Genomic DNA, 138,610 nt, shown 5'->3' with positions numbered 1-138,610 from the left:
GAATTGAAGTTTAGGGTCTCAGGGCATGAGAAGACAAGTGGGACAGAAGAGTTTGAAATTTTGAAAATCAAAGCACTGAAGGGGAGAGAGGGGGTTATGCAAAAGCTGTCGTTAGCTCATGCAGATGAGGAGGATTTCTCCAGAAGGTGGATGTGACCGAGGCTGCCTCTGTCACTCCAGCTCGGAGAACGGTCTGGCTGGGATGCTTGAGCTGGTCCCTGGGTGCCCTTCCTCAGTAACAGTGCAGGGGGCTGCAGAGGTGGGTGCTGTGATCACTCAGTGGTAGCTGAATGACTTTTACTCCTGTTAGCTTGCACTCCCTGCTCTCCCGAGTTTAATTTGGCTCGCATCAAGCATTAAAAATGTGAACTGCAGTGATGCAGCCTCTAAACAAAGCAGCCCAAGTCAGTCAGTGGGTTATTTAATGCCTTTTGGTACTTACGGGGTAGAGATCAGGTTGAAGGAGAGGGAATAGTTCTAAAAAAGACCCAACTCTGTGAAACTGCTTTTTCATAAATGAAAGGTAGACAGAGGAAGATATATTTGCCATTCAGTACTTTTGGAAGGCAGGACTGTAGAAGGAAAAAGAAAAAAGATTGGAGTGATTGCCTGACTACATCAACAAGCTGAACTGTGCTCTGCCCCAATTGCTGTGTGCGGTTAGACTGGGCAGCTGATTTCCCCATGCTTCAGTTACTGTATATTTGGTGACAATGGGAATAATGCTACTTATGCATCTTTGCAAAGGGCTTTCAGATTTATTGGTTAAAATATGAAAATAAGCATGTCACAGTATAATAAGACTAATTCAGAAACAGGCTACTCTAGAGGACCATGCTTTTAGAGTAGTCAAAAGCTTGATAATCAGTCTTTCCACTTTCACTGGATGCTATTTCTGTTGCTCCAGTAACAGCACTGCAAAATATAGGTGGAAAATCCAGTTTCCATTGGGAAAGTGTAAATATGTCCTAAAGGCATTCTACACTGAATATAAATATGCTATGTATGACAAATATAACATGCGGTATTAACTGTATTTATTTGGATGTGGAGTTGATCTCAGTCATGTAGAAGAATGTGCAAAATGACTGCAGGAATTAAGAGCTAGTAATAAACATCTGCTAAACTGTTGCTGTTTTCTAGAAGTTATTTTTAAATGTCTCCTGTGACTTTGTAAGGACAAAGGCTAAAACTCTTTGTTTAGAGTTTTTTGCATTTTTCTTGCAGACCTCTCTAAGACCTTGCATACCTCCTGCATGTCACACATTGACACACAGGATTTCAGGACTTGTCATCTTTCTCTTTTTGCCTTGCAAACCCTCCCTCCCCCTCGTTATATCCTTTTCAAATCTTGGAGCTGAGAAGGGGCAGGCTTAGTCACTGCTTGTAGAGGAAAGTCCTGCTGAAAAGCTGCCCATTGCAGAAGAGGCATTGCTTGCTCAGTGCACATGCTTGTCAAAGATGAACAAACCTTTTGAAACCTTTGCTGTGAAGGGGAGGTCTTTGTCCAGTGCTGCACCCGTGTAAGTAATGCATCAGTGTCCCACTATGGCATTAAATCCTCACCAGAAGAGGGTGCCTGTATCTGGAATACTTTAGAGTGTGGCCCTAACCAATTACTAAAGAGTCAGTTTTATGAACATCTATTTTTTTCCCCTTCCTTTTCCCGCAAATTTGGTAGGAGCACAAGCTATGCTGTCCCAGCCAAATTCCAGTTTTCCTCTGACTTGACAGTTCCATCGCTTTTTGCTGTGGTGGGTCCAGGAGCATCGAGAAGGCAGTTCTCATAGTGCAGGCCAGGTTTCCGCGACACTAGGAAAATGTAGCCCTCCACCCAGCTTTTGAGGTCAGCGTACAACATGCAAAGTCCAGACTTGGAGAACATTTAGAACTGGATTTAAATGTGGCAGGCTGGGTCCTTTTCTGAATATATGCTGGGTGTATAGTATGCTCATAAAGGAACATCAACACCCTTTTAAAGGATTTGACAAGAGGAAGTGCAGGTATATGTGCTGTGAAATACTTATGTTGTGTTTCAATGCACACATTGCATTTGGAAGCTACAAATTAGTACCGTAAAGAGATGACTAAGTCAGACCTTTTTCAAGAGCTCTTTGTTTAATCTGTTGGAGTGGGCATTTGCCTTCAGATTTAATAACAATGATACTGTACAAATTTGCTGGTAGAAAGCTTTTTTGTTGGTAATATAAAGAATATTAGAATGTTTTAATATGGTGCCATAGACCTGCTAAGAACAACAAGGGAGCTGCTGTTCTTGCAAACTTTACAAGTTCCCGTTCAGCTTTATTCTTGGATGGTAACTTGGGAAATAATTTTGCAAAACTGGAGCCGTACTTAAATCCTGAACGGTTGTTCTGACATGTATACATGCAGACTTGGCCTTTTGGCAATATGATTTACGTAAGTGATACTCTTTGTAACGTGAGAGAGCTCGAACTATCAGAGTTCATCCTGGGCAATGTCTTTTACTGCACTAATTATTCTGGAAGTTTGTTTTTTTTCCAAGTACGCAGTAAGACAGCTAAATGTTGCAAAGATACAACTACAGCTGGACCAAATGACTTCCTAATGCAAACTTTTGCTACCAAAAGTTTTTATTTAAAAAAAAGTCAGATTGTCTTCAAACTGTCCACATGGTGGCACACTTACTCCACTGACAAAAACCCATAGACTCCCCCACCCAATATAATGCATGCTGTCTTTAATGTTTGTAACAAAAAAGAGCTACTGGTCTTTGAAGTCTTTGACCTTCTCGTGTAAGAGCACTCAGGAGAACCTCGCCACAATGTCACTTCTCCACTTTTGGGGATTGGTAGTTTTTTAAAAAAGATTTTTCCTTTTCTTCTCTTGACCTTGAATAAAGAAAATGGTTTTATATTTGTGACTGAACTTTTTAGTACTTCATAAAATATTCTGTGTGTTTTTTGTTGTCTGTGCTAGAAACACCATGGTGCTCTCCCATTAAGGTGAAACATGGTTATGCAAACTGCAGGACACCTCAAGGGGAATATTATAAGAATGTGCTGGGTACAAGATGTGACATTCGTTGCCAAAAAGGCTATGAACTGCATGGCCCTCTGCAGCTAATTTGTCAGTCAAGCAAACGCTGGTCTGGGAAAGTATTGTGCAAACGTAAGTAGCTATTATTTTTGTGCATGTGAATTGCTCTGCAGATTCAATAGATGATAAAGTCTCTTCATCTTGGTATTTGGTATAGCTGAAACCTGTGAGCGATAAAACGTGGTGGTGAAAAGAAACATGGCAATCTTTTGACTGTTATTTGTATTTTAAATATTGACAATATGCTTGGATATGTAGATGAGCTTCTTGCTGAAGTGCTTGCAGTTTAAAGGCATAGTAAACATAAAGAGGAGTGGTACAAATACCCTGTTGGCAGAGGATAGATCAGGGAGCATTTAATGAGAGTAGGATTTTGGTTTGTAGGAAGAGTTTTATGACAGAGCCAAATACTTCCTTTAAAATGTTGCTCATCTTGTGTTTTGAAAGCTGGCAGAGTTTGTTGCAGATGTCTAAATGGGCTCTTGAGCTAAAATCTTTTCTGAGAAGAAAGGAATAGGTAAATCATCTTCTTATATAAATATTACATTAGGCAAATACTACATTAATATGTCTATAAAGTTAAATTTGAAATATGACTAATGAGTACAGTGTGAAAAATCTTATGTGAAGCACCACTTGCTCCTGCTGAACATTGCTAGCTGCATCTTTATTTCTGTGCAATACCCCACATTCACAGTACTCTGAAGGGGGATAATAAGTTTCCAGAAATACTTGTCTGTTCCAGAAAAGCGCTGCCCGACCCTGTCCATGCCAACCAATGGAGGGTTCAAGTGTTTAGACGGTGCTTACTTTGGCTCCAGGTGTGAATACTACTGTTCGCCAGGGTACCAGCTGAAAGGCGACCGTATAGTGACGTGCATGGACAACAAAGTCTGGAGCGGCCGGCCAGCCTCCTGCGTTGGTAAGTGGCGTGATCCACCTGCACCCTGGGAAGCCGAAATCTTAATGACTCCCGTATTCGCCAGTGTCCAGACGCTCCACATCAATTCGAGTTGTGGCTCTTTTATCCAGTTTGTGGGGAGAAAAACAGCTGTCTCTATGGGGGGAGCAGAGAGCAGTTTGCCGAGGGCTACAGGGAGCTCTGTTGCTTCATACTTCGAGTCCCAAGGGACTGTTTTTCTAGCATTTATGCCATCAGCTCCAAACACTACTAGGTTAATAAAGACGAGGCTGGTGTAAACGGTCAGCATTTTACAATGCTTATAATAGCTCCTGCTGATCTCAGGGGTAACTCTGTTATAGTTTGTAATTACTGGGCTGCTTTTCTAGCATGCTCTGTGTGCTGGAGTCTATACTCCCCACAATTTAATGATAAAACAGGTTTGAAGCTAAATGCTTTGTCTGGCCTCTTTGTTTCTTGGCATAATGGTCTCCAAGTATATTCAGGGAATACAAATGGGTCACCAACACGGGTCACCAATGGGTCACCAACACGGCTATGGAAAGCTAGACTAAATTTCAGCCCAGTTCACGTAATTATGGCAGTAGTTTGCAATATGTAGTCAGCAGTTTCCTGGTAATCTCAACTGGAGTCATTTTTTATATCTATAAATCAGAAGAGAGATAAGCAAATATTGAGATTTAACTTTTCTTCATACTAATGGGATTTCAGCAGATAAAGAACATTCAGCTGCTGCCCTTGTTTCTGGGAAGTCTCTGATAAAATGTTCAGCAGCCATCCACAAAGAAAAGTATTCTTTAGAAATCTGAATTGGCTACCAGTAATTTAAATTTGTGGGTGGTAGATATTTGTGTGCTCAGTGTTTTTTGTGTATGATAATTTGGTTTTTCTCAAAATGCCTGTGGCTCATTATAGGTTAGCAAATAGCTTTGGAGTCTCTCCATTGTGGATTTACATTCACAAAGTTTGTTATTTTGTGTTCCTGTTACTCACTGTTGTGCAAATGTATAAATGATCCTGCTGCTTAGGTCCAGACTGTTTGTGGGGCCTCTTGTTTCTATTTACAAGTACAAACCATGTCTTTCTCAACAGTGTAGGTGGAGGAAGAAAAACAAACTCTTTTAAGTTTGGGAATGATAAATTGTTGTCCTCTGTATTTCTTGGCACTTCCAGAACCTCATCTGTTTGCAGGGTCGGGGGGCTTGTTGCAAAGGATGCTGCATTGCAGAGTAGAGAGTAAGCAAATGTGTCTTAAGCAAAAAAAAAAAAGAAGAAGAAAAAAAAAGCCTAGTATAGCACTTACATTTCTTGTAAATCTCTCCAAAAATGCAGGATAGTTGCTACATAGGATAGGATTGCAAATCCCAAGTAATCCAGTGAAACTAATAGTATTATTTCTGGTAGCAACACATAGCGTGAAGTTGCCTTCCTACCCTGTGCACGCACACAGTTCTTGTGTACAAATTGTGAGTTATGCAGTTAGCAAAATGTTTAATAATAAGATTATCTTTTGATCTCTTGATAGGCAGGATGCAGATTTCTTGTTAGCAGACATGACTGTAACAGTATAATGCAGTTTGAAATTGAATACACATCCCTTACAGTAATTCACTAATACAGAAAAGCTGTTAGTGAACCGAAGCCTATGACAACTTACCACTGGCCAGAAGAGAACTGGCTGAGGCTAGGTTCTTCAGAGGTTCTTCCTCATTTTCAGCCGTGGAGTAAAATCAAAGCAAGGAGAGTGATGAAATAAAAAGATTAATAAAAAGAGGCAAAAAAGTTGTTTTACGTGTTACTTTTACATATAAGCAATATTAGTAGCACTGTGCACAGTAGGGATGTTACATGTGATTGTAGGCTTGGGCAGGTAAGGTTCATATTGTGAATAGGTAGGGAAGTGACCTGGGGATGCAATAGCTATTAGCATCAAGTAGGGCAAAATTACCAGAGACCTGTATTTATAGCCCTCTTAGAAACATGAGACTTTCCTCCACCTTTTGGTACTGCACTTGCACTGCTTAGCACTTTCACACAAAACCATTTGGGGTTTGCTCACAGTGCAATACTGAAGATCCACGTAGGAAAGGCATCAGGGAAATACTGCTGAAACAGGTATTCATTACAAGAAAAGGAGGAAAAAGGATTAATTTTTTTTTTCAAGAAAATAAGGTGTGCTTTAGCAGTCACTTAAGGAAGACATTACAGACTGAGTTTTCTGTGGTAACAAGCAGCCTGAGCCCTGTCCCCTCACATTAGAGGAAGGACATCCTTCATGTTGCTGAAATAACTGATTAAAAAAACTCAATGTAGAACCAGTTTCAGTTATCAGTTAGCTAAAAATGCCAATACGCACTTGAAAAATATTTTCATTATATCCTTAATTCACTGTAACATAGATTGAAATAGGTATTTTCCTACAGAAGAGTGAACGACTTCAGCTGTTTGGGTTTTTTTCTTCTGAAAAGGTTTCATTTTCCAGCTGATGATACAACAGAGGTTGTGGTAAGTGGTTGTCACCACTCTAACTCATCCTTTTTGTCACATCCTGGGAAGATTGTGTTGATAGGCCGTGAACAAACAGCTTCCAGCTACATCTGTCTGAAACAAGCTTTGCACTGTGAATCATTAATTGTACAGGCACTGATAATAGATGTTTCAAAATACAGAGCAATGCCTTGTGGAGGAGGCAGGGGGAACAGAACAGTGTTTTTCATTCACCCTTTTATGATTTCCAGTCAGTTGATTCTCTTCATCTGTGTATGCTTTTGGCACAGAATAGATGTTTTGAATTAACTTCCAGACATCATTTAATGTCATCAACAATCAGTAATAACAGGGTTTTATTTAATAGCAGATTGTTTACCTACCCCGTTTGGATTCTTGAATAGCCATTGGACATTCAATACCATCCCTCTCTTTTTTCCCCAGTGTGCCCTCTCATCATCCTAAACTCACAAGCAATAAACCTCAACTTCTAACAAACTATGAGAAAGAGAGTCAACAAGCTTTTTAAATTTTGTTCTTGATGTTGTTAACAGGGTCAGTGCCAGAAGTGTGTTTAAAAAAAAAAAAAAAAAATCTAAGAGCTATTTGAAAACCTGGCATTTTTCTCCACAAAATTCAAAAGGCTGCTTTAAAATTTAGTATTCCACTGCTGACCTGCTGTAACGCTGCCATTCCTGCAATGCCACTTCCAAGTGTGGAGCAAAGTACCAGTTGCTGCTGCTGCTGAGTAGCCAAGAAAAACTAAAACTTACAAGAATGCAAGGAAAATTATGGCTGAACAGCTCAAAAATTTTCATTAAAACTCAGTCTCTCTGCCCTAGCAGTTAAGATTCACCCATTTAGTGCATTGCCTTGCTAAATAACTTAAATAAATCAGTTTGCATTTTCATCTGTCTTTCAGCAGTGTTGCTGCAGTAAAAGCACAAGAACAGATATGCAGGGTCAAGCCACCTTGCAGAGTGTTCTGGCTTTGACTCTGGCCAGCAATGTGTGTGAAGTGAGAGCATCTGAGACTCTCCAGTGCTTGTGTGATCTTCCTTTCCCCCGTTTGGTAAATCCTCCCACAAGCCATCTTGTGGCTTCTTCAGCTGGAGTTTGGTTTTGAACCGATCCCAAGTTCCCAAGTGGGAACCTCTCCCACTTCATATGTTGAAGATTTGGGGGGTTTTGTTTTTCAGTTTTGTCACTTGATCAGTTGCTTGGATATTCTCTGGCCATCTTCTCGGCATTTAAATGTTGGTTTTTTTTTGTTGTTGTTGTTGTTTTGTTTTTTTGTTTTTTTTTGTTTTTTTTTTTTTTTAAGACCTGTCTTTCCTCTTCCAGGCTGTGGTCAAGGTGCCTCTAATATGCTGTAGTTTGGCTGAAAATTTGTACTAGGCCGTGAGGAAAAAAACTGAGGTTCAACACATCCCAGTGGCCACTTGAGCTGCATTCTCTTGGCCCATTTCAAAATGGTGTTAGTCCGGTGAGGTTCATTTAGTGCTTGTTGAATGCTAAAAGGCATCTGAAAGGACCAAAGGAAATACCTTTGCCAGGCATTTTTAGGTATATCTAGAAGTGCTGCCTGACCCCTGGGTGCTTGGTGATTTGGTTCCCACAGTAACTGCATCATCTGTCTTTATGGTGTGAAAGCCCCTGCTAGTTCATACAAACCAGTGTCCTCTGAATTTGCTGATAAATTAAGTGCTTAAAACACTGGGATTCTTAAATGCTGTTTTGTCCTTTATTCTATCATTAGTTATTTAATTTATACAGTTCCATCAGTACTAAAGTGCTGAGCTGTAGCTGTAGGAAACTGGCTAGACACAGAAGTAAATTTGGTGAGGTTTGTTTAGTTTTTGCCCTAATTCAAATACAATAATGGGTTATTGAGAGAAATGTAATTTTGTAAAGAGAGGAGCTCTCTTTGGCCAGGGTGTGAGCAGGTTTCCACTGGTAATGGGAAGGTACTCTTAAAATAATGGAGCAAGTGAGGATCATGAAGAGGAAAGGAGAGAAAGCAAGTGTTCCCTGCAGCAGGAGTGGAAGTTTGAAAAGTCTGCTTTTTCACATATTACGGCAGATAATGAGTGAGGAATGGATGAAGTCACAAAATGGAAAAGTTAAGTAACTAAATGAAATGGAAGAGAAAAAAAGAGATGCATTATGTATCTTCAGTGATGGACGTTCTTGTAAAGTACATGATGTTTCAAATGCTATTTAGAGGATTTTGCTGTTCATTTTTGATTGCTCCACTAGCTGTAGCGTGAAGTCTTAAGAGCTTCACCTTCTAGTAGGATCTACGAAGAAATCAAAAGAACAGTTAGCCTACCAGTATTGTAGGAAGATATGCTTGCTTATTTATTTATTAAAAAAAAAAAAAAAAACACAAAAACAAGCATTTGTGAAAAGCTGTTTGCAATATTCCTGTTGTGAATAACATTCGTAGGTCACTTGCAAGCCCCCCCCACCCCTCCCTGACACACAGACATACACTCCCTCCCATGTAAAATTAAGACAGGAGCTCTTTCTATGGAAATGTCTCAGAAAGCTGTTGGGTTTAGAAGTGGTCTTACAGAAGAAATACAAGGGAGCCAGTTTTTGAGGATTCCAAGTTCTTAGAATACCATTAAAAGTTTGAAGTGGCTGTATCAGGGCTGTACTTGGCCAGTTAAACTGGTACAAAACATTGTATATTGCTGCTTGTGTGAGGGTCTGTAAAATTATTTTATATATTTGAAGCTTTATAAAGACTTAACCCTCTTCTGATTGCTATTTATTTATTTTTTTCAAATAAAACCAGATTGTATTTTCTGTGCCTGCCTGGCGAATGAAAAACCCAGGCCTGCCTCCCTTTAAATTTAAGCAGCATTTTAGGGACTGTCTTCTATTTACAGGTAAAGAGAGTAGTCTGTCTCTGTTTTTTAAAGCTAGCATGTGACTCCGTGGATTTAGACTTCATTTTGGGCATAATCCAAGACATGGTCAAACCCCTGAGACTAAGCTATTGAAGGCACTTTTTTGTATGTAGTGACTGTGATGGTATTTGGGCTTGGTTCACCCATGTATTTCTGCTGTGCTGGCAGGATTGGCAATGAGACTGGATGAAGAAGAGCAGCTGTGAATCACCTTTATCTTCTATCGGTGTCTTTTATCCTTACCACTGTTCTCTTATCCCTGAATAATAGTGGCAGTGTTCTGGAGGCAGTTGATCAAGGTTTCAAAACTTACCTGGTTTACTTTTTCTTTTGTATAACCCTTAAGGCATTATAAGAATTACTTGAGAAATGCATTACCAAATGCAGTAAAAATGCAGTAGCCATTCTCTCCAAAAAGACAATTTCTGGTTTCTCTTGTTATCATTGCTGCAGGAAAAATAACCAACAAGTTAACAGTAGAAGTGATTAACATGTTCAGTGTGCTTTGCAAATGTGTTTAATCACCACTGCAACTGCACAGATGAAGGAAGAGAGGCAGAGCAGGTGAACAGAAGGTCCAGGTTCCTTGGGTACAATCTTAGGCATCCTTCCTTACAGCCCAAAACTAAATACAGCCTATTTGCTAACATTGCTTTTTAACTGGGGACTATCTAAACAAAGTTATGATAACTACTTTTTACTGAGTTATTTGTATAGGGGGACTGATCATTCTCATCTCTTACTCTTCTTACAAAAGCACACAGAAAAGGAGAAGTGCACATTGAACCTGCCTTGGCTGGGAGGGATTCAGGTGTTTAGGAGGCCAGGTAAAGGTGGTCCTAGTGTATGTTGACAGTGTGAGAGCTGTGAAGAAAATGAGTAGCTGTAACAAATCTATAGGTACCCATTTCTCTGATATTTGTTTCAACAGATACAGAACCACCAAGAATCCAGTGCCCGAGTGTGAAGGAGAAAACTGCAGAGCCAAATAAGTTGACAGCCAGAGTGTTCTGGGACACCCCTGAGGGAAGGGACACCGCTGATGGGATTTTGACAGAGTAGGTGAAAATCTGTAGATGTTTGTTTTCTCTTTTTTTATTCCTGGGTTCTTTGCTTAGTGATTCAGCTGATGAGGGTTGCCAGGTACACTTTCCCTGTCGTTCATTAAAGATGCTTATTAATTGCTGTCACGTGTCAAAGCCCTCTAAAGAATTTTATGTTTGACTGAGAAAAAATTGACAACTTGGAGGTGAATTGTTCAGGAACCGGCACATAGAAGGGTAACACATTGTTGTGGTAATATTAAAGCTGATGGCATAAATGATGTTAGCCTTTTGACTGCACCTGTGAGATTTTCCAGAGCTTCTTTATGATTCCCATCTCATAGTGAACAAGTCTTCTTATGGCAAGTTACGTTATAGGCATAACAAAACAAAAAAGAATACTGCATAGGAGGCAGCAGAGACAATTTAGGCTGTGTTTTAAATAAACAAAACAAATAGTGTCACAATACAAATCCTGTAATCATCTTTAGGCTTCTTCCTGCAGTAGTGCTGGCTATTAATGATAGAGTTTTCTACACTTAGCTTTAAAGTAATGCTTCTCATTTGAAACTTAAGTAGCTTTAAAAATTGGATTTAACTTAATCTGATAGAGGACACATGCTTCAAAATCCCCTGTCAATTTTTATGGTTTAACGGTCATATTTTCCATCTGTAATATGAAAAGTCCTACTAACAATAAAGGAAATTTATCCACAGTAGTGTGAGGTGCACTTCTAGTGGCATCATTGTCTCTGATTTACCCATCTTCATCAGGCAGGACTTATATCACTCTATCTAGATTACTAGACTGATGAAAGTATAGAAAATCTGCTTCTTCCAGTGAGCGAGTTAAATCTTTTACCTGCATATTGATGGACTGGTTAAGTTAAAAACATGAAGTTGTATGCTTAAAGATGTTTATAGCTGTTAACTATGAGAATACAAAAAAGCTGTTGAAAGACACAAGCACACTGCCTTTTTATTGTTACGTTTTACATAATATTAGAACGAGGAACTCATTATGCAATTAAAAACAACATTGCTGTGTTAGGCCTAGTATGTTAACTCTATGGTGATTAACAGTATCAGAAAAAAAAATAATACCAAGTCTGCTAGAATAAAAAGTTTGACCTGAATAGCTGCTGCTTAGTGTCAAAATAAAAAAATTCCAGAGTCTTTTTGATGAAATAATGTCTGGTGAGTGGAAAAAAAAAGGGACTATCTATCTCATTTAGACTTCGTCAGATCAGTAACTGTTTCCAGCCCCAAAAGACTAAAACTGTTGAATCTGTGGAAGTTTTTCCACAAATCATGTGTATATTTTTAGAAAATCTTGTTACACTGTGATGTTGTATACAGTCTAATTATGTACAGTGCTTTCGTTTGAAGCATTGAGTCCTGCAGTCTATTGAATATGTAAACTTCTTCATTACATGGAAAGCTCACTGTTTCAATACTGAGGGTATGATTAAGTGAACACTTGAATTCCCTTGGCATGTCTGGAGGATAGGAACAAGCTCCAGGTGAAACTGCTAGACTCTTCTACTATGAAAATAAATCTCAATTTCTACTTAATTTTCTGTACATTAGTACTGTCACAAGTGGTAATTATGCAAGCAGCACAGAACAGCCAGATTTGTAATGTCCCTGTTGTAAGAGGTTGGAGGTATTCTTAAACAGCAGTACTCTACCAGCTCTGGATTACACTGCAGCCCTGACAGTGGACAATTCAGGATACAAACTGAGGGATAATCAATCTGAATTTTTTCCTTGTACAAGGAAAAGAAAGCCCAAGATCCTTTGGGCAGTACATGACAGTTGGATACATTATAAATTGTCTTAGAAGAACAAAGCAGCCTCTGACTGCTCTGCTTCTCTTTTGTCAGCAAGTTAAGACTCCAGGATGGGAGGTTGTTAGCAAGTTTAAATATGCTGACCTGTGCTGCCCAGCTTCTTTCCTTGCTTCCTCTTGGTCTTTAGGCACGTAGCGCAGCCAGACAATCTCAGCATGTCACAGACAAGCCCCCACTCCTCAGGCTTTTACAGCACTGTCAGCAGGAAAATACTGGTGAATTTATAAATTTGTTCTATTTTATCTCCTATTTTAGTGTTATTCTGAAAGGCCTGCCGCCAGGGTCTCATTTTCCAGAAGGTGACCACAAAATCCAATATACTGTGTATGACAGAGCTGAAAACAAAGGCACTTGCAAATTTCTTGTTAAAGTCAGAGGTAGGAATGTTGTTTTAAACTATAAATATGGTCACAGATTTGCATCTGGCTTAGTAAACAGTTTAGAAATGTTCTTATATCTGTATTTGTCTGCATACGCATAAGCTTTACATTGATTCTGAAACTGAGAGTGCCATCTTGCTTGAGAAGCTGGAGGCCAGGCCTGGAGCAGGGTGGGCAGCTGGCAGGCTGGAAGTTGGAGAAGGACTTTACTGTCCATCCAGCCTCCAGCTCTGCACCCCTTCCTTCCTGATGGCTTCTTCCTAACATTTGTCTTATGAAGTATCTGAAGAAGTCTTCTCAGCTGTGACTTACATGTGTCAAGCAGGGCTGCCCTATGACAAGTCCAGCTCTTTTTGGGCCAGAGTTGAAATCTATAAGTCTGAGCTTCAGATCTCTTTCTGCTCCCTGACCTCTTGTCACCATGATGCTATGTGATCAGATGCACAAACCTATATATCTGTATCAGTGTAGTTTACATGTGAGTTAAAGAGTTTTTGGCATTTTTTTTGAAAAAGTACTTGACTATAAGGTAGCTGATACAAAAGACAGCAAGCAGAAATACATATTTTTTTAATTGGTATTCCACTGGCCATGCTGCCCTAGTATCAGGGTGACTGATGCCTTATCTTTCATTTTTCACTTCTTGTTTAAAGTCAGGCGCTGTGTGAAATTAAATGCCCCAGATAATGGCTACATCAAGTGTTCAGGTGATGGAAATAACTATGGTGCTACATGTGAGTTTTCCTGCATCGGTGGCTATGAGCTGCAAGGAAGCCCAGCTAGAGTATGCCAGTACAATTTGGGGTGGTCAGGAGTGGAGCCAACCTGTGCACGTGAGTATTACCACTTTACAAAAAGGGCTGCAAGAGCAATGGTTCTCATGGAAGTCAGAACTGGAGAAAGGGACTGGAGGGTAGAATACAGCTACAAATTTTAATGCCCTAGAGATATGAAACTTATCATCTTTGTTTTCTCTTCCAATTTGTACTTACATTTGGAGCGTATGCCATCTTTGGCAGCTTTTGCCTTGGATGATGATGGTACCTCACAATTGATAGCGGTTTTTCAGCTGAAGCCTCTACACAAAACTTTACATTCCAGAGTCGGAAGTCTGTAATTAGTTGTTTTTTGTTTTTTTTTTTTTTAGGTAATAGGGAGGAAACTGTCAAATGGATCAGTTTAAGCTATAGAAGTATATAAGAAGTATAGAAGTATATAAGAGCCAATGCTCTGCAGCCCTTTCCTTTCTCTTAAACTCAGTTTAATGGTGAGGGGCTCCTCCCAGAGCCCTGTTTATTAAGCCAGTTTACTGTACAATTTCCAGCTCCACTTCCTTCTTCAGAACCAGCTTTTAACACACCTAGCAGCAGTATTTCCATTACTCTCCAAGCAAAATGCCCACAGTCTGATGAGCCACTCTAGAAAGATTTTTTTTCTTCTTGTTGCAAGGCAGGGAAAAGAAATACTCTTTCACAACATGGTGTCGTACTTTGGGAGAAAAGTCTGCTTCCTTTCAGATGAAATTCTTGGCTTCAATGAGGCCAGCATTTCACCTGTATCTTGTATCTAATCACCTGTATTCTCTTGTTCCTGTGCTTTTGGTATTTTTGCTTTTGTTTGTGCTTTTAGAAGTAGATCTGTTTTCAGTATGCTCTATAACTTTTGTTTTAAATTTAATTCTAGCCATGAATATTAATGTGAACGTAAGGACTGCAGCTGCACTTCTGGATCAATTTTATGAGAAACGGAGATTGCTAATTATTTCAACTCCTACTGCAGCCAACTTCTTCTACAGGATGCAGCTGGGAATGCTGCAGGTAAAACAGAATTCAGGGTGGTTTGGTTTTGGGTTGTTTTTTTTCCATGTTTTCTCCCAAATATTTTTTTATTTAAAGACACAAGAGGACAAGCTGCGCTACTGGTATAAATCAGCAAACCTCAGTTGTTAGATTGCAACCACTAGAGACTCTGGCTGAAGTAGCAGTGGTTGTGGAGTAACCCTTTTTATATGGGTTTGAGTTTAAACATCTCCCCAGTCTCTAATTCAGCTCCATTCTGCACTGTATGGCATCTCTCTGACCAGTCACTGAATCTCAGGCAGTTCTGACCCTCTTCCATCTTCCCAAGATTAATTTAATATTAACTTGTGCTCTAATACCTTAACGGAACTCAGTCCTTAACTGAACTCCTAAAGGAGTTGAAAAAAACCCCCCACCATCCATCACTTCAGTTGTTACAGTTCATACAAACCAGACCTGCAAACTTTGTAACTGTAATGTAAAATGTAAATGGCTTTAGAAATAACTAGTGCGCAAGCAGACAAAGGACTGGAGACTCAGAAATCATCCAGACTGCTGGAGATATTTTTGTGGTATTTTGTTCCAAAAGAATAAGAACTGCTGGTAATTGTCCTACATATATATAATAATTATTATGCTCTTGTTTTGCTAGCTACACTTAAGGGATGTATCTATCTTAAACATGTATGTGTTCTAAGGGAAAAGCAGCCAGTCCAGTGTATTCTTTGACAATGGCAAGTGCTTGCACCTTGTTTCTTTTTTCCCACAACTGGAAAAAAAAAATCAGTATTAATAGGCATTGGGATATGAGCATGATAATGTTTTTAACTGTTTTTAAGTGACAGTTGTGTTAAAAGTAAAATGAGAGGGTTTTTTTCCCCCAATAGATTAGCTTGGCAAGAAAACTCAATCATTGATCAAAATGAAATAGTTTAAAATACTAAATACAGTGGATATAGTACTTTACCCACTGCTTTACAGTGATCAAACAAGTTGGCATGACAGAGAATTTTCTGCAGATGATTTCCATTTCGCATAGTTTGTTTTGATTGCCAAATGAGATTACTGGCACAATGCTGAATAAACTGGCATCTTTTTATTTCATTAAACGACGTTTATATTTCTCCTAGGTGGTCTCTGTGCGTTGTTATTTTTAGAGTAGCTAAGAACCCATTTATTTGACATTTCTGGGAGTGATAAGGCTTCCGGTTCTTTGCAGTAAGAATTTAAGAGACCATTTAAAGTATGCTATCATTTCAATTTAAACTGTCTCAGTAACATACACAGAGTGAAATACAGAGATTGAACTCTTTATAAACACTGGTTGCACACTGAAAACAACCCATAACCTGGTAACTAACACATCTCCTTCTTCTTTTAACCCTTCCAGCCAGCACAGTGTGGTTTAGACCTTCGACATGTTACAGTAGTTGAATTGGTGGGTGTATTCCCAGCACAGATAGGACGAATTGGGGTAAAGCTGCTGCCCCCATCACTTGCACTGCAACTCAGGTAAAGTAAGCTTTCCCTACTGGTGTGTTTGTTTGCAGCTTAGCATATATGCTTCAACATGCTGCTTTAGATTTCCTTCATCTTATTATCTGAATATACATATTTTACTGTAATGTACATATCTGGACACTGGAGGGTAAATGTTCATGAGTAAGTTTCATGATTTACATGCTCCTTGCTAACTGTGAAAAAGCAGCTGCAAATTCATGGGCATTTGGTATTTATGAAATTAAGAACTTCAGCTTGTTTCACATTTAAATGGCAAGTGACCAGCTGACTCTTTCAAGTGCTGGGTCTCCCTTGTCCCTTTGCTCAAACTGAGTGGATTCCTGAATTCAGGTGAACTCTCTACACATCCTTTATGATTATGTCATGAGTTTTTTGGTTTTAAGTGCTGCCACTGAAAACACTTCAAGTGTGTTTATATTTGTGCTGGATTTGGTCTGATGCAGTCATGACAGTCTGCAATCACTTTGCAAGGACAGTCTTCAAGTAGCTCCCAGTGCAACCCCATACAGCAGCCACCTTCTTTACGGTCGGGCAGGTGGCTGTGGCCAGGCTGTAAGGGGAAGCAGTGAAGTCCCACATGCAAAAATCATATGGGCAGTATTTCAAAGGGGGAAGCATCTCAGCCTCTCCAGCTTGGCTGTGACATTCAGCAGTTTCACCCAGGTGCCTAAACTGTTTTGACTTGATTTTCAACTGGCAGTGGGTTGGTTTTTGCTTGAAAGAGAGACTTCAAGTGCCAGTGTTTCCTAGAGAAAGGAGGACTACACAAGCCAAAAGTGAAGGGTTGGCTGGCAGGGGAAGTAGTATTTGTTTAGGAAAAAGGACCAGGTGCATTTCAGGCAATATCTTTTGTGATATACCTTAGGAAAGGGTGTGGAGTTTCTTGTCCCAAATTAAAATTGTCATTTTCTCAGTCTGCTGACAAGTCTGAGAAGGTTTTTTGGATTGCAAAAAACAAAAGCACTAGCTCCCTAGGAAAAGAGGGTGGAAGCATGAAGACCTTCTTTTTTTACTTAAAAATACACATTAAATTTTAAGTGGTTTTCTTGTGGCTCTGCTCTGTAGAACATAAGCTTTTGTAACCCTGCCTCTACACCTGCACACCTCTCCCTCCAGTCTTTAATGGAGCTGGTATTGAAGTTGGTATAACCCACTCTGCAGTCAGGGAAAGTTAGTTTTCTGTTTCATTTTTGCTAGACTCTGTTGCGACTGCAGTGTGTATGTATGCTAGCATCCCAGTTCTAGACAGCACTTAACTTGAAATAAAACATCTTGAACATCTTGATGCTTTCCAGAATCAGTGCTTACTAAACTAATCAGCATAGGTAGCCTAGTTAAAACTTTGGCAAACTCAGAATGCTTTCAAAGTTAGCATTTGGATTTGTAAAGGGTAAACATTTTCCTGAGGAAGCCACATTCCTCTTGTGCTGTATCTCACCCATCACTGTAAGTTGGTGCCAAATACTATTTAAGTTTGAAATCAATAGCCAAGTTGACTCATCACAAGAAGAAGACACCTAGAGTACTCAAACCTGTCAGATGGCAGAAGAGGGTCGATTTTTATGCTTTACATGTCATTGATCTTTTCACCTATGCCTGAAATCCAGTCTTGTACAGACCCTTTTCCACATGGCAGCTTTCCTGTCCTGACACCAATCCATCACATCTGCCTAAATTCATCTTCCCCACACCCTCAATGTTGATGGACTGCAGGTTTAGGGATCTTGTAGTTCATTTCTTCTCCAAGCAAAAGATTAAAAGAGCATCAAGGATATACTGTAGTTACTGTTGGACCTTCCAGAAGAGCTTGAATGACTCATTTTACCACTCAGAAGGAAGCAACTCCTCCCTGATTACTGGTGACTTTGTGTTTCTAAGCTGGAGTTAGCACCAGATAGATAAGAGTTATTGGGGGCGATGAGAACAGACTCTTCAGATCTTTTCTGTCTTGTAGCACCAGTAATTTTGTCCTCCTTTGCACCATTGTGGGAGATATACTGTAGGGAGGCAAAGAAAGGAAATAGTCGACCTATAACTATTTAGCTCCATCACAACCTTTTTCTTTAGACAATATATATATATATATTGTATATTTTTTCTTGTGTTTTTGCTCTTGTGATCGCAATAGGTAATGCATATGCTGTAATAACAATCAGAAGTCAGAGAAGAAAATAGAGCTGAGTTCAGTTACCTTGGCCCTCCCCTAATGCAGAGGTGTAGTCTGCAGCACATACAGATACCCAGTCTCTAGCTGATGCCCTGTTCTTACAGGTGAAACAAACTGGACTCTGTATAGCACACTCTGACCATCCCTGCATTCCTCTGCTTCTCTGCTTAGAGGTAGCAGGCTGGTTCTGCAGTTTATTACTAGGCTATAGATGATGGGCTTTAACAGAATGATCTCCTTATTTTGCAGACTGTTGCTGCGAATCCCCCATTATAACTTCAACATTGTGGTGATGGACAAGCATGGCATGGACAAGGAACGCTACCCTTTCCCAGCAACACCAGCTGAGCTTTTTGCACTTATTGACAATTTTCCCTTGAGGAAAGAAGAGATGAAACTGCAAGCAGAAATTGGCCAGTCATGTCCTTAATTCAGAATTGCAGGGTTTCATTTGTCAGTGAATTTTTTTATCCACATGATTCTCCCCTTGGTGCTACACAAAGCATGGCTTTTTTAATCACTGATGTACAGATTTTTTGTGTGTATTGTTAAGTCTGTCCTGTTGTGTAGCTATTCTGCATAGACATATGCATGATGCTTTTTTGTACTTTCAGCCATCCTTAGAGAAATTTCTATGTAGAATTATTACCCAGTGGAATTGCTTGTACAGACAGTGAAAAACTGAGGCACGTCTCCAGGAGTTTATTTTGGATTTTTCATTCAGTGTAAAATTGGGGTTTCTTTCTTACTGTTTTTAAGTCTTTTTATTAATAAAATATTGTTTTGCAAACAGATAGTTGTCTAAAATTCCTCTCAGAGATAAAGCTGATCGATGGAATTCAAAAGTTGGATCAAAAAATATCTCTGCAAAGCATTGTAACAGAAACAATAGCCTCAGATTTAAAGTGGAGAGCAACTCAGCAGTGTCTTTCAGTTCCAATATAATATAGTTTATCACAGACACAAAGCATAGCTGAAGGCAACACAAGTATCTGTTTTCAGCAGCAGTGAGGAGAAAATAGCTGATGGCAAGAGTATGGAACTCAGTGCCAAAAAGAAAATGATAAAGGAACAGTGAGCAACAGTAGAAGATGGACAATAATTAGTAGGGGCCACATATTGGAGTGACAGAAAACTATGCTTTTACCTGGTACTCTTCTGCTTCTGGTTTTTCATGTCCAGTGACTTGGCATAACAGAATTCCTTCCCTCCTTCATCTTGGAGACAGATCAGCCTGTTGCTTTGCTGGCAGGGGAACATTCTCCACAGCGAAAGTTCATCAAGGATTTGTCATTTCCAGATCTGTGAAAATATTTGTTTGCAAGTCATCACTTATGAATTAACAAAAAGTTCACTGCTTAGTTAAGAGTGTTTGTTAGGAAACATTCAAAAAAGGAAAGGTTTTCTTTTGTTTTATTATAGCCTACAATCTCGCCAATCATTTGCAAAGAATATACATCCTGCCTGAAGAATATAAGCCAAAAAGGAATGAAGACTGAGTTACAGCTTGGGACTCCTGCTTACAGGCTGGTATATAATCTGATACATAATTTGATGTGCCTTAAAAGCAATATTCTGGTGGCTGTGTTGTTCATTCTTTCTTACCACTCAGAACACACACCTTCTTTCAGCCAAATGCTTGTTCATCTTTGACCCTGAAGTAGACTCTTTAATTTTACACTCTTCTGTCAGCAGGGGAACAGTGTAGCAGCATCTGTAATGAGATCCTTACCAAAGAGCTCAGTCTTTCACACCCTCTGAAATTATCAGATCTCTTCTAAAAAGGCTGTTTCTGCAAGTGAAGCAAAAATCAGCCCTGACACAAGCTACTTAATGCTACTTAATGAAGTGCATGGAGGGGGTCTTCTAAACAGTACAGTCCGCTTCTGAGACTTTTAGGAGTCTGTTAAAAACTAAACAACTAGGCACGGTGAGGCCCAGGTGATGACTGCCTGGAGTGCTGATGGCAAAAGCAAAGGAGATTCAGATACATTCTGAACACTGCAGGTGAAGGGGGCTGCCGCTTCGGCTTTTTGTGGGCCCAGAAAAAGAGATCTCCATCTGTCACAGCCAGACACCACGTGGGAGTCCCCAGGCTTAAAACATTCCCACTCTGACAATGATTGAGTGGGCTGCAAAGATGCGTACTCCCCTTCTGCTGCCCAAAGGGTTCAGGAAGCTCAGCTGTGCCATGTTCAAGGTGTAGGGCTAAGTGCAAAGCAGCCAAAGCAGGAAAGGAGGAGAAGAGCCGCACCCTAAGGACTGCGACATGACAACCAGCCTGCTAGGAGCTGGGACTTGCACTACAGCCTCTTATGCTGCTGGGTTTGCAAGGATATGCGACTGGAAGGCAAGGAAGGCTTCCCTTGATTGAACTTTCTAAGGGTTGCCATCAGGAACAAGATGTAAGGACAGGATTGGTGACAAAAGCAGAGAGTCCATTTCTGTTCCAGACCTGGTTGAACCAAAAAGAGGTAAGTCCTGGACGTGCTATAGAGAAGCAAGGAGAATATAACAGTTGATGGATACAACTGTATTCTAAGTTTCCTTTCCTCTGCTGCCTGTGTAGCCCTTGTGGTTAAGGGGAATGTGAAGGCTTGCCCCATGAGCCTCTCCAGCACATGCTCTGGGGCAAGAAACAGTATGTTGCAAGGGAGAAACACCAAGCTTCAGCCCTGAGCTGGGCACAGCAGCCACTGCTTTTGTCCCGGTGAAACTGGATTAACAGCTCAAGTGAAGCCCCGACATTTACAGCCCTCAGCTGTGAGAATGAGCTGATAGAACTACCCCAGCACAAGAAGCTTACAGCCTGTGTATCTCTCCCTGTGTGCTTTGAGCTTGAAACCCTTATAAACAAAGCATTTTATAGGTGCCACTTCCTTGTGAGACAACAGCTACCTATTTTAAGGAAAGAGGTCAAATCTCTAAGAGCTGGTACCTCACCGCTTACCTGAAAGTTGAAAAAGAAAAAATGCCAACTGTATACAACTAAAAGGAACTAGAAATGGCTAGGCACACCAAATCGCTTCCTGCCTGAAGCGTGGCACACAGAGCAGACAGGGTGGGAATACATCCACAGAAGGACTGCCATGGCCACAGTTTTCTGGCTCAAGCACTTTGGCATGCATGTGCCCACAGCATGAATGCACAAATGGACAGTTTTTCCCCTTTACTGGTAAGCAAAAAGTACATCAATGGATTTCCAATGATTTTTGAGAAAAGAAAAAAAAACTTAATGGATCTGACTTTTCTGCTGTATCACCCCAATTATAATCATCTGCTGCAGTTCCATTTTGAATTAGGTACAGAATCAACACAGTCATTCTTCACGACTGGGTGAACAGGCATTGGGCTTTAAGATTACTACAGTCAAGAAAGTGATTACAATCCCTAGGCTATTAAAGCTAATTGAAATAAGTGGATGAAAGCACATGAGCGATTGGATTACTAGTTATAGTTCTAGACAGAACATCTACTAAAATCTTCTGATTAATAAAAGCTGTTCTTGATTAGAAATATAAACTTTCTGGCATTTTCTGTTGCACATTTTTGTGGGGAGGAATGGAACACTGAAAAACATCATGTGCCATCTCTTGGTTTTGGAGACAAATCAGCTTGCATGTATGGTATGCAGGGATGTGGCAAATTTGCCTTTTGGGGAAGGAGTGTTTGAACAAGAGATTTAGCATTCCTGCCTTTAGCCCAGCATTTATATATTCAAAATTCCAATAATTCATCCTGTAAACTTCTGGTCCCAGAAAAAATAATGCTGTGTCAACAAAAAATAGTATATACACTAGTGCACTTTTTTTTTTTTTTTTAATGTAACAGAAAATTCATCTTCCCCAAAGTAATACAGGCTTGAGTCTTTGTTGTACTACTAACATGGCTCTTCTTGCCATATCTGCTAATCCTACCACTGCTCTCTATCAGGGTGCAAATCCTGTTTAAAGGGTGAATTTGGTTGGAAGAATTGAAGGCTGATTCCAAAAAGCAAGACCTGCAGTGAGACTTAGCCCTTCCCCTCCCACCTCCAGCCTATTCTTTGCAGTAGAAGTCACAGATCGTAGCATGTGGATACAGCCAAGGACTGGAGGGCTCCTATATCAATCTGGAGGTACGTTCCAGTTTTGAACATGTTCTGAACAACCAAAAAAATTAAATCATTTTAGGTGAGAAAGGAAGTTCATGTTTCTGTCATGCAACAAAACTGTTAGGATAAATTGTGGGATGCGGCAGTTTTTCATGAGCCCAAAGCATTTGTAAATGGCCTGATTTTCCCCAAATCCTACCCAAGAATCCACCTGTTTGATAAGAACAATCCCCACCATCACATACCTCATAACAATCCTTTGCATCTGGAGAGGAGGGAGAAAAGTTATAGTTGCACATCTCTGTTCTAAAAGCTTACACCATCTTCTCTGGGAGAGAAAGCTTTACATTTTAATGCTACAACACCCATGACCCTTAAAACTCTGAGCTACAGTTCCTATTAAATGACTACAATGTGTAGTTTTCTTACATAAAAGCATGAGTCAGACTAACTAATGAAAACACAGAGGCTAAAAAGTAACTTGAAGTACTTTCAAATACTCTTAAGAGAGGGCTTATTTGCAACCCACTTTTTGAAATTGAGGTGGTGAAATAATGGAGCTTAGGTTATGCAATCTTAGTAGCAGACAGCTTCTAGCCACTCACCTCAGTTTCTGCCTCCCCTGATGATGGGTGTTAAGTGCAGCTGTGGCATGTCAACAGAAAGGAAAAAAGGAGTAACTGCTGCACACTTCTCCTAGCACAGCTCCTCTAAGACCTGTAGCTGCCGATGAATTCTCTCTCCCCATCCGCAGCTGGAGGGTGCTGTTATGGCAGCTTGGTAAGGGAGAGAAAGGGTGTGAAAAAACATGCTGCAGACACTGGAAGGCAGAGAGCAGCAAGGCTGCATGGGCTAAAGGAGAAAGTGAGAACATTTTCAGTTGCACATAGGCATTTCTTTGACTCATTTCAAGCAACTATCCAATTACTGCACGCTCTGTAAAATGCAAAGGAAATGGATGGGAATCCTGGTGTCAGTGCAGAATGTTCTTGTGCATATCTAGTTACCACTGTATCTTCCATTGCTACCCATGCACCCAGAAAGTAACCATGACCTGAATCTCAGGTGATTTAAATTAGCCCATACTTCAATTTTACAAGAACTTGCCATCTATCACCTCAGACAAGAGAGGCAGAGAATGCTGCAGTGTTTAACTGTACAGAAGTTAGAGGCGTCTTCCAGATCTCCATGCAAATCCTTAAAAACTCTCCCAAGCAAATCTATAAAGGAATAACAGGGAAAAGTTTGACAACAGAGTACTCTTCCCCACCTGCAGCTGCCTTCCAGTTTATGGATGTTTGAGCTCCCACTCCCATGAGGCCAGAACCAGCACCGGGGACAAGCTAGACAGGAGTGGTGTGAGGGGAAAAAAGCCAGCTGCCAGCTGATCCATGAACATCCCTGAGGATGTTCAGTATCAACCTTAACCAGGGTGCATGAACCCAATGCACTGGGCCAGGCTTTCAGACTACTGCAGGGTGAGCAGAGGCGAGCACAGGCCTGTAAGTTGGAGTGGCACTGAGTGGCAGGATGTCCCCACTACTGCAGATTGCACAGCTCAGCCGAAAGTATCAATTAACTTGAATTAGCAAATATTGTTTAAAAAAGGGGGTGGGGGGAAGACATCAAGACCAGTAACCACAGAAAAGCTGCCTTTTGAACATAACTGGATTTTCAGGTGGGCAGGACCCTGAACTAGGGAACAGGCTGGAGATTCGACAGTGGAGGGGAGAACCTGATGAATGTGCAGGGTTAAGGCACAGGTAAAATAATTCTCTCGCAAGGGTGAAGAGAGCACTGCACTTCCCATGTTCTTGTATTTACATGCAAGAAAGAAAATGGCTTTAATGCTTATGAAATAAAAATTAGCATAAAAAACTTAAGGGGTAGAAGATAAGACAGGCAAAATAGCAGAGAGAAAAAAGAATGCACATCTCTGAAGACAGTCTAGGCCTCTAGCATTATTCATCACATATAAATGAAGTAGTATGTTTACCTCAATGAGATAATATGGGATATCCCTAAAAGACAAATTTATAGTTTGCTGTAGCGCATTTTAGGAGAGACAGGGACACATCAACATGTTTCATTATTTTAATTCTAAAATATATAACAGTATTCTTGACAACAACTACAAATGAGTTACCAGTCATCTTTGTCCACAAATCTGAAGGTACAGTGCACAGTACAATAATGCTCTGGGAAGGAACGGTTTGTCTAAATTTGGGCAGAACTTAACATACTGCAATTCCATTTACTGATATTACTGTTCATATCCAGTAGAATGACTAAATAAATAGCTAGCAACAGATCTGGAGCAGAACAAAGGCAATATGAGGAATATGTGATATTCTCTAATTGCTGCAACAAACAACTACATTTGGTTTTAAGCAAACCTCAACAATTAGAACTACCCTTAAAAATACACATTAAGTTCTCAGGAGCTGTAGCACACAGCCATATATATGTTATTGCCACAAAGCAGAATTACTGAAATAGTTAATCTAAATAAAGGGTCAAGATGCAGGAAGGGTAAGCTTCAAAAGCAACCCAAAAGCCATCTAAAAGCAAGTTCAGATTCACTCACCAGTGTCAACATACACAGTATAACTGACACTGTATTATTACCACTTATCAGACAGCATCTGCCAACATTTGATCACAAGACAGAAAATTCATGGGAGACAGTGGTAAGGTTCTGCTAGCATGCTTCTCAGTATCACATACTGAGTTATGGTAAAATACATCACTGCAACTAAAAGTCCTACCATCCTATTTTGGAATTAATCTCATGTTTTTATCACCATTTTTATAAGCTTCCTAAATGTTAACAGCTCTGCATGTAAAAATAAATAATAATAGTAATGTAAAAAAACTGTAAAAAAGTTTACAAAGTGCACAGACCAGCTCTCAAGAGGTGGTTATTTTTGTCAATGTTTTAAAGTGCTAAAAATCAATACTGTATGTTAGGAAAGTAAAATTTCAGTTTTTACTTCATATAGATGAAAATAAGGGGAGCTATTAACTGTTGCATGCTGCCTCCTTCCAGATACTTGAGATTAACATTTATATGCAACACCGAGTCAGACTGACATACTGAACAAGATCTTCAGAGAAGAATTTTGTGGTGAAGGTTGATGAACTGAAGAGTGGGGTGGAAGGAAGAGATCCTACAAAGATTCAGGAACAACTTTTACTATCCATCTTGTGTGAACCCACAAACCAGACACAGACAGCTGTAGAAACAGGACTCTGAGCTCTTTTCTGCACATGGAGGAGACACAAAAAGTAAAGCCAAACCTAGGTGGCTCTGAAGAGCCTTCTTTCCATTGACACTAGAGCAAACGTCAGGCAAACTAGCCTCCCAGTTAAAGCAAGTGCTTTACATGCATGAAGTTGGGCAACTTGCATACCCCTCATGAAGCCAAAATTATGCCAGTCTAACTGTAACCCTCCTGTTCCCCCAACTCATCAATTAGTACTAGTGGATGGTCAATGGCTGCTCTGCTGTATAGTTGACTCTTTGCAGAAGATAACTTATTGGAGCTGACAGGGTCTAATCAGGCAGGAAAAGAAAGAACAAGAAATAATATATAAAAATGCTTCTTTCATGCTACCTTAGCATAATCTGTATTGGAAGAGACACAGAATAATAAGCTCCCTATCTAATGCATCATGATCAAAACATACTCACCATCCCAATTCCTTTTCTCATAAACCATCTTCTAACCATCCAGCTGGGAAAGCAAGATCAAGACATGATGTTTAAAAGGCATTTATGGAAGGCAATGGTACTCAGATTTGCACAGGGAGGTGGCAATGGTGCCCCTCATAGTGTCTTTGTAGCTTTTCTGCCACCCTCACTCAAATGGTAACACAATGAAGGTGGAAGAGATGGGGAGGCCATTTCACTCTATTTTAGTCTGCTTTTGGCGTCTAAACACGCAAGTAAGAGCATCGACATTTAGAAGCCTGAAGTCCCCATATAGCTGATAAGCTGAATAGGGAAACTCTACTTGAGCTCTTTGCTTCCAGAGAGCAAGTCTGGGTACCAAAGCCTGATGCCAGGGCTCTGACAGCCCTCAGCACCAGCTCTTCTTGATGGATCCTGGCAATAACCACACTGTCTACAGAGGTATTTATTGACCCCACTTGATATTTTACAGTGATAGTCATACCTTTACTCTTCTTTAATGGATCAAACCCTCAGAATCTAAGTGCAAGGGGGGAAACAAAAGGTAGCAGTGAAAGTCCAGTAGTTACATTGCTAGAAAAATACATATCACAGTAAAATGCATTGTTTCACATTTTCAAAACCCACTGCAGAGAAGAGATTCTTCTTCACTGAAACATCTTCACTTATTCAGGACTGTCATGAGAAATAATTTGGAAACAACAGCTCTGCTGTGTCTAATTATTCAGAACAGGAATTTATGAATTTGTGGCTAATTTCTCCCAAAAATTAGCCTTGAATAAACCATTCATGCATCTTCAATACCACAAAATACAATACAAAAGTAAGGCTTCAGCCCATTTCCTGGCTTTCTGTCTTTTTGTTCAGCCTGGCAACACACAGTACATGATGACGCACAATTATAACCAATTAATTCAAATATCTGGGAAACAAGAAATCACATCTGCAGTTAATCATCTTGTGCTTTTTCCAAACCATAGATCATTTTTGTAAAGGAAAAGAACTGAGATATAAGGGATATAATTAAATGTGACATTTTCCACACATCAAACGATTTCTACAAATGTATTGATAACACTGTAAAACAGCAAAGCTTTCCAAATGGCTCTAGTGTTTATACCAATGTTCATCATCTCTCTGAGGCTTATTTGGGGCAAAGTATGATATATCCCGTATGATTCAATAATGCAGAATTGTCACTGCTAACCCGGGCAGCCATTTCACTGTGATATTCCAAATCCCATCAGTGGCAAACAACACTGTCTTGGCTGAAATTACTTCCCACTTGAAATTGTTCCTTTCATATGCTGAACTTCAGATGACACTTAGAGTCTATTCATAGTCTGGCCTATACTTTTAGAAAACTCAGAGTGAGCTTTTGGCCCTACAAAAGGAAATGGCAGGACTTAAAGCTAGCATACAAGCTAGGTAACACTTTGCAGATGAGTACATTCATCAGGAACTCTAAGTTGGGGCCAAAAAGCGGGGGTGAAATGGACAGAAGCTGAAGTAAAGCATAGACTCTTTCCTTTCAAAGCAAGACTAGATTTAGATAAAATGATAATGCCTAAAAGCTTAGAAAAAATCATTTAAAAATTAGCCAAAATCTTACACTCCATGTTAAGTGAAAGGTTTAGTTCAAAATTATTTTAAGCTTTTCATTTTGGTGAGAGAAAAAGGTTTCCATTTTGCGGTCCTACCTGGAGGATTTTTTGCATTTTCCCAGTTTCACCAACAAAATGAAACAAAATAAAATATAAAACTGCACAATGTTTCCCTACAACTCTAATTGGGATTTTATTCTGAAGAATCACATTCTTCAGCTTTAACAAGCTTTATCTTTTTAAATCAACTTCCAGCAAATGAAAACCAAGCTTGTGCCTCCACGTCAATATAATGTTATTAATCACAAAATAAATGTTGGTTTGTGGTAATCCTTCCAAGACAACGCAGACTGATTCTGTTAGAGAGAGAGGTAGTTTAGGTGGCAAAAGTTAGGGTTGATTTTAGTTTGGGGATCCTGATGTAGAAAATCTAGTATTTAAAGAATGATTGTTATGAGAAAAAAAAAAAAGGTCATAAAATGCATGCACTGAATATTTGTGCTCTAATTTAATAGTTCACAGCATTTGTGGCATAAGATGAAAAACAAACTAAAGCTAGATTAAACCTGTTTCACCACCCACTTCAAGCAGGATTTGGGAAGAAAATGAGGACTCCATAAAGAAGGAAAATGAAGTCACAGTTTTCTTGAGCAACTACTGATTGTGGTTTTGCAACTGAGATTCTTTAAAGGAACTTCCTTTTTAAAGATGTCTCAGTAATTTCTGAATATCAGGGATCTCAAACAAGGCAATCAGTACCTTGAATGACTGTCTAAATTCGTATCAGAGTTTTAAAAGCAAATATTTATAAACTAACAGATCTGCTTTATTAAAACTAAGGTGCTTGTAATAAAAATTAATAATTTTATTCAGTGATATTAGGATCTTAAAATACTGTTTAAGATACTTGGCAATTTCAAGCCACTCAAACTAAAACATCTTCAAACCAATATAAAACATCTTCAAAAAAAGGAACAGTCATTAAATTTTAAGGTTTGGGATTCAGCTCTAAGTTCATGTACATAATTGTACACTAGTACAGAAAACATTACTATAGCTTCAGCTACAAATGTTGAAATTTCAAGCTGCAGTTACTTAGCTATCAATTCTCCATATTTTGTTGTTAAATTCAGATTTTCTGCAATTTCTAAATTATCAAGAACAGCATTTGTACCTCTCAAACAAGTAATATTTTATGGCTATTATTTTTCATAGAAATCTCTGAATTCTGGGCTTTTAACCTACAGGGAAAGATATGTCAGCTGAAAGTTTGTTATTTTAAATTGATTTACGTGATGATTATGGTTTCCATATATTTCCTTATTAGTGCTTCCTTAGCACTAATATGGCATTACTTCCAAAACATTTGAAAAAAATGAAGTATAAGAATAGCTATAGATGAATTTACCACTTGATATAGGAAGATAAATTCTAATTTTAGAAAAATCAGATGAAATGTTGTTCATTCAGTTTACTACTCTTCCTTTGTCTTATACCTGAGCAATTACATACTATGTTTATCATTAGCCAATCTTGCAAATAGACATCTGCTGTCCTTGAAAGAGATTATAGTCCTATCTCATCATGGTACTGCTACTGGTTAAATGTAACAGTAGTCCACAAAAACTATTCGAAAAAGCATGCTCTTCAGATATGACTTGCACAACTCACCAGAGCAGGGCAGACCTAAGAAGGTAAAAAGATCACTTTAGGAAACAACGTGTCAAAATTACTGTTGACCAACTCCTGTGGTTAATAAGACCAATGACTGAATTGGCCAAAACCCACTTTTATCATTAAATCCATTGTTAAGAGGAAGAAGTTTGGGAGAAAAATCTTATTTTGGTTAATAATTAATATGCTTGGGCATGCCTGAAAAGGATTCAACCCATTCAGAGAAATGCCACAGTTGTGCAAAGCATTCTGGCCTGTCTTTACTTATGTCACTTTAATAAATGTTTTGTTGAATCAAGGTCTTAGCTAACTATGCCCCAAACCAGCATGTGTTTCATCTCAGCAACTCATCAGGTGGGACAAACACGTGAACATCTCCCCTTTGTTCAATGGCGTCTGAAGATCTTGGCTAGAACTAACAACTGAATCAACAACATCATAATACCATGTTGTTTTGGAAATTGTTTTGGGATTGTTATGGATTATTTTCATTAGAGGCTCTTTGATCACACTGAATCAAGTCTGCCTTTTACACAGTGCAGTAGAATACCCAAAGAATGCCAGAACATTGGCACTTTAAACCACTATATCTGCTACCTATTTCTAGTGTGCAGCATAGCGCATTGGCCTTCCTTAGGGTGCTGCTTGATCCTAAGCCTGCCATCCAGCACACTGCATAGCCCAACAAATAAACATGAAAAAGAAATGTTATTTGTTATCCTTCAGAACACCATGGCTTCTCACCTTTCAAATGCCAAAACACAGACTTGCTCTGAATCTGCTTGTACTGCGTCATTTGTCTTTTGGCCATTTTTGACCCAGAATGAGATACATAAAACAGGCATTCCTTGTCAAATGAGCTACTAGAGAATTTGAGCACTCCATGTTCCCCACAGACAGAGATGTTCATCGGCTCTATGCCACTCATCAGAACTGACAGAGAAAGCTCAGTTTGATCTCTGTACAAGGTCAAATTCTCACTGGTTTCAGGAGAAAAATAATCTGTCCAGGAAGCCGGGGTTAAAAACGTGTGCATGAAAGTGCAGAATGCATTAAAATCTCACTTGGAGCCTTAATATCCAAGGAAAAGCATGTAACCCTTACCCACTTTCATATGGGCAAAGCTACAAGAGTCTGAACACCACTCAAGCTGTGAGCACTTGTGGTACCCCTCTGTAGTTAACAGTCTTTCAGAGTCTGCGTTTTCCCATGCTGGATCTCAGCATTAATATCCCTTCTACAGGAGCTCCAGGACTGTCAATCATCTTCTGCCACAGATGCTGCTCTTCCCCTTGAGAGTCCATCCAGTCAACCTCCTTGCCATTACTTACACCTGGCAATTGCAAAAACATGAGGATTTTTGGCATATTAGTAAAGAGTTACTTAATATCCTTGTTCACTTGCTCCAACAGTGTTTACGAAGATGACACACTTATGCCTATCTAGGGTGTTATAATGAAAACAGTTGTCCTTTTCTGCATTTCTTCTTAAGGAAAAAAGAGGAGTAGCTCCTGTAAAGCACAAGTCTGTCCTTAAACTCTGTTGTGGCATACAGGCAGAGGCACATAAAAATCCTCATCATGGCTCTGTACCACAGGCAACTTTCTCCTAATGAAGGAGTAATGGATAACCAGCTCTTCCAAATTATGCTATTGCCAACAGAAAGGCTGTGCTAGGCAAAAGCAGTCGTCTTCTCACTGGGATGCTAATAAAAGTTTTCAAGATATTTCCAGTTCTTCACTTAGAAGAAGCATAATTGGGCACAAAATTTTTGTCTCTCACTCAGTGGAGGAAAGAACTAAATTATTTACAGGGGACATGTTGCCTTCTCTCCTTTTCCAGTTTCCCACAATTCGCATATACTTCTTACTCAATAACATTTCTATCCCTCATATATATAAATCGCTTGGGAGGGGAGGGAGAGCAGAATAAAAAAAAGTAATCCCCAGTCAGATGGGACCTTACCACTTCCAGTGCTTAAACGGACACCTCCCAAAAAGATATTACTGGAGAGTGACTCCTTGTCCCACACAGTCAACTCGAGGCAGACGTTACGTATATCCCTGGAACTCAAGCCAGTAAAAGCAAAGGTATGATTCCACTGGGGGTTCACACTCTTTTTTATTATGGGAGTTTTGTGTTTTGTAGCTTTGTTGTCATCTGGGAGCAGATATCTGTGAGATAAAGGAAAGTCAAATAGTAGGTGGGATATCATGTAATATTCACAAATAACGACAGTCGTGTACAGGCTCAGATAGAATCAGGAGCCCATTTTCCCACTAAAATTAAATTAAACATTTACGTGAAGTGCACATTTTGCATCTGGGCTCCATTTCTTCTTACATTTATAATGTCTGTATTAGCAACAGAAACTGAACTTAGGTCTCCTTCCCCCTGTCTAGGGTATTAGCCACAAACTTTTTATTTCAGTGAGACTAAATATAGACAGAATCAAAGTAATGCTGTCTAGATGGGGCCTCTGGAGTCATCTAATCCAGCCTTCCACTCAGAGCAGGACTGAAGGTCCCCCAGGTGGAAATGGGAAAGACTGATAAGGAGCACTTTGAATTGCCTAATGCCCTATTGAATGCAGAAACACCAAAGCTGTGAAATCTGACAAGCTTTCCACATCTTACTTTTCGTGGAGAATTCCTTTAGTCAAACTAAACGAACTTAACACTAGTTTCAAAATCAGAGGTCTGTACGAATTTTCATAGTCTGTATCTTCACCTTCTTTAGCAAAGCTAATGGAATAACTATGTGGTTTCACATAAATACTAAAGGGTCAGACATACAGACAAATTACATCACTTGACCTTGATCAGTATTCATGTGCATGCTTGTACTTAACAACAAGCATGAGCTAATTCACTGCAGCTTCATTTGCTTTTAAAGCAGGCTAAACTATGTCAAATTAGCTCGCGTTAGTCTCAAGCTAATAGTGCAGATCAGACAGCTGCAGCACCTCAACTGACAGCTGCAGCACCTCAACTGACAGCTGCAGCACCTCAACTGGTTCACAGAAACCTGATCGTGCATTTGGCCATGACACAAGAGACACCAATAATCCAAGCAAAACAAAACAGACTTGTGTTCCACTGTGCTGAATAATCCACGTCAGCAACAACGGACACCACCAACTAAAGATAGCCCAGAGAATTACTGGCAACGCATTGCTACTGCTAATATAAAAAGGCTTTGGCTACATTTTCTCCCTGAAGTCTGTTGCAAGCTCCACATGGAAACAAGCAGCAGTGGGATCACACAATCTATCTTAAGCAAAAGGAAATGCCCTCACATATACCAGGAAAAGAGAGATGGCACGAGAAAACAAATGCATAATAAGAACAGGCTCAATCTTTTTCTTTATGAAGTCTCTGAGCTTACTGATAGTTTGATGAATGCTACAAGATCAAGATTAATTGTCAGCTCTGCCAAGGAATTACATTTTTTTCTATGGGCACCATTTAGTAAGAACACTTAAAACATTACTAATGAACTAGAGCATATCTAAGAAACAGCAACTCTGAAAGCTAGCATTAAGAGTAAAAACTGGCAAACAGAAATGTTTTAAGCTATCTGGCATTTCCTCCATTTAACACCTTAAATGCATAACTTACTTTTTGAAGAATTCAATATAATGATGCACACAGGATTATGTTCATTTTATTCAATCACAATTATGTCCTGCATCTAGCATTTTCTATATAGTCTGGATTTTGAATGTCCAATACAAAACGCATATTTGTATGCATACACATGCATATAGGCATACAAGTGACACAGAGCTTAAATTTTTCAAAATGATATATTTTTAAAATCAAATCTCAAAGCTATAAGAGCAGAATTTTTAAAAGTCTTCTGTCAAAGAATGTGTCTCATTGTTAACGTTTAACAACTGGAGTTATGATATTTACATTTAAAGTCAATGATACACCTCTTGAGAGCCTTCAGTGTTTAAATATGTTCCTTGACATCATACTACATGCTAAAGAGCTTTTCTAATAACCGGTAGGAAAAAAAAAAAAAATCTACTTTTAGTACAAGAAAGAGAAATCTTTTCTCAATTAGTATAAGTAGTTGAATCACAACAGAATTTGACCATGTACATCATGAATATTCTCTTTCTGCATATTTCAGGTGACATCCACTAGAAAGAACCTCAGCTGGACAGAATATGCCAGCCTTCAAAGGTGCTCTGCTCTTTGTAATTTTACAAGGAATCGAAACAGACTTGTATCTTCCTGAAAAGAGGTTCTTATTCAAGAGATAGTCTGGCCATTCCTCCTAGTTAAAAATACATATTGTTTCAGTTTCCTGGAAATGTAAATGTCACTGTCAGATCAAAGATCATCTCCTGTGTCTGAGTCCTAATTTACAACTTCTTGCCTTCAGGAATGATCGATAATCACCTACGTCTCTCTCCTGACTGAACAGAAGTTTTTTCTGGTACCAAATGTAATATTCTATAATAACCTGTACATTAACACTGAATACAAATGTATGAATGAAATAAGTGATATGAATAACATACTGGTTCTTGACTGAGTCCAGATATGGTGATATTTAACCATTTGGACAACTGATACCTCGCTGCCCCTATCCCACAACATCCTTCTTTTAAGCGTACCATTCCAAGGTGCCAGTTGCATTTCAGGACTGACACTCAATACACGCATATACACAGGTACTGAAAAAAGTGGGGTGAGCCAAAGAATGATTCAGTGCAGCCATTAAAAAATGAGGAGGGAAGAGGGGGGAAAAAAAAAAAAAAAAAAAAGCACAGACCCTTTCACAAAAGTGTCAGATGTGCCTCCTGATTTTACCGCTGTTAAATTCTTAGCTTCTTTGATGAGGACATCTAATATACCTCCAGATGGCAGGTGAGAGTCTCTCTTTCTTCCTTTTTTAAAGCTCTTCTTTCCTACACACAAAACAAAGCAGCAACATCATCATCAAAAATCATACACTGCAAAACTGATTTGGAAATGCAAACCTTTCTGGATAGGCAGGGGTGGGAAATCACTCCATATCTGATAAAGAACTTGTCCATGTAATTAGCTAGTCCTTGCTGGACACAACAGGGTGCCCTATTTGAAGTCCTTTTCAAATACAAATATTTGTGGATTGCTATGTTGAATGCAAAGAACTGTCATGTCCTGTAAATCCTAACCTCTTTTCAGGACTCACTTTCTCCACCAATGTTAAGGCAAGCCTGCACCACAAGCAAGGTGTAAATCCTCTGTCCCAAAGCTTAAAATATAGAAGTATGCGTGTGTTCCTTTTAGTAAGGATGCATTGCTCCTTGGAGACCATGACAAAGGACACAGTGCTCACTGACACATTTCTGCATTTGAACAGCAGCATGAGGACAAGTGTACTTGCTGTTGCTGTGGATTCTAAGAGGCTTATCAGCAGGGATCATACACTGATCAGAGATGAAAACATCAGAAAAAAAGATCAGGAGTGATGTTAAAATGTTATTAATTCGAAAAAATGCAAGTAGTATATATCTGGATTTTTCAGACAACAATTAGCTTTTAACGGGGAATACCCTGGAATTCACTGCTAGCAAAGGGAATGTCACTTGTTAAAAAAAAAAAAAAAAGCCACCACCATCTAATACACTTATCAAATGCCAATACCAAAAAGCAATACTATCACTAAGAACGAACTCCTCTTGGGCTGTGTCTCTCTGGCACATCCCTGTACAGAGGCTCAGTTTACTGATTACTGTTCCACATGCTACTATAAAGCAAACAGTAAGTAATGTTATTTTCCCCTGTTCACTGCTGATGAAAATAATGGCTTACCCAAAACAATTCAAATAATATTTTACAGGATTGGATTACAGGGGTAATATGGCAAAACTGAGCAGAAACAAAGCAATGTGAAAACAAGGAGATATGTATGCTTAAGGACAATTAAGCAAGAGGAAGTCTGTTACTCCATGAGAAGTCTATTACTTTGACCAGCTACACACTGTATACAAGTAGTCGAACAATGACGACACAGACTACGATTTAGAAGATTTCTTTGTATGTGGCTGTCCTCAGTCATATTATTGACTCTCCGAAATTTTTTTTTAGTTAGATTACAGCTATGCATCAGCGCTTGGCTGTGCACACTCATCTCCCTTTCCCTCTCCTTAAGTTTTATGTAAGAGAAGGGAACAGAGCAGGAGAACCACACAGTTTGAAATTGCCACAGATAAAGGCAACAAATATATTTAAGTACATTTTCAATGTTCTAATTCCATTACTCAGACCTAGGTGAGGATTTTTAATACTCAGAGGGATGTTATGCTGCCATCAATGTTTGGTTTACCTTGAAACTGCCCTAGAGGAAGCATTAGGTTTCTCTCTGGGGGAATGTAACGTAAAACAACTGTTAGTTCTCCTTTATACTGAAGCCCAACATCTGCTGCAACCTCCACCTGACAGAAAAAAGAAAAACAGAAATCCATTTAAGCATAATTATTTACCTCCTCCATTTCATTTTATTTTGTTGTACCAATAAGCTGTTACAAATGCTTCTTAAATATGTCAAGACATACCACACCACTTTCATATTAGACATTCCAGAAGGAATACAATCACATTTTAGAAAATTGTATGAACTAGGGAATGCAAGATCTCAGAAGAACAAAGTCACATCACATTAGACACTGATTGGTGAACATACACACGAGAGAGAGATCTAGCGTGAAGGAGTGAAGAAAAACTCACAGCAAACAAACAGAAGCAAACTTAAACTTATTTTGGAAACATAAACTGTAGTTAATTTAAGATGACATTCTGATGTCCTTATTTACACCAATTAGTATTTTAATCCCTAGGTAGTTTCACATATTTTAGAAGAGTTACTCTTGGAATGGAGGTGCAGGGAACTGGGCAGAGGGGGGGGATGGAAGCAGGGGAGGAAGAGAGCAGAGTTCAGCTCTGAACTAGAAAAGATTCTTGAAAACTAATGTTATTCCCAGTGTCCTTCTCCGTTTCTATCCAGACATCATTTCTGCATCTTCTTGTTTTATAAATGTTTGAATCCTGCCCAGAAAGAATGCATTCAGCACTCTTCAGAGCATCCTTGTTAAAAGAATACTAGGCTTTCACTGATGTATGCTGAACTTCTATGTACGCTGTAAAAAGTTAGAAACTAAATTTTAAAAACAGTAGGTGCAACACAGAGAACATGATATGACAGTGAACACTGACTTCTCCTAGAAAAATAAAATGCAGTGGAAAAGAAATCCCTTATATTTACAAAAGAGATCAGGTCTAAGAAAAACTAAGCCTAACCTTGATTGATGACGTCCACTAATGGAGGTGAGACTACTCATATGTTCATGTTTCTGTACACATTTTAGTGCTCAGGCTTGGGTGCAAACACACAAATCTTCCTGACCCCTCACAGACCAAGAACGTGTATAAAAAGAGAGTGCCCTGGAATGCTGTGAGAGAGACACCAAGGTACCATACAAGCATTCAAGGAACTACATATGAATGAATGCCTCTGATTAGGGACAGTATTTCTCTGAGATGGGTTCAGCTTGTTTCCCAGCTCCCCAGCAAGGTCAAAATTCTATTATCAGGAGAAAACAGAATGAAAAACAAACTCAGAAATACATATAGCACAGAGTCAGCACTGCCTTTATATCATAGACTGAAGGTTAAAGGACTAGCCACATTCAGTGGGGTTAAGCCTTATCTGTTCATATTCTGAGATGGGACTGGGAACAAAGAGTTTAGTGATAACAGCAAGGTCCTTTTGTGATCTGGAGGCACTTTTACAACAACACAAGTCCTCCTGTGCTGGCTCTGAGAAATATGGTCCTGTCTCCAGCAGTGTCTGGTGCCTGTTACTACAGTAAAGGACAAAAGAAAACCTGCAGTAAATGGCTGTGGAGTAATTTGTGCAACAGGAAACCATCATCTAAATCTTCCCTGTCAGGCAGATCATTTATGGTCTAAATTATTTAGGTTAGCATCAAATTTCCCATAAAGGTGGCAAGGATTACTTTTTCTGCTTTGCTGATGGGCACATAGTGGTACAGGTTCTTACCTCAGGAACAATTTGCCAACCCTGCCCCACAAAACCGCACCTAACATGGCTCTAGGCTCTGCCTTCCTCTTCAACCACAAAATTATTTTTTCTTCTTTTTCAGATTCAACCACAGTCCTCTTGACAAAAGACCATTCAACGCTCACGGAACAAACAGGTCTTAAAACCTCCAACCATTTCACTAAAGCAGCTAAACAGAGAGAACAAATAAAGCGCTGCGATAAAGCCCCGCAAATGTTTCATTAATGTTCCTTTCAGTATCTGGCAGTTCAAACAGGAGAACCACATGCAACTTGCATGCGTATTAACCTGCACATTTTTTATTTCAAAATACAATAATTTATCAATCAGAAATAATACTCTGCTGATCAACAATCTTAGCAGCACTTCAAGTTTAGAAACATTATTTGTAACAACTTAGGAGGCAGACAAGACCTAGTCTGTGCTTGTTTTCCTTGGCAAGAAAGGAGGAGTTTAAAAGTCCATTTAATGGGTTTGGAAATAATCAGACTACACCTTCCAGTTGGAATGGCTGAAATGCTTAGCACCTCATTACTTTTTTCCTGAGCAACAGTGCTTCACAATAATCTTTTTTTGGCCAGGAGTAAAAAAAGACATCCGCCTTCCCCCCCCCCCCCCCCCCCCCCCCCCCCCCCCCCCCCCCCGCTGCCAAGATTGAAATGAGACAACAATGAGATTACTGCATGGTAAGAAGCTCAATTTCATACTAACATTGCATACAAACTGTAAGCACAACAAATACAAAATGTGCATCTTACTGCTGTAATGGTCAATGCTAAGTAACAGCAACAGTGACACCAGCCAGTGCTACTACAGAAACGTAGCAGAGAATTCTACTCCAAGATCTGACCCAAAAAAAGCGTATTACCACGAAGCAAGTCTGACGGGAGTTTTGCAGATGGGCTTTATGGCTTGAAAAAAAGATGGTACAATCCTCATCTGGATACAGTGCTATGTTTACCATCATTATCCACTTTCTCTTCCTGGTATCTCACGACCTTTTTGGGCCATTAAGCAACAGCTGGTCACCCTCACTAACAAAGCTGACCTGGCAAACGGGAAATGTTCTTTTTTGCCATCTCTAAAATGTGAGGGGTGGGAGTCTTACAGAAGGGACTGATTTTCATGTGCATCTTCTGACAAATTATTTACTGAAGTATAAATTCAGGATAGTTTAGACTAGAAGGATGCCCCACAAAGTGCCATACCTGGAAACTACACAGCAATCAGATCCATGGAGGGAAGATGGAAATCAAACACTCCCTCCTACAACCCAAAACATAACACTATTCCCTTAAATGTAATGAACACAGAGCAAATGAGTCATCTGAGTCTGTCTCCACACCACTTGTAATACAATCTTGGATTCTTCTGCAACAAGAAAAATACGGTTTCTGAAAGGGCAATCTAAATCATCGTATTCTTGGGGATTCTGGCTGCTATAGCAGCTAGCAGCTCAGAAGCCTTTAATCCTCAAGTTTACAATAGCTCTTTGAATCTCTTCCAATAATAAACACACTGGCCTTTGCCAAAACAGGGGGTGCCCTAACGCCGGAAGTCACCATATTCTTAGCAAGTACAGTGCAAGACCTATTTCACAGAGAAAATGAACTGCATGCTAAGCAGCCTTATCTAGTGCCTTCCCAGTCAAGGTGAATAAGAGATTAACAAGAAACTTTGTTACAGCTGAAAACCGTGAAGTACTTCGAACGGAAACAAAAAAGGCCTATTTCTTTACTAGACTGTTAGGGGTCAGACAGGAGGGAGCAGTAGAAAAGTTCTCTGTTTCATGTAAAGAATCGTTTTCTTTCCTAGGTAATTTTTCCACAGCAATTTATTATGAGGTAGACATAGTTTATTTAAAAGGTGCTTTTTTAAGTAGCCATTCACATGTAAAGTCTTCATGAAGACTTTAAAAACAAAATGTTTTGACTGAAAAAAGAACAAATATTTTTACTGCTATATTAGACAATCATAAAGTCACCATTTTATAAACATGCTCCAAAGGAAAAATAAGTTAGCCTCATTAAATTTTCTTCACTGCTGCTCCATTGGCCCCTGGAAATCCTTACCTTGGGCTGGAGCACAAACCACTCATCGCTCTGATTATCAAAGTTCCAGGAATCAAATGGAATTTCCACCTCCCCAAGGAAGCTGTTGCGTCCGAACCTGTCATAGTGCCACACAGAAAGCTGTAGGGTCCTGGTTTCTAGCTGCGTATGACTGATGACATACTACCAAGAGAAAAACAGAAAATTGAACTCTCAGAATAAGCATAAATAATAGTTTCCATGGAGCCTTTTACAGCTATAGCTAAATTTCACAAAGCCCACAGCAGCTAATAAATGATGCATGAAGGAGAGATTTGTTTTCTTTACAAAGATTGCTCTAGTTAAAAAGCTCAAAGGAAACTGCTAACTGTAATTGTTTTCTTTGCAGCCTGCATCCACTGGTAATTAATGCTACTATTATTATTGTGGCTTTTCTGTATTATTTACAGGGTATTTATTGCTGTAAAGGAAATTATGATGCTTAAAACTATCATCCTGTTTTTTGTTACAGTTTATATACAAGAAACAGATTAACATAAAAGTTTAGTTTGTAAGAAGGAACCCATTACATTACCCATTAGGGTCCTTTCATCCCTAAAGAGAATCTACTGTACACTACTTTCTAGAAGCAGTGCCTTCCTCTCCTCTTCAATTGTACCTTAGTAACTTTTCAAAAGCCCGCATTGTTCTCAAAACTATTAATCCTGTATCTGCAAAGTGTTCACCAAAAGTTTAAAAATTATTAAAAATTCCTCTAAAGAAACATTTTATTCCAGCAAATACACAGAAAATTATAAACATCTGGAATTCTAGCTTTGTATACTCTCCTTTTAGTAAAAGGCCCATTAATTCCATGAAATTCACCCTGCTCTTAGTGTTAGCTGAGGAGACCCAGATGTCTTATTTTTTGCATCAGGAACAATGTCTGGACACAGACATATATCCTCCAGAAGCTGACACAGTCAAGTCAGTTGGCTCTCCACCCAGGCAGGCTATTCATATATAGATATGGCTAAAATGCTTAATCCTGGATGCCAACAGTTACAGTGTGAGAGCTGTGATATTTAGCCACAAAGGAATAAGAGTCAGAGATGGAAGGTTTTTCATTGTTCTTTTTAACACTAGTAACAGCTGAGATAAACAAATTTAACTCTTGCTTATGTACCAATAACTGAAGTAAGTACTCTTTGTCACAATTTGCATTTTTAGCAAGTTGCAAGGTCCTGTCTTCATAGCTTTCCATACTAGCAAACATGTTTAATATTAAGTATGTTTCTTGCTAATTAGGGGCTAACACATTTTTTTCCCAGTTCAGACAAATCTTAGCTTTACTACAAAGCATTTACAAATGAGGCTATACAAAAGGCTATCCCTTGGGAAACAGTCTGGCCAGACCAAGTGTGTGCAAGTCTGTAAAATGACTTTATAGCCAGCTTAGGCCAAGTATCCTGGCCAGGGAACATCTATTAGTCTCTATTATAAGAAACTTGTTAAAACCTTTCTGAAATTATTAAAAAAAAAAGTTTCAGGAAAAACTAGAAAGAGTTTTTGGCTTCATAACAGCTGGTTGGGATGATTCTCATCAACCGACAGGCAGCAGAAGCACCAGCAGCCTTGCAGTCCAGCTGCCAGAGAGGCAGTGAGCAGGGTGCTCAGAAACTCTGCCATTCCCACCTGCACCCCAGAGCCAAGGAGGTAAATAAGCTGCTCCTGAGGAACATAAAATAGTTTAGCCTCTGTAGGCTGGACTCAGGTGAGAGATAAAGAAGCCAAGAGGGTGAGCACTCTGTTCCACCAGCCCTCAAGGAAGTAATCTGTCATCATTCTCTTTGGCAACAGAAAATGAACGTGACTACAGCTTTTCAGGAAGGCAGCTAGTGAAGCTATAGCTGGCATTTTCCTGACAAAGTCATTTCTGCTTTAAAAAAAAGAAAGAAAATTAAAAAACCTGCCTAGAGAAATTTAAATTTTACTGCAAAAGGGTATTTTCTCTTAAAAATCACTTAGATGTGAAATTCTAAGCCAGCTCTACTTCAGCATCATTTGGTAACCTAGACAAGGCTTGAAAAGTGTTTAAGGTGCTTTTAACAACTCTGAGTTTAGGTTAGATGGGAACATCAATAGTTCTATAAGAGATCTATGGGAACCAATAGAAGTTTTACCTGAAAAGGGAAGAAGCAAACAAAGACGCTCCCTCAATGCTGAAAGCCAGAAATTACAGCTCATAGGACTACAATATGTTTTCGCTTAAATACTTTCCTTTTGAGGCATATTTTCCAAATTCTAATCCCCATACTGGAACACTGCTAGAAAATGTCTATAAGCATAAACAGAACATTCATCACAGCTTATGAGAGAGACACTGTTCTCACCTTGAGCATTTCATTAAACTCTGGATTGGTGCTGTTACTTTTAATTTTGGTCTTGCGTTTACTTTGGCGGGACTTATCAGGTAAAAGATACGCTTTGACATAGCTGCAGATCAAGAAGCAAGTTATTAGTAAGGAATAAAAACCACCAATTTGAACTAGGACCTGCCAATGCTGCATCAGAAACATAAATGAGGAAATTAATTCTGGCAGACTAACCCATATACATATATAACAGAGAATGTGTGAAACAGGCAAAGGTATGGTCTTTGTCTACAAACACAGAGTCATATTATACTGTTAGGACCAAAATAACAAAAGGCCAGAGCTAAATCAAGTTACTCATCCTCAGAAACGTGGAAAGCTTTCCTAACACCCTTTCTGATATTTGATTATTGTCTGGATGCACAAGCCAACATATACTGTGAAAATATAAGAGAATGAAAAACTGATATATTACGTATCTGTAGCAGTAGACATTATTAGAGACATTAATTATTACTTCCTTACTACAAGAAGTTCTCAGAAGACTCAGTCTTTGCAAATCAGCTCTGTGGATGCATGAAACTGCAAAGCAATCTCCCTCCCTCCATCCAGAACATCATCTGTCTCATATACTTCAGTTTTCATTCTAGAAGTAAGATATTAACTCAGTCTCCCCGTTCATTTGTATTTTTCGCCCTTCTGCAGAGACTGCTAGCAGAGAGGTTGATAATTAAGTAATTTTATAGTTTCCCCCAGTGTTGCCCTAAGAAACATACTGAAAATGCATTTCCCACAATGAATCCAAAAATAACCATCACCAAAATGCTGGCTTGAAGTAACTTGATCCTGTGAGTTCTCAAGCTTGGTATCATACCGCCAGCCTCCGTCACTGCTGCCCTACAGGCAGCTCTGCCACGCAGCAGAGGGCACCCCTAGAAGAATCTAGAAATAAATTCTCTGTGCTTACGGATCTGTCCTTTGCTTCTTCTCATCTGCCACGGCCAAGTTTCTGCAACTTTTCACCAGGATGTTGAGAGCACCTGTTTTGTAGCTGTAGTTGATGTGAAGAAGGATTTCACCACTGACCTTCACGTTGCCATAGTCACCAGTTTCACTATATACACTCAGCATGCTGTTAATGCTAGTCTGGAGGGGGAGAAGAAAAGGACTTAGAAGCTTAAACAAATTATTCTTTTCCTGAATCTGCTTTTTCATACAGCCACAGTCCCGCAATATTGTAACACTTGTTATGACTTGCTATGAAAACAGATATATCAAAGAATGGAAATACCACTCGCTTCTATTTGATGTAAAAGGGAATAAAAAATATACTTAATCATAGCTTAAACATCTAGAGAGTAGGGTTTGTTTTGGTTTTTTTTACATCTAGGACTCAGACCTACTTGTAGAGATGGCTAAATCTATATCACAACCATTAAATTCATGTGCAAACTGAAGAACAGACAGGCTACATAAATTTTAATCTCACACAACAAGTTCCAGGGAGCTAAAAATCACCTCTCTGGCTCAGCTGTCCCCCTAAATTTTACTGCATCTCATAAGATAACTGCTGGTAGAACCATGAGAAAAAGTCATAGGGACTTTTCCAGTAATGAAGATGGTACAAAAACATGTCTGGCTAAAGTGACACGAACCTCTCATGGGTATTTCTAACAGAATGAGCAGAAGGTGATAACCACCATTTGTGTGATTTTCCTAAGGCCAGAACAGTTTAGCAAAAATGCCATAATTTACCACTGCAATGTAATATCAGCCCCAATACCTTTTTTCAGTCCTGCCCTGTAGAATATTGCTATGAGGATTTCCTCTTCCAAAAGATTACAAATAGGAAAGAATTAAATATTTTAAAAGAAAATCAGAGCAGTACGTCCACTACCAGAGCCAAAGGCATTCCAGAAGCCTGGTGTACATTTTCTGTTGAGTCACTGAGCCTGACTGCTCAAAAAGATATATAAGTATATAAATTCTATCATATATGATCCTTGTAAAACACACAGATACAGTCTTCAACACAAATGGATAAAGAGAGAAACCATAAAAGTAAGTTAAGCAGAGCACTGAGGAGAACTCACAGTATCACCATCTGCTTCAGGCACATTTAAGTGGGTCCATTTTCTATCAGAACCTTCTGGGAAGTTCTTTAAAGAAGGCAATGCAAAAGGTCAAGAGAGAAGAGCATTAGATAGCTGAAATAAGAATGAATAAGTGCAGTGATAAAGCTTTACTCATACAGACAGGTAAAGAAACTTTGCACTGCAAAGCCATAGTGAGAAAGAATGAAAAAGGTATCACTATATGAGAGAAATCGTAATTTTTTCCATACACTTCAGGTATTGCAGGATATTTGGTTCAAGGTAATTAACAAATAGAGATGAAGTATCTGCTGTACCAAGATAAACAAATTATATTTTAGAACACCGACTATGGAGATTTGGATTTGCACTGGACTATATTTGGATTTGTCCTCATTTATGTTTGCATGAACTCAGTTCTCACTTAAGATAGTTTAAAGCTAGGTTTTCGTGTATTTGCAGAATTGGGGACTTCGTAAGAAATTTCAGTTTCTTTGTGGAATTTGTAATGGTACATGCAAAAAAATACAGATGTTTAAATATGCCAATTGTGGGGAAAAAATACAGTATTAGAATACGGGGGAACAATTTTTCCCCCCTCTGCTTGTTAGGGCAATATCTGGAAATCGCATCAATGAGCTCATGGACAACTACAGCTTGAGCTACACCCTTCCCTATCAGCTACAGGGAGGAGGGAAAAATACAGGCAAGGGGAGGAGTTCCACAAAAAGATTAGTCTGAAAAAACAGCTTCACAAGCATCCTGTCTAAGGGCCCTGCAGTAGAGAAAGCTGGAGTGATAAGCAGGTCTGTGTCAATATGGTAAACAATAACAGACATCAAAAACAGAACAAGCAACAATTCTTTTAAAAAGAAATTATCCCAAAATTTAATTTTATCCATCATCTAGGAATAACAAAAGCAAAAAGGGGTTTGTTTGCATTTTAGCACAGTTGTGTTTCAGCTGGGCTTCTCTATAACTGTTCTGGGGAAAAAGGGAAAAAGGGCAAATAAATAAATAAACAAACAAACACAAAGTCCTAAGCAGATGACCTCTGACCCTAGAATTTATGCAAAGTGCTGAAGTGCTTACAAACCACAAATGAATAACACAATTTTAGCAAAAGTGTTTGACACATTTGACTTCCTTTCCCACAGACACTGTTCTGTGGGATTTACACTGGACATTAAATATGTTAACTGCTCCATACTTCGAAAAATCTACTCATTTCTGAGTTTCATAAATAGCAAACCATCACTGCATGCAGAGGGTCCTGAGCCTCATTCTAGTACACCACTAAGGATTACATTTGTTTTGCATCATGTATTATTGCTGCAGTAAGGCACTAGAACAATTCAGTCTTACTGATGTGATGGGTCTTGACAATAACACATTAATGTGTTTAGGAGAGGAACCAACGAAGGGTGAAGGGAAAACTAAATATACATTTCACATATTAGCTTCAGAAAACAGAGGCAAACATACCCTAATGCCAAGATACAGTTCCTGTTCAATGTCACTTGCCATGTACATTTTTGCTCACACACGCTCTAGTAGATTTCAAGTATCTTTATTCTCTGAGATATTTCTTCTGTTACCTTAAATGCTCATTCTCCAAAGACCCATTCTGTAATATAAATTCTCATATTTGCTGAAAAATGTTTCATTTAGAGCCTATTGTTCATTAATAACATTATTTCACAGTGACATAATAGTACGCAGTGATTTCATGGACAAGCAAACTGCATGAAAAGAACCTGTACAATGCAGAAGGTTCAAATGCGCAGAACAAGAAGAGTAAAAGCAAAAATAAAAGAGCTGGCAAATGTTACTCACTAGTAATATACAGTTAAAGGAAGTAAAACAACAACAACAACAACAACAACAAACTTTTACACTGATCTGCTTCAGCAGGGAGAAGTGGCTTGCCATTCAAAACTTCTCCATTAATATAGCATGCAGTGACATTAAAAATCATGTCAGGGTGAATACAAAAACAGGAGCATTGAGATGTGAGATTATCTTAGATCTACAGCAGTGGAAAAGCAGCACTTTGCTTAGGAGAAAGGTCAAAGGGAAAATCTATATTAAAAGGCAAAACCAGTGCAGAGAGCACAGGAAGAATATTGTCTACAGTATTTGAAGAGAAGGTTCTCTAAATGCAATGACTCAATTAATGGGCTAAATGGCAAAAGCACTTAAACACCTGCACCCCTCACACCCATGTTCAGAGGAAAGACAGACAAATCTGTCTATAAAATCCATGGGACCAAGCAAGTGTTGGAGACAATGAGTCATACTCAACCTCAGGTGAGTGGGTATAATTAAACCAATGTCAGACAAGTTACATTTGCTCAGGTCTGATCTTGTGTGAAGTGCCATGCATCTCTGTTGTATCTGTTTTTGTGAATTACACAAATTAGAAGGAGAAGGGTCTGGACACGGCCAGATCTAAAACACCAAAAGGCTCTGTAACAGCAATTTTCTCAGCCCCTGGTCCTCCCCAGGTAAGCCAAGCTCTGGTTAATACATCGGGCTCTTTGGGATTGAGAACTTAAATGGGCATTCCCTGGGCCCTGCACAGATACTAATGGAGATGCAGTCTAGAAAACAGTTCACCGGTTAGTGTCAGAGACCAAAATTTCTCCTCCCTTTTAGCATACAGACTCCTCAACTTTCTTCATTCTCTTCAACTCTCTCATACTCTACCTAGAGGCTGCTGCAGTTTAATGGCACTCCATATGCTGACCAGAGCTATTCTTACTCCAAGGCACAATGGAGAGTGGCCAGAGAGGGCTCTGTGAATTGCCTGAAGATGTTATGAGTTGCTTACATCCTGGCTATCATCCCAAAAATGAGGTACACAGTAAGCAGTCATAAACTAGACCATGTCAAAGGCTGTTTTTTATCAACCGTTTTCTTTCCCACTGAATAACAGATTGCATAATGAACTGTGTAAGGCTGGACACACCTATTTTGTCCTGTCTTAAAAACCCTTAAACCTGAAAATCCAGCTGTCCTTTTAAGTCCAGCATTAGGTTGCAACCGTTGGATGATCACAAGGCAGCTGTATGAGACTCGAGCATCTGATTTACAGCATATATCTTAGAGGTGTCACAAGAAATAAAAGGGTGTAGCAGAAAAACATACTATAGTTCTTGCAGGAAGTAGAAAAGCTGTCACCAAACAAGATCCTCAAACATCTCCCTCTCACTGCAAGGAGAAATACTTTTCAAATGTGTTGCATTACGGAGAGTGGGAGAAGCTGGGCTGGGGGATAGACAGTGATTCCATAGAAGTGGTATGTATACAAATGTGCAGAAGAGTACTTGTGTCCCAAGAACATGAAAGAAGTGCCTAGATTTTACCATGGACACCACCCATTCCCAACACTCAAAAAGTGGAACGAGATGGAAGATCCCATTGCATTCTTTTCTCTTTGTTCCAAGCAAATTAAGATTAACTACACCTCTGCAAAGCTGAGCAGTCACATACCGCAAATACCTATGGTTTGCCTTCTCCATATATCAAGTTGGTAGTACCTGAGTGTGTGGGGAAATCTGCTGCAAAATGGCTCTCTCTTTCAGCATGTACTACAGAGAATAGCATTTTAGCTTTGTATAGCATTAAAAACATAATAGAAAAACTATCAAAAAGTGAAAGGCTTTTTCTAAAGAGCAAGATAAAGAAAGATCTGTTTCAAATTCTTAGGAGAACTACTCACAACTATGTTGTTATGTGGTATGATATTAAACTCCATTTTGGAGAAGGAATTGGCTTATGTGGAAGGAAAAGCATTTATTTCCTACTCAAGATCTTACCGTTGATAATCCACTAATCATACGTCCATGTTTCCTTGAATAACGAGAGGCCACTATGTCATCAATATCTTCTTCCGTCTCACCCAGATAATCCTCAGTGAAAAAGAAAGAGTCATTTTAGTCACTGTGTTCTGTCCTGTATTTGGCCAGTCTCTGTCCCTGAGTTTTGGTCCATGTATTTTCCATTTAAGGAAGACTGTGCAGGATGCATTCAAAATTCACATCTCTAGAGAAATTTTGATTTACATTTTCCACATCTTTGCACAGGCACAAAATGGGAAGGGAGGTCGTCTGGGTTTCAGGTTTCAGTTGCTTGAGAACTGCAAAACCTTGACACATACACTTCATGTCTTAATCTGGAGTCACATAACTTTGCATGGCCAAAGACTGTACACACAAATAAAACCCACTTCCAGGCCTACCTAACAATCCCATGTGAATCACCTCATCTACTTACGAACATGTGCATTCAAGAATTTCGTTTTGGAAACCTTGGAGGGATATGGTGAGAAGTTTTCAGATCTTAACTAAAGAAGTCACTGAATTAAGCTCTGAATAGCAGTCAGGGGTCTGAGGATCATCGATACTAGTTTAGCTGACTATTTAGATGACTATCTGTCATTAGCCAGAAGCCACCACCATTAGATGGCTGATTCCCTGGTTACAATCCAGTTTCTAAAGGGACATATTTTTACAATTCAGTTTTATGATTATTATTCAGATTTATATCACTCATACTCACACGTATACAAATGGAAAAGCATGCACATACAATTAGCATTACGCTTGCACCCTTTCACATTGTCATCAGTGACAGATGACAATTCTATGAACACAATCTCGGACGCTGAATTGCTTTCTAACAGGGAGTGCTGAAAGCCCTATGTTACTGTCAAATCACATGGGAAGCAACTTTGTAACTTTTCTTGCCATCATATACACAAAGTATTTGAGGGGTAAACAGAAAGAAATAGTTTTCACAAAATTTGATCTGCAAATTTTCAAAATGATTAAAATTCCTGCATTATTTCAAAAAACAAAACAAAACAAAACAAAACTAGAGACAATCAGTACTTGCACAAGTTCATATATATGCTTGAATTTTAGTAAGCAAGACCAAACTCTAACATCTTTAACTCATACAGAGAAAAAATCATTTTCACTTTTTGAACACAGCAAGGTAATAAAGTAAAACTTAAGTTTCTTGTTAAAACCTGATGGATAGTCCTTATAGCACTGCTATCTTTAAAAAAAAAAAAAAAAAATTACAGAAAAAAATCCAGGTAGAATCACAGAATCGCTGAGGTTGGAAGGGACCTCTGGAGATCATCTAGTCCAACCCCCCTGCTCAAGTAGGGTCACCTGGAGCACATTGCACAGGATTGCGTCCAGGCGGCTTTTGAATATCTCCAGAGAAGGAGACTCCACCACCTCTCGGGGCAACCTGTTCCAGTGCTCTGTCACCCTCACAGTGAAAAAGTATTTCCTCATGTTCAGATGGAAGCGTCTGTGTTTCAGTTTGTGCCCATTGCCTCGTGTCCTGTCACTGGGCACCACTGAAAAGAGTCTGGTCCCATCCTCTCGACACCCTCCCTTCAGATACTTGTACACGTTGATAAGATCTCCTCTCAGCCTTCTCTTCTCCAGGCTAAATAGGCCCAGCTCTCTCAGTCTTTCCTCATAAGAGAGATGCTCCAGTCCCCTAATCATCTTTGTAGCCCTATAGCAGTAGCTATAAAAGCAGCTTAGGAATTTCAGTGGTTTCCTCAAATCTTATGGCAGTTATTTTGAAAGACTTTGACTTTAGTTTTAATAGCAGTCAAATATTCAAATCCCTTATACAGCTGCTTTGCAGCTGTAAAAATTCCATGTGATGACCCACTTCACTCTCACTTGCCCTCACTCTCTCAAACTGAACAGAGATTTTCTGTAGTGAAACTAAGGAGTCTCTTAGATTTCTATGCCAATCATAAAAAAAAAGAGCAGAAAAGAAATGCTGCTGGAGACTTGAACAGTCAAAGTTTATGTAAAGATCTTCAGAACATTTATCATTAGTATGCATAGAAACCAGCTGTTATTTCTCTTCTCCTTTGTTCCAGTGACTGAACTGAAATAAAACCATCTGAAAGTGATGCAAAATCTTCTATTACTACTTTCCAATTGTAATTGTGCATATTTAATGTTGTGCAAAAGGAAATCAGGATAATCCATCACTCTAGTTGGGACCAAATTTACATACTGATGCTAAAATTCCTCTTATTTTCATGTTTTTACAATAAGTCTCCTCTGTTGGTCTCTTTCTTTTCTGCTTTATTCAGAAATAAAGAAAAAGTGATACATATTTTATACTCTACGGAAAGAGTCCATAGAGTTCCAGGTATTAAGCAGCAAACTATTTCAGGGAGAGAAACAGACAGAGCTGGATCCTTAAAAAGTAGAAAAAAACAAAACCTAAAAAAAGCACCCAAAGAAAAAAATCCTGCCCTTCACTTCTACTCTCCCCATTGACTTCAGAATTCAGTTGATGCTTACAGGTTGGCCCAAAAATATGCAAATTTTTTTCCTGACAATACAACAGTTTAACTGAAGAAGCAATTCTGGTAACATGGCCCAAACTCTTTCCTTTACACTATTATACATATAGATGTGGTCTTTAAAATAAACAATTACACATTCGGGTTTCTGAGTAAATAAATACAGGACAAAAAAGAAAGGTAACATCTTCACACTGGAGTGTTTCAGGTTCAGATAGTCAAATATTAATAGTGCTTCACAGAGAATTCTAAGGACAGATGATCGCCGATTCTTATCTGCAAGCAGATACACAAAACTAAAACAATGGCTAACATTTAACCTCTTAAATCATTTTACACTACAATGATTATGTTTCTCAGGAGGTGTTATAGAACTGCAACTACATAATTGGTTAGTGTTGCTTATTAAAGTTAGAACTGGTAGGACATTAACCTCATGGTTTCCAGTGGGGGTTATAAAATGCAAATTACACAATTACTTCTAATAAAGCTACTGAGCATGTGATGAACACTTTTTGGTTAGGAATTCAACATAAATCTCTCTAGAGAAGATGTTCACACTGGAACACAACATAGATTTAACTGGTTACCAATACTCCTTGATAAATACATTCCACAGGATGCAGGTTTGGGGGGTTTGTCCCTTTTCACTACCAAGAGCAATGCAAGTTAGACAGGGAAAATATCCATTAAATTATCCAGTTCATCATCCTGTATGTGTAAGGTGTTTTCCTGACAAAGCTGGGAGCAAAGCAGCTAAAAGCCTTTTCCCACCTTTTCAGTGACAAATTCCAGCTATCTGCTTATCTTATTCACACATGGCATCTCCCACCCCACTGCTGTGAGCTTCCATCACCCAGGAGTAGGAGACCAAAGGACCCCAGCTACCTCCACCCGCTGCCCAGGAGAAAGGAGGTTGTAATTCTTCTCAGGCTGAAGGAGCTGTTATTTTCATCAGACGTCCTTCTTTTTGCCTATTGTATCGAGCAGCAAAGAAGCTAAACTCCAGCAATACTACTACCTCTATCACGAACAACTGCATCCATAATGAACCTAAGGCAAGACTCTGGAGGAGTCCTGTGAGTCAAACTACCCTAAAAAACACGATAACGCTAAAGCTGATAAACACAATTCAATTGATTTCCTAAGAGAGCAAGAAACATGGGTAGAATAAGCGCTCTATGAACCCTGTTCTGAAGAAAGTTTAAAGAGGAATTAGCATTTTCACAGTCCCCAGAGCAACTAAATCATGGTTATAGCACAAGAGAGGTCCCCTAAGTTAGCAAAGAAGCTAGAGAGTTGCTGAGATTCAATCTGAAATTTCATTTTGAGTCAGCAAAAAACAGAAAAACTCTGAATACGAGGAAGATAAAAATCAAAGAACAGAAAACCATTCTGGACTTGGCATATCTGGCAGCTGCCTCAGAGGAATCCCTAAGTGACAGCTAGGGCACCCTGTACTGTTAAAAAAGGACACCTATGTAAGATATTTCAAGTTCGTACTTTCTTATTTTGTGCTTTCCTCTGCAGTCTTTTCAAACTTATTAATCAAGAACATATCCCTTTTCTTTGCTAGAATGGAAAAACCAAAACATTTCTAAGTTTCTCTTCAGCATGAACTCAAGTTAACCCAACACATAGAAAGGGCTTTTTCATTTCCTTAAAAATTAATCCGAACAAAGCAATGCTGCAGAAAAATCCTCTGACTGCTTACAGCCCAAGAAATGGATGGCAACTCCAAGCACATTATTTTCCACCAACCCACAAGTATCAAATGCTACAATAAGGGGAGACATCTCCCACGGACGCTACCCTTCTGGCAAGAGTAGATGGTAGAGAGGCTGGACAAAACACTGCTGCCACAGCGGGTTATGATTTTTTTTTTTTTTTTAGCTACACACTTGTATTTGGAAGCTTCAAAATAAACTATAATTAGATGAATAAAAATTCAAATAACTCCTTTTTTCCCCTCATGCATTTTTAACAAGCTGGGTTTTTCTTTATAGCACTGATGCACATCTGCAATGTGTGCATCTTGAATATGTACATAAGAGGAGAGGGAAGTTGTGAAACACTAGGAAAAGCGATCCACCCAGAATAGTAGGAAAGAGGTATGGAGACATATGGGAGAAAACGATGAATAGGAAGAATAGGCAGTAACAGTGGTGGAAAAGAAAGCTGGGGTTTCACCTGCTAAAAAATACACAGGGAAAACCAGAAAGGATTAAAGCCTTCGAAGTACAGTATTTTTCAGCATCAAAATTAAAATCTAAGAAAGTATGAATTAACAGAATTTTGGAGCACATATAACAGTGCCTGAGCATTATTTTCAAGCTTGATTTGATTAACCTGTAAACTAAAAAAAATAAATAAATCACATTAGTAACAAACTAACTGTGACTATTCATTGGAATCATTCTATATCCATCATACTTGGCAGATGAAGTTGTTTAAAAATTGATATAAATAAAATATATATAATTTGGGGGATATTTAATCTATATAAATGTTTTAATATTTATATATTTACTTTTCAACTATATTTTATATTCCATACATATACACACACACACAGAGCTGATTTCATAAGTCTGAACAAACAGAATTTCCACCAGATGAACATTTCCATATTTCTAACTCACCAAGTCCTGATCTAAGGCACTAGGTACAGATTTGCTTCTTATGCTCAGAGTATCCTCATTGCCTTCAGAGAAAGATTCACTCAAATCTATCTCAGATCGGCTGCGATCTGGAAAACAAAATAATGAAAATGTTCATTATAATTTGTACAAAAAGCCCTCCCTGTTCCATTTTGCCACACTTTAAGTGTTGCCTCAAATGCAACATTAAAAAAAAAAATCAAAACAGTATTTCTGCAATATTTTCTGTCACACACACTCCAAATACTGAACATCAAGATGAAAAATCGGAAAGCGTGTTTTATGACGCTGTTCAACCTTCTGGCCAATTCTTCTTCCCTTGCACTATTTATCTACTGTAATTCTGTTCCCTGTGGATCATACTATTGATCAAGCTTTTGACTTTCTCTGGCAGGCCTATCAGCCTGGAATATTGCAAAATCTACAGCCCAAGCATTCACAGTGATTATCAAATCTTTCCACCATCCCTAAACTCCCCCCAATGTCTGTTTCAGAATTAAGCAACTACGGACAGAGAAAGTATTTTTGCTGTTACTGGTGTTTCCTGTGCAGAATGGATGAGGAAGTGAACAGTCATGAGTCCTATGCCAGCTTCTTTCGGTCCTAGAAGTCTTTCATTCACCCTCTAAAGGCACAAGAGATGTTAGATGTCTTGAAGAAAGCTTTTCTTAGTGCTCTCCAAAGAAGTATTCTGTGCCACTGTTCAATAAATCACAGAAGAAAGTGGGTGAAGAGAATACTTTTAGAACCTACAGGCAGGAGACTGGAAAGCTTTTAATTGTTCATCTTCTTCCTGGGCTGTAGCTGATGTGGCAGGAGAAGTCACTCTCCTGAGCTTAATGTCCTTTGAGATCTTCTAACAAGAAGAGACAACAAGGAGTCCGACTGAGGCCTGTTCCCAGGTTGCCTGCAATTTTGCTCTGCATCCATCTCCTTTGGTGACATGAGACCAGTTCTTATCTACTAAGAAACCCTTTATTTTATGAGGTAACAGAGCAGAATTTTCTTTTCAGATAGAAAGCAGCAGTCAGAAGTGCCTCTGGCCAGAGCTGCAAAATGCAATATTCCCATTGATACTTTGATGCTTTTGAGTGGAAAAACCTAAGGTGAAGAAAGTGTCTCCATTGATTAGCTCTGTGGGATATGTCACTAGGCTTCTGCTTTAGGCTAAATCCAAGTGAAAGACAGTGCGCCCCGCTGTGCTTCAGAGACTAACCTGTAAAGCTGAACCCACTCTGTTAGGCATGTAAGAAGCAGGTTGAGCGACTGGGAAAAGCAGAAGGCAGGGGGCTCCTGCCTCCTGTTTCAGATAGGAAGAGGAGGAGGCTCTTCACCCACTGCTGTAAAATGGCTCTGAGAGCACCTTCCTGAGCAAGCCTTTACTTTACAGCTTCCAATGAAAGGAGGTAAATCACAACCTAATCTACTGGTTCAGTGCATCATGTACAAAAAACAAATGGCATGAAGACTGCAAGGGAGTTCTTCTCAGACAGCTCACTGCTTCCCATGGTTATTTGCTTCTGGTCAAAGTGGGCATGAAATGTAACCAGAGCAGCATGGTGGTGTTTTATATAGATGTAAATAGGCAGCGTTTTATAAAGTTGACCACACAGGGAATGCTTTTACAATATGCTATTATGAATGAAATCTCATAACAATTCTAAGAGTATGTCATTTACCTAATACTAACATTGTGCCAAGATTACTGGGGTTAGGATTACCATTTTTTCAAATATGAAACTTATTAAGTAGTATATCCTTGTTTAATAATTCTGAAAATTCTTCCCTCTTAACACGAACAAATATATGAAATTTATATCTGCTCTTTCAATGTGCATTAAAAACAGGAAGTGCAGAGTCACAAGAGAAGGAATAATCCTCTGATGTGGAGCTGGCAGAAAGCAGTTAAAGACTTGATACTTGCCTGATGATAAAGCTACCCCAGAAACTGCAATGGAAGGTGTTCCAGATGATTTCCTACAGTGCTGCTTTACTAAATCTTCAGGTACACTTTCACTTGCAGGAAAAATCATGCCATTTTCTAAGCCAGTGACCTGCCCAGTAAGAAAAATGCACATCCCATAAATATAACAAGCAAGCTTATTCACAGTCAGTCTACAGCACAACCATTTCTATTAATTCCCAGAACTCCAAAGCCCCTTTAGCACCCAGTCGATTATTAAATATATTTATATTACAGTCTAATCTGTTTTGCACAGCTCACACAAAATTTGCACAAAGATGTGACTCATGCATACATTCTGAGCTTGCAACTGAAGAATCAGAGCAGTACATCAGCAGTGAGAGGAGGGAAACAAAACACACAAATCTATTCAGTGTTCACTTAGCTTGGCAATTTAAAAAAAAAAAAAAGGGGGAAATCCTTTGTTTTTATACCAGCATAATGCTTTCAGGCAGGGTTGAACCAAAAGGACTTGAACTAATTATGCCAGCATAACTCCTCAGGTAAAGCCAATGTGTTTGATATCACTACATCTATTCACTTTCCTGTAAAGGAACTGCTAACAATGTATCTGCATCCAAATTAAATGGACTGTTTTGTTTTTTTAAACAAACACAGTGCACTTAATAAAACCAGCTTGTGTGCCAACAAGAATATAGAATATAAATAAAACAAGTATTAATTTATTTACAGCTCCCGAAACTGGCTCTCATATATACTGATTTCTTCTTAGGAAAGACAATATATTAGACCAAGTAGTTGGAAATTGGAAAAAATGGGCATGTCCTTTCATCAAGGCTCTGAGCTCAAATGCTCGTCTACTTCTTTCCAAACATTAATGATAAAAGATATTACCTCTTAATATAAATTTCCTCACACACTTAGATCATTACAACTTAGGATAACTCCATAGGACACTACTCTTGATGTAGTAAGAAGGGTGACCAAAATGAATTCAGGATGGATGTCCCAGACAGCGCACAGCCAGGAGCAGGTGTCCAACAAACAGGCTGACTGTCTAGGAACAAAAAGAGGAGCTGCTTCTGGCTGAGATGAGCCGAGTCCTTCTGCTGGCTACGAAAGCAACCAAGGGCTGCTACCTCATATGAGGCCATCTACATCTCAACAGGCTAAAAGCCGGTTAGAGGAATCCCACCTTTCATTCTGATACAACATCTAGCCCACATTTTGTGTTATACCATAATTTATGCACAGTCTAGTGTCCAAATCCAGAAAGAGCTAAAATCAGTAAGACTTGATTTTCTGCAAATGCTGAGCTTGCAAAGCTCCCCTTTGAATTTAGTGGAAGCATGCTGGACCCCACAGATGCTGGAAAGTCATGTCCTTAGTTCGTAGTGCTTCTCCAGCCCTTGAAGCGTCAGAAATGCTTACTCCTATTCCTTGTGCTTCCCATGTCAGAACCTGTGACTGATAATGTAATACTGGACATTAAAAGGAATTTTTAGACATAAGGAAAATGTTTGCCAAACCGCAAACCACATCACAGATAGAGCATGACAGATTCCCATTGATCCCAGGAGAATTAAGGAAAAAACAAAGTCTTCTCTGGCAGGCTTGTCCTTTCTGGGCTACAAATTGATCCATCAGGGCAGATAACTGGCCAAGCCGTCTCGTTTGGTGTCAGCTGTGCCAGCACGGGGAGGGCTGCTCTCCACAGCATCACTGTATTTACCCTGGTGTAATCTGTGGCCATGCTGCGCGTGCTCAGTGCTGGAGACCTTGGGAGGGATGGTGTGGAAACATTGCTTCCATTCACAGGACCCACGACCCCTTTCAGATGGTCTGGGGTGGCCTCTGCATCACCGTTGTCCAGTGAAAGAGTGCTCCCTCTGGGGAGGAGATGAGAGTATTAAAGAATTACTGCAGCAATTATAACATCTTACTGCAATTACATTGCCCTGTATGAACTATGTTTGATTCACTGCAAGAAAATGGTCACCAGTAAGAAAAGCTTAGGCAAGGGCAAATTACAATTACTTTATATATATTTCTGTTTTCAGCAGTTCTATCAGAACTGTGAATCGCCTAAGCATGGGTGTCTCGTCCATATTTCATTCCAAGTTGCAGAAAGTTGTGATCCTCCATATTTGTTTCATATTGCATTCACATCCCAACACTAGAAGTGACAACTCCATAGGTGATATTTCCCACCAAGCTGGTCCTCAGTTCAAAGGAAAACTACCACGACATGAGAGCTCTGGCCACTTCTGCAGAGGATGGTAATGCCAACACTCACTCCAAAAATTCTAAAATCCTTGGCTGTCCACTCTCTACCTTCTCAGGAAAAACAACCACACATTCATTGTCCTATTTATATTGAGATAATGATTCTTGACCCAAACTGGCTGATTCTTCCACCACAGCTTTGAAATCTAGGAAAACTGTGCAAATATTTCTCCCATGTTCCCTGTTAGTCAGTAAAAATGGCAAAAAAGAATCTGTGATCAGCACAGCAGAACCCAATTGCTGTCTAGTACCACAACAGGCAGAAATTTTTCCATAGAACATTTCCTACTGGAAAACACTGATTAGTCCAAGTGAACACTGAACATTAGAAAGCGTAAGTTGTTGCACTTTTCTGATCTCTTGAAACAATGAAAATTATTTTAAAGCATATTTTAACACATTTCCACTTAAAGTTTTATTTCCATTTGAAATTTGATTTGCAGTAAAAAAGGTGAAACCCAACTATAATGCATTTTAAAACAAAATGCAACCTCTTGGCTAATCTACTCTTCTCTCTTTCTCCACTACTATTAGTTCAAATATTTTCATTTTTCTTCTCAATTTAGAGAAATCTTGAAAATTCTTGCAGGACAGTAACAATTACTGGTAAATAGGAATTGATGCTGGAACTGCAGCCTCTTCCGTAAGGAAGGATGTTTGGTTGCCTTGCTTGACTTTCACATAAAGCATCAATTTCTAGCTTTTGCCCAGAGCCAGCATGTGGGAATTATTAAATTAAGGGTGTTGAGTCACTATAGCAATTTCTGTCTCTACCAATCATCTCAGCCTGACCTGGCCAAATCAGTGGCCTGTGTCAAAGTACACAGTAACAGAACTGTGTTGCCAAGAGATGCTTTTAGTAGGGAGCCAAATTACTTTACTGTCTGCAGAAGACGTGGCACTTTATATTAGTCTGTGGAAGGATTGAGGAGCAGCTCATTTTTTCAGTAGAGGGATGAAAATTCCTGTCTTGTACATGTGTGGTTAAGTATTTAACTAAAACAAGCATCCTCAAATATCTAATTAATCTATTGTGAATTTAAAGAACTGAGTAGTAATTATTAAAAATAACAGCAAAGCTTCCCACACCACACTCCATAATTGTTTTGAGTTTCAAATTAAAAGAATTTAACATCTTTTGACACTACAGCTGTCCTAGATATTCCTGAATATTTCTGATTTTTGTAATTGCCTTTACTTTTTTAGGAGCATTGCTAAAACTGATAGTATTTCACCTGCCAACAGGGAATCTAAGAGAGAATTTTCATTCTTTCTAAATATTTTGGTTCAAACAAAGCTGTACTGAGCTGAGAACAGTGAGGCCCAGGCCATGAGTTCATCTCTTCAAGTGGTTTATTTCTACTTCAGCAAAAGTGTTTACTTGTTTTGCAGCTGAATGAACTGGAAGGTTGCATCTGGATACTTCTACGAGAAATAGGATTGAAATTTCAAATTCATCCACAGAGGCATACTGCCTCATCGCACAGAGGTCCTGTCTACCACATGGAAATGCCTGACTTAGTCACCTTAAGACAATATTTTTCTTTTGCTGTCTATCTAATATGTGTATAAAATGAGTTGAGCCTTTCTCTGATAGCTGATTGAAACAAGGGCAAAGGCCTTGAGAGGTCTCTGCAGCAGGTTTGATGTGCAAGTGTTCAGTCCACCTTGATGACTCCTGCAAGATCCCATGCAACATGTTTTAAAATCTTTTTTTTTCCCCTAGCCTACTATTACTTCTAAACCCTTGTTTTATTGATTAACATTAGTTTATACAGTGAGGAAAACAACTGTAACACAGCAGCTTTCATAACGGAAAGTCACAACAATCTATCAAAAGTGTTTTGACATGCAATAAAACTCAGGTTTTCAACATTTTGGCTACTTGCCATACAATAGGTTTGGAAATTAGGGTGTGTGCATCTAAATCCAACAGCTTTGGTAAAATACAGACGATAGCTAGTAGCCTGATAGGACTAAAATTCAACCAAAACACGTTTTCTCAGGGTTTGTTGGTCACTAGGTTTATCAGATTAAGAAGTAGCAATGCATATATGTGAAGTGCACATGCATAAGAGTGTGTTTATTATGCACTATCTACTATTGTTAAAATAAGAAATTGGATAGATACTGTTAAAAAGGTACTGGATGCTCACTAATAGACAAAAATGGTCACACAACATTTGTAAGCACTGGAGGTGTTTGGGGCTTTTCTCTAATTCCTTATTTTGGATAACTCCACTAATGTGGATTCAGAGTCTGTGCTCACTGCTTAATTTGGTAGTGAGACAAAAGCTGCTGTATTAAAGAATATTTTTTCTCAGTTCAGCAGTAGTTCTTACAGAAATTTACACTGTGGCAGAAGAGATTTTTACTGCAGTTACTCAAAATATGATGTGGCTAAACCGAGCAGAGGTGAAATTCAAATGTTGTCTAGCACAATGAAGATGCCTACAGATCTGAAATACTCATTAAGCCAGATTACTTTAGCTAAAAATGTCCTCTTAGTTCCAAAAGCATTTTTTCCAGCACATTTGCAGTATCATTGTCCTGTGACACTGTATTCCTATCCATTCTTCTAAGCTTGTAGACAGTGCTCATCAGTTAGTAAATCCTACCACACTAACAAAAACTATTTCACCTCATTTACAGTGAACTGCATGATAATTTTCTTGCAGTCTTTGGCACATCCAGCCTGCTGCACAGATCTCTCACAAGTATGCCTTTGTCCTTATATTGTTCAAGTATTGCAGAAAGTTGCTTAACATTGCATAATCCCAGTGTTAAGGAGCACAAATACCGGATTCCCGAGTTTCTGTCTCTTGGAGCTTTCACTCGTCTCTACTCTATTCAATTAAAAACAAAGCTAAAAACAAAACAATGCAAAACAAATCTAGAGAAACAGCAAAAATACCACTCCTGGTCTCATAAAAGTCACATGTGAACCTGGTTAGATACAGAAGGCCTAATTATCTAAAGGAAACTTAGTGAACCGCATACAGATTAAAGATGATGACTAGCTTTAAAGCTGATCTGGCTAGTAAGTTCTGCAGTAGCCAGCTCAGAATGAATAAACGCAAATTGTGAACTTTCTGGAAAACCGCCACCATCAACTGCAGAACAACCAGTGATTGTTGTCTACAATTCAAAAACACAAAGGGAAACAAATTCTTGCTTAAATAAGAAGGTTCAAATGTGGGCATATTAAACTTCATGAAGTTCCTTTTACCTGACACCCTTTGAAATGAACTTGCCAGGAGGTACTGAAGTGTCCTAGTGCTCCTGTATACCTATTTAGAGTCTCTCAAGAACACGGCTCTTTAAAACTGGAAATTTCTACTAGATCTTACAGCAAAATGGTATTATTTTTCAATATGGATTGCAGGATTTCTAGGTGTGTGCACCTGAGCAAAGAAAATGGGTCTACATCCAGCATAGCTTATCCAACTGAACAAGAAAAAAGTAAGCTATTTTTGGCCTCATTTTGGAAGTGAGTCATGAAAGGAATGTTGCATCATTTTATAACGTGGTCAACAGAGGCAATGACTGAGATCTCTTAAGCTCAGAAGAACAATTAATGGAATTCTATCAGAAATAAGGGGACAACAATCATGGAAAGAGCAGGACAACAGAGCCTTTGAAAAAGGAAATATAAATTTTAACCAATTAACTTATCATTACCAAAGACAAACTTTGGAACAAAGGCCCTCAGTTCTGCAACATGAACACAGTTGGATGAATTAAAACCAGACAACAAAAACCAAAGCAGTAGCAGCAATCACCACCCAAACACAAGGAGAGAAAAGGGGCCTGGACAGTGATCTTTTGTTTTGTCTTGTTTTTTTAATACAAGTTCTGCTTCTCAGATTGTAATAATGCTGAGCATTCAAAGACACAATGCGTCTCAGGGGACTGGCACACACCCTCAGGTCAATCCCAGTATGAGCTATCATCAAATTTCTGCTGCTCACCTCTCAGAACAAGGCGTTGACCTGCCACTGCGCAGACTTCGTGTTTCAGCTTCAGAGAATGTGTTTCTTCCACCTTCATCTTTTGTATTTGCAATTTCTCCTTTGGTAACTGCTCTAATTACCTTCCTGATGAAAACAGGAATAAAATAAAATGTTTTAAAAGTTGCACCTTTTTTTCCAGGAAACAGCAATGTGACTGAATTACTGTGATGTGCAGGTTGTATTCATTTCACCTATGCAAACTAATGACAACTCTGGATATAATGGTGAGCAGAGTGCCAAACTTGGATACCAAACTGATTCCTACAAAAAGCAGCAGCATCATATTTACTATAAAACTACTTTTTAAGACACAGAACATCAAAACATCCTTCATACTCAACATGACCACTTCCTGCTTTGAACCAGGAGTGTTTTTTTGTGAAAACCCTTATTTTTTTACAGCATATTTACAGCAAAGGCTAACCAGTAAAACAAAATTTTGCTTGCATAAGTATGTGTATTCTCTCCTAGCAAATTATACTATGTGTATGTTCTCTTAAAAATCTCCTTGCAGTTTCTACAATTACATGCAACAATGCCCTGAACATGCTATTGTCCAAAAACATAACATCCTGCCCTGCAGGATGTGATCTAAAAAGACAAAAAAGAAAGAAAGTTTTGAAAAGTAATAGTATTCTTCATTGACTTACAAACAACGATAGAATGTTAAGGTAACACAGGTAACATATTAACTGCATAACACTGCACATCAGTAGGAGCTGGCTCCCAAATGGTTTTGCTTATACAAATTGACTCATGAGATGCATGAATGTAGAACCTGAGGGAGGAAGAAGGAGCAAGGAAGGAGGAGGAGGAATAATGAACTACTTCTAACAGAGGGCATAGAAAATACCTAGGAAAAGCAAGCCTACTGACTGTAGCATTAGATTTGCTTTTACAGGGAATGTAATCACTGGAAAACGTTTCAGGCTACAAAATGAAAAAGGCTGGAAACCACTAAAAATAAATAACAGACAAGAAAAATAATTTGTTTCTCATAGGCAAATATGACTAATAAATCTGCAGAAAGGATTTAAATGAAGAGAGGATTAGATCTGCAGGACCAGAAAGCAAATACACTGTAGAATACTGCCAAGCTTGCTTTGGCATTAGGTAAGTAATTAGATTTCACATGAGTACAGAAACAACTACATGTCCTCTAAAGTAACACCCAGTAAAAACAATGTGGGTTCAGCATTCGAATATTTATGAAGATGTGGGCCCAAGAGTTCCTGAGACAATACAGTAACAACTTAGCTTACGCCTGTGCCCCTTATTCTATCTAGATCCAGGTCATTGCACAAAGTGTAGCTTTGACAATCCATACTTCCGAATCAACATCATGGACAACAATGTTTCCAGCATCAACTCTCCTACGAAAGTAAACTTTAATGAATGCTCACTATAGTTACCAATTAGCATGATTTAGAGTAACAGCTAAGTCCTGCTATAGTAGATTCCTTAAACTAATTCTTCCTTCACCTTGATTTGAGAACTCAGAGGCATTCAGATGCTCTTTTTTCCAATATTAAAAAAGGCAGAAATCACTCAAGTTAATTTCTTGAGAGACTGGAACAACAAATTCCATATTTGGCACTGCCCAGAAGTCTCACTCTTTCCTTACTTGGAAGACAGTCACAGATGTAAAAAGCTACCCACCTACCCTATATTTAGGATCCATAATAAAAATTGCTCTGCTACCAACAGAAACCAAGTTTTCCAACTACCAGCCCATGTAACTCTGCCCAGGATCTGAAAGTTCATCTGAATTTTCTTCCTTTTCATCCAACAGCCTCGAGTTATGCCCAGACACCACCTATGCAACCATGTATTCAATGTACATGTGGTCATGTACAAAAGAAAGGAGCACTGCTTTTATTGTTAGACTGCATTTACACACCTGGAAACTAATGGACTACAAGACTTGTTAACTGAACCAACCCGTACACATAAAAACAGATTCTCAAAATACTATTTTTTGCATCTGCTTCTTCTGCAGACCAGCATTTAGGGACATTCTGTTACTTCAAAGTATAAACAGGAAGAATCCAAGAGTAAAACTGCCTTTTTTTCTTCTACCTTTACAGCTGAAGAGTAATTACTGCTGCATTTCCTAGGAGACAGTAGTCTAATTATAGTAAGCTTTTAAATGAGAACTGTTTCTAACCCTGGGAAGTTTCGGGTGGATATGGAATGTTGGAGAGACTAAAGAAAAAATTCATCTGACCATACACAGCGGCATTCTGATTTTTCAGTTTCCAAAAGAAAAATCTTTACCCTATCTTTCTAGGTCCGCTGAAGATAGATTTATGTCCATTTGTGGAGGAGGTTGATATATCTGGATGTTTTTCTGCATTCTCCTGGGGTTGATCTTTAAACATTCTTCCTTCATCCTTGCTGGAAACTGTATCTTCGGGGGGGGGGGGGGGCGGAAATAAAACCAATATTTACAGAAAAAAAGGCAGCACGTGTCAAACAACCTACAAAAGTAGATTTCTCCATTTTACAATATTAAATAAAAACATATGATAAAATATCATACAGAAACAGCTCAGGAAGTTCTTTGTTTTTGCCTTTCATTAAAAGAAAATAAATTTTAAATAGTTAGAAATGTTTCTTATTATCAGCTTTTCTGTTGAACCATACTTCTGAATTTGTCACTGACAAAGAACATACTTAACAACCAAGGAACTTGAAATATAATTTTGCAGTGTAAAGTATTTTCTGTGTTAAATGAAAGAACATTTTCTAAATCAAAATTGTTCAGCTAGGAGTAAAATAGAAAAATATATATATACACCATTTTTCCATAAAATATTTATCAAATGTAAACATATAGTAACAAAACACAAAATATCCAATTTGACAGGTTGTATAATATAAAACACTGAAAACCAAAGATATAGAGACATGTCAGTTTGATAATTTCTGAAGCACACTGATATTGGAAAGATCAGCATTCTGCCAAGCAGCGTATTTACACCAGATATGTTTCCAATGGCAGTAAACCATTCTCTCCTCCTAAGAACTACCAGTTGCCTTCACCTTCCTACTGAAAGTGATAAATGCTACCTCTGAAAACAGACTATCTAAATAAAAGCTTCTCTGTGCAGAGTAAAGCAGTTCAGCGGAGGGAGAATCATCAGCATGCAGGAAAAACTCCTAATTCCTAAACCAGTGGTCCTGTGGTAACGGGCAAGGTACCAGGCACGGTAGACCTGCTGTGCTAGATTGGGACAGCAGACTGTGGTTTTTGTACCTAATAGTAAGGTACACTCTTACTCAGTACCTAAGAGTGCAGGTGCAGTTTATTGAAGATGGCTGGACAAAAGGAAAGTCAAGTGAGAGCAGAGAGATACCAAGTAGTCTGGGATGTAGCCCATGCTCCAGTAGATAGCACATGAGCTAACATTTAGCTTTTCTTATTCGGAGTTAAAAAAGAAAATGGAATTATACATTTTACTCAATGCCAACATAATTAAATAAAAGAGGCAAGATGAATGGCTAGCTTTATATCTCTGTATACAGCTAAACTTCCTGGGAGGAATTAAGAATCAACTTTTAGAGCCTCTGCTTCTGCTTTGGAGCTGAATTTTAATACTGCCTATCTGTTTGGACAGTGAGATTTTAAGCAGCTCTCTATCTCCACAGAGAAATGTCCTTACTCATCTATAGCTTACCTTTCCTAAATAATAGTCGTTCATAAACAGTGCATAACAATACCCAAGTATAACATTAAGATTAAAATACTGATTATACTTGCACATTCTACAGTGAAAAACAAAATACAGATTAAGTCAAACACTCTGGAAACAAGGTTTAAAAGTATCAAGCATAAACAGTGAACCTCTCTTTCGTGGTCCTTACCATTACCCGGGAATCTGCGTAGGATAGACTGTCTGACAACATCGGTTCCAAGGAGATTGGATTGTTTGAAGCGCTTTGCTCTCTCTTCAAAAAACCATTCACCTGTCACTATCCTCAGCTGTCTATATAGGCAAAAAGAAAAAATCCAGGAAGACATGCACATTAAAAAATTTGGCCAAACTGCTGCTTAAACCTTTAGGTCATCATCTGCTCATCATGCTCATGAGCTCTGGACAACATTTGCATGATTGTGAAACTCAAGACAGTATGATAAATGTAGTAGAAAAAAAATCATCCTGCTTTGTGAATAAAAAATAATTTTCAGCACATGGAAATTTACTTGGGAAAAAAGTGTTTCAACCATTCTGACTGGATTTCCATAGAAAACATGTAATACGTACTTTCTCCCTCTTCCTTTGGATAGTGAACTACTGAACTCCACAATTTCCAAATTCTTCAAAAAGATAAGAGATGTGTAAACAACCACAATGGATGGAGGAAAAATAAAAAGCAAAAACCCTGCCAAACAAGTCAGCAGTTCATGGATCCAACCTGGTTCTATATATTTTGTTGCAAGTTCATACATATTTCTAATGTCATACTCTAAGTTTCATATGATACCTCTATATGCAATCTCTTCAACTGACAGCACCGTTACGAGTTAGTTACGTGCCTGAGGTTCAGAGCAATGAACTTTTGCCTTTGCTACTGTTTTGGATAATGCTGCTTTTTCTGGGGTAACTGGAAAGTTTTCAAATCCTCCTGCCTCTAATGGCAATAAAAAAATCCTGTGTTGGCCTTGCTGTTTTCCACAGATATGTTTCTGATGCTAATTGCTAGCCTTTCAGTGAACTAGTTTCATTATGCTCAAACATCACCATTTCTACTGCCCCACTATGTACAGCTGATGGATAAAAGCTACTGCTTAGGAATATTCAAACCAAAAAAAACCCACCCTGATTTATCTTCACATATGTTCCTGCCTACATCACAATCAATGAGAAAACTTATTTGCAAGCCTATACTAGAAAAGAAATCATCTAGTCTTTTGGGCATGAAAATTACTAGAGAGGCATTTAGAGCACTGATCAGTATATTCGCTGCTAAATCACTGAGCCATGCCTGAATGGATAGTCCAACCTGGGAAAAGACAAAAAAAATACAGAATAGGATCCTGCCATTGCTAAAAAGACCCTGACATCATCTCTTCTTTCTCACCTACTTATGAATCATGCATGCACATTTCAATTCTACTAAAACAGGCTAAAAACAAAAAACAAAAAAACAAAAATTCAAAACACTTGCCCACAAATGTGGTAATAAACCATTACTGCCTTATCCTGTTTCTGAAGACCCCTAGTGACAAAAAAAAGACCTATAATTCATCATAACAATCAGTCAGGCATTTTGCAAAAGAATTAAATACAATCTCTACATTTCCACTCAGTTTTTCTTTAAATGACTTTTGTTAAGCACATAAACACTGGAAAGGATTTATTTCACCAGGAACTATGCACCTTCTGGCTAATAGGAAAAACAGTTTTTCTCTGAATGTGTATTTTCACAACTCATTTACAGCATGCACTCCTCTGAGTTTGCTTTTCACACCAAGGTTTACAGCAAGTCATATTGCCAACTCCTTGGCACTGTTTGCTTTGGGAAGGCCTACACCCATTCTGCTCCCTCCGCCAAGTATACAGAGGATCCAGAATGGTCTAATCTTAGACTTCATTGGAAGAAGCAGGTCTCCAGTAAAACAAAAATAACTCCCACAACCGATACATGAAACACGGCAAATAAAGGGAATATTGTCTTGTCTTTAGTCAAATATTTCACCTCTCTAGCCAGTTCTGCTCCTACCCACAGCAAAGAGGAAAAAAAAAATCCATCAGTAGCCAGCCATTGCATGTCTCAGATGGAACAGGTTTAACCTTCAACCTTCACTTTAATTTTTTGTCTTTGTCATCATCAATGCTACTTTCAGTCTTGGGATCTTGAGTTCAGTTGGCAGTCCTTTTTGTAGAAAAGTTCATATCTAACAGATCACCTCTACAAAAATATCACTTTTTAATGAAACGAGGGGAAAAATTTAAACTTCATACCTTTGAATTTCTAGTGCACTAGTACTGGATGGGGTATATGTAAATGTATTTTTCATGTAGAGTGAACAATTCACAGAAAGACTAAAGTTCATAGTATCTTAATCATTCATACATTTCAGAAATAACTATAGAAACATTTCTTGTTCTACCTATAAATATAAATGAATTCAGATTAAATGACTGTTTAAATCTCTGACTTGAAGTCTGAATTACATAATTGTATTTGGCATTCTGTAACCAAAATTGAAGTACTAGACCTAAACCATCTTCTAATAATGTTATTTTCATGCATTTATAATTATGACAAAGGGAGACAGTCTTTCCTGCTGAGATAACTCATCTTTCTTCTACTTCTGACACAGGACTTATACAAACCCTTTTCATCTAGGTAATCTTTCCAGTAGGAAAAGAAACAAGGTTGTATACTCAATAGTACAACAAATTACAGTGTTCAGAGGTTTATTCTGTGTTGTTTTTAAAGTGGGTGCAAGTTGCATGGTGACATCTATTTCAGGGGTTGGGCATGCATTTCCTTTACTTATGCTTCCTTTCTCAGTTGGCACGTAGCATATACAGGTTAAAAAAGTACGTTCTACCTAAACCATGTTTAGATGGGCTTTCCAGGATAAAGGACAGATGCAGAAGTCACTAGTTTTAGAAAGAAAGGAAGTGTTATAAATTGCAATAGTAACAACTTTTGCGTGATTGCACTTTCCCATACCTGAAACAGCTAAGAAGATTTTTAAGAAAATCATGTTCAAGTAGCTAGATTTAGTATAGAATACTTTAGATTTCAGCTAAGTCCTTATACATTAATCACAACCACGTGAAAGAGAGTACTTTAGGGTTGTATGGTTCTTCTTGCTCTAAAATCTCCTACTGAACAGATTATCTTCATTAACACGCTGCTCAGTTTCAAAATGAAGGATAACCTGTGGCCTAGCTCTGCCAAGAACTGCCACTTGTTTTCTACTCTCATTCCTGCAAGATACTTCATAGTTAAACATTCAAATATAAACATTTCTTTTGAGATGGAAAGTCCCCATTTTTATCTTTAATCATTTCATTTGGAAAAAACATTGGTTAAACAGGTATTGATGCCTCACTGTCAATTTGGCCATCCAGCCTAACCTACATTCCCAGTAGAGTAGAGAGAGATTTACTCCAGCTTCCTTTCCCTCTCCTATTGCTCAAGTACTGTACTTCCTCCTGGGAAGTAAAACTAGGAAAAAGTTGCAAGACCAGAGGCTTGATAAAACATAGCCCATACATAAACACACCAGAACATAAACACTTATTTTTATATGCGTTTGATTTCACAGAATATTTTCTATAACATATAATAATTTCAGAGCATTTTCAATATGCTGTGAGGCTACTAAATTTGTGACACTATAAAAAGAAGCAAGGCAAATAAATTTGCTTATAAATTGCTAAAATTAAAAAAAAGTCAAGAAAGCTAAAGAACATTTGCATATTAGGACATTTGAAATGTCTCTATTTTTAGGCTCCTAATGTGCATAAATGTTACGAAGCTACTGATGAATTTTCATGACACTTTGAGACAATGTGATTATTTTAAAGATGAAGATAAAGTTCTCATTACAGTTCTGTTCTGCTGTAATAGCGTAGGCCACCTAAGCATTTTATCTTGCTGAAGAATTCAATCAAAATAAACGAATTGTTCTAGACATTCATAATGAGAAATATAGGCAGCAGCAATAAGCCTGCCAGCAGACTGAAGAATTTTGATTTCCCTCAGCCTATTGCTCACACCATTTACATGCCAAGTTTAAAACATAAACTGACCAAACTTTATTTTAAGAAGATGCAGGAAAACGTAACTATGATGTAAAGTTTCTCTTTTACACCTATGTCTGAAAGCTACTGATGACCATAGTTGGACCTTGTATGCAGGGAATGGAGCAGAAAACTTTCTATGTCATCGATTACATCGCTATCCACATGCCCAATTCACCGTATTAAAAATTACAACAGTGGTCGCTATCCATGAAATTTATGATCACATACATAAATCTTGTTCTCTACCCTCAGTAACAGCAGAACTAAGAATATGGGAGAAGACTTAGCTCTAACACTTTTTCACCTTTAAATTCTCCATTTTGCAACTTTATATCCTAGATGGTAGTAACTCTCATGGAAAAAAAAAAATTATTTTTATGCACATTCAAGTGGAAAATTCTTCTCTTGTAATTGTAAATTCTAAGACAATTTATATATAAGCCTGAATTTGGTATACATAAAAATACTGATGGAAAACTGTCACTTTTCACATTCAAATTGCTCTTCTCAGCTTCATAAAATGTTTTTGAGAGGATTTTGGAATATAATTAATGTGCTGTAATGAGCTTCCCCACCATCAGAAACTGTTTTTCAGGCATGTCTGACATAAGAGAAATAGTAGAATAATGTTTAAAAGATTATTTTGGGAGGTGGAGGGGAGAAGTCAGATCCACTTGTTGCCAGATGAAGGTGTTCTGGTTGAGAGATAGATAAATAGATAAATGGGTCTTATTACTAAACAGACTAGTATCTCACCCCTAGAGCTACCATTATGCTACCATGTAATTTTTAATTTGTTTGAAAAATAACACTTTATTTTACCATTTCCTTAAAAAAATGTGTATTTTGAAATAATCTAATCCTAAAATCAGCATATTTGTGATTTGCCTTCATCTTTTCCTAGGTTTTCTGGTAGCTGGACATAAACCCACCATAAATGTTAAAGCAATGATAAAATTTGATCACAAGCCATATGATAGAATGTCCTTTTGCTGTATTAAATGCACCCCAAACTCCTGTGCTATGAGTATGCAGTACTCAAGAAGCTCAAAAGGAAAGAACGGTCAAAATGAAGCAACAGGAAGGAGCTGGCATGTATTATTCACACTTTCTTTTATGTTCTTTATGTTTCTTTTATGCCAAGATGTTCTTTGTTTCAGCAACCATTTTAGATTATCTGTGTGATTCAAGGGATTTCTGCAGTATATTCACTCGTCAACCTGCAATAAAAAAAAAACCATCATCTCTTCCAAAAAGCACACTCAATACCCAGGATCAGAACTTCTTCACTGACACAAAGTGTAATGCAGTAGGCAGTCCAACAGTTCAAGACGACTTGCTTCCATACTTATATAATCATCTATTATACGCACAGAAATAACACACACTTACACAGATTACCACTACCACCATCACCCTAAGTGGCACTTAGAGACATTCTTGTGGACAATTTTGGCAGAATAGCCAAGAGTTAGTACAGCACCAAAAACTGAAAGAGTGCATAGAGGCCATGAATTCTTCCCCCACCTTTTAAAAGTCTCACAATAACAACAGGGAAAATGTGGGCCTGCTGCCGAATGGGGTGGGTGCCCTGGTGACAAAGGACACAGACAAGGCAGAGCTGCTGAATGCTGCCTTTGCTTCAGTCTTTACTGCTCAGGCCAGCCCTCAGAAATTCCAGATCCTGGAGGCAAGAGAGAGAGTCTGGAGAAAGGAAGACTTTCCCTTGGTCGAGGAGGATCGGGTTAGAGATCATTTAGGCAAACTTGACACCCACAAATCCATGGGCCCTGATGGGATGCACCCACGAGTACTGAGGGAGCTGGCGGATGTCATTGGTAAGCCACTCTCCATCATCTTTGAAAGGTCATGGAGAACAGGAGAGGTGCCTGAGGACTGGAAGAAAGCCAATGTCACCCCAGTCTTCAGAATGGGCAAGAAGGAGGACCCAGGGAACTACAGGCCAGTCAGCCTCATCTTCACCCCTGGAAAAGTGATGGAGCAGCTCATCCTGGAGGCCATCTCTAAGCATGTGGAGGAAAAGAAGGTGATCAGGAGTAGTCAGCATGGCTTCACCAAGGGGAAATCATGCTTAACCAATCTGGTAGCCTTCTACAATGGGATGACTGGTTGAGTAGATGAGGGTAGAGCAGTGCATGTTGTTTACCTTGACTCTAGTAAGGTTTTTGACATTGTCTCCCATAACATCCTCAGAGACAGACTGATGAATTGCAGGTTGGATAAGTGGTCAGTGAGGTGGATTGAGAACTGGCTGAATGGCAGAGCTCAGAGGGTTGTGGTCAGTGGCGCAGAGTCCAGCTGGAGGCCAAGCACCAGCGGTGTCTCCCAGGGGTCAGTACTGGGTCCAGTCTTGTTCAACTTCTTCATCAATGACCTGGATGAAGGGACAGAGTGCACCCTCAGCAAGTTTGCTGATGATACAAAACTGGGAGGAGTGGCCAATACACCAGAGGGCTGTGCTGCCATTCAGAGGGACCTGGACAGGCTGGAGAGCTGGGTGGAGAGGAACCTCATGAAGCTCAACAAAGGCAAGTGCAGAGTCGTGGGAGGGGAGGAATAACTCCATGCACCAGTACAGGCTGGGGGTGGACCTGCTGGAAAGCAGCTCTGCAGAGAAGGACCTGGGAGTGCTGGTGGACACCAAGTTAAGCATGAGGCAGCAATGTGCCCTTGTGGCCAAGAAGGCCAATGGTATCCTGGGGTGCATTAGGAAGAGTGTTGCCAGCAGGTGGAGGGAGGTGATCCTCCCCCTCTACTCAGCCCTGCTGAGGCCACATCTGGAGTACTGTGTCCAGTTCTGGGCTCCCCAGTACAAGAGACACGTGGAGCTCCTGGAGAGAGTCCAGCAGAGGGCTACTAAGGTGATGAAGGGACTGGAGCATCTCTCCTATGAGGAAAGGCTGAGAGAGCTGGGCCTCTTCAGCCTGGAGAAGAGAAGACTGAGAGGGGATCCTATCCTATCAATGTGTAACAATAGGTATCTGAAGGGAGGGTGTAGAGAGGATGGGGCCAGACTCTTCTCAGTGGTGCCCAGCAATAGGACGAGAGGCAACGGGCACAAACTGAACCACAGGAAGTTCCGTCTGAACATGAGGAAAAACTTCTTTCCTGTGAGGGTGACAGAGCACTGGAACAGATTGCCCAGAGAGGCTGTGAACTCTCCCTCCTTGGAGATATTCAAAAGCTGTCTGGACACAATCCTGGGCAATGTGCTCCAGGTGACCCTACTTGAGCAGGGGGGTTGGACTAGATGATATCCAGAGGTTCCTTCCAACCTCAGCCATTCTGTGATTCTGTGACCTCTTTGCGTATTCTCAGCAGTGTACAAGGCATTTCACATATCACTAGCTGTCACTACAGTCTTGCTAAAACCCTCCGTTAAATGAAGCAGAAAAGGATAGAAGAAAGATTTGAATGAAATAATAAAGATATCTAACATGATTTTAGAACTTTAAAATTACAGCTTGATTTGTAATAATTTAGAGGCAGGCTCCAAACGGAAATCATTGTCAAGATGATTGTTAGGACTGTTGCTTAGCATACAGGATCCAATACAGTCACAAAAATAGGGGTAGCTTAAGTTTTGAGAAGTTACCTAACCCATTTCCCAGCCCCAAAACAGGATCAGCTTTACTGACATCATTCCTGAGAAGTTTATCCAACCTGTTTTTAAAAAACCCCCAAGATTCTGCAACCTTTCCAAGCTATATCCCTGAAGACTTTTCATAACACCTAACCAAAATCCCTTCACTGCAATTAAGTACCATAATCCTTTTTTATCCCAAGCGAGTATGTAGAACAGACTGTACTCCTCCCTCAATACAGCTGCCTTTAGCAGATCTAAAACTCAGTTATTTCCAGTATTCTCTTCCCTAGGCTGAAAAACACCAATTCCTTCCATCATTGTGGGCATACTGTATTTTCTAGGCTTCTGATCATTATTTTCTGTTGAACTTTCTGCAGTTGACCAACATGAAGTGTATTTTGAAATATGAAATATGATGTGTGCTACACAAAACTGGGCATAGTACTCTGCATAAAACAGGATTGTATCATGTGCTTTACAGGCCATAACCCTGTTTGTACATTCCTGTGTGATGCTGGACTCTTCTATAGTAGCACAAAACTGTTAATTAATGTTCAGCTTTCCAATCAATACAATACCCCGATCCTTTTCTAAAGGGCATCTGGATGAGTCAGTATTTTTTTCATTCTCTGTTTCTGCAGCTGACTACTTTTGCCAGTGTAGTACTTGCACATGCCCTCGGGGAGTCACCATCTACTTTTTCTTCAAACCAGTTCTCCAGCTGTAAGCATCACTTTGAATCCTAATCCTGTCCTTCAACATGCCTGCAGCACTTCTCAGTTTCATGTCACCTGCAAGTATAATCAGCATATTCGTCTGCTGCATCTAAGTCCTTAACTAAAATAAGGAACAGTACAAAACCCAGGAAAGATTCTGTTCAACACCACTGTTTTTTTGACAGTGAAATGCTGATAACTACTCTGAGAACAGAGCTCCATAGTTTTCTAGGCAGCTCTGCAATCACACTGACAGAATTTATTTCAGGGCATAGTCTCCCTTGTTTATAAGCTTATGAGAATGGCATGAGAGAACACATCAAAAGGTTCACTGAAGTCAAGTTATAAGGCATCTACCTCTCCTCCTCCATCCATGAGGTCTGTCACCCTATCAAAAGAGGAAATTAAATTGGTCTGACATCATTTGTTCTCAAGATAGCTCTTACTCATCATCCTGTCATCTTCTTTGTGCTTTCAAACAGCACAGTGATCATTTGTTTCAGTATTTTTCAAGAAATTATACGTAACCTGACAAGGCCAACGAAGCCCTGGTTCTCCCTTTCTTCATTTCTAAAGAGCAGTACTGTGTTTGTCTCTGTCATCTCACCTGAATCTGTCATTTCTGAAACACAGAACTGAGATCACTTCAAGAACTGGCTGAACAAAACTGCAAGAGCTCAGCCAGGCCCATACCACTTTGAAAACACTTCACATAACCAACTACTCCAACACGTTTCATCTTAGAAGAGGTGAGACAAACTGTCCTCCAGATGCACTCCCCACTGACTGTAGAGAAGGCTAAGGCATCTAGCTAAAAACAGATATTAAACTTATAAAGCTAAAGTTAGAAGATATAAACCCCAAATTGTGTCCTGCTATATTAATTTTTCACTAACTGTCTAGGTAGCCAAAGTCTGACATTACTACCAATTTGGGTTCAATCTCTGATACTATTTAAGAAAAGCCTTATCTTCCTGATCTCATAAGTTTGGTAGCCTGTAAAAAACTCCCACCATGAAATTATCCTTATTCTTTTTCCTTTTAACAAGATTATTTTATCAAGTTTTGTCCTTATACCACTCAGTTCCTACATTAAGACATGTAAACTCGATTTATTAGACTATTTCCTTTCCTTCATGATTATTTTACTGAGTCAAGCTACAAACTCCTACATTAATATTCCAATCATGTGAATTATTCCTCCAAGATTTTGCTATACATGAAACAAATAATCTGGAACATATGTTAAAATTTCTCTTCTTTATTCACCTGACATTCTGTGTTAAAATACCCATTCTCTGCCTTTCAGCACTGTGATCTGCTATCTACCTCCTCCATTGCCCATGCTCAATATTCCAACATCAAAAAATGTGAAGATTAATCTATCCCCTTTATTTTCCCTCCCACCATGTAACAATTTACTTTAGAACTCTATCTAATGCTAAACATCTCAGAGGCAAATGTTATAAAGGCAGCCTTCTCCTTTCATGGGGAAAAGTTAAGTTACTATAAACACAGAAAAAGAGCAAAGATAGAACCATGGCTTGGAGTGCTTTTACTCCCCATTTTTACATCCGTTTCCTTACAAATCCCCCTACCACATTAGTCAAAACATATTGTCCTCACTGGTTTTAATTTTGTTATTATTTGATCCTCACATTTGCGTCTAAATAATGTGAATAGACTGTCACTGTTCTATGACTGATTTTCCATTATTTTCAGGCCTTCCATACCAGCAGCTTAGTATCTGCAATGCTTGCAGCTTTCTTTAGAAAGAAAGAAATCTAGTTTGAACTGGAAAAAAGATATTACAAAGTAGTGCAGCAAATAAAAACATCAGATAAGCCTCTTCCCTTGTGTGTCTGCTATGTGTATGCTTTTGTGCTAAGGGGATATGAAACAGTAACACCAGCACAAGTTACTTATAACAAGGTAATCTCTAAAAGTATTTATAAAAGCTTCACAACTTACGCAATCTTGGCACACACTGAGCATTTCCACTGTCCGTCAGTTCCCACAACACGACACTTGTTGCAAACTCTGAGTTTGCAGGTTTGGCACAGGTCTCCCCTGTCAAAGATTAGGCCCAGATTTTTCTGGCAGCGAACACAGACCCTGCTGCTGTCCTGTTGACAGTGACGGTTTCCACCTTTCCGTCTCACTTCCAGCAGCTCATTTTTCAATTTCCTAGAAGAAAATAAAATATTTAATTTGGAGATATAACTGGGTTTTGAATGCTGTTAAGGTAAAACGTTTTGAAGATCAGGCAATGCATTCATCTTCTCATAATCTGCATAAGTTTTTAACAGATTAAGATTTAGTGCTAAACACTAAAAGACACAACTAGGTACAATACAAATATTTTACATATTCACTGTATTTTCAGACACATATGATAAAGAAGAATAAGTCTATACTCCACCTCTCAGACATGCAGTGAAGAGGAAAATACGCAGTCTTTTGGTAGATCAGTATCAGTTACTGCAGCTGAATGGTTCTGGACCACTGGTAAACCATCTTTGCCTGTACCTCATCAACAATTCAAGTGATGCTGAGCCCAGGTTGACTGCAGCTCAAAACTATCTTGTGCTTCCACAGAAGGAAAACAATAAAATCTTTCTTGTAATTAGTGTGTGTTTAGCACCATGCTGGTGTAGAATTAGCTAGGTATGTATATGCAGCTCTACACTGGCTATTCAAAGAATCACCACAAAACAAACAAACAAACAAACAAACAAACAAAAAAACAACTAAACAGATGTGGCACCACAGCAGAAGACCACTAAATAAAAAACTTAAGACTTAAGTTTATTACTACTTCTGCCACTGACCCTGAAGGACAAAAATACTTGCATGTAAGACCTAATTTTGATGGCTCCAATTTCAGTGGTGCATGACTCAGGTCCTTAAAGAGAATAACAATACATGAGATGTAACTAACTACATTTCCAACAGCAAAAAAAGCACAGTGAAAAGAAAGAATCAGGAAGGAGACAAGAGAGGCGATTTTCAGTGTCCATCTTCCCAAACCCAGGGATTCAAGCACGGCCTCATCACAACCCAAAACTCTTACCAACAGCTCCTTGCACTCCTATTCCTCACCTCCACTCTAGATCTTTTCCTCCTACACCAGAGCCTCTAGCTCTAACCCCTCCCAACCTGGCCCCCAGAACCATGTAGGCTGGAAGGGAAATTTGGAGGTCACCCAATCCAAACCCCCTACTCAAAGCAGAGCCAACCAGGTCAGGTTGCTCAGGGCCTTGTCCAGTTGAATTTTGAGCATCTCCAAATATACACAGTCCACAGTGTTTCTAGGCACCTGTTCCAGAATTTGACCACCTTTATGGTTTAAATAAAAACAAAAACAAACAAACAAAAACCTTCCTGGTATCCATCCAGAATCTCCCACATTCCAGCTTATCCCCATTGGTTGTCTTTACACTGTGCACCTCCAAGAGGAGTCTGGCTCCATCTTCTCCCACTAAACAGCTGAAAACAGCAGCAGTTGAAGACAGCAGTCAGGTCTCCCCTTCACCTTCTCTTCTGAAGGCAGAACAAATGTAGTTCCATCAGCCTCTCCTCCTGTGTCCATGTGTTCCAGCTCTCTAATCATCTTGGTGGCCCTCCTCCGAACATGCTGCAGTGTGTCAATGTCTCTCTTGTACTGGGGAGCCCCAAACTGGAAACTGTACTCCAGAAGTGGTCTCACAAGTGCTGAATAGAGGGCATAATCACTATCTTCAACTGCTAATGCAGCCCTGTATGTTGCCAAAACTCCTATGTCCTCTCAACAATTCTCAACTGAAGTCCTGTCCACTCAACTCCCTCTCATCCCAGGGAACCTTTCCAATAAACCTACAGTCCCCCCCCTGCTCTCTCCAGGCTCTCTCCCGACTTTCCAAAAAAAATAAAAACAAAAATCCTCCTACCTCAAGCTCCTCCACTCTTTCAACCCCTTCCTGCACTCCAATGTACCCCAGAATACTTTCTTACCACGGCTCCAACTCAACAGCTGCTAGGTTCTTCCAGTTTAACAGGCCTGGGTGTTGCTGTCCTCCAACCCATTCCCAGTGCCTCTTTCACACACTCCCTATTAGCCATGAGCATCCAAAGTCTATCACAAAGCACAGCAGCTAACTGAACTCACAGTCTCTGTGCATACATGCTTTCAGGGGGGATTTAAAAAACCTGGATACTGGCTTCACTTAAAAAAATCAGTAAAAATGTTGCTGGAAGAAAACACTTTCAGAGGAAAAACCAAAAAAGACTATGGATTGCAACCCCAGTGAAGGGGGCCTGGAACATTGCTCAGGTTGGTAAGGATTCATCAGGGACTAAGCTCTGAAAGAATTAGGTTATTTGTGGATACATGGCCATGTTACAGGGTTGGCTATCATTTTGCTTCCCACTGGGATCCCATGAACAACAGCTGTTCTGCAGCCATCTGGTCTGTGGATGCTCAAACTCTGATAGCTTTTGAAAAAGGGATGTCCAATTCCTTCAGGTAGCAACTACAAATCCTCTGCTGGCCTCTAGCCAAGCATGATTTCTTCTTTCTGCAGGGTTCTGCTTCTGATTCTTCTTTTCCATATTCAAGCCCAAGAGCTTTTCTCCCATGCCATAACCTTCAAAAGTCCATCCAGGTTTTATGAGCAGTCTTGGTACTTTGCTAACTGTTCTCATGGCTTGTTGATTGCATCTTATGTCTATCTACTTCCTGCAAAGCTATGATTAGTTGCAAGTCCATCTCTGTTTCCTTCTTCTGGCAAGCAGATAGTTCCAAATGTAGACAGCTAACCTGCACAACAGCAACTGCTAACTGCACTGCAGTATTGCCATTATGCACAGTGAAGGCAAATGATGACCAGTTTTCCCCTCCTTTTGCTTGGATATAGCTTCCAAACAAGCCTGTCTTCACTAAACGGCAAAAGTCAATGTTCCAGATTCAGAATTAAGGCAAAATAATAATACTGCTACTGGAAGGTTCTCAATCACACTATCTGAGCAGAGATCTCACATCCATCTATTTGAATCACAACTGCCATGGAGTACCTTTTAGTATTTGTGAAGACATCCAATTATCACTGAGGTTACAACCACTTACATTTCACTAAATATCATCAAACATTGACAAAATGCTTGCTGATATACTCCCATTTCAGCAGTGTGAATTTTTCAGAGACAAAGTACTGGACTACGTGGCCCTTTTAGTTTAGTACAGTCACTTTTAGGACTCACTGATCTCAGGGCAATTTAAGATTAGACCGTGCTTTCGCATGTTGAAAGGTATACAGCACCTTCCAGGCTCACTTCTGAAGCCCTCCCTGTTAGAGCTAAGTGCCCTTCTTCTTTGGGAATTCTTAATCTGGCCAAAGCTTGGTGCTCCTGCCCCTCTCATCTACTTTTTGTCTCCCTAGAGCTTGCTGAAAAGATCCGCTTGCACTGGGCCTTTTGGATGAACTCTCCCAGCAGTGCTCAGAGTTGTGTTGGCAGCTCTGCCATGGGGAACACTGCTGTCAGCAGGAGACTTCTGAGTCTGAAAAACATGAACCTGAGAAGAGGAAGGGCAGACCTAGTTTGCACCTACAACCTGGACCATAGCCGTAGTGTGGTCCCTTCAGCCACCCCCACCAAGTTCTGACCCACTTCCCCATGCTGAGCTGACAGCAGAAAGGAACACACCAGCCCACTGGAGTCCCAGGACTTTCTCTTGCTTCCAATGGCCTCTTTTGCATCTTGGCTACTCCACTTTTGCTACCCTCTTCTCAAACACATCAGCTTAAACATGTGGTCTAACTTACAGATGCAGAGGTGACAACTACAGGTTACTTCTAAGTAAAACAAGCAAATATTGTAAGGCAGATTCAGCCTTACTCGGCTTCCCCACGCAAAATTCTCTCCGACTCCCTTCCCCCTTCCTGACTGGTTGGTTGCTCTGAGTGTCCTTAATCAGCCAGAACAGTTTACTCATGCTAGGTCATGTGATAAAAGCTCATCTCCACAAGCACAAAGAAGCACAGAGAGACAACGGAGATGGAGGAACCCAAATTATAACTGCCTCAGCTACTTCCAGACCCATCACCAACCCATCCAGGACTCACCTCCACAAACACAGAGGAGTGCAGAGGCACAACAGCAGGAGAGAGAACCCAAATCACCTACTCAGAGGAACAGACACCCTGTCCAGGCTCCTTCACAGCTGTCACAGGAGAGACTGCTATGAAACCCAGCAAGACAAGTCAATGGGAGTGCCTCTCCCTTTTGAGCCTGAAGAGGGTTACTTCCTAGGGGTATGAGACGCACTGTGGGATGCAGAGGAAGAATATTTCAGGATTGTGCAAAACTTATCACAGGACCTTTAGGGGAGGAATCAAAGGCAGAGAAAGGGAAGGATCTAAGTGATTTGGGGAGGAATGAACATGGGAAACTACAGGGATAAGGCAATAAAAAGGGGCTAGTTGTGTGTAAACATGACTGGTCAGTAGGCTTGTCTGGCCATGCCCTGTGCCTGATCAGTGCAGTGTGTCCTAGCTTCTTATTAAATTCCTTTCTAACTATTTTCCTGGGTGAGGGACACTCTGTTCTGTGTGCATCATGTTGATCTGTGTGGCTGGCCATGTACATATGTTGTACACATGTGTGTTTGTGTGGGTGCTTACTGGGAATATATGTTCAGCCTTGCTACTGGTTGGACCTGGGGACATGAAACTAGGGCAGCCTCACCCCTTCAGCGAGTAATGGCAACCTTTCCAAGCATTTGAAAAATCTTGGAATTTTTGTATCCCTTCAAAATTCTCCCCCGCAGAACCATATGATTGGTTCAACACATGATACTCAAAATAAACAATCTTTATATTCAGTTCCTTCAATATCTTCAAGATCCTCTTTGCAACCACAAGGGACAGGCTTTTGCCTTCCCCTCCCCCCTCATTCAAAATGAAACCTGAGAGACCTCAGAATCTGTGGGCTAAGAAAAAAACATCAAAGTCTGTGGGCTTCTGACAGTATGATAACAGCTGGTAACACTGAATCATTCTATTTCTTATTTCAGCTGGAGCACAGAAATTGTCTTCAGCTAGCTGGATCAGGTTCCTGTAAAGATGGTGCATTTGTTATCCACTCAGAACAACCTATATTAAGGGAGGAAGTGCAAGCAGCAGAATTTAAGATAAGCAGCTAAAAGCTACAGGTCCTTCTAGATTCCTGAAAACACAGGCAAGAAGAGGAAAAATATTTCAGTGGCACAAAAAAGCAGAGAAGGGCAGCCAGATAAATGCATCTGGATTCGCTTAATTTCTCAGATAAATATTATTCCTAGACATCAAGCCATATCTTTTCATCTTTTTGGTGAAACAGCCAATTATAAATAAGAACGTATCAAAATTATTAATAGGGAAAATTCTTATGATAAGTAGCAGTGTTAGGGGGATGAACAGCATCCACAAGAACAATATAGTGTACGTACAGTGTACTGACCCAAATGTTACTAAGGTCTTTGAAAGTTTTTCTACAACTAGACATACCCACCCTTACATGTTTCATTGCTAAAACAAGCATTCAACAAAGCCCTACTCAGTGAAGTCATATCAGTGAAGTCATATTTTAAAATACACAGAATAAAAGAACAGCTAAAACTTGCCAAAGTGCTTGAAGCAGGAGCTCCTTCCCTGTCCATGCTACATCTTTCCAACGTTACGAAAGGCAGAAGTCTGCAACAGTGACATTATCAGATACAGAAAACATCAGTAACTGCAGAGAAATTCCAAATTTACAGTATTCTCAAAATGACATACATGAATTAGAGCAAGGTATGGCAAGAGTTAAAGAATATCTCATATAGCCTTGATTTTACTTGCAAGTATAAAAGCCACACAGATGAAGTTTTGCACAATTTCACGGGGTTCCAAAATACATCATTATCAAGACTTGCATGCATAAGCAGTACCTATTTAATAGCACACTGCCATTATAGTGCTTTCTGTTTGCTATACGCTTTTCTTCAAAACATGGTCACTTACATTTTATCACCACAAATGCATCAGCAAATCTACTGCCTTTAAACAGAGTTTATTCATGGAGAAAACAGAAACAGAAGACAAGTCCTACAGATGTAAACCTAAAGAGAATGCCGGTGGAAATCTGCTTTCTCAGCTAGTATAGTCTTTTCAATTTGTATCTGCATTGCTTTGAAAACTGCATGTAAATCCAACTCTAGCAAATATCACAGCAAGACTTACGTGAAGTATATCAAGACCTAGTGCAAACTGTTTCTTCAGTAATATGACAGATTTGTTCTCCTTTCCAGATGAAATGCCTTCATTCACACATTATCTAAAAACAAATGGCCAAACTTCTGAACAGCTTTAGATAAGTCAATCCTCATAAGCAAGCTTCTTGTTTTAAAAGTGAGAAACCTACATTATCAACCGATAGTTCTGTTTCAGAGACTACACACTATAAGGTATCTGGGCATCTGCTGAATTCAGAATTGAATAAAGCCAGTGCATGACACTTTCCTTCACGGTTTGACTGATTCCTGTACCTTACAAACCTAGAAGTATGAATACTTTTTTCTCCATCCCATTTGATTCACACAAGCTATCTTTAATAACCTGAAATAGTAAACAGTGAGTTTTGGCCATAACTCCTTCCAGGTCCCTTGTGATTGCCTGTTTCAATATCCAGGCCTTCCACATCATGCTTTGAACTAGGAAGATGCAACTCTTCACAGCATCACAGAATAGCTGAGATCAAAAGGAACCTCTGGATATCATCTAGTCCAACCCCCCTGCTCAAGTAGGGTCACCTGGAGCACATTGCCCAGGATTGTGTCCAGACAGCTTTTGAATATCTCCAAGGAGGGAGAGTTCACAGCCTCTCTGGGCAATCTGTTCCAGTGCTCTGTCACCCTCACAGGAAAGAAGTTTTTCCTCATGTTCAGACGGAACTTCCTGTGGTTCAGTTTGTGCCCGTTGCCTCTCGTCCTATTGCTGGGCACCACTGAGAAGAGTCTGGCCCCATCCTCTCTACACCCTCCCTTCAGATACCTATTGTTACACATTGATAGGATAGGATCCCCTCTCAGTCTTCTCTTCTCCAGGCTGAAGAGGCCCAGCTCTCTCAGCCTTTCCTCATAGGAGAGATGCTCCAGTCCCTTCATCACCTTAGTAGCCCTCTGCTGGACTCTCTCCAGGAGCTCCACGTGTCTCTTGTACTGGGGAGCCCAGAACTGGACGCAGTACTCCAGATGTGGCCTCAGCAGGGCTGAGTAGAGGGGGAGGATCACCTCCCTCCACCTGCTGGCAACACTCTTCCTAATGCACCCCAGGATACCATTGGCCTTCTTGGCCACAAGGGCACATTGCTGCCTCATGCTTAACTTGGTGTCCACCAGCACTCCCAGGTCCTTCTCTGCAGAGCTGCTTTCCAGCAGGTCCACCCCCAGCCTGTACTGGTGCATGGAGTTATTCCTCCCCTCCCACGACTCTGCACTTGCCTTTGTTGAGCTTCATGAGGTTCCTCTCCACCCAGCTCTCCAGCCTGTCCAGGTCCCTCTGAATGGCAGCACAGCCCTCTGGTGTATTGGCCACTCCTCCCAGTTTTGTATCATCAGCAAACTTGCTGAGGGTGCACTCTGTCCCTTCATCCAGGTCATTGATGAAGAAGTTGAACAAGACTGGACCCAGTACTGACCCCTGGGAGACACCGCTGGTGCTTGGCCTCCAGCTGGACTCTGCGCCACTGACCACAACCCTCTGAGCTCTGCCATTCAGCCAGTTCTCAATCCACCTCACTGACCACTTATCCAACCTGCAATTCATCAGTCTGTCTCTGAGGATGTTATGGGAGACAATGTCAAAAACCTTACTAGAGTCAAGGTAAACAACATGCACTGCTCTCCCCTCATCCACCAAGCCAGTCATCTCATCATAGAAGGCTATCAGGTTGGTTAAGAATGACTTCCTCTTCATAAATCCACACTGAGTACTCCCAATCACCTTCTTCTCCTTCATATGTTTGGAAATGATCTTCAGAACTATTCGGTCTATAACCTTCCCATGGAGTGAAGTGAGGCTGACCAGCCTGTAGCTCCCCAGATCCTCCTTCTTGCCCTTCTTGAAGACAGGGGTGACATCTGCTTTCCTCCAGTCCTCTGGAACCTTTCCCCATCGCTACAACCTTTCAATGATTATAGAGAGTGGCACTGCAATGACATTGGCCAGTTCCCTCAGCACCTGTGGGTGCATTCCACCAGGAGCCATGGACTTGCATACATCCAGTTTGTTTAAACATTCCCTAATCCAATCCTCCTCCACCAAGGGTGGTAAGTCTACCTTGCTGCAGGCTTTCCCACTGATCTCAGGGCCCTGAGATTACTGGTAAGACCTGCCTTCAGCAAAAACTGAGGTGAAGAAGGCATTGAGTACCTTGGCCTTCTCCATGCCCTTTGTCACCAGGTCACCCATTCCCATTCAGCAGTGGGCTGACATCTTCCCTAGCCTTTCTTTTGCTGCTGATGTACCTGTAGAAGCCTTTCTTGTTGCCCATCACATCCTTCACCAGATTCAACTCCAGATGGACTTTGGCTTTCCTAACCCGATCCCTGCATGGTTGGACATTGTCTTTATATTACTCACAGGTCACTTGTCCCTTCTTCCACCTCCTGTATGCCTCCTTTTTATGTCTGAGTTTAGTCAGGAGCTCCCTGTTCATCCATGCAGGCCTCCTGCCACCTTTGCTTGATTTCCTGCTTGGCAGCATGGACCATTCTTGAGCTTGTAAGAGATGATCCTTGAATATCAACCAGTGGGACTCCACTTCTCTCCAGAACAGTCTCCCATGGGATTCTTCCAAGCAGATCCCTGAGCAGGCCAAACTCTGCTCTCCTGAAGTCCAGGATTATGATCCCGCTTTTGCTTTTTTCCCCTCCTCTCAGGATCCTGAACTAGGCCATCTCATGGTCACTGCAGTCTATGCTGCCCCCTAACTTCACATCCCTGATCAGTTCTTTCTTGTTTGCAAGTACCACATCCAGTAAAACACCTCCCCTTGTCAGGTCCTCCATTATCTGTGTCAGGAAGTTGTTGTCAATGCACTCCAGAACCCCCCTGGATTGCTTGTGCCCTGCTGTATTGTCCCTCCAGCACATATTGGGGTAGGTAAAGCCCCCCTGAAGAGCAGGTTCTGCAAACGGGGGGCTTCTTCCACTTATCTGAAGAAGGTCTCATCTACTTCTTCCTGATCAGGTGGTCAGTAGGAGACACCTACCATAACATTGCCCACATTGGTCTGCCCACTAATGCATCTCTGAGCTTGTTCGGCATCTGTCCCAAGGCAGAGCTCTGCACATTCCCACTGCGCGCTCACATACAGGCAACTGCCTCTCTTCACTGTCCTGGCCTGTCCTACCTAAAGAGCCTGTACCCATCCATTGCAGCACTCCAGCCGTGTGAGCTATGCCAGCACGTCTGTGATCCCAATGAGATCACAGCCCTGCAACTGCATGCAGACCTCTAATTCCTCCTGTTTGTTCCCCGTGCTGCATGCATCAGTGTACAAGCACTTCAGAGAGGCACCCAAGTGTGCTGACTTCCCAGAAAGGGTGTGAGAGCTTTCCCCATAGTTCTGTCCAGTAGGGACCTCCTCATTTATGTGGATATGCTTGAAGTGGATCCCCCTCAGCTCAGTTTCTTGATTACAATGTACTTCCTGTTCACATCACCCCACCCACTTTGCTTGTCAGCCTGGTCCACCACTTCTTCACTTGATTGCTGGTCATCTGCTTCCTCCCTCATCGTCTTCTTGGTCTCCTGTGCAAACTAGGAGATTTTAGATATTAGAACTGCCGGCCAAGGTTTGCACAGATGTCTTTTGAGAGACACTTTTTATTCAGTATTGCAAAGATCTGGTCAATCACATACAATAAAACTAAAGGGGCACATACAATTCAGTTTCTTCTGGAACTTGAATTTCTGCAGGCAAAACTACAACCTGGACCTTGCCGAGGTGTCAGGGTAACTGAGAGAATGAATATTGTTGATCTTCCAATCTCAAAAGGTTTAGAATGCTAAACACTTGGCAAAGGCTCATTTTTCTTTCCAGATTTATTTCCAGGGGCTCATTTATACTTAAAAAAAATTCAACAATGACCCACTGCATTTCAGAAACTCCACAGACACTCTGATGTCAGGTTTTTTGCTAATTATCAGTCTGTTTTACAGTATTTTCCATTCTTTATCTGACACAAATTTTTGACTTCTTATCAGATGATAGTTGATCTGCCAAAACTATGAATTATGAAGTGTTTGTTTTCTGTTTTCTTAATACAGTGCTGCCTTAGAGGAAACCAAGGTAACATAAACCAACCCACAGCTTCTCCACTGACTTAACCAAATAAATAAATAAATAAATACAAAAATTTAAAAAGCAAGCAAGCAAACTATATATGGACAGACATGCTGGATATGAACTTTCCTTTGGGATTTTTTACACCATTTATTGAATCAAACTACTGATAAACTGTAACAAATATATTCAGGTCTTAGAAAATAAAGAATTAACTGTCCGAAGGGTCAGGAACGTAGGAGGAGGTAGGTGAGTCATCTGAAAATAATCCATCATCGTAACAACCTCTAAACAACCACAGCCTAGCTGCACTAGTTACACAATACTGAAAAGGGATAGCAAGTGCAGCGTGTAGCTGGACTGACTTATCGCTAAATCAACCCCCCAATATGGGAACCAGATATATTGGAAACACTCAATTTTCCTTTGCCATTCTAAAATTTGAGTTCTCCTTAATTTTAAAGAAATCTAATAAACCGTGCAGTTAGATATTTTTAATCTCATATATTAAACAAGGATTAATCTTTATCAATCCTTTCCTCGTAATACAAATGAGAAAAAAAAAATCATCAAAAGCCAAATTAATAAGCTGAAGTTTCTGAATGATCCATTATGATAGCTGTTTGACAGAAGATAGCTATTCAAAAGAAATTTGTTACTGTTAAAGACAACAGAATATTTAGCCATTCCTTTAAATATGAATGCTATATTAAGGTCCCCATCCTGTCAGAGAAAATATCTTAAGTGCATTGGAGAGGAATTTTGGTCCTAGTAAATAATATTCCAGGTAACACTGAATAAGTCAATCCAACCCTTTCTAGATGGTGCCTAAAATGCCCATAACGAAATAGCAAACTAGAAGAGAAAAAGACATAGCCTACAGCAAATTTGATAACTGACTCAGATCCTAGATGAAGTCCACCTAAAAAGTCCACCTAAAACCAAATATGAAAAGTCGGTGCCTTGAAACGATGGGGGGGGGGGGGAATGCAGGCAGCCAGGACCACAATTCCACAAAACCACAACCAAAGAACAGCAAGCAGCAGTATCTCTTGGCCCTGTTCCCCTCGGCCTGCAAGCGGCAGGAGACAGGCCCGGGAGGAGCCTGACTCTTCCCTCCTCACTTCATTGTGCCTTCAAGCATCAAAGGCATTCCCCCACAAATGCAGCCTCCAGAGACTGAATATTCCCCAACCCTTGTCATCCTGCAGAGATGAAGAAGCGATAGGAACCTGTATCGGAGCCATTTCTTCTTAGTAGTATAGAGAACATATAGATATACAGAACACTAGAGAACATTCATTCCTCAAATTTAGAAAAGCAGAATAGCTATACTGCTGCAAGAGGCAAGAGTGTCTCTGCTCCATCACCTTCTAAATGCTATCACTTCCTCTAACTCTGTAAGATTTACTCTGTCACAGCATTTCAACAATCTTGATTAAAATTTCCCATTTTGGCAGGGCATAGAAAGGTAAGTAGGGAATATCCAGTATCTCTTAATTGTACGCCAGCCATTACAAGAGAATTTTGTTGTCTCCGACTTGTCCCATCAAATTCAATTTTCATTCAAAAATGTTTTGCATTTTGGTAAGTAGCTATGAAAAGATGCACAATTTTTGCTTTGAAACTGATTAACTTTCTTTTATTCCAAAATGATTTTTTTCATCTGAGTAGAATTTTGGAAACCTTTTTTTCTTTCTTTTTTTTTTTTTTTAGTTTGAAACTCTTCTGCCTCACCCCAGCTCCCCCTTTTTTAAAAACACTACTACTGAATGCAATGACACACATGATTCCTGAGTTTGATTTTTCAAATGTCTCCTGCTTCTCTCCGTTTTCTATTTTTGAAAGCTTTTTTCTTATAAAAAGATGTGGAGCAGCAGAATTTAAGTATTTTCAGTTTTATATTGTGATTCTAAATGTTTCAGAGTTCAAAAAGTTATAAAAAAATACAGTAGAAAAAAATTGTCCCCAACAAACTATAATTAAAGAATTAAGCAAGAAAAGCAATTTCAACTGAAACTTTTCTGTCTTGCACTTGTTCTTGAGAAAACCATGTTTCCTGCACAGACGAGTGTCCGTGTTCTCCATCTGAAGCTGTGCACCTGTTAATTGAGATACTACAGGAGAATTTTTCTGTGCAGAAACTGAGAAACTCATCCTCCTGGTGGCTGAGGGAGAAAGGAAGTCCCCTCCCCAGACTGATTCCCAGCACCTCTTCGAAATGGAATCAGACTTCCTCCACTGTCTGACAAAATATCTGGAAAGTAACATTTATTTTATTGACAATTCACAAAAGGATTAAAAAAATGAGTATCTGAAAATTTTTTTAGGTGCTTATTTTATAAGCCCATTTTGTTTATGTTATAGATTTGTATTATAAAAACCATTTAAGAACATTTGAGTAAGGAGGTATACTGATGACAAAGAAAGAAAACAGGGGGACGCAAAGAATGAATTAGTAAGGGAAAAATAAAATCAGAGTAATGAGTGGCAGAATGGAGGCAAGGGAAGAGAAAGAAAGGAGGTATGTGAACTGAAATGATATTGGAGACTATAATAATCACAAACTTCCACAGATGAACCTTCTTCACAATAACCCCCCCCACTAGAAACTGTTACCAAGATAAAAAAAAATACAAATTGCTTGTTGGTTTCTTACTAAGCATTAATAAAATCAATTGTACCCAGAGTATAAGAATAGGAGAATGAATCACCATCAGAAAAGTCATTAATTTTTTCCACCAATGAAGGATCACCACTTTCAAAGAATAATTGAGAGCAAAACAGGCATCTACCCTCAGGGTACTAGCAATAGTAACCACTTTTGCTTGAAAACGTTTCTGGTTCAAATAGTAGCAATGTGTTAAACGTAAGGATTTACTTGTCAAATGTGACAGCTGCCAGACAAGCAGTCTCCCTTCTTCCCATACACACATGGATGAACAATATGTTTTAACATGAGGTTTCTTTCCTCACAATATTATTTATAGGCAGTCTTGCAAAAGCACAGACCATATATTGTACTATACACTAATCTACAAATCATTTTGCACTTAAAACAAGTCCAAATGCATAATTACCAGATAGATCAATTTCCATTCCCGTTATTCAAACTTTAAAACTTTTTCTGAAGTACTTGCCTACAGTTACCACAGGGTGGTAGCCGTGCTAACAGTTTCTCCTATATTGTAATGGAGTTAATATTTTAAATTGCCTCTGTGGAGCTCTTCTGATTGAGAGGGTGATGCCATTTATTTAGCTGAAAAGACAGAAGTGTCAACTTTCCCTAACAACACAGAACTGGGGCTGGAGGGATCCTTATACAACTTTCGGCAACAAAAAGACTGAGAGAATGATTCAAGTAATAACACAGTAAAGCCTTGTCCTTAGAAGATATTGGTGTGTTCCATCTTTGTTTTCTCAGTCCAGAAATTATTCCATTAGTGTCTCCTTTTCTAAAAGCACAGCATTCAAAGCTTTGCTATGTAAAGACCTTTGTATTTTAAAAGCTCTCTAGAAAAACAGGTAAGGTAAGAAAGCAACGTACATTAGCAGCAAGCGTATCTGTGTTTTTTCACTCTGTGGTACTATATCAATACTGAGGTGAAGGGCTAACTCCAGATCCAGAATGGCATAACCATCAAAACAAGTTCCCTGTGAAACATCACAGCTGGGGTGGACACAGCGATGCTATCATTGGAACACAAACAAACCAACAACAGCTAGATGAAACCCATTTAGAACACAGTACGCCTCCCTTTTAGCAAATACATTCTTTGATTTAGTTTTGATTTCATGACTTGTTGCAGTACACATTAACTGTGATACAGGTTTTCATAAAATGCATATTAAAGGAACAAAATTATTTAAAAACAGTGAAAGGATGGAGAAAAAAATACACATTTCAGTTCTTGGTCTTGACTGCCATTCTCTGAATGCAAATTTCTCCCAGCAGCTTAGCTATTAAAACAACTACACAGTTGTTTAACTCTCGGTATGGTCAGTATTACTATTTTTAGCTATTTTAACTCTATGTAATTTAATGACTTTGACTCAAGTAATCTTAGCAGTAACAGTCTTGATGATCATTGAACTGATGTTGAAAGCATTGCAGACCAATGCTTAGAACACTATAGGCTTTCATTTGCACAAGTAATCTAGTAATTCCTTTGGATTTATATTCCATTTAAAGGAAGGTTTCTAGTTATACTAAATGCATACTGAAAGAAAGCTGAGAACATAAATAAATCCTAATATTTATTTAAAAGAATTGCTTATTTGTATTAGCTAAACCAGACAACAGGAAGAGTACTTGCTGCCTTCTGCATTTTTCCTCACACGAAGAGGTGAAATAGTTGTACATCAAATAAAAAAAAAACAAGAACAGCCACCTGCACTTCAGAACACAAGCATGAGAAGTGATCATGAATATAACTCTTAATAATTCCACTATTTAGGATATTCTGCTATGCTTACTAGTGCTTTCATGTTGACTAAAAAGAGCCTTTCAAGTTATGATGGCTTTTGAAGACTGATAGGAACAGAGAAAATAATTGTCAAGACAGATTCAGAAAGAGTGGAACAGACTAAGAAGAATTCTTCAGTGTAATGTGCGAGTAAGCATCTTGATAGAATGAAAAATGCATTGAAAATAAATATAAAAGGACTTGTTCTTCTGCAAAGTACTTCAATAAAATATGTAACAGATTGCACCAAACGGCATTCCAAAGACAACACATGTTTCTCTGAAGTATACTCATGAGCCATAATTAAAGATATCCTTGCCAAGCTGCATTCAGAAAGAAAAGTTATGAAGTCTCCCAGGAAGCAGAGTTACCCACCCAGCTCTTTACAGTTTGAGCATCTTGGAAGTCTTTTATAGACTACATTCCACCATTATTAGACACTTAATGCCTTGATGACAATTCTCCAGCATGCTGTGAATCTAAAACCAACTGATCTCTATAGGTGCCAGAAGGATGTACGAGCATCACATCACATCTCATTTCCAAGAACTTCCTCCTAATTACCATTATATTTCAGATTGACTTCATTTTTCAATCTTTTCTTAAGGTGCTCTTTCGCTTTGTGGCAAAATACAGATGAGCCTCTACCACCCGTCCCTTTACTGAATCACATGTTCCAGCGCTGCCTTGAGTTCTCAAACTCCGTAGGTTTGGCAGAGAGACTTCTTCCAGTATTCCAAAAAAAGCAGGTAAGTATGTTTTTTAAGAGATCATAAAAGAACAAGGGTTGCAACTTTCCACTTGAGACTGGGAGACAACAGTAGTAGAAAAGAAAGGTTTCTGCGGGGTTTGGTAAGCTAGTGTTCTGATACATTGCTGCACTTAATACAGAAGCCTTTGGTAGATGACTGCTGCCATGGGACACATTTCCAAGGCCCCTGCCTTAGAAAACTGAAATACTTTTATTGAAATGCTCATCCTCTTACAAGATATGCACAATGCCTAAAACAAACAGTGCTCCATCTGTCTTCTGGTCTTCTGTTTTCATCTTCAGAAGAATCATGAAGGAGGTGCAATGATTAATTTGCTCTTACCACTGTAAAGAAACATCTTTCCTTCCCAGTCTTGCACTAAGCAAGGCAAGCCAGGTTTAGCCCACTTGTTTAGATGAGCCACTATATTCCCCCAGTTAAAGGGACTGCACATCAATAGGGGCGCTCCATTTAGACTTGGTTATCTCAAAGGAAGAAGACTTCCAAAACTGGCGGTTAACTTTGTGTGGCTTAACAAATTCAATTTTATGCAGAAGCCTCAGCAGCTGCTGAATGCACTTGTCTCAGATGCTTTTTAGCAAATCACAATGCAGTCTGGTCTTAGAATACATGGACAGATACCAGCAAACACTGGTTTACACCTGGCACCATTACACCTGGCAGCCGCACCATTACACCTAGCAGCCACACCATCACTAAGCACTGTGCACATCCACGCTAAACTTGTTTCTCAGAACTAACACAATAGAAAACTTCAAAAGTTTTCTTTTAAAAACTTTAAAAAGGGAGAGGGAGGCAGGGGGAGCACCAACAACATACTGGAAAAGCATACAAAAACTTTGCAGAACTGATATTTAGATAAACAAACTGAATTTGAGTCCTCATCTGAAACACCTGACTCAGCCTGCCTCCACACATTGTTCTTTCAATTTCACCTTTCTCAGAAAAGAACAAATGGACTCTATCAACACCCCCTGGGTCTCTACTTTTCCCATCCAGTGTCTTGAGAGCCATACCTAATCTCTTCACTTTTATTTATTTATTTACTAAGCTGCTTGGTAAATGAAGCGGCCCTCCCTCATCCTCATCCTCATCCGGTAAACGTTGCAAGAGAAAGCAAAAGGGCACCATCTTTCGTTTGTCCCATATTGCATGGACTCCTGCATACAGGCACATGCGCGCTTTCCCTGTGACACTTTCCAATCTTCCCCTCTCACAGACAGCCCTGAAGACACAAAGCATACAGCTCCCCTCAGAGAAAGAAGGTCAAGAGCTTTATTAAAATCTTCTATTCACATGCAGTAACTTCAGCCAAACTGGGCAAAATCTACAGAATCTGAAATTTAAAAACCCTTGCTGTGTATTTTTGCTCGTTACCAGCATAAAGCTCTCAGTGACACTCTGAACCTATTAACTAGAAAATGAAGTATTTCATTTTTATTGTACCACAGAAACAATTAAACTACCTTCTTTACTGAAACACACCATTAGTTTCTAAAAGATGTTCTTGCATTCAAGACACACATGCACAAACCTAGCTTTTACATTTCATTTCCTTGAGGCTATTTGAACATTTGAGAATATGAGAAAGGAATTGTGGAATCTTAAATGTAGTATCAAAATCAATACAGAGAATTTGGACGTATTTTTAGAGTAAGTCATCAGATTTCATTAAACCACTTTCACTACATTTTAAGTGTTATACAAATTTATGAAGACGAAATGACAACTTTTCAAGCAATACTGCAGTTCTAAATGTCATTAATTTGAAGTATGCATAAGCAACAGGCTGCAGATTAGCCTTATATGAAATGATTACTAAAACAAAATAACTACTCTTCTTTCAGTAATTCCATGTGCCAATGACATGCCTAGGATTAAAGTTTCAGATCTATTATCTTTCTTCTTTTCTTTGAAGCAATGGGCACTTCGCAATCATGCATTTACTTAGGGACACACTAGCAAGCATTTTTCTCTTTTTAACACAGCTGGCTGACTTAAAACTAATTGTGCCATCACCCAGTGCTCATCCTTCCCCCAGGGCATCTAGAAAAATCTTCACAGGGGGCCAAAAGAACACCTAAACCATAAAAAGTAGGAGGGTTTTAAATAATAACAAAAAGGATTACCTTATCCTTTTATCTTCAACTTTTTTCAGATATTCATCTCTCTTCAACACTCCCAATATTGTTTCCCTTTCATGTTCCAACAAAAATGACAAATTGATGATCTCCAAGTGCTTGGTCATGATTCCTCAACAGACACTCCTTCAATGCCTGCTTTGTCCAAGCAGTTCTTCCAATGATTTATTTACACAGGTCCAAAGGCACGTTTGCGGCAGTTACAAGAGTCACACAGTCAAGAGGTATTTTGACAAATGTTCCAATTACAGAAGAAATAAAGGCTTCTTCTTTGTTTCTTCCCCAAAGAAGCCAGTCATTTTCCTGATCACAAAATGCCCACGTGTCCTGGCTCACTGGCTCGCTGTAGGCCTTCGGACTGTATGCACAACTGGCATCAGAATCAACTTCTTGGCATAAGCATTGTTTGAAGCCACAGAAGAGCTGGATGTATTTATTTCAAACTATCTGAAAGTCAAAAGAAACAAATGGAAGTGATTTTGGCATTATCATCAGGGTCTGATTTAAGAAAGGCTAAATCTAGTAATTGTTTGAAAGCCAAAGAACGAATACCTACTTCTTGCAGACCATCAGGTTGTCTCAGGGGCTATTTATACCCCGTTTTCTCTATGCTGTTGTTTATTTACTCTCTAATGGCTGATTATTATGCTCTCATTAGAGCCCTGCCTGGTGCAATACAATTTGCAATTACTTTCCTATTGCGATACACTTAAATGATTATATTCACCTTGTAATACTGCTATCCTTATAGTAATAAGCATCTGGGAAAAAACAATGAATCTATTGATTCCTACGAGATTACTTTCAGAGAAAAGTACAAATTAACAAGAGGAAGGATAGCAGAGGACAGTGCTAAAGGTAGGACTCACCTAACGATAAGTATACACCTATGTCTCAGCTCATCACCCATTACACTCACTTTACAGTCAATGGAGAATAATAGGAACTTTTAGTGAGTCATTTATCCACTTACTGTAGACATTTAATTTAGGACAACATGTCCTAGAAGTGCCCACTCCCTTCCACTGAATACACTGGAAACCTAGAATGAGTGATTAACATGCAGACACCCAGAAGTGAGACAAATATCACTTCATACTTTTTTACACTTCCTAAACAGAAAGCAACTCCCAGCCAAAACCAGAAAAGACACCATAGTCAATACTGAAGCACTAAATTTGACCCTATTTGAAAACAGCCACCGTGAAGCTACTTAAAAGACATCAAAAGCTTTTGGTCAACTAATTGGAACATTCAGCCCTCACAGTCTCAGTAAACACTGAGTTTCATATTGAAAAGAGGTACAACTTCCAAGACACCTTTTTTTAATAAAAAGAAATGATGTGAATGGACATACATTGCACTTTCAGGCATGCACACATTATATACAACATGCATTTATAAACACATTTATATGTATATATGTATATAATGTGTATAATAAACACATTTATATGTATATATGTATATAATGTGTATAATAAACACATTTATATGTGTATATGTATATATACATACTAAAAAGACTATGGATATAAGATAGGATGTCCTCCTGCTTCATTTCATAATAACCATTAAAAGAAGCACATACTGTTGCTAATAGTACCACATGAAATTCCTAGTTCGCTTTTGACTAACCTACTTCAGAATCCTGTTTTGAAATACATTGTTCCCCAACTTGGCTGACTATTTATTAGCAGAGGACACAAATGTCACAGTTTAACAGTTTAAAAAAAGATTTTTCCTTATATTAAACTTACATTAGCATAAGAATGTCTTCTGACATTTCATAACCTTTGTTCCAATTAATCTTTAAAATTTGCAAATGAATGAAAAAAATCATAAACAACTGACACGTATGCATTTTCATTTAAGTCTTTTCTTCACTAATAAAACACTACTATAAATCTTAAGAATATTTCACCAGTGCAGATCCAACTATCAGCATAACTTTTATCAGGTAAGAAAATGGGATAGAAAGTCACACAACAAACTGAAAGCACAGTGCGAGCCAGAAATACAATCCAGCATTGCCAGTTCTGAGCTTTCTATCGCTGAAAATTGGGAAACAAATGTGTAAACCATAGAACACTACTCCAACTAGACTGTACTATTAAACATGTTATAAAAGTCAACTAATTAATAGCACACCGTGAAAAGTTTTACCTTGTTTCTGTGCATTTATTTTTTTCAGCAGAAAAATAAAAAACTGGCCCCCTATGATTATTATTAGCTTCTTGAAAAGGATGTTTCTGTTAATAATATGAGAACAATTTAATTGTAAACAAAGGAAAAAATAGAGCATGTGAATTACAGTCTCCGACCACCAAGAAGGCTATTTTCTTTCTTAAATTTCCTAGCAAAACACTAGCTGCTTCATCCCAAGTCCTAACATCATAGTGGGCTAGGGAGCATGGGGCACTGGTGTAAAATGCACAGAAAGGCAAGTTCAGTCCGCAAAGAATAAGCTAGGATGTTTGACTGGTCATGGTGCTCTGTATTTCTGTTTGCAAGTTTGCCTTGCAGGGGTAGTGTAGGTAGTTTAGGTGACACACAGCATTACCATTCTGAGATGCATTTTTTTTTAAACTGGGAAAAGCAAGTTTTATTGAAAAATGGAAAATCAAAAAATTCCACCTCCTATTTAATGGGGAAGAATGAGCAAGAGAAGAGAAAAAATGTTTCACAGGAGTTTTTGTACAGCATTCTTACCATACCTTAACTTGACATCTGGCCATGCTCTCTGAGCTTCTTTTTCATTTAAAGAAGCTTGTACTTCTAGCCAAAAGTCTGAAAAATTCCCTTTGGCTAAGCACATTAGCTACAATCCCTGGATGTCCTGGGAGATGTTGCTCCCTCCAGAGAGAGGCACATATTTTTCCCAAATATGAAATCAAAAATTACTAAATTGACAACCCATAACCAGGAATCTGAAGTTAGTCCATTAACCACCTGGAGCATAGTGTCAAATATGTAGAATCTGGAGCAAAATTAGGTGCTGGTAAGGATGAAAAGATTGTATGCTGTTAGCTTAGATGCACTAACAATTTTAAAGGGATCTACACCCTCCTGCGCCAGAGGTAAATCAGCTGACGGATTATTCCATTAGTTTCTTACAACTTTCACTAGTGAGGAGATCCTAAATTGCAGAAGTACCATTTGCACTAGAGGAAACACTTGTGGGTAATAAGCAGGCAGGATCTCAATTCCACATGAATAGAGAAACTTCTGAGGCAGTCACAGCAACCCCTGGCCACGGTTAGGAATAAGTGAGCAAGAGCATGGATTTAGGGGCCAGTGCCAGAGACAATGGCAAGAAGCTTGAAGGTATGGTGTGTGGAAGCATGCGACAAGAGGACAAGGAAGGACAGACTGGAAGAATTACTCCTACTGCCCACAGGCACAACCTGATGTTGCAGCTGATCTCCAAATTACCACTGCCTTTCAAGTCAAATGAGATTGGCTTGGAAACATTAGAGCAGACTTGCTGGAGAGTTGTCTACTCACAAAATTCTGATCTCTCATGCTGACAGCTGACCTTGTAGGTTAACTACGTAAACTCTACATAGCAATCATTCTATCTTGCTTTTAAAGTCAACTGAAACTATATCAGATTTTGCAATATAGAGAATAATATGGAGTATTATAATGTTTACCAAGTGGGCAGCTGTACCCAAATTATATTCATATTATCCACATCAAAGATGTTTGTAGCAAAATCTGTTTTTATATAAAGGCCATAACCAGTCATTGTGAATTCACTAAAGTTTTATTCTATTCTAAATGTTCTCTGATCCTTTCTAATTAATTAAATACGTCTAGGAAAAGATCCTTCTGTCCCATTTGTGACAAAAATTTCATGAATTTCACAAGTTTTTATCATATAACAACGAGATTTGGCAACTGTCAGAAAATACAGCTTTATCCTGCTTCTATGTTCAACCAATTTTATGTAGGTTAAAATATCTTGCAAATTAACAAAACATTCTGTCTTATAAAGAGTCAGGACAGCAGCCTGTTTAATGATCTTGCACTTGGCATTGACAAGACATAAAATTACCAACAATAGTCTTAGAAATCAGCATCCTAACATTTTCCTTTATCACTTTGGTTGGCTCCTCCACAACACTGAGCACCCTGCCAATATAGCCTTTGTGTTCAGAGCTGCAATAACCTATCAGATGCTGAAATAACCCAGGCTTTCTGTTTGTCAGTTGTCAAGCACATCTGCATCAAACAGCTAATTGACACTAAGATTTAGCACTCACCTTAGCCTTCCAGATTCTTTGCTGCACTTGCTATCCAGCTTGGGAGGAAAATCATAGATATCCTAACCAGTCATTGCTTAGCTACTGAAACCTAAGCAAACACCTCAAGAGAAGCTCATATTTTTTCAGATAGGATTCCTTTTAAAGACATTACAGGCACAACCTCTGCTTAGTTGGTGTACCCTACCCGAAGCTAGTTCAAGTGCTAGCAGCAGTTAAACTTCCACGGGCTAAATTCTCCCACTTCTTAGATAATGTTACTATGGCAAGGATATTTTTTAGGACTGGAGATAGTTAAGATATCTTTATGCCACATGAAGCCCATCCAGTCAGTGAACCAAAATGCCATCTTGTCCCTGTGTCCTATTTAACTCCTGCCTGATTATACACATTCTCTGTGTTGAGATTTTATGATACCACTGCCTTTATTCTGCCATGTACTGGTACAAGAGGGTACAGCCATAAAATTTCACCTACTTCACAGCAACAGACTATCTGTTTTAGCTCCCCTACCTTTTGTGGTAAGTGGTGGGTGATTCAGTTATAGAAGTATTGGTTAAAAAGAATTAATGGGATATCAACAACAGCAGGAACACTTGCCATATAAAATGGAGGCTAATAAGTAATGAGATACTGTTTTGTAACAAAAGTAGCAATTAAGACTTCCCTGCTTTAGACAACACGATTAGAGACCAGGCCTGGGTTTCACATTTAAGACTAGTCAGAAAAATGTTTCCTCTTTTTTTCTACACTATTTTTTTTACTCTACCTCCAAATAGTCCAGAATAAATCAGACTACAAAAGCTAAATATATGAACCAACATAGGGTTTCAAAACAAAACAAAACAGCTAGCTTTCACAAGTGACAATGTAAGTACACACTCCTTTTAACAGACTTTTGATGTTTTATTAAGCAGCCTTGTGGCTGATTAAGAAATTTAGTCATTTTCATCCAAAACTGAGTGAAGGTTTCACATGATGGAGCATTCGGGCAGTGCTAAATCACCAATTAGGATACATGGAAGAACATAAAGTCCCCTAATAGGATGGCGATGGTTTTAATCTACACTCGATTTGGGCTAGAGCATTAATTTCGAAAGTCAGAGAAATGCAACAATCCACCACCGGACTTGGAAAAGAACTAGTAAAGGAGGAGGAATTAATGGGGTGACACAAGACAAGATGTTATGTAGGTGAGCCCTTTGAGTACGTTTGTTTTCCCCTGTCCGAAGGAAAGGGTTAAAATAACAGCTCATTGGGACAATTTATGGGCTTTTCCTGCTTCTCTTACCCTTGTCAAAAGGCTATTTCTAGAACAGTCTCTTCCTCTCTCAAGCTATAGTTAGAAGATTCATTAGAAGTAAGAGACACTTGTTAGCACACGGCAGGTCTTGCAGAATGAGACGCAACTGAATAATGAGGTGCAGTATACCATGCAGTATACCTGCATTCACTATGTGTAGGTACCATGTCTATCCAGAGAGCATTTGCTCACCCTCCCAAAACAAAAACAATCACTTAAGACTTGTCTGGAAAAGAAGAAAAAGCAGCTTTACAGTGGTGAAGAACATACTGTTTATTTCTGCTAAATGCACAGCTGCTAGAGCTTCTTGCAACAATTAGAAACACAGGACCCATGAAAAAATCTTTGTGATAGATGTTCGTTAAAACTACAAAGAAAATATAGTGAATCCACTGCATTTTGCTACATTCTTAGTCACCACAGATGCAGGGAACATCACTGTCACCGCTGTGTGTATCCTCCTGAATACAGCAAATCAGCAGCTTCTTTTGCACTCCAAAACTCTTTCCCCTCATCTCTCTCCTATCTCCGCAGGAAGGGAAGTATCCTATCCCCAGGAGAGGGACAGAACTGAAAGGAAGTTAGATGAAGTGAGAGGAATTATCCTCTTTTCTTCAGAGGTGCTGTTATCAAATTGCTTGTTACAAGAAATTACACCCACCACTAAGCCATTATGTTTACTTAGTCAGAAGCCAGCACATGGAATGACTTAGTGACTCAGCAACAGAGGCAGCATTTTTAATGTGAACTGCAGTGCAGTGGTATGGGAACCCTGGCGTCACCTCACATTACATGAGTGATAGAGTCTTCACCTATAGTTGGTGAAAAATTCTTTGCCAGTACAGAAATGTTGTCTGTGCTACCCACATTTACTAGCACAGAAGTTATCTGAGACAGGCATGAACAGCATTTCCGTACTGTCAAAGAAATTCCTATCAACAGTAGCTGAACGCAGAGTGGTGCATTGGACTGTATTTGACTTTCCCACATCAGAAGCTGATATGTTGTCCCTCAAAGAGGCACCAACCACTATCTGTACTGTAGGATGCATGAGGCACAGAGGCACAGTTTTGAGCTCAGCAGGAGCAGGAACAACAGCACTGATGCCTCTTACACATCTGTTGAGGCCACAGCGCCCACCTCAATGCTGGCACTGACTACGTACCACAATGTGCAGAACCCTGATCTAACATATCCAGTTTTGACACTCAAAGCAAAAGAGCCACATTTCATATATGCACTGCTTAAAACATGGCAATTTTATGTATCCTGAGTTCATTCACATGGGGGTCTGAAATAAAAATCAAAACTAAAATAGCATCACTAGGTAGCCACCAAAACATACCCCATGCCCACAATTTTCTTTCGTATCTTTTATCTTTCCCGAGGCCCACAGCCATATATAAATCTATGATAGGGGAAGAAAGAGAAGCAGTGCACCTAAGAAATAAAACGGTGTAAAGGCATTAAAAAGGCGTATCATCTCAAGAACACTTAACAAATAAAACTTACCTTGTTTAGAGTGTAACAGCCAGCTCATCTCTTTTCCTGTTTTAACTAAAGCACACTGTTTCCAGAATGCCATATACAGGAGCAAGAAAAACCAGCTTCACTTCTCAACAATCTATTTGCACAGCGCACACACACCCAGGTAAGCAAACTAACTGCCAGCAGGTACTGAAGCACCAGGAAATGCTCACTGCACAGAATCAAGAAGTTTGCAAGGCAAGGAAGAATGACTCTTCCTTATTTGGCAAACTTTGAAGTCAAATGTCAAGAAAAGAAAACAAAATTTGCTTGAATACAAACTCAGTTAATGGCACATGAATCAACCCGACTGAAAGCTCTAGTTGGTATTATAAGGCAAATAGCAAGCAAACAGATTTTTTTCTGTCCAAAAGACTAAGAACAAACTTCAGAGACCTTTAGATATAACAGCTGGAAGAACTGCAACCTGGCAAGTCATATACTGCATTATAGAAAGGGTCCTATATAAGTAGCAGCAACATTATTTGACAAGGCATTAAAAGCATAGAATACCATCACAGAAATTTATATTAGTGGACTAGGATGAACATAAGCTCAGAGAAATGCTGGAACATCTGACTTTCTAAGTCTCAACCTCTGTAAGCCATGTAACACAAGCGTGTTTGACTGTTATAAGTGTGATGAGTAATAAGAAACTCATATTCATCAATCAAACAAAAACAATGGATTTAGAAGTAGTTCTTTTTTTTTTTAGGTCAGGCACAATTCCAGCTCTCTTATAATGTCTTGGCAAAGCTTGTACCTACAAGACTGCTGCTTTTTCTCCCACCATAGTCAATGCCTTCAGGCTATATCTAGTTTCTAGCACTGGTATAATAAAATTTCAAAACCAAAATCATAAATGTTTACAGACTAAAGCAATAACGTTAATGCTCATTAAGCTTAAGTATTCTACCTTACAGTGGAAGGAAGCAGTAAATTAACATGCCCAACTTGTACAATAGGAGAGCTAAGACTAAGCTCAGCACTTCCAGGTATTCATTCTCTTCATCAAACCACGCTACTACTACAGGTCTCCCTGTGCTTATTTTTAAGCCCCTATAAAATCTTTAAGCAACATGAAAAAGCATTTCAAAAGAATCGTAACATCTTCTGTTTGCTTGTTGTAGAAATTTAGGCTGACCCTACTACTAAAATTTTCAGGTTACATAGTGCATGTAACAACTGTACACAACTGCCCAATTAAAAAACCCTACAGAATACACTGCTTGGTTGTTGCCCAACAATCTCGTAATAATTTTAAAATACACTGCGCCAGGAGAAAGGCAGCAAGCACATACACAGTGGAGCAAGGGCAGAACAGACCCGATGGTTCAGAGTACAAAAGATGGCATACACTTGTGAACACATGCCAAAACTCCCCAGAGAACCTATGAAACAATAAAACAAGAGAGAATTTAACCTCTTAAATGAAGCTTGGAAATAAACAAATCTCTAACAATCTTCTCTATACTACATTGCTTTAGCTATTTACAAGTAAAACACAAAGAGGGGGGAGAATGACACAACAGGGTGGCAATATTTTTCCTTTTGCTTCGCTCATCATTGACTAAATAGGGTTCACTTTCCTGGATGAGTATTTAACCAGAAGAGACAATACCTCTCAGGGTAAGAATGGAAATAAAATTCAGTGCGTCAGCCTGCAAGATTAAACAAAAACCAAACAGATCAGAACCAAGGAATGAAGGAAAGAAAAATACTCTTGCTATTGTTAAACAAAAAAAACATCTGTGCAATGTTAAATCACCCATGAAAAAATGACTTAGGGCTTGAGTCACCTCAATCTTATCACTTATTCACAGCATGTACAAAGGCAGTGTCCGTACAGTACTGAACTTTACTGCACTATATTTATGTTATTCCCTACATCTCTCTACTTTTTGTGATGGAATGGAAGAAAAGCAGTGAATTGAGGTCTAGAATGGAACAGATCTGCATACAGCTATAAAACAAACTATAATGTGCACCTTACATACGTTCTGTCTGATAGCCGGATACACTATAAATTTTACTAAGACTCATAGTTAAGGAATTTAACTATGACTAGTTGAAGAAAGTTTATCAACTGTTTACTTCTAAGAATTTGTAACACCCTTTTCCCCACATGAAAATAGGCATTGCTTTTGGGAGTAAGAAATCATTTCCTGATAGTAAGTTCTCTTAGAAGTGGACAAATATAATAAAAGCAAATTTCCTAATGCTTCTTTCTAACTGTTAGTATTTCCTACAACATATCCCCACAACTCTGAAACACAATGAGTTCAGAAGAAGTTAAATTAATACCTATTATGATATGACATGATTGCATCTAACAGCAGAATGCATGATACACGGGATAGGAATGAATACCAAGGATACCTGAAAGTCACCATCATCTTCATTACTGGTCAGCAGCTGCTGCTCCACAGCCTTGTAATGACTTATCTACATCCTCCCTCCCCTTTACTCCTCTCTCTCCTGTTCACTGGGATTTCAGGCTGCTCTGGGGAGCAATCATAAGTTGCCACCACACATGAGATCTCTTTGGGGTAGTGATCTGTACTGTGGTATTAATACAGAAAGCTTCATTTGATACAAAGGAGAAAATGCATGGTAAAACAAGAGGACTATTTTCATCATTTAACAAGATATTCTGACAAAAAAGCATCCTGCATTCCTTCAGCAGGAAATGCTGTGGACTCACCTGATTATTTCCCAACAGAAAAGTTTCTCATCAGACAATGCCAATAGGCATGTTCTGCAGAAATGATCAGGAGTTTTTAAAATTTTCAATAGAAACTTGTTTGTAAGTCTTATAAACTGTTTTCATTAATTCAGTGAATTAAGAGTACTCCAAAGAAGCTGCTTTGACTTTATCAAACAAAATGTTTTATTTTGCAGATTAACTCATAACTACCAACCTGAGGTTTAGTCCACATGATAGAATTTTGTCATTGACTTTGCTTTCTTCATGACTGAAAAAAAATGAAATTATCTCTTTCTTGTAAAAGGGCGGGAGAAAGACTGCTGAGGAACTGTAGCCAGGCTGCAGTCAGAGAAAAGGGATCTGGCATTTGGAATAGCTGCCATTTGGAAGAGCACCCAGTAAGTCAGGGAAACTCTTTCAGGCTTTCTTGGGGAAAAACAAAACCAACCAAACAAAAACCTTCAACCATTTCTAGATCTGAGTGCCTAGCCACAGATGCTGTGCTGTCAAAATAGGACCTTGAGTAAGAGTGTTTTGAATGATGAAATTGGGGGGGGGGGCAAAAATCACATATTTCAGCTTCTTTTCTAAGTGCTCACTTGCTGTTCTGTAATGTCAGCATGGTATAGTAATATACTTAATATCCACTAGACATTATTGTAACATTTTATTTATTTGGCAAAGCAACTGGATTCAGGTTTTAATGAAAAGAAATAAGCTTGTTCTCATGCAAACCAAAGGTACTGAACATAATTATCCATTATATGCATTATCTCTATAGAGGTGCAAAAAATCTTGAGGGGGTTAATCTCTTGTTGACTCCAACCTAGTCATTCCAGCCACACTCTATAAGCAGTGGAGTGAAATAGGCATTTCCAGGGCATGACTCATCTGGTCTTCAGATGGACACTTAAAAAAGGTCAGAGGAGTTCCTTTCTCCACCAACTGTGAAGGGGGATGGAGCGTGACCACCTCAAATGCAGGCTTACAAAACACATGAGCAAATGCATCCTGCCCCTCATTTGCAGTATAAAACATTAATGGACTGATCAAAAGAAACTTATCCAGAAATCTACCAGAGGATACGAACAGTTTATCAGAAAGCAGGATAAGCTTAGGGAGTGTGTGCGTTTTGTTTTTCATAAATTATAATGCCACAATGCTTCTCTGTACAAACAGCAAATACGGCTAACAAGTCACTTAACAAGTCTTGCCATCAAATGCATCAGTGCATTGTCCCATTGTGTCCACCTCAAACTGCACATAGCTGGGAAATTTGCATTTGTAAGCATATCAGTTTCCAGAACTCTTGTGGCAGACAGGAAAGAAAAACTAGAAAATGTAATCTCATTTTCACAGGTTACGTGCTCTCAGTCTGAAAACTGGGTTGTGCATCAGCCATCAGATTCCCAAGAATCACTTCCAATGGGGCAGGGGAAGTGATAGAATATGTGGGAGTCTTCCTCTGCTTCACAAACTGAGATTTGAAACATATACGTCCAGCCAAGGCAGCTCGAAGTAATAGCACAAGGTCTGTGTGAAGCACCCGTGCATATCATCTATAGCTGAGGACCAGAGCTTAGACCAACAAGAAAAGCAAGAATTACACACTGCTAGCATATCTTCTGTGAGCCTCATGAATCCAGTAAGCATCTTCAGCAAAACACAATATTGTCTGCCCAGCAGAAGCATATACAGGATCAGCATCCTTTTCCATACACTGCATAACAAAGAAAAGTGAGAGATTCTTCTCAAAAAAGCACTGTTGATCATGTGGGGCATCTGAGGTGTTTTTTTGCCATCTTCAAACTCTTTACCCACTCCACACAGCCCATCCAGTGCCTCAGTAATATCTCTCCTTAGAAAAGGGCATGCAGCTAAGTTGCAAGTGCTGAGCAGACTGCCAGGCTTCAGTCTAGTTTGCACAAGAAGCAACAGCAGAGATTCAGCAGCACATTATTCAACTGTGGCTAGCAAGCAGCAGCCAAACATATGGCTAGAGGAGTAGATTCAAAGCTGCACAATGGATCGCTGCGGGAAGTGCCCAAAACTAGGAGGAGGCAGATGTCATTACTGGAGATGTCTTCATAGGACATGACAGATGACAGATTGCTTCTGCAGAAATACCTTATGACACCTGGGGTTTCAAAAAGTCTTTGTTAGCATATGAAGTCTTTAAATGTAAAGGTCACCTAATGCACACTACACTATGATACTTTTTTCTACCTATAGAAAAAGAATCACAGGCTTTCTCTTATATCTCCCAGTCATGACCTTTCAAGGCAATTCAATAATCTAATACCAGTGGGTGCTGTACAAACAGCAGTAAGGCACAGAAGTTCTCAAGAAGTAGCTCCTACTCCAAAACAGTCAAACAGAACTGTTGTTCTTCACTTCAAATTCCATTTACCACCATATTCTTTACTTCTATTCCTTTTTCCAGCTAGATGCCTAATTCCAAAGGAACTACAAGCAACAGAGTTCAAGAACCTGGAAATGGATTTCCAGAGTTTCTGCCTGTTGCGGAACTACTCTTCTAAGCTTTGGGAAGAGCAGGTGGTGGCCACAGACACCGCACTACTGGAATGCTAGCTTTTGGGTGAAACAGCAAGAGAAAAATTATTCAAAGAAAAAGACAGTACAGAGTTGCGCTCACAGGATATAAATCAAAACTTGACTCCTTCCACAAAGGCTCTCTGCCTCACTTTGGCCAAGCTTTACTCCAGCACGCTGCAGAGTAAGTGTTTTGCCTTTTGATTGTGTTTGCCACACAGACAGTTTATGCCACTTGATATGATGCTGAAATGTAACACTATGTGAGGGCCAAACTACTCACTGTTCTGGGTTTGAAATGGAGAGCTCAGTTCATGCACACTTTCAGCAGAAAATCTAGGGAAAACATTTCAGAGAGAGACAGGTCCTCCCTCAGAAGGCCCACTGTACACTATATAGGTAGCCAAAGTATGCCAGTACAGAAGAGATGGTGGCTCCACGCCCTTACCTGCAGGGCACATGTAAATAACGTTACAATTTTTCCAGTGATCAAACACCACATACCCATGTTCCACAGCTGGGCATTTTTCCTTACAGGTAGTGACAGCTCTTTTCACGTATCATGTGCAGCAACTAGTTTCAGTTTGACAGATACCCTCAGGGAATATATGAGAGCGATAAAGGACAGTTTTAGCTTGGGACTATTGAAAGGTTAGTAAGATTTATCTATTCAATGTATAAAAGCATACACACTAACTTACTCATGCTGAGATTTGGGGTATGTTTTGTTTTGTTATTTTCCCCACATTTATTAAAGCATCAGCTTGCTGCTGCACACAGCTCATGTTCTTTAGCCTAGCAGACACTCTCAAAAGGGTTCATGCGTGCACCCTATCTAGCACAGACTAGCTTATATTCTAAGAAGAGTTTGAAAGAATGCCTCCCTGCATGTTAAACACAGATGGTAGGGCAGGAGAAAAGGACAGAAATTAGTCCATGACTTATTCCAGTATTAGATCAAGTGACCTTCCCATTCCAATGGTAAGGAAACCATCCTCGTCAGCACATACTGCTCTAAGTTTCCACGTGTAGACTACTGGCTTCTCATAACAGTTAGGGTCCTCTCAAAGACTGTAGAGCAAGAATCTGGACTGAAGGTCTGCTATCTCATGACAGAAGAACGAGCCCCCACACACACTTAAAAAAAAAAAAAAAGTTTACTGTTAAGGCTCAGTGCACACACCATTTCCTCTTTAAACAAAGGTCCTAAAGTAACATTTCCAGAAGACAGAATAAATAAGAACAAACAAAAAAAGATGTCTTGATATTCACACTTTCTGATATCCCAAATTAATACTTTATAATAACTCATTTCTGGCTTTATCACTTGTGAATGCCACTACTACTCCAATCCTAAGCAATTAAGTGTCTGTGCGTGTGTGTCTGTGCGTGTGTCTCATAGGACTCCTGTCCTGTTCACTACACAAAAGAAAATGGCATGGCAGCTGCTCCAAATTTCTTTCTAGTTTCATCATTCAGCATATAGCCCATGCCTTATTTATGGTACATATTTTAATTCCTGAATACAGAATTAATAGAGGTCTCAAGTTTTTCTATCACACTTTTACACATGCATCGGAGTACCTTACAAACATTGATCTACATAGTATTCCTGAGGTATTAATTTTTAGATAGAAAAGTAAAATCCTTTAACCTAATGACAACAATTGCACAACGAGAGGAGGGAAGTGAAGAAAAAGGAAGGGATGGGAGAGAAACACTTCAGTAATTTAATGCATCTCAACGACTGGACACGTTACAGATAGCCTGACTTTTCAAATATGATGAGCATCAACAGTCCCATAAGATTTTAAAGAGAATTATGGATTCTCAGCACCTTTGAATGTCAGGTCCTGAAGAATAAAATTCTTTGAACTTAATCTTGTTATAGAAAACATGAACCCTTCAGTCATCCTCCCCTTTTCCTTCCAAAGACTTCCCCATGCTCTCCAAAAAGCCCCAAATACCTTGTTGTGGAAAAAGAAGCATATTTTTCCATTACATTTTTATATATACATAAACCACTGTAGAACTGAAGACCAATGATTCTCTTTGATATAAAGTGATAATAATGCAGGTAAACTGGAAAAACAGTTATAAGCAACATGATTATGTTTTTATATTCAAATTCAACAGAGCACCTATGATCAACTGGAAATTTGAAACTGTTCTCTGAAGCACTCGTTTAAAAGCAGCAGCTCTATTGTAAAACTAACCACTTCCATAAACAGAATAGCAAGAGACACTAAGAAAGCCAGTCCCCCAAATTAATGGGTTTTCCAGCTGTTACATGACATCTTCTTGGAAGACATTAAGGGATACATATTTCTGCAAGCTTTTTTTCCATAAGCTTTTTAAAAAAAGATGCAAAAATAAGAATCAAAATAAAGTTAGAGCTAAATATTTAATAGGGCTGTACAGTGTACATGATGGAGTAGTAAAATGCTGCTATCAACATACCCTACAGTTTCAAACTGCTGTTTGAAAGCAGAAAATATACCAGAAACTAACTTAAATATATAACATAGTTTTGTCTTTGCCACACATCACCTACTGAACGAAAAGCACAGCCTGGTAAACAACAGACCTCAGACTATTAAAAGCATACCAAAAAGACAAAACTCCTCCAATTAACCAACTTTTGAGGGGACTATACTCAGTAAAAAAAAATTATTGAACCTTTTACCTCTTAACTGCTTCAAATGCAACCCAAAAAACAGACCAAAACCAGCAACAGCAGAAGCTTGCTTGCTTCCCTTTATCAATCTTCACTCTTTCAGTAGTGGTAATTCAGGGTTAAATATTTCTTTAAAATGTTATCTGAAGATGACATTATCTTTAGTACTTTCATCTGTTACCAAGAAATCTACAAAATTCTCCTGTAGTAGTTCAGGTCACCATTAGGAAGGCCAATTCCTTCCTCTCCTAAATATTGAGTCCTAGAAATTCTAAGTTACTTTTTAGCAAATATAAGTATATTTAAGACCTTCCTCCCTCCACTCCTTCACATCTTAAATTTATGGATAAATTACCTATAACAACACTGAATATTCTCTTAAAAACACAAGTACTTTGCATTTTAAAATAATACAGAATGGCAGATGGAAGAACTTTCTCATTTAATTTAGTATTGTTTAGCAGCCTGTTTGATCATGCAACTCTGCAGTACAGCTATGCCATTCCATAGGTCAAACACAGTATGAATCCAAACATCTGCAGAGACACCACAGGAAGCAGAGCTGTTTGCATATAACATCCTCAGTAAGGTTTCCTGCCATAAGGAAGCAGGGAACACCACTCCATTAAATAAAAAGAAGTTTGACTTTCCTTGAATTAAATTAGAGCTTAGACACTTTCTGTGAGGCATGGCAGGGGGAGGATTGAAGAGAAAAGGGTGCAGGTTGAAATGCATCTTCCTATGAAAAGAACAAACATCATCTTTACATTTTTGAATTTTATGACCAAGAAATGATAAACCGACTTTAGTATATTTTGTCTACATCACCCAGTAAATTTGGTAAACTAACAGATACATTTAAAGTTTAATCATACTACAGTAATGAACACTAATCCGTAGAAAATAACTGGATGGTTTCTCCCTACTAAGTCATTGAACTTTGTCAGCCACACACTAAAAGACTGAGTGCACAAAGATACTAAAGCTCAAACAGAACTGCCAGCTTGCCAAACTACTCAAAAAAAACCTAGCACGACTGGTGTGGTGGTGATGTATTTTTACTTTTTTCCTGCTACAATAGAGCTAAAATGCCCCACTGCTGATATGGGCTATGGGTACTACAGGAAACCTTGGGGAATAGACTTTTTTATTTTTATATGCAACAATACAAAAAGTCACCCCAAAGAACCCAAAACACTCTGTTAAACAGCCTCTTATGCACAGCTTACTTGCTCACAATTCCTCCAGTGTCATCTGAAAAATTACATTTTCTGCATATGGCTTGAATGCAGATGTAACATGAACAGCCACAGAAAGAAATTAAGTTTTTTTCCTTATAGCAACGACCTCATTTCCCAACAGCAACAACTTTGAGGGGAATTTTACTATCAGAGATGCAGACTTGCCAAATCTCATCCCTACGATTCATTCAATTCCCATCTTATGCTCCCTTATAGTTACATCTCCTTTGTAGCATGGCAAGTGCTTTCCCCCAATTTGTGGACTCAAACAAAAAATATGGCTGATCAGCTTATCACACGCCTGGCAGATGAGATGATAGGGCAAGGTAAAATCCACTGGGATGCACTGCAATTTGCATCCCTCCTGACTGTAATCTGCTAGGAAGCACAATCCTCAATTGTAATTTAATGGTGCAGATCCAATCCTTTCAAAGGACCTGACACACACCGGAAGCGTCCATCACATGGCTCAGTGCAGAGAAGTGCATTCCCATGACATGACTCAACAGATGATGCCTGTACAGGGAAGAGAAAGCAGAGGTCTGGTGACGGCGTGGGCCAAGGACACGTTGCCCTCATTTGAGCAAAACTTGATTTGTTTCACTGAGCCAGACTGCAAGATAAGCATCTCCTTAGGGACAGCAGACTGACCAAGGAGAGGCTGTTTCTAGGTAAACACTAAGGAGCTGAATGGGAGATGATCTCACCCATGGGATATTCACATCACTGTTTGTGAAGGGAGTAAGTCAGGCTACTGACAAATATTTTGTTTAAATACAAAAAAGCATAGTTGTTTATGCACGGTCCAAGTGTTTGCAAACAGGGAAGTTCATGAAGGCCAACCGGGAGAGACACAGTTAGATTTCCAGGTTTCTAGGTGTGGACTCAAACTGATTTGATAATGAAATATATTCACCCTAGGTATACTGAGTCCAGGTCTTACTGCTGTTATGAACCACCTGACAAGAGGATTATTCATGAGTTATTGTGGAAACAAAGAGATCAGAAGCATCTGAAGGCTTTAAGACACTGGAAAATACCCTTCAACCTGGGAAAGTATATGAGAAATCAAGATTAAGTGACCACTTAAGTGCTAGACAGAGATTACTCAGCATTATTCACTTTCCATTCTGCTACAGAATTGGGCAAGTAGGCCTCAAACTGTCAAATTCAGCAGAATACTGGGGAACAGATTATTATTAATCTTATATGCAATTACTTATATAAGTAATACAAGAAAAACAAGAAACTATTCTCCAAATTCATCCACGAAGTCACCCCCTCTGAAAGCTGACATCTTGCTTATATAGCGCTCTCTACAATTTTCATTAGCTTTTCAAACATTCTCTTTTCCTGTAGTATCAGACATATTAGTATCACTTACAGGCATTTAAGGATAAGACAGGTTCAATATTACCTGCCTCTCTGTAACACTTCAATCAAATTGTGCCTTCTCAGTAATTTATTATACAAACTTCTAAAATAAAGTTTTTATCTATACCAGTAATTTCCATGCAAATTATCCTAAAATCCCATAATTCTTGGGATGCTTCTTAAACCCCTTTGTTCTATTATACATTGCCATGTAAATAATTAGTTCACCACTGCTTGTGAGAATCTCCATCACCATGAAAAATATGAAAAACAGTAATCCTCTGACTAGAGCCACAGCCTGCTACTAAGAAGAAACTGTTTTCACCCCACAAAAACCACACTTAGTCTCTTAGATTCTCTATACTTCAATTCCCACCTATATAGTAAGGACCCCTTGTCTTACTTGAAGGGGCTATTTCAAGGAAAAAATACACCAAGGATTGTGAGGATCCCTGACATTACGGGTATAACAGACATTTCACTAAAATGTACACATCATTTCAAATTGCTGAAGTCCCCCATCTATTTTACGTGGCATTCAAAGTCGTATTTCTTGTTTTGCGTATAACCCTAGGTGGGCTAGGAAGCCTCCCCATTAAAGACTAATCTATTATTTCATTATGAAAGATTATTTTTCTAACTACTTTGCCAAGTTACCTACCAGAAATGAAGTTTGCCATGCTTCTCATGCTGAGTTTTTGGGAAATACTATAGCTAAAGTTTCTCAGTAGGAACAATAGTAAGAAACAATACGTTGCTCCTATTTTGTCATAGGTGTAAGTTTCCATTTTGAGAAGTTCATATACATGTCGCAGGACAGGAACTTCAAACTTAACGAGCAGGATGAGTTTTTTTGTCAGGGAATATCTTTTTGCTGACCCTGTTAAAATTAATATGGTTAAAACCAGATTTTAAGCTTGCAGGGGAACACATAACAGTACAAATTTGATAAAGACTTGCTAGAGTTACCAGATACATGCAGACAGAAATTTTCCATGTGTCAAATTTGGGCTGATTTGGGGGGAATTAAAAAAAAAAAATCAAAATAAAATAAATATCAAATGAAAAAACATCCTATGTATGAGACATACTGGGCAACCTGATCCATAAGCATTGCTATTTACACCACTTAGCATACAAATCAATTAATTCCATCTGTTCTCACCCCTACCAGAAAAAAGGATCTTTCAAGAACTATCCATAAACACGGGTAAGCAATCACTTAGGCAATCAAAGTCAAGGCTGTGAAACAGCTGAAATTCTATTTTCTTAGTAAAAAGAAGGAACCCTACACACCAAAACAAATAACTCATTTAATAACATTCTTGTCCAAGTAAAAATTATAAATGTTTTAAAATGGATTAGATGGGTAGAGTCAGAGAGAGGCACTGAAACCTAAGACTGCCATCTACCCTGGAGTATCACCGTAGAAACAACCCCATTCAGGAAGTTTCACAAAGCTTAGAGAGTCTGCTTTGTTTTTCAGACTTCTCCTATTGGGTCTATTAAATGCAATGGTCCAGGTGCAAACTTAACTGAGGAAGAACAGGGGCACTCGTTCCCAGTAGCTAGCGAGCTTTGGAGGATTTGGGGTGGGGGTCCACATTTACCCCATTTCTTATGTCTTTTCATAGTCAGAGACAAAAACGCTGGCCTGGCTGGATCTTTTTTCTGACCTAATATGATCGTTCTTCTGCTTTGCTCTCAGAGAACATGAAAATCTGCACCAGTATTGGTCATGAAACCTCACTGCAAAAGATGATGGTCAACGGCTGTAAGCCTTAAATGATATTCAGCTGTTTTCAGCTTGTTTGACTGCTTTCCTTCAGTGAGTGGTTAACTTGCTGCCTTTGGTTTTTGTCACAGCTTTTTTCTGTGACACCTCTAGACATTCATATACTTGCAGTCTTTAAGAGTACGGAACACGTAACAGTATTTCAGTACAGCAGTCCCACTGTCCTTTGTATCCACACTTAAATAGGCATATAAATAACACGTGCAATGTAACTGGAATAGAAAAGAACCGTGAAAAACCACTGCACTGTGGGCTGAGAAAGTGACTCTAAGGGTGAAATAATTAGAGCTGGAAAAAATTCTCTGCTTTTGCTAGAGCTTGAGGTGAGTATTTTCTTCAGGTTTTAATCATCGCCATAATCATTCCATGCAAACTCCCCCAAGAATAAAACCTACCCCAAATCATTTTTAAGGGTTTCAGTACGGATTTTGTTCCAATCTAGAAATTTCACAAACCTTGGAAAGCCAACTTTGATTTTCAAGCTTGTCATTAAAATTGACCCCTCCTTAACTCCCTCCCCCCCCCGCCATTTTCACATGATTTAAGTTTTGATAGAAGCATTTGAGACATGAGAGTTCTGCCATCAACCTCCAGCAGTTTTCTAGATGTACAGGGGCATGCACGCACGTGTGTGTGTGCACACGTATGAGCGTGAATTAACCATTTAATTCAGTGTCCTGAAGGATACTAAAAGGACTCCCAACATCCATGGTCTTTCAAGCCCTGTGTCAGACAGAATTCTTCATGCAAATGGAGAGCCCAGTTTAAACTGCTTTAAGTACAGAGCATCCGGGTCCTCAAGTACTATAAACTGATAAGGCTCTGTTGAAGCAAAGAGAGAAATACCATTATACTGTTCGGTATCAACAGGTGGTATGGTTCAACTCTGTTCTTGGTTTCTGTAAAATCCAACACTTTAATACAATGTTTTTTTACAATGGTTAGAGAAAGAAAATGCCCCAGGCAACCACAGAGTTGCAATAAATCATCATGCTCCCTAAGCACATTAAAGCATACTCTTCCTCTGCCAAAATCACTGGAGACCTTTCCAGCCAAAATCCACCAAGAAGTAGAATTGGTAAAACTTCAGTTTATTTCTAAGGAATTCTGTGTGATGCACAGCACTTCATTACAACACTGTCACTGATCATTACTGCTCAGATATGTTTCTGTACACTGTCTCATGCAGACCTTTTATTTACATTTCTTCATATGATAGGGTTTCAAAATGGTATCAATTGGAAAAGTCAGCCCCTACTACTGAAGATCCTAATACTGCAGCACAACAAAACCCAGCAGCAGGAAACCAAAACTATGCTGTTTCTTTATGAACCAACATCCTCCAACTCCAGAAGGTATTAACAGGAAATGGAGCAGTAATAAATCAGGAGCAGTAATAAATCAGGTGGATCAACACTGTGGGATTCCTTAAATAGTAACAGAAAAGTTGCTATTTACTAATAGTTGATCAATCTTTTTGATATTTACTAACAGTCAATCATGTTCCCTTAACAATATAGAAATTTTTGTAGTACAAAAATTACTGGTAGCTGACAAGTTCAGAAACATTTGCTTGGATGCCAACTCTTACCAAAAGCATGTTAGATTAAATCTTCCTCCTTTAGGAAGATTTCCAGGGAGTCACACCCATTTTTTCTCTACCCTATCCATAGTCACTGGTAAACAAAAAGAATATGAATATCATACAATGGTGAGTACATTTTAATATTAGCAATATATTCCACTGCTATTTTAAGATGGTCTTTCAACACAGCAAGTTTTTTGTCTTTATGCTGCATAGCTTTTAAAACAAACCACAAGCCACTTAGGTGTATAAAATCCTTCAAAACTGACCAGAGAAATTCACTGTGAGGCAAAAAGAAACACTTTCTAAACTACAAAACACAGACTTAATTGTCACTGGTCTCCTGCCTGTTTTCCCCCCTTGAGACATAAGATTGCATAATCCTTCTGCTGCCACTTTTTTGCCTAAAAACTACTTGGATATTAGCATAACACTAAAGGAAAATGTGTCTCTCCCCTCACATTCCCATAAAAGGATGCCAGAACTATTCAGCCCCAGGAACCCACATATATTACACCTTTAAGACCTTATATATGTATTTTTGCTACTTTACTCCCAAATATACTGTTCAAATATCCACTTACATTACTGAAAGAAGAATGGCTTGCTACATATCTTACACTTTATGATTTACAGGTCTTTTGATTTTTCTCCCCAAAACAAAAAAAAAAAGTGGAAAGATAACAATGGGGGATCTTACATGCACAGCAAGCCTCAAGAATATTTGCAGTAATGAAAAGAAAACTTTTAGCCTTCTCTCACATCATTTATACACTAATAATTTAATGTGATTTTATTGCTGTCCTCAGGCATAAACTCTGTCTGCAGACATATTTGCCTAGTTATCTAACAAAAAAAATCTGTGCGTGAATTAACTAGAGCGTTTGCTATGTATATGAATATATACACCTATTCACTCTCCTTGAATACAACTCTAGCTTCGATAGACTACAGTTAAAACCCTAATGTTGAACCTCTGAGGGTCTTTCATTCTCTTGACCCATTTGATGTTTGGGCTCTGCTCTCTCCCAGGTCAAAGTAATATGTATCAGCCACCTGGGAGCACACAATAGACCCAAGCATATTCTCTACTCACTATCAGGGAGCATCAGCATTGTCACCTGATGTGACGAGAAAACAGGAGGGGATACAAGCACTCTGAAGCCAAGAAGGGAACAGCTTTGCCATTTTTCCTCTCACTTCAGCTTGCACCTATGTAAGTGAAAAGCAGCTCCGCTGTAAAACAAGTGTCAACGACAAGAGAAGCAGTTCCCTTCCCTGTCTTGTTACTGGGGACTTCATCATCTGAATTCCCTGTTAAAAAAGAAAAAAAAGAAAAAAAAATCACAGCTATCTGAGACTGCCATACAGTGACATGTTATTCTGCTCCTCTTACTATTCCTCTGTTCCTCAAATGTTACAGTGAAAAACTGCTCTCATTTCCTCACCATTAACTAGAAAAGAAGGGTTAAAAAGAGGTATTTTTGAGAAAGTCAAAAATAAAAGCAGTTTTAAATAAGTACAAGTTGATATACGAGGTAAAGTCTCCTTACAAGCAGGAATCAGAAGAACAGTACCAAGTCAAAAGATAAGAAAATCAAACTCAGCTTTGACTGTTTGTAGCTTTTGAGTACAGAAGAATAAAGAGCCATATATCACACACAGTACTTCTATAAATTATTCCACCATAAGCAACTTGTTCAATTAGAGTTCTCTTTCTTTTTTTTAAATCTCTTCATGTAGTTTTTAAATTTGAGATCAGCTGTTTGTGTATTAGCCATACATACAAACAACCCCAAACAAACTTGCAACAGAAACTATATTGTCTGATGGCTATCTTTTTGGTATCAAATGAAACAGGATGCTGCCCAGATTTTCAGTTAAGAAACAGTTATTGCTTTTCTAACATTTTTTCAATAACAGTACAGGAAAAAAGGTCAGGCTAAGGGAACATGCTGTTTGTGATACTGCTATTTATTTTAAGGTGATATGCTACAGATATGTAGGGAATCACTGAACTGATCTATAGTATGTTTGAAATGAAGGTAATAAAGAAATGAATCCATCTATGGTAAAAGCACCCACTCAGATCATCAATCTCATCAGAAGCTAAAATGTGAATGAACGCAGAGGTTCAATGAAAGAAAGCCAGAACCTACAAAATGAGACCAGAAGCAGGAATGGGCCAGTAGGAAGATTCCACACTTTTTCAGTAAGAGGACTTTCCGCTAGGTAATTCCAGTAAAGCAGTAGAAGGCCAAAACTCTTAAATCAAGACAAAAGAAGCCCCACAGAACTTTTTTTGTTTTTACCCACAGAACAAATCCTTCAATCTTGAATCGGGGGAGAGGAACAGTAATCTTGGGAAGGCAGCAGACAGTTTGGAAAAACAGTTCTACACTACCATCTTTGAACCAGAATTCTTAATCTTATTTGTAGAACACCAAAACCACAGGATAGTTCTAAATGATCCCTAGGCATAACTCTGTTCTGAAAAGTGATGAACTTAAAAACAGTACTTTGTGACAAGTTTTACTACTGGTGTGTTTTGTTAGTATTAATACAGAAAGGTAGAGCATATCTGAGGTTCCTTTCCTCAGACAAGAAATAAACTCTCATGCAAACAACTTTCAAAGCAAAAGCAGGATTTTGTCCGGGCTTGTGCCTCTAATATATCTATACAATCTCACTGGAAGCTGAACGATGTGGACGATGAACACAAATCCTTTACACTGTTTCTTTCTCCTTGTTTTCTCAAAACCCAGCTTTACTCTGAAAAATGACAATATTAGAAACATCAGCAGCAATCATCAGTATTATCTTCATTTAACAGTGAAGTCAGTGAGAAGGCTTTTGCAGGTACCAAAGGATAATGTATTCCACCAAGCCTAAATTGAGTGCTTAATTGCTTTTACTTCCAAACACAGTTTTTTATAGTTGGAAACAGTGTGGCAAACTAACATTAAGAAACACTTTCACAAAACTAATCAGAAACAAACTCATAATTTCAATTCAGAATATTTTTGATATAAGCAGTATTACATTAAATATTTAAGCACTTAACTGAGAATGTACATTTACAAAACACATTTCCCACAAATCATTTTGACATGTTTCTGCTCTCTTCCACAACAGATATGAAACGTCACCATTGAGGTCATGTTTCAAAATGATTTCATGACAAACTGAGAATTCCTGGCAAATCAGACAGCATTTCATAGGAAATCCTTAAGAAAAGCTTTAATCAAGGAGGATTTATATCCTATCATGGATGATACTGTTTGAATAATGCCTTAGAAGATTATCACAATCATAACCAAAACAAAGTCCTGCCTGAAAACATTCAGAAAAACAGGAAATCCAAGGAAGATTATTTCCAGTGTGTAATGCTGATATCTCAAGTATTAATAGAATATGCAATTAAATTAACCTGAATGGAAGCCACTTCCATTCACTGTTCTTCACTGTCACCTAGAAAAGCCAGACAAACTTTTACTAACAAAAGCACAGGAGTTATGAATATACCAGAAACACCATGGCCCGCAGAATATCTCACACCTAGGCTTTCAGTGCACTCCTTACTGCAGTGCCAGCCAGACGACACCTGTGTTTGCACAGATTACTCATAGTTCTCCACCTCTCTTTGCAGCCATACCCATTTCACTGAAGGATGTACATTACTACCTTTAAGCAGAAACAGAAAATACTGAGACAGTCTATTCTTCTCATTTTGTTAGTTCTTATTCTTACCTAATACATCATTATCCTCCAACACTTATCATTCTTTCCCCTAATTGCATCCTACTTGTCCATATAGTTCTGACAATGAGGGTTTCAAAACTAGACAGTATTCTAAACAATAGTCCCATTAAATATTTAGTTATGGCCACATTATTTTTTCCTCCTCTAAAATTTAACAATGGCAATAACAATGGAGAGGGCTCTAATCTAGATAAAGATGCCAACAACTAACAGACATTTTCACTACTGTATCATCTAACTCTTCATAAAGTATATATATAAAGCAGAGGGATAGAAATACTCCTGGAGGTAAATATATACCTGTATTTAATTCCACAGCATGACAAAGGTCAAGGAAGTCATATTACAGTTAGTAACTGTGAAAAATGTTACAGAAACAATAGCTACCATAGAAAAAGCTCTTAGAGAGCATGCATTCTGCAGTGCAACATATCACTGAAGGCAGTCATATTGTAATTTCTTACTATTTATATCCAATGTAAAACCCAAGTATGTTTTCAAACTACTTGTTTCAAGAATACTCAATTTCATTGCATTTGTATCTTTTGGATTACTTTACACAAGATGAAGATTTCCCTCCCCCAATCCCCCACACAAATCTCATGTACTCCTCTGTCCATGTTAACAGCATCTATAATTCAGTTAATATTATCTCTGTGCTAAGGTCTACAATGTCATCTTATTTCATATCTGCAAAGGTTGCTAACATACTGCCCTTTGAAGTTCATCAGTGGAGATGCTGAAATCAAAATTCCTCAAGAACTTGGATGCCTAAAATTAGGCTTCCACATCCATAGCACATTTCCTGAACAGCAGTAACGCAGCTCTTAGAAGGGTGGATGATGAGACTCTTTCATTGTTTCAGTTAGGAGTTATGCACAAGCATCTCCTCTAAAAATCACACATTTTAAATATGAACCTCAGGGATCAAGAAGTCTGTCGTCTTCTTTAGGTATATATTGATTGCTTCTTCACAGCTTATTGTATGTCATATAGAACAGTTCATATTAAGTACACATGAAAAATATTAATAACTGAACTGAATCAACTTGCAAGCGTAGAACATGAAAAGACACATTAATGCTCTTTAGCAATATCTTTCATTTAATAATTAGAGAAGCTGAATAGAAGGCAATTCTTACATATCAGATCTTTATATAATTGAAAGTATGTATGATTTATGCTTCTCTTAGCCTTCTGAAATTACAAATGTGTGTTGGAAGCACTTCTCATCATTGGCCTGCTTATCATCTTAAGCAGACTTAATACTGTGAGAATGGGAACTCAATTCTGTATTTCCTCCATTTTTCTTTCCACAACCCATCAGACACTAGGGATTTTGTACAGAGATTCAGGAGAATGAAAGAAGTTTTAGATGTAAAGTACTTCCCTTCCTAGATCTTACACACCTCTTCCACAGTTCTGCAATGCCCCCAGAAATCAGGAAACAAGCTCAGATTCAACTTCATATAAACTGCTCAAAGAACTATCAGCTCTGTCATGCAGTAACCGCAAATGAGAAATACCATCTCCAAATGACAAACGGCTTGCTTTCACACAGTGCTTTCTCCCAGAAATCTAATAACAGAATCCTTGGAAACAACACTCCCATGGTCATGAACATTTGCTTCTATGGTATTCAGATAACACTCTGAAAGTTCAGCACCATACATACAAAAAGCAATTCCTTCAAGCTCTGCTGTCGTACTCTTCTGTTCACCCCCTAGGCACACATTGGTGCTACATATAATTCCTGCATTGGCTCCATCACTATAATATATTGCATAATATAAATTCGAGACATCCCTATTGTAAAGGTGTTTTCCTCTCATTTACTGATACACTGCCACCTCCACAATTTCCTAAGTTGTGCAGGTGTAAGGGTATTAGTCTAATCCAAAACTTACCAAAGTCCCAGTGGAGAGAGACTGAAAACTTCAGTCGCATTCAGATCACAAGTTACCCCAATGCATAATATGTTTACTCCTAAAAATACAGTCTCCCTCATACTAAAAGGCTATGGTGAAATGCAATTTCTCACAAAAAAGCTATGACAAGTTCATCTGGAAACAAGATATGGAGCAACTGAAAAGAGAAATGACAAGTCAACAGTGAGGGTTATTCCACAGAATTTAAATATTCCAGAAGCACATTTAAGTGAAGATGCAGAGCAGAAAAGAAAAGCAATGCTCATTTAAGGAGATTCCTGTTAACACTCATTTGTGGAATATAGTACAAACCACGATGGAATTTTGTTTCATCACTGAAATCCATTAACATTTCTAAGCAGTTCGAAAGCTTACCATGGGAAATGTTACAGCAAAAATAAAAAGGTGCAGATTAAAATAATTGAATTTAATTATAAAGAAATTCCAGTGCAGGCTGATGTAAACATCTGAACAGATGAATTCAGCTTGTGAGCAATTGACTATGCTCTTGAAGCTGTGCCTTACCATATGGAAAAGCACACAGAACTGGGCCGCTCCATCCTACCCATGGCAGTCCAAGTTACATATATGTATCTTGGCTGTTACAAACAGGAAGAAGATAGAAAGCTTTTTTCCTTTTTGCTTATAGAGGGAGATCAATGTATAACTTACATTTTGCTTCTCTAATGAAGATCCTTATGACCTTTGCTGGACATATAATGTCAATCATAAGATTGATTTCTGCTTAGATGTATTTTTGAAGAATATTACGCAATTATTTTCCAAACGATGGACTCTGCCATATTTATGTATATGTTTATATGGTCCTTCTGTATAGAAGGATAGAAAACCTACTCTAAAGACCCAAAAGAAGTATGCATTATCAGCTTCCTATGCCTACCCCAAAAATACTGTCCTACTACCACTCTTGGACTCCAAAGCAAGCAGTTTTTCAATCTTATTCTTCCTGCCATTCTTATCTACTACACTTTCTTATGTTTCCAGGCTTGGTAGAATACATCAGTTTCTTCATCCTTGGTATCAAGAAAGTTTGATTAGAAGGCAGAGTAAACTTAGGCAAGGCAATAGCAATAAAGAACTGGGAAACAAAGTGCTCAGTCACTTAGCAAACCTGCACTGCAGCTGTCTTCAGCCCTTCACTCCATCAGCGGATTCCCTTCCCTCCTCCTCCAAAGCAGAATGTCTCACTAATAGACAGCAGCTAGTCATCAGATAGGCAATTCACCTTTGTCTTGATATGGAGATTTGGAAGAGAGAGAGCATTACATAATAACAACGTGTCTTGTAGATATGCAAACCTGTAGATGACTATGATTTGCTGATCATGCTGCAAAATATTTAATAAGATCATTTATACCTGCTGTTTTTCCACTCTAAGAATACAGTGCCAACACAAAAAATTTTTCACAATAAGTTTTGATTAAATAAAGAATCATTCATCCATCCTAAAGAACTTAAGATTTCAACTACCATGAAATCTATAAAAGCCAAAATATGTTGATAATATCTCCTAAGGGTACATGTAGCATAGAAGACAGTTTAGAAATGTTAATGTATTAAATTACTTAAAGTGTGCTTAAACACACTAATATAGTGTGGATATCATATACCCCTATCTCCAACCATACCTACCACGTACATCTGAGTACAGGTTTGAGGTATGAATGGCAATTCTCATTACAACTGTCACCTTCCAAAGCTCCGTTACTATCTCTTGGATGCAAAACAGAAGCACAGAGCCCCTGGATCTAGTTGCATTTTGGGGATAATTTATAATAGAGATACACAGAAAAACATACAGCCAAAAGCTAATCAGCAATATTATCAAGTCTTTTTACGTCAAGAAAGTTGCAGGAGCGAAGGGAAGGAAGGAGAGTATACGGAGAGTGTGCCTTCTGAGATGACACAGCTTTCCTGACTATACGCCTAGAAGAGACAATAAGGGTCCATTCTGTTCACCTGTTCCATCCTCTACATGTAGCTCACAAGATTTCCCCATACTAAGTCCTGTTAAAAATAGAGACCTTGTTTTAGAAAAATGCCCTCAGTTTAAAGTTTCACAATGCTGATAAAAAAATTAAAAAAATTGTTAGATTAGTCTAATAAGTACTCTTATTGTTAAAAAAAAAACCTGCACTTTGCAAAGTCTCATCATGTCCGACTTCAAATTTCCACACTGGATCTTGTTAAACCTTTTCTAGCTTAATTTAAGAGCCCACTATTCTTATCTTGACATTTCTAGACAATGATCCAATCACTACTGTAATTCTTTTGAATCCACTCAAGACAACATATTCTCTGAGACACTATACAGCAAGGGACTTTTAAACCTTTGAATTAATGGGGTGGGCTGTGAAAACAAAAATCTCTTGTCTGAAGTGCAGACAGCAAAACAGTAACACTTGCACACCTCACAGCTAATTTTCCTGCTCCCACTTGCTGCTCCTGTTTCCTCAGCTTCACGTAATAGGCTCATCCCTGGCTGACTGCCCATCAAATTCCCCAAGTCTTTCCAAAATCACCAACCCTGTGGCACAGAATCCTCTAACTCGCTGTTTCTAGTGATATGGCTCCACACTTGGTTATATTGAAAGGCATATTGGCTAGCTGCACTCTGTAACTACCAAGTAACCCAGACTACTCTATAATCACTTATAAGTGATTCTTCCTCTCCATTATTCACTCCTGCTCCTTGTTTATACAATTGCATAATATTTAGATTATATATTATTAAGCATAATAATAAACAACGTTTTTCAAGTCAAAAATCTGGAAGAAAACATTAGATAGCACAGGACTTCAAGCTATCTCCACCTGAGTGCCACTGAGCCACTCACCTGCCCAGCGTCAAAGAGGACAATTGAATTGCCAATTCCTTATTGTTCCCCTCTGGAGAAAGCTCCACTGACAGTAAGGTCCACCACCTTCAATTTTCATGGTAACGTAGGCTAAAAAGCATTTTTAAAAAATCGTGCAAACACCTCCCACCAGGTTACTAACGCCGTGAGTACCTGCTTTCCTTGCCGGGGGAAGCCAAGCGAAGGCAGCCCCCCCCCCTCCCCACGGAAGGTGCCCCTGGACAGCCCCGGCACAGGGAGTCTGGGGGGGCTCTTTCCACTAGGGCTCCCTCCGCCCGGGGCTGCTGCCGCAGGCTCCGTCTTCCTCCCTACTCGCGGAGAACGGCTGCATTTGCTATTAAGAAAGAGGGACTTACCAGGAGCCTCGGGAGGAGAAGAAAACCAAAAAATATATATATTTTTGATATATATATATATATTATCAGCATGCCCGCTGCTGCCGAGGCAGCTAAAGACTGCTGATGTCAACTCTGTAATTCAATGGAGCTGGGAGGCAAAGTACTACTCCAGCTTCCTCGGGATTCAGCCCCGGCTCACGTAGGGCGCACACACGCCCCTCACGGACGCCCGCAGGTGCAGGCTCGCAGCAGCCAGCCTCACCCCTTCCCCGCTTCCCCCGGCTGTACCGCTCTCCTCCTGCAGCGGGGAGGGGGTGCTCGCAGAGGAAGCGGCCCCGGCTGAAGTGTGCTTGCACTGCAGCCAGGAAGCGCTGGAGCCGAGCGAGGGGCTGGCTCACGGCAAAACCATCCCCGCACCCCGGGAGGGGGGCCGGGTCTGCCCCGCAAGAGCTGGCTGCGCCGCGTTGCGCCGCGCCGCTCCGCGGGTCAGCCAGCCCCGCCGCCACGGCACGTCCCCCCTCACCTCTCCGGCTGCTGCTGAGCCAGCCCCAGCCGCAGCTCCCGAGCGGCCCCCTCCGGCGCCGCCGTGATGCTCGCTCCGCAGCAGCCGCCGCCCCGCAGCGCCCCTCGCCAGCGGGAAACGCCGTGGCGGGGAACGGGCCAGGGCCCGGGGACGCCGCGGAGGGCCAGGCCGGGCCGGGGGGTTAGCGGGTGGGAGCGGGGCCCGCCATGCCCGCGGCGGCCGTCCCGTCTCTGAGGGAAGCAGGCGCTGGCCCCCGCGCGCGGCGGGCAGGGGCAGCCCCGCTGCCCCTCGCGAAATGGCCGCTCCCGCTGCGCCCTCGCGCGGCGGGCAGGGGCTGCCCCGCTGCCCCTCGCGAAATGGCCGCTCGCGCCCCGCTGTGTGGTAAGAGCTGTCTCGGGCCGCCAGGCCACTCGCCGCTTTGTGTTTAACGTTTTCCAGCCATTGGGAAGCTGTAGCCGCATCCATGGCGTGCGTTGGATGAGGGAAGAGTCCAAAGGGTAGAGCGGTATGTAATAAAAACCGTCGTATCCAGCTGTAGGGAGGACAGATGGGACAAGGGCATTTTAAGTTTCGTAACTGTCATTTTTAATGGTACAAGTTAGATTAATAGAACAGCTGCAAGTGTTACAAAGTATTACAAAATTCAAAACAAAAGTAACTGAGCAAAACATCTTGATTCATCCTAAATGAATCAAATGAATCATCATCCACTCTCCCAGGCATCCTCAAGCACCTGAAGAGCTCACGTAGCAAGCATCTGAAAAGATAAGGAAATTAATTTAGCACTTATGTATGTTGCGTAACATTTTAAAGTATGGTTTTGAAACTGCTACAGTAGACAGAGGTAGGCCCCAGGAAAGTACTTAACACCAGGTCTTTTCCACAGCTCTGACTTGAAAACCGATAAATTTTATTGTTTTCAAAAAAATTCTAATGAATACAACCAAAACTTCCTGCTGTGCTTTCAGATGAAAAATCTTATCATAAAAATGGCATCTTATGCACAATAGAGACGTAATGTTACTCAGGTCATCTTCACATTCCTAGTGTTACATTTATTTTTAAGAAACTATAGTGCTTGTGTTATTCCAAATGATGCATATGTTGGGAAGGGTAATCTTAAGAAATGCAGTGTTTACTTGGTTACTATATAAATAAAACTCCCTTGAAAACTAATTTGAGTTTGCTGAATGTTAAACTCACAACAACATTCTTTCACTTGTTTATGAAAAACTATTGGATGGATCTGCTCTAAATTCAGTTCTATGCTGTATCAAAAAAGATGCACAATTAAATATATTCTGTAATGGCATGATTTAACTTGAAATATTAAAACACAAGGTTCAAAGTTATGTGATTTTTACAGCTTCATTTCATCAATGTTGGTTAGGAGTTTAGTAAAAAGAAGGGCTATTAACCATTTGCACAGCAGCCTGATAGCTCAGATGCAGCATTACCAACCAGAATATCCAAATACAAGAAGAATTTCTGAGAAATAGCACAAACTTTTACTGTTTCTGTTGGTATAGAAAGCAGCTGCTCATAGAGGCCGGAGAACCATATTATTTTGGCAGCACTGCCCCATCCAAATCCATATTTATTATTAAGTGCCCTCTGTGATCCATAACAGACCATATGAGCCAACAGCATTATAAATAACGATTACAGAACTCTGTGGCCTATTTAGAAGAAAGGTAAAGTATTCTCACTATTATTTCATTGATGGCTTGGATCTCAGTTGCTAACACTTGTATCATTGTAAAGAATTACCACACTACAGTCCCTGGCTGCAGCCTTCTTCAAGCTAGAAAGCTTTATTAAGAATGACTCCTAGTATTCATGGCCCATTTCCAGAGTGCTATGGCAACACTCTTGCCCTCTGGGACAATGTTTTCCAATAGATTTTTCTCTCTGGAAAAGCAACTGCTAACTCCACACACCAGAAATCAATATAGAGTTCAATATTTCTTGATGTTCTGGTCCACACAGACACAATGTCTTCCAAACTCAAAGAAGAACTTGCACAAATTACAGAGTTCAGTTCAACAACACTAATGAACAAAACCTGCTAGTTTTTGCTTTCTTTTCAGTTAGCATTATAGAGTGCTCTGGAAGCACTCGGTATTTCCCCCAACCCTAATCTATCAGTAATATATCAGAAAACTAGGCTATTGCAGCAATTTGCTAAATAAAAAGGTTCTGAGTAAGAAATCATGCAGCATGAAACAGAAAGATTTTCTCAGAAATACACACAGTTGTTAGCTAGAGCTACTGTAGGATAACTGTTCACATTTGACTCCTAAATAATACAAGCGCTAGGGGCAGAATTTGAAGACAGTCTTAAAGGAAAGCTTTCTCAAGAAAGGTGAAATATGCAAGTTCTCATCGTCCAGTTGAGCACTGCCCAGGCTGTTTACAAGAAGTACAACTGCATCCACGATGAGGAGAGAGAATTATGCTTTTTACTAATCCTCACCGCTCAAGGTTTTGAGCTTTTGCATGGTGGAGGTGTTCATAAAAAACAGACATTTCAGTGATGCTTTCAGACTGTTGGAAAGTTGTGGAAGCTACTTCAATAGAAGTGTTCTATTTCTGCCTATTTTTTTCAATGGATGTATTCTACATTTTAACTGAAGGACTTTTGGGCATTTCTGGAAAAAGGGTCCCTCCTTGAGTTTTATTGAAGCTTGTGGCACTTGCATGCCACTGCCAGTGAAAGGGGGCGGAGGGGAGTCAATTTTAATTTTTGAAAAAAAATCCTGTTATAATACACTAATGAAAAATGGGGTAAAATAACATTTCAAGAAGAAATACAGAAATTGCTGCAGAAGCAATAGTGTCACTATGTTTCCTTAAACCATTCATCAACTTGTTCAGTGTTCCTTCTTGAAAGAAGATAGATTTATTCAGTCAATGTTATTAAGCAGTATCCAATTAATTTATTAAAAGATACATATTTTTAAATTCATGAGAGACTATTACTTCGTAATTCCTGTTTGGTCATTGTGTAATATACAAAGTTGGAAGGAATTCTACATAACCCCTTAACCTATGGTTTGTTCAATGCACATCGTAAATGTTAGTGAGATCACTGCTGCCAAGTAACGATGCGATATTGACCCACCAGCTTTTCCTAGGGCTGGGATTTTGTTTTTGCAACAATAGTGTTGGGCTGCAAGTCAGAGATTCTTGTCCCAGAGTTTACTTACCCTGCCTTTTTCACTTATGCGACATGAAAAGAAAAGGTTTGCTTATTATGAAGCCAAGAAACTTACCTCAGAGAGAAAAATAAAGTAATTTTTTTTAGCTTAAATCCAGTTATTCATTGGCTCCTTAGCCTACTCTTCCTCTCCATATTGAACAAATGATGTCAAAAGCAGAATGGACATGCAAAAAATGTAATACAGGAAGAATGAAGCCTTCTCTTCTTTTCTGCAAGAGAACAACATTTTGAAAAAGGGAGTTATTTAGGGTTTTTTTTATATTTTTTACTACCTGAACAGGAAAATTATATGTCACAGGCTTAGAAGTGAAAAAGGGAGAACTGGTGTCATCAGCTGTGTCTGTGACAAGGCCATTTCTACTTCAGCCAGTGAAAGATTTAGAAAAGGAGGTATTCAGAAAAAGCTTTTCGGGGTAGTTACAGTATACCCTGTCCTTTTTAAAGGAAAAGCTAAAAGCAGACTTACAGATACAACAAATGCCAGTAACCCATTTGTGCTTCTCTCTCTCACATTATAAAACTAGGAATCTGTTTACTTGTTCCTGCTTTTCTTTAGTACATTTGAAACAAAAAGAATAAGAGAATACAGTTACTGGTGTCTCACTGTGCTATGTTAAGCCAGTATTTGAATTACTGCCTAGATTGAACTCTGGCAAGCTAAGGGAATGGTCCCACAGCCCCCATTGCTGTGTGTACTATTTACTCACACAAATATTTTAGTGTCAGCTATGGCATTCTTTGCACAAGCAAGAACTATGCAAAATGAGTAAAAGCTGAAGAATGAAGTCCTGTGTACAAAAATGTTAAATTAATATGCAGGTACCATATGTTTCACAGTAAGATATTCAGAAGTGTTCCTTGAGGCAACAGTGAATGAACTGTTAAAAGAATTTGAAAAAGTATGACACACCTGCCAAGCATAAACTGGTAGCATAACATCTAATTTCATTCTAAATGTATCAAGATTTTTCTTGGAATTATTTACAATTTAGTTGCAAATAGCTAGCTACAGTTCTATCAGTTAGCAAATCCAACAGCAAATGATCTAAATTTTTCATATGTTATTGCAAAGAACTTTAATGGCTTCTATAAAATACAGAAATATTTCAGTGTTTTCTGAAACTATTGATCTTCCTATATATAAAATTTGTAAGTTCATCAAGAAGGTAACTCAAGTTACCTAAATGTTTTTGATAACCTAACTAATAGTCAATGCACAAGATTTAGGACTTTTTAGAAGATGCAGAGGAAAAAAACCAACCCCCCTCCCCAAAACTTCCACACAGTCATGAGCAGAAACACTCTTCTAGTTCATTAATTAATTTTTCTCATATTGAAGATAATCTCAACATTCTTGCTGGAGCAGTGAAGAATTACTCTATTTCTTCTAACAAAACCTCCTTAAGATTCTGCATCTGCAAGAGGAATATAGTTGCTATGGCTGAAAATTCATACACTGGATTCTTCGAACCAGTCAATTATATGTGGCTTGCAAAAACTTCTAGGGTTTCAGGCAAAACTCCTCTTTCTCCTCTGATCTCTTTGCTCTCATTGAAATATTCTAGGGTCAAGATGTTTCACCAGTGTGTTTGCACCATCTTGATTCATTGAACCACTTCAGTATATACCAGCCAGAAAATGACTCTATAAAACTACAGGGACTGTGCAACGAATGAAGCAAAGCATGCCAACTAACTATTTGATCCTTAACGAAGCATGCCAACTAACTATTTGATCTTCAAATTTGTCTTTCATCTATGAAAGTACTTTGCCACAAGTGAAGATATTTGTTAACACCAACATAAGCCATTTAAAGCATGCTTTATAAGCCAATGCTTTCAATTCCAGTCAGAAACTGAAAGGACATTTTAGATCGAATATACTGGTTTAAATTGTCCTTGACAAGAAACACTGCCTAGGAAGTGAGAAGCTGCGTTCTGCATTTGAAACCATGCTTGGAAAAATAACCAAGGAGGCAAATATATCTTCACAGCAAACAAAACTTAATTTATTCTATAAAAGAATTCTTGACCCTTCAGAAAACCAAATGACATGGCAGGAGTCACTCATTTGTCTTTCTTCCATTTGCATTATCTTTTGCTCAAAGCGCTTGTTCATAGCTGTAGTCTTCCGAGGTTATTTTTGATAAGAGAAAAGCTGGCAATTTGAATGAGGTGTTTCTTCAACACTGTTTAAGTGATTTACAAACGCAGACCAACTGTGTTTCCTTGAACACTATAGAAGGAGCATACAGGCACTTTTCTAGTCAGAGATCCAGTTTTCTCTTCCTAGAAAGTACTCTGTCCAAAGTAAGCTCCACTTCTTACAGTCCTTAGGACACAATAACTTTCCTTTTCTGGTTCTTCCTTCCTTTAGCACATGAAGACAACTGCTAGTCCCTGTATTTCCAGTTCAGGGAAGCCCTTTAGTCCAAAACCCTGAGTTTCTTTCCATGCTTTGCTGTGATATGTTTGGCAGCACTTTGGTCAATGGCTTTTATTGTTTCTGCCAGGATGACAAAACCATATGTTCAATGTCTCTTTCCTTTTAGCCTTAATAAATGCTCATTGCCTTAAACCAGGGCTGTGGCAGACAAGAATCATTACGACTTTGTGCTGCATAACAGTAACTTCTAGTACAGGTGTAGGTAGACAATGGTTATTTAAAAGATTGTTTAAAAAAATTCTCTTGATTCATGGGGAAAATGAGCTCATGTTTGGTTAAAAGGCTATGTTAGTCTAATAACTTGGTGCCACTGAAAGGTGAAACCCACTATTTACTACTCTTTCCTCTATTACTCGGTGGTATTTTGCCCTCTCCCTTGCTGTCTGACCTCTGAGAGAGCCAGTTCAGTTCAGAAAACCATCAGAAAGTTACTGAGTTGGTGTTGCTGGCTTAGTGAGCCAAATCCACAGGAGGAGGAGCGAGTGGAGCACCAGAGCCTCTGCAAGGGGAAGGCAGCATTGTGCTGCTAAGGAGGAAAATTGAGGGAGGAGGGGCTGGACCAACACTTAGGCTGGCAGTGAGCCTTCAGTTCAGCTCAGCTGTCTTGTGGTGTTGGTTCCACCTTAAAAGTAATGTGGGGTTTTTTTCAAAAAACAAGAAAAAATATATCACCAAAATGTAAATGCATCCATGTAACGTTCCTGCCAGTTTTTTTAATTTGTCATCTACAGGAACAGTATTTTATGGCTGCTGTATTAAGAACAAGGTCAGGGATGCCGAGTCTTTTAATGGATATTTTCACCCCAGTAAAACAAATATAGTTTAAAAAATAAGTGCTCAGGTCATGGTAAAGAACCACATGCTTTATATAACTTTCAGGCAATTAGGGTCTTGCATTCCAGTTATGAATAGAAGTGTGCCTACTTTTAGCAGCTGATATGGCATCATTTTTTAATTATAAAAGGCTAGATCTAAGAGATTTTTATGCATAAAACACAAAAAATTCATACAGTAGATGATTTTAAGCAAATACTGTTTAAAGCATTTTTTTTTCATTTAAATGTTTACACATCATAAAACTTTTAGTCTTCAAACATGCATGGTGTAGGAGTTTTTGGACACAAACGTTCATGATTTATAATCTTACAGCAGCACTATGATGATTACTTGAGTAACATTAAAGATAATGCAAGAGTTTTTGTATTTTGAAATATCATTTAATATGACTTAACAGGGCTAAATGAAGAGTTAAAAACATGTGACCACTCAGACTTGGTAGTCTTTGATGTTTACATAATAATCAGTGCACTGAAGATCATTTTCTTTACCACACATTTGCATGTTCAGAAGTCTTGACAAATAAAAAGTTGTCTTAAAAATCATTCAAATTTATGAGCTTTCATATTTGTATGAATAGCCTCACTAAGTCTGCTTACTCCTCTGGTTCTCTGACTTTCAGAAGCTTACCCATGTACTTAAGTAAACCAAACAGCAATTTTTAATTTCAATAAATGGATCACACACTGATCATGACCATCTGTGATGAATTTTTATTTGTAGGAGGAAGTCATTCAATAAATTTTGAACAAATAGATCTGGAACCACTCTAAACTGAAACCAGACAATTTCTGATACAAAAGAGATAAAAAAGATAAACTTATGCAATTTATTTGCTTAAAGGTTTTTATTTTTAAATTTTGATCACTAGTTACTTTCACTAAATTGCATTGCTGATTGTTTCACTAAGATTTTTGAAAAAGTAAAAATATCCATAATGCTTATTTAAATCTCCTTTGGAGATCAAGTCTTTTCCATTCAAACACACTACTATATATTGAATTTCTAAATTCAGAGTTACAGCTATAATTTGTCCAAAAGATGTTAACAGAGAATAACGCTCTGTAATAGACAAAAAATCCTAGTAATATGTCCTAAATATAGTGTCCATTGCCTTTAATCAGTTAGACATACTCTCATTTCATAACTTTATTGGAACAAAGGCATCACTTTAAGAACAATTAAAAAAGATACAGGATGGTGCATGCCTCGTCATATCATCTGTGATAGTTTTTTGCTTCAGCTTCCTGCTTTTTTGCTGTTCCTGCTGTTTCTGTTTTGTATTTATCAGATCATGAGAAAAAGACCGAAGTGGGACAAATTATAAATAGTGCATGTATTTTCCTTTCATGCTTTAACAAATTCAACATTTGAAGACCTTCAAATAAAACCTCCAATGCCGCTGCTTTTTGGGGGTCTCTAATTGCTGAGTATTGTTGAATAAAGCCATGCTGACAGTTCTGTAACACTTAAAAGAATATAGCTAGCAGTTTGGAGAAACATTTTGCTTTGAAATTTACACAGCAAGTCTTGACTGCAGTGTTCTGTTCTTTGTAGATTCATGCCATTCTCTGGGACCTCTACACCAGTATAGTAGGAAACAAAATGGCAAGTCAGATCCCTCTGTTAGGCTGAGAACAGGTCGTTTCTGCCCTAGTTCAGATTTTGCCTATTAAAAGCATCAACAAGATAACTGTTCTCAGGGACTGTCTGTTGCTTTCATCAGGAAGCCTAAAACCCTTTATCTCTTCCTTTGAGCCTAACATTTATATTTAAAAACTGAAGAGATTAATCAGATATGTCACTAACCTTGTTTACATTTGATGCTAAGGAAAATATTAAAGAGCCTTGTTCCAGATTATAAAGAGCTGCTTTTTGTTTATCCCCATTTTTTTCTCCTTGGCTTTAATTTTGAAGAGGGGAGAAGGTTTTATAAACATGAAAATCCCGCAAGCATCCTTAAAGGCAGATAGCACCTTCTCTTGTGGTAGTTCACTGCACTGATGAACTACTCCTATCCACAGCACCATTCATTTTTTCAAACAACCTAATTCTACATTTTGTTAGTGCCTCATTCCATGTTCATCAAACACTTTCTGCCTCTTTATTGATGGATATGTTTCTAGGTAGTAGGTTGCTGCCAGTTCCAATGTGTGTGTGCAGTATTTAGCTTTGACCAGCAGACAGTAGAAATGAAGCAGTGCAGGTTGGTCAGTTCACGGGGTCTTTTGTGCAGTCACAGAATGCACAAGAAATAGGTGACCAGTTCCCAGGAATTACACTTCAGTTTGAAATTCTGCCACAGCTGTAAGGTCTGAAGTGTCAGCATTTCCTATGAAATAGAAATTCAGAATGTTGACCAGCTAATCCCCAGTGAAATATGTTTCTCTAGTTGCCTGGGCACCAGGACACAGTTCTCTAAACTTAGTGATAGAATAATTTGCAAAGCTTAAGAGGTCAAGGAGGCAAGTATTTTGCTTCCCTTCCAACTCAGTAGTTCTGTCTGAATAGTTAAGTTGTGTAGGAATAGTACTTCTGACTTTCCAGATTAGAAAGAGTGCAGCATTAGTTTGTGAATAAGTCTTTAAAGGAAACTCAATCTTAAGATTGCAAGAAGGGTAAGACTTTTTTCTAAGCTAGGGACTCTTTCATTTTGCCAGTGGGATTCACAGGCATTTGCTAACCAGCAGATGCATTTTGAAACTCAGGTAGGCCACACTTCATGTTCCAAAGCACTCCATAGTGGCTGGCAACCATTTGTCCTCTCCCCACCATGCTTCTGCTCCCTCCTCTTTGCTCCTGTTGTCTCTTCAGATCTTATTTCTCTTGTCTCAGGCCTATCCTGTCCATGCTATGTTCAAACATAACCCCATTCCTCCATTCTGGTTCTCTGATGATAACTTTTTTTCTTTTTCTTTTTAAGCCAGTGAGGTTACTGTTTCCTCCTCCCTATGCTCTCTGATTGCCTGAACATTTAAGAGTTTTGAGGAGTGCTTGAGAAAATAAGAGCTCCAAGTGCTCCGTTTTAGTACTAAGTGCCACAGATTCATCTAGTTACCTGCTGATGTGTTGCAGCACATGCAGGGGCCCTGGTCCACCAACTGTGCGGACTGGTGCTCCCTTTATGAAAGCTCCAGTTTTGCCTGGGTAGTATGCCCAGGGTGCTGGAAGGCAGGAGATGTGAGCAGGGGAAAGGGAAGGCACTTATTTAAGACACTTATTCCTGAGATGAAAAAAGGATGCTGCCCAGCTACACATTGAGATCTAGTAAGTGGAAAGCATTCCCATAACAGACATAGTCCTAACAGCCTGTGGAAGTAGCAGCTGAATGGAAAGCCCAGCTGTGTCCATGTAGCTAAATGATGGAGTGTAGACAGAAAGCATGATCAGTGCAAATGGAATTTTGATCAAATAATGATGATGACTTCTAACAAACTCACTCTAAGGATGTGCAAACATGTTTTTCAGAGATTTGTAATTTGGCCCAGTTGGATGGGTTTCCATAAAACTATCCTAAGATTTGGTCTTAACATTAGGATGATCTCCTTGCCAAATCCTTTTTTTTCCCTAGAGTATGAAGGTGCTAGAATTTCTGAAAATAAAATTTAAGAATTTTAATTGTTTTTACTATGTTGGCAATAACGTATTTTTCCCCATGTTAATTTTAGGAAATATCCCAACCAGTTCTGCACCAGCATTCCAAAGTTATTCAACATGAAATAGAAAATAACAGGCAGCTTTAGCCTAAATAGCTTAAGTTCAGAAGCATTCTGAATAACTAGATGGAGTCTTGCAACTGAAACTCCTAAACAACCAGCAGCAGCACTACCAAATGATACATTAAAAATAGAACATTTTGTGCATCAAAAAACATTAAGAAAGCAACTAATTCTTACTCCTTCAGAAGCCCATAGTATCATACTTTCAAAGATAAACAGCACATAAAGCACCACTTAATGCATGACGCAAGTAAGCACATGCTTTTAATTTGTTCCTTTGAATATCATTAGATAACTGACCATTTTCTTTTGCCAAATATGTTTTACTGAATGTCTAACAAATTTGTAGCATGAGAAAACTCTATGTACTTACAAGTGATATCTAACAAGTAAAATATTCTTCCATTCTCATCTCAAACACATCACATAAAACCCAAGCAATTTCAGCCATGCTTACAGAAAATAACGTTATTAAAAACTCCAAACAATATTAACCATGAAAGAGAACAAAAACTTCCTATTTATTGATTTATCTGATGTTGTAACACTGATGTTACTATTTTGGATCATTTAAGTGGGTAAACCACTACAGTGGGCGCTATGCAAACTTAACTGGAAAATTATTCTGCCCTGATGCACATCTTAAACACTGACTACAGACAATAAATACACAGCTCATTTAACATAGTGTCAGCAGGTTATGGTTAACCCTAACTGTGTACATTTTCATACCACAAAGCTAATCTAAGAAATCAAATCAGTCTCTAAGGAAGCTGGTATGTATTTGCAATACAGCTGCGCTTGTTCAGGACTGAGTAGTAGCGTAGCCATGTCAGCAAACGTCATGCTCTCAGCAGCCTAACCAGCCTAAAGGCAGCATCATGCTGATGCAGGCATGACACAGGCTCTGTGCTGTACTCAGGCTCTCCCTTATGATCACAGTATGTTTTTCCAAGACCGTGAAGATTCCAAAAATACAGAATCTGCTCTGACAGACCATTAGTAGCTATGGAAATAGCGACGCCTCTGACAATTCACTAAGAAGTTTTGAAACAATTGTTGAGTAGGCATTTAGCTCTTCAGAGGAGTTCTAGCAAGTCACTGCAGTCAACATTAAAACAGCTCTCAGGAAAAAAATTCAGACAAGCAAATTATTAAAACTTCTGCTAGGGTCAAGCATCCACAGTCTGGCCATACATAAAAGCTGCCATATTGATTAGGCCAAGAGTTCATCTAGTCCACTGCTCAGTGCCTTGTAGTGGCTGGTAGTGAATGTGTAGAAAGAGTATCAGAACATGAGCAGCACACAGTGATACTTCCTCCAGCATCCAGCCACATGTAGCTTAGGAACTAAGTCAGAAAAATTAAATAGCAAAATTCCACTGATTTTGTCTTCAAGAGTTTAAGGTAAATCATGACAGTTTAAGACATTTACAACAGTTTAAGGAAAAACTTCTAAAACTGAGAGAGGAGACATGCTATTTTAGCTGCGTTAGTATTCACATTTTTATTGCCACTGCTCAAGCAGCACAGATTTTTCACAGACGACACAGACTGCCACCTCTCCAGTATGGCAAATCCTTTTCTTTCCTCATCAAATATTTGCTTTTACTCAACAAATTATTTGAGCTGCTGTGTTTATTCTCTGCCTTTTAAGAGCTCCTGTTCTGCATTTGAGAGATGAAAGCCTATAGCGCTTTCAAAGTTTGGGATGTATTTCTGAGCCACCTCTTTTAGTACTTCTCACATTTCCTGTTACAGTTGACAGAACTAAGTATACTGCCAAGCCATTTCGATTTTCCAGCTTACAGTCTTGGTAATGTTAATAAAGAAATAAGCAATGTGATCAGATAACACCCCTTGAAAAGAAATGTGCTGGCTCATTGCTACAATTTAGTATTACTCTTGTGAAATGAGTAATATCATTACTCAATCTTAGTAAGAAAAGAAAAAACATTGGTGATTTTGGATACTGAAATTATTTCAAAAGATTAATCTGTTAGAAACAGAAAGGAAATGGAAATGGAAAATAACCACTCAATAGTTGTGAAAATTGTATAAATGTAAGTCTGAAACTGTCTGAAAAGATCATTTAATATATCCTCCTCTCTGAAGGAGAATCCAGACTAGCTGGATCAGTTCTGGCAGATGCTATCTAGTGTGTTCTTACTTATCCAGTGAAGGTGATACCAAACCATGTGCTTAATCCTTTTCAGTGCTTCATTACTCTTAGACTTGGACTTTTTTTTCTAATATTCAACATAAATCTCCTTTAGTTCAGATTAAACCCATTATTTCTTGTCCTACTTTTCAGTTTACGTTGGTCTGTTGATATTTTTTTAGTAAATTGCTACACATTCAGAGATATCTGTCTACAAGAAAGACTGAGGAAGGGGTATAAAACAAACCCAATTCCCCCACAAGCCACATTTTCTAAGCTTCCTTTCAGTCTTGCTGCTGTCATGAAGAATCACTTTTATTTCTCTGTCATGCCACCACACTGGGCAGAAAACTACGTATGATGTCTGACCAACACCAAGCAGAACAATGTCATTGCTTTTTGTGCCTTTCATGATATTCTTCAATGCAGAACTGTATTTAGTTGTTTATAATACTTTCCATTTATTGTAATCCCATAAATTTTTCTGCAACACAACTGCCTAGACAATCAGTCCTCATTTTGCATTTGTGCATTTGATGTCTTCTTTCTACAGACAGCGCTTTATATTTTTTAATTAAATTTCTTCTTGTTGATTTCTCCAACCTATTCAATATTTTTAATTTTGATCCTGGCATTCAGTGTGCTTGTAACTTCTTTCAACATGCTGTCATTAAAAAGCTTTTATGAACACCATTTTTATTCTATGATTCAAGTTATTGCTACAAATGCTGATTAGCTCTTGGGCCAAAATAGAATCTTCTTGTGATTACTCTTCCTGCTTTGATAACCATTCATTAGTAACTATTGGTTACTTTTTTTCCCTAGATTGTATATCCTTATTTTATATGAAAGTTATGTGGGACAGCATAAAAAGGCACATTTACTTTAAAATGACACATCTACTATTTCCTATTCATCCATTAAATCAGTTGTCCTGCTAAAGAATAAAATTAGATTATTTGCCATATACTCTTGACAAATTCATGTTGGCTTTTCATGTATATATGATGCTGAGTGTTTTGCTGTAAACACTTAATAGATAAATACTTGTTCTGCCATTTTATTATTTATTATTTAGCTAATAGCTCTCTGGATGTTGAATGGAGCCTGATGGGCTTATAATTTCCTCAGTCCTCCTGCTGTCCTCCTTCCTGTAAAGGATAGTGGGGGAGGAAGGATAGCTAACTTTTTGGATTAGGGCCCCCCGCAGCCTCCCCCAGTCATTCAGGATCTGTATTTTCCCTAGAATCCTCAGAGACAACTGCTACTAATATTTCAGAGAAGGATTCATTCTAAACAAAACTGAAAAAGTCTAGAAACTATTTCAACTTGATAATATCCTGTATCCTGAAGATACAAAGATTCATTATTTCTGAAGATACAGAGAAGAAAAAATGAACAAGATCTGAGGGTAAGCTCTTTTTAACACCGTTAGCTTTTTCTCCAGGATACCAGTGCATATACAGCACATGCTTTCACAAGCTTCTATTTTTTTTAATAAACACAAATTTTTGTCCCTAAATTTGAACTAGTATGACATAAAAAATGATGTATTACAGTAATACATTCTTTAGTAGCTTCAAAGTGCGAAAGCCCAGGAAAACACTGCAGAGGTCAGGACACAAAACTCTACATTGAAGGAGATGTTTTCATGTATTTTCCTATATCTATCTGTGCTTGTTCATAAAGATGTGCTTTTAAAGACATTTAGTATTCATGTTCAGTCTTCTCTTCTTACTGTACCCATTAGCAAATATTAAACGTGAAAGCTATTTCCAGAGCAGGCCAACAGAAAGATGTTTATCTTTGCTTCCCCTGTACTTTTATGTACAAAATGTTTTCAACTTATGTACAATTGTTGAACAAGAGATATTTTTGTAAGGTAAGCATTTATCTATCCAAATATATGCCACCAAAACTGCAATTAGAACTGAGGCACCCTTGGCCCTTTATCTCATGTTCAATCTGATTTAGAAATGCCAGAAGAAGAATGTATTACAGTGGGTAAAACTACGTAAGACCTGCCCCCAGCATTCAACAAAATTAACAGCAGTGGAACAATTTTGTATTGTTTTGTACTAGGTATCTTTCCTGTTTCCCAGGCAACTTCAGAAGGAAAGAGTGATAAGTTCCTGTTTATTTATATAGTTTTTACACTGAGTCAAATTAAAAAAAAACAACAGAATCAATTGTTTTAAATAAAGTAGAATTAAAGAACCTAGTACTGCAATTCACCATTAATAAAATCTAATGACAACACTGTCAGATAATTGACACATTCATCCAGAAACAGGAAAAAAAGGGGGGGGGGGGAAGAGCAGGGGTTTTACTGCTCCTCAGATGGAACTTCTGTATCTCCAACAAAGAAGATGTATATATTTTATATATATATAAAATATATATATATTATATATATATACACACAGACATGCACACACATTCACATCTATATCCCTGGCAAGGTTATGAATAAGTATTTCACCGCCTTTATAGCAAGACTGTAAATACCAGGTCAGAACATGGAGCAGGTTTGTCTCAGAATTCCAGAAAGCTGGCAATTATAAAGCAAAAATGAAATATTGTCCAACAGAAAGGAAAATTTCCCACTGATAACTGTACTCTTAAAGACAGGAGGAGCCACACTTCCAGTAGGGTACAACACAGGGAGCATTACCCTGCCATTTTGAGTATTTGAATTTATGGCCATCACGGTTGCACTGTGCCTGTAGGCAGCGATTCCTCTAATTTCAACTTAAGTTAAAAAAGTGCTGTGAAACGCCACAGGTGATTAAAGGATACCGACGAGGCCTCCGTCCCTGCCTCCCTCACACGCCGCCCGAGCAGCGGCGCCGCCTCAGCCAGGCCGGGCCGCCCTCGCCGGCGGCCCCCGG

General features: G+C 39.0%; 2 protein-coding genes across 2 annotated transcripts in view; one reads left to right on the top strand and one right to left on the bottom strand.

Annotated features, from left to right (window-relative positions):
- The window catches only part of SRPX (sushi repeat containing protein X-linked), a 50,885-nt gene extending 31,983 nt beyond the window's left edge, over positions 1–18,902 (top strand). Inside the window, exons 4-11 of the mRNA XM_026072796.1 lie at positions 2,962–3,153; positions 3,827–4,003; positions 10,340–10,466; positions 12,560–12,681; positions 13,338–13,517; positions 14,368–14,501; positions 15,874–15,995; positions 18,421–18,902. Coding sequence (XP_025928581.1) covers positions 2,962–3,153; positions 3,827–4,003; positions 10,340–10,466; positions 12,560–12,681; positions 13,338–13,517; positions 14,368–14,501; positions 15,874–15,995; positions 18,421–18,601 — 1,235 coding nt within the window. The 3' untranslated portion in view covers positions 18,602–18,902. The remainder of the gene's footprint in view (positions 1–2,961; positions 3,154–3,826; positions 4,004–10,339; positions 10,467–12,559; positions 12,682–13,337; positions 13,518–14,367; positions 14,502–15,873; positions 15,996–18,420) is intronic.
- Positions 18,903–30,426: 11,524 nt separating this feature from the next.
- SYTL5 (synaptotagmin like 5) lies at positions 30,427–92,981 on the bottom strand. Its single transcript, XM_026072792.1, has 17 exons — positions 92,863–92,981; positions 75,121–75,336; positions 64,928–65,043; positions 63,332–63,464; positions 61,013–61,138; positions 56,488–56,644; positions 54,756–54,885; positions 52,814–52,920; positions 47,638–47,730; positions 43,817–43,882; positions 42,691–42,869; positions 41,742–41,844; positions 39,391–39,552; positions 35,564–35,672; positions 34,025–34,160; positions 31,202–31,410; positions 30,427–30,569 (listed from the first exon to the last, which is right to left on the bottom strand). The coding sequence occupies exons 1-17, from the start codon at positions 92,979–92,981 to the stop codon at positions 30,427–30,429; spliced, it is 2,304 nt and encodes a 767-aa protein (XP_025928577.1).
- Positions 92,982–138,610: the final 45,629 nt, after the last annotated feature.

Source organism: Apteryx rowi, unplaced genomic scaffold, assembly GCF_003343035.1.
Source record: "Apteryx rowi isolate R43461 unplaced genomic scaffold, aptRow1 scaffold_350, whole genome shotgun sequence".
Classification (NCBI taxonomy): domain Eukaryota; kingdom Metazoa; phylum Chordata; class Aves; order Apterygiformes; family Apterygidae; genus Apteryx; species Apteryx rowi.
Note: the sequence above shows the minus strand (reverse complement) of the source record. Positions and strands in the feature narration are given on the sequence as shown.

What these genes read in the sequence shown, in the direction of transcription:
- SYTL5 (XM_026072792.1), bottom strand. Translation starts at nt 92,981, where the DNA reads ATGACCAAGCACTTGGAGATCATCAATTTGTCATTTTTGTTGGAACAT. An exon ending in TCAGTGTGTGCCAAGATTGC is followed by an intron (nt 65,044 to 75,120) that starts GTAAGTTGTGAA and finishes TTGCCTATATAG; the next exon opens with ACAGCTGAGGATAGTGACAG. An exon ending in TGATTAGTGGATTATCAACG is followed by an intron (nt 43,883 to 47,637) that starts GTAAGATCTTGA and finishes CCTTCTTTAAAG; the next exon opens with AACTTCCCAGAAGGTTCTGA.